Genomic DNA, 137,722 nt, shown 5'->3' with positions numbered 1-137,722 from the left:
TCAAGGAAAGCATTAGATATAGACTCCAACGCCGAGTGAGGCGAATACAGGCAGGGGCAGCATGTGCCCCAAAGGCTGACCTCCACGTTGTTACCCGCTGCAGCAGGAGGGATGCTATTTCTTCCGTGTTTTTCATCCCTTCGAGAACAGAGAATTTCAGAATTGCATCTTTACCCCAACCTCTGCCTCCTGGTGGCCCGTGACAACAATATTTTCTTGCTCAGCGGGGCAAAACTTCCCGTTTCCATCTGTCCTTTCCCTGTGTCTTAGCTCCACAGAGGTCCCTGCTGCAGAAGGAGTTCTCCAGGCGGTGATTTGCTCTCCCCTGGGCCCCGCTGCTTTGTATCTCGGAAGCACGACAGGGTGAGAGCAGAAATGAAGGGACCGAGGCCGTGTCAGCTGCTCTAGGGCTCAGGTCAGGTGATCCGATTTTTTAATGAACATGGAGGCTAGGGACTTGAAAACAAGGTCAAGGTTCACAGGAGGGCTGGCACAATGTGTGTCAGGATTATTAAATCCTCACTGCGCACACATCAGTGTTCCTTAATATCCATTCCTCTCAGGGGCTCAGTGGTGCTCTCAGCAGAAGGGAATCCAGATCTCCCGGACACCTCTGACTTTGTGCTGACAGAGGCATAGAAAGAACATCTGGCAGTTAGGGTGTGTCCTAAGGATTTGGTTCCCACTCTGACACTTGAGATGCTTAGCTTTTCCTTCTGCCCAGAAACAATCAAAGGCCAGGTTCCTGAAGTGTTTCAAGGAGGATGCAGCCTGTAGATCTGCAGGGGGAAGTCCTACTCAGTGATGCTGCTTGGCCTGCTTCTCACAAAAGTATGTTCCTTATTCCCTTTGGGGACACTTTTGAATGCTGGGGATCTTGACTTTCTGTTTCCGGTTAGAATGAGGGCTTTTTTACTTGGCATGCTAATTCTAAGCATCACTAGAAGGAATACGGTTTCTGGTAGACTCCAGTCTTTTTCTTGTATTCTGGTATTTCCTTTTAGCTGCCTCTAGGAGCAAACACTACCCACTTCTCTACAAGGAAGTGATGCCCATCTTTAATGGATGGAGGTTCAGTTGTTAAGTGTGCAAAGGTTCATGGGATGAGGTATAGAGAATATTCCAAAGGGTTCTTAGAAAGGTGGAAGTGAAGCTCAGTGGTGGAGGGCTTGTCTGGCATGTGCAAGGCCCTGGGTTTAATCCCCAGCACTGGGGGGAAAAACAAAGCAAAACACCTATTTAGTCAATAAGAGGAATCTTAGAGACATCTCAGGATGACCTGGTGTAAGTTCTCACCACTAAAAAAAGAAAACAAAAACAAAAAAACACCTTGAGAGAATTAACTTCTGTTTTCTTTCTTTCTTCCTTTCTTTTTTTTTTTTTTTTTTTTTTTTGAAACAGGGTCTCACTTTGTAGCCATGACTGGCCTGGAATTTGCTATGTAAATCAAGCCAGCCTGGAACTCACAGAAATCTGCTTGCCTCTGCCTTCTGAGTGCTGGGATTAAAAGTGTACGGTACCTAACAGGGCTTATTTTTATTATCTTATTTTATGCCGATGCCTCTCATGCTTACAGACGTGAGCTTACCACATGGAGCTCCTGCAGATACTTAACTGACAAAGAGAAAGGCTCATTTTAGCTCACTCTCTAGAAGTCTCCATCCAAGTCTGTGACAGGAGTATGCTGTGTGTACACTATGAATATGTATTACTCTCATTTTCTAATAAAAAGCTAATTGGATGATAGCTGGGCAGGAAGAGATTGAGAATGAGAGCCAGACTAGGAGGATTCTGGGAAGAGGAAGGGCAGAGTCAGAGGAGTCATCAGCCAGATGCAGAGGGAGCAGGAGATGAACATGCCATGCTAATAAAGGCACTGCCACATGGCAAGGCATAGATAGAAATATGGGTTAATTTAAGTGAACAAGTTGGCTAGTAACAAGCCTGAGCTATTGGCCCAGCATTTATAACTCATATTCAGCGTCTGAGTCGGTTATTTGGGACCAGGCAGTTGTTTACAGGAGTACATGGCAGAACAAACAGCTCATCCTATCAACCAGGAAGAGGCTGTAGTCCTACAATTCCTTTCAAAGGGCACTCTTCACCAGACCCCACTTCCTATATTCCACTGTCTCGACCTATTAACACCCTTTGGGGCCAGCCCCTGAACACATGGACCTTTGGGAGACACTTATCTAAGCCATAACTTCACCCAAAAATCCTCCTGTTATGTTTATGGCATCAAGGATGTTTTCACTCCTCAAGTCATAAAGAACTCACTCAGAAGCTCAATTCCAACTAGGACAGCTTTTAATTGTTGGAAATTAATTATTCCTATTAACTTCCTAATTTCTCTCACAGAAGCCAGGCAGGATGAATGGAAGTCCAAATTCCTTCAAGTCTTTGAAAACACATATAATGTCTACTCTAAATATGTTTACTCCAAGCAAAGCATCTCTGGTTACTTCAACATTAGCCTATACAGAGAAACAGCGAGGGACTAGATGTGAAAATCCCTGAATTAAATTCCTAGCTTCAACAGTTACTAGCTGAGTGACTTGGAAAGTCATTCACCTCCCTGAATTTATTTTCTTCCTCTATAGTATGGAGATTATACACATGCTCTTTGTTTTTCTGTTTGAGTTTTTTTATTTTGTTTTGTTTGGGTTTAGTTTGGTTTTTAGAGACAAGGTTTCTCTGTGTAGCTTTGGAGCATGTCCTGGAACTCGCTCTGTAGACCAGGCTGGCCTCAAATTCACAGAGATCCACCTGGCTCTGCCTCCCAATTGCTGGGATTAAAGGCAAGCTTCACCACTGCCAGGCTGTTTGTTTTGTTTTTGTTTCTGTTTTTTTAAAGACAGACTTTCATGTAGCTCAGGCTGCTGTGGAATTTGCTATGTAGCCAAATGTACCTTGAACAGAACTCCCCATCTCTACCTCCAGTGTCCTGGGATTACAAACAGGTAACACCACACTCAGCTAACCTTACCTGCTTCTTTTACCTTCTTTCTCTTTGGTTCAGCAATTTATGTATTCCAGACTGGCCTCCAATCTGCTACCACCTCCTGAGTATGTATGTGTGTACACAAAGCATATACATACATACATATATATATATATATATATGTATATGCTTTGTGATTATCATCACTCTCTTCCATCTTAGCTGATCTCCTATGGATCTTTGTTGTTAAGAATGTGCAGCTACATGTAACATCTGATATTTATAGGCATCAACATGCTCAATAGGCATCTATGAGACAAACACTGTGTCAAGCAGTAGGATAATAAGGACTAACAAGATGGTCTAACATAAGGTAATCAGAGCGCTGTGGAAGGCAGCTATCACCACTCTACCCCCAACACTCGGGGTACTGTGGAATAAAACCCACGGTTACATGTATGTGTACCTGAACTTTAGAAGATCAGGGCAAGCGCTCCTAACTCAGATGGAGTCCAGGAAAACAGTAACTGGACTGGGTCTCGGAGGATACACAAGGGCTATCCAAACCAAAGAAGGGGTGAAAATATGCACGTTGGAGGCTGGAGAGGTGGCTCAATGGTTAAGAGCACGAACTGCTCTTGCAGAGGACTTGGGTTCAGTTCCCAGCACCTACAGCAGTTTACAACCATCAGTAACTTCAGTTCCAGGGGATCCAATGATCTCTTCGGCATCCACAGACATCAGGCACACATATGGTACATAGACATGCATGCAAGCAAAACACTCATACATACAAAATAAAAAGTTTTAAAACCTCAGTGGAAAAGTGTTTTTAAAAATTAAGGATGAGGCTGGAGAGATGGCTGAGTGGTTGAGAGCACTGGCTGCTCTTCCAGAGGACCCAAGTTCAATTCCCAGCACCCACAGGGCAGCTCAGACCTGTCTGTAACCCCAGTTCCAGAGGATCTGACACCCTCACACAGACATACAGGCAGGCAAAACACCAATGTACATAAAATAGGAATAACTAAATAATTTTTAAAATGTAAAAAACAAAAGTTAAAAATAAAAGTGTGCAGTAAGTATTCCACAAGTAGCTGCTAAGACTAGAAGAACAAGAAAAGTATTATAGCCGGGAGGCAGTGGTACACACCTTTAATCCCAGCACTCGGGAGGCAGAGCCAGGTGGATCTCAGTGGAGTTCGAGGCCAGCCTGGTCTACAGTGTAAGATCCAGGACAGGCACCAAAACTACACAGAGAAACCCTGTCTCGAGAAACCAAAAAAATTTTTAAAAAAAGAAAAAGAAAAGAAAGGGGTTATAGTGACTCCTGAATTATATTCCAGGTGTTCCCAGAGGCTAATGCTCTGGGTCCTGGGTGAGCCTCACAGCCATAGTATGTGATGAGCAGCTGAGGGCTGAGGGTATTTCACTTGGAGTGGGAAAGTGGCGTGGGGGAAGCCATGGTGACTACCTTATGATAGCTGAACTAATAGCACTGGGCACAAAGGGCAAATGTTTCTGTAAAATAAATTTCATGTTAAGTAAGGAAGAAGAGTCAGAGTGGCTTAAAGAGAAAATTGACTGTCTCACGAAGTCCTGGTGATGGGTGGGTTACCGTCAGAGGCTGGACAACCACTGGATGGAAACATTGTCTAAGTGTAAATAGAAGAAGACTGGGCCAGATGATTGCTATGGTCCTTTAGTGTACTCTAAGATGCTGTTAAAATATGTGGATGCGATGCTATAGATTAACGTTAGTGAGACAAATGTCTCCCTTAATATACTTAGCCTGTTATTTAAATCTACAAGATCGTTGTTTTATATGAAGAAGGTGAGAAAACCAAAAACGGAATAGATTTGCTGCGTCTGTCAGCTATTAATATCCTGCTATCTTCGCCAAGTGTTGGGTCGGCCCGATCTTTACTCTCATATACATTCATTCATCTTTTCAATACTTCATAAATATTTACAGGATATATATTTTCTTAAGTACTAAAGGTACAAAAATAAATAGATGGATAAGTAAGTGATAAAAACATTGTGATACGTGCCGGCATGGGGGGCGGCCGGTGGCACAGGAGAACGTGGCTGCCTTTTCCTCCGGGGATGGTAGGGAGGCTCCTTGAGGAAGGAACATTTGAACTGCAACTCAGAAGATACATAAAGATTTTTCTAGACATAGACTGGATAGAAAATCATTCGGGCGAGAGGAATAGCTTATTAAAAGTCAAGGATAGAAAAAAAAAAAAAAGTCAGCCGGGCGGTGGTGGCGCACGCCTTTAATCCCAGCACTCGGGAGGCAGAGCCAGGCGGATCTCTGTGAGTTCGAGGCCAGCCTGGGCTACCAAGTGAGTTCCAGGAAAGGCGCAAAGCTACACAGAGAAACCCTGTCTCAAAAAACCAAAAAAAAAAAAAAAAAAAAAGAATTGTTGAAGTGAACCAGCACTCAGGAGTTCAAGTCCACCCTGGTCTACAGAGTGAGTTCCAGGACAGCAAGGAGCAAGGGCTACACAGAGAAACCCTGTCTTGAAGAAGGAGGAGGAGGAGGAGGAGGAGGAGGAGGAGGAGGAGGAGGAGGAGGAGAAGAAGAAGAAGAAGAAGAAGAAGAAGAAGAAGAAGAAGAAGAAGAAGAAGAAGAAGAAGAAGAAGAACTGTTGAAGGGAAGAGAAACTTATCCCACCATTCAGAGAGTGAAATGTCTGTGTAGCCTAGTGCAGGTGGAGTCTGAAGTCGCTAGGTGCCATCATTGTTCAGAGAGAGATGTGCACACAGGTAAAGGAGCTAGGCTGCCAAGTCGATTACTAGAAGAGGGGAGCTTCCATAATCTAAACCACGTAGAGTCCCAGGTTACTCCAGTACCCCCTGTGCTTGTCTGCCTCTCTTGGCTTCTTCCCAAATCTCCTCCCAGTTAGCTGGCCTTTGTCTCTCTAGCCCACAGTCAGGGCTGGTGATGGGAGAGTCGAGCTTCAGAGCAGAGGAGAGGAGACCTACAAAGTTTTAACTGGGCCTTATGGAAAGTCACTCTAAATCCCACCCCATCCCCTTAACATGCTCATGTTGTTTATTGATTTTTACTCATTCTCTGCACAAATTGATATTCTCTTTGGTCAGGGGGCTGAGTGACTATTGGCAAAGTAAGTGAACTATGGAGGACTTGGAGTCCCTTGGCTTGTGAAACTTATCAAGACCCATTATTCCAGCATAGCTGTCTCCAGGCAGGCTCCAGTGCATGAAAAAATAAAGGAAGAGAAGTTTGGTAAGACGCCTGGCTCTCGCCTTCCTATAAACTGTCTAATCTGTTAGACATTTCTTACCAGAGCCGGCAAAAACCCCGAGAGAGAAGTACCGAACTCAGATGAAGGCTGGAATCTTGAGCTATGTTGAAAATGTCATCTGTTCTTTCTCAAATACATCTCTCATACTCAGGTGTTTACTCCGTGATAGCCTATTGGCTCGGCAGGCACTGAGTCTCTGCACCTTCTATTTCTAAAATGATAAGGAAAGAACTTTCCATGATGCTCAATTCAGAGCACTCGGTGCAGAGAGGCCATGCTGCCATGGACTGCAGGGGCATGGAGAGTCTGTGCTCCCATGGACGGGAGGGGCATGGAGAGGCTGTGCTCCCATGGACGGGAGGGGCTCACAACCAGGGCCTCCTCCTGTTTTCCCCTCTTGAGCGTATGCTCAGCTCATCTAGAGAGCAGAAGGTAATGGCGAAGAAAAAATAAATAGGCTAACTCTGAGGGACCTGCCCAGGCACACTCCCTATGCTCATCTACTTAACTACAGACAGCAGAATTCTTTACAACATCTCATCAAGGAAGGGCTTTTTTTTTTTTTTTTTTTTTAATGTTTCTGCATGTTCTGGATTTACTGCCCAGATGCCCTTATCAAGAGCCCCTTCAGAGCTTTCCAGACGGATTGCAAAGTCGGCGTGTTTTTAAATAAACAGCAAGCTGGGCCCAGAATGTGGCTTCTTTGGGGCTAAAGCAACCTTTACATACAGTGGGAGAACAGATGCCAGAACCAAGTGATCTACTGCCCTTATCTGGCCCTGCCTCTCTCCCTCCCCTTCTCGGGTCTCCCCCAGACACCCCCACTTGTTAATTTTGCTGTCAGGACCACTGTAGTTGGCCTCAGGACCTGTGCTAAGTCACGCGATGGGAAGCTGCTGTGGTCCCCGGGGTTCTGCCTTCCATCTGCCTTGTGCCTGGCTCTGCAGATCACAGTTGGAAGTTAGAGATTTGGGCTTTTGATCTGCTTATGCTCCAAAGCCTTCAAAGCGCTGACCCGTATGTCTACCAGGACACGGATCTCCAGCAATGTGAGGAAGGAAGAAAGATAAAAAGGAAGGCAGATTCCTGTGAGAGCAGGCAACTGGTCAGTGCCCTGGGCTCCAGTCTGGGATGAAAACCTCGCCTTCTTATCCATGCCTGTATCGTGACTGCCACTGCCTGGGAAATCACATCACCTCCTTGCCCATAGGGAGAATTTGGAAAGAGAAGTTGAGGTAATACAAGCTCATTCAGGGATAGAATGGCCCAACTGCGTGAATTTTAAGTAGTCAAATCTCAAACAGGCTGAGGTTCGGTGGTCAGACCGATTCCTTGCATCACACACACAAGGCCCTAATTTTGATCCCTCACACCGCATTAAACCAGGTGTGGTGACATCTGCAATCCCAGCACTTGGAAGGTAGAGGCAGAAGGGTCAGGAATTCAAGGTCATCCTCGACTATACTGAGATCAAGGCCAGCCTGGGCCACATAAAGCAACAAAAAATAATTCTGATCTCTCTCTCTCTCTCTCTCTCTCTCTCTCTCTCTCTCTCTCTCTCTCTCTCTCGGGATCACACCAAGGGCATGCCTCACACATGTTAAGCAACTACTCTATTCCTGAGTCACATATGCACTTTAAACCCTCTTACACCATTTTCTCTGACTCAGTGTACTATACAAATATGAGACACTCAGCTTCACGATCAAGCAGGTTCAAAGTGCCTACCTCCTTCCTAACTTGGAGAAGACCACCCACCAACAAGATCTCTAAAGCAAAATCCCCCATCATACCCAAACTGTGAGTGAACAATAGTTTCACAGAATCTATTTATCAACAAATAGGTGACTTGGACTCAATTTGTAGAAATTCTCAGCCTCTACAGGTAATCTAGAAAGTCCCTTGATTAAGCTGAAGCTCTTGGCTATTTGGAATCACTGCTTGGAAAGGAAAAGGAGGAGGCAGTGACCTAAGACCCTGAGACACGTGGTGGTCTGGTAGCCATGGATGTAGTTGAGAATAGGACAAAGTGGTAAGAGAAACCTTCATCCTAAACACATTGTGTTTTCCACATGTGTGAATTTATGTAAACACTTGAGGACCAGAGGCAGACAAAGAAAATGATATGTTGCTTTTCAAATATATGGGATCTTGGGCGCGTTACTTATTTTCTCTGTGCCTCAGGCTCTTCATGTGTAGAGTGAGAATAATGATCACACTAACCTCCCAGAGATGTGGCGAGGAATAAGAGCTAACAGCAAAGTGCTCCATAAATGTCAATAGCGTCAACAATGATAACAAAAATAATAACAGCTACCACCAAAAAGGGAGGTCAGGGCAAAGTGTCAGGAGAGAAGTGAAATTACCTGGCCAGCAGTGATGAAGGAGAGTGGAACTGAAGGGTTGCTCCGGCTGGGTCACCTGTACTGCTATCCCAGGAGATAACAAGGCTGCTTCTTCCCAGCCCCCTGCACTGTTTCTCTGCACCTGCCCGCCTTTTCCTTCCCACAGTTGACACAGACAGCACAGCCAATGTTTGCTTCACCCCCACCCCCCACCCCCACCCCCACCCCCGCAAATGGCTGCTGATGCTGATGCGGCAGCTCTCATCCTGAGCTTGGGGATTTGTGTGGATTAAGGATGGTATCAGTGACTGATGCAGCCCTAGAGGTCAAGTAGATGGACATGATTTGCAGGAGAATTCCTCCCATTTCTCATCACCAGCCTGCCCCTTAGCCCTTCCCTGCCTAGGCCATCCTGCTTCTGTCAATGGAAATACAATGCCCAGATCAAAGGATATATATATATATTCCCATTCTACTTTCAACAGTGTTTATCACACTTTTTATTTTATGTTCACTTCTAGACACTTCACTGAGTGGGAAATATTAACTAAGGGAGGGAGGGTGAGTTGGGGAAGGACCTGGGAGTTGGATCTCAGGATGAACCAATGAAGATACTGGAAATGTGTATTACTCTTGAGAAAGCAAGCTTTGGAAGCTGGCATGGTGGTACATACCTTTAGTTCCAGCATTCAGGAGATGGAGTCAGGTAGATTTCTGTGAGTTCCAAGCTAGCCAAGACTATATAAAGAGACCCTGCCTCACCCCCCAAAAAAAGCTTTGGGTTAGGGGGTAGAGAGATGGCTCAGTGGTTAAGAGATAGGCTGCTCTTCTAGAGGACCTGGGTTCAATTCCCAGTTCACAACTATATGCAACTCCAGTTTTAGGGAGTCCAATGCCTTCTTCTGGCCTCTTTGAGCACCAGGCATGCATGTGGTACACAGACATACACATAAACAAAGTACTCAGACACATAAAATGACAAATTAATTTTTTTAATTTTAAAAAGAAAGCTCCAGGGAACCACAAGGAAAATGCCTTCAAATGTTGGAGGAGTGACTTGTAGGAAAGGAGGAACAAATGACTTAATCAGCTCAAGAAGGCCTCAGAAAGTTAGGTGGCACACGTCTTTATTCCCAGCACTCAGGAGGTGGAGGCACAGAGATCTCCAAGTTTGAGGCCAGCCTGGTCTACATAGAGAGTTCCAGAACAGCCAGAACTATACAGAGAAACCCTGTCTGAAACACCGAAGAAGAAGAAGAGGAGGAGGAAGTTAAGTCAATGAGTACAAGCCCCAAGAAAGCAAATGCCTACACAAGTCTCTCTCTCTCTCTCTCTCTCTCTCTCTCTCTCTCTCTCTCTCTCTCCCCCCCTTTCCTCTCTCTCTCTCCCCTAGATGATCATCAAGGTATTTTTTGCCAAAGGCAAAAACCAGATGTGATGGCACACTCACTAGCAGTCAGGAGGTAGAGGCACGTCAAGCAAGAGCTTCTCAGCTCCATAGTAAGTTCAAAACCAGCCTAGGATACACTGGACCTTTCGTGGGGTAAAAGGAGATATCCAAAGGCAATGATGGTCTGGGATCAACATCTTCTTCCAGGGCAGGAATTTTTCTCTATGCCTGCCAAAGATCATAAGAAAAAAAATATGTTTCCCTGTTGCTGGAAGCAGATTTTCAAGTAATTCACCATTCTTCTCTTTCCATTTCCTTAAACAACGGCTCCTCTATGAAGCTTGGAACTGCAGGGTGTGTGTGTTGGGGGGTGTCTAGAGATGTGCATTTGAGTGTGCCTGTGCATGTCTGAATGTGCCTGTGTGTGTGTGTATGTGTGTGTGTGTGTGTGTGTGTGTGTGTATGTTTAGGGAAATACCCTTTTTTACCAGGCACACCTAACGTAGAAAAACCTGATATTCAGACCCATAGGACCTTTGAGCTTTTCTGTCTCCTGGCTCCACTGCCATCGAGGCAGCTTCAGAGACAGCTGGAGTGGACCCCATGCTTCAACAAACCACAAACCACTCACTACTCCAGGATGGAATGGGAAGAGAGAAGGGACGCCAGAGGAACTGAGTCTAGATCCTTGGTGACTGTGGGAAGATCCCCTGAGTCTAAAATCCTGCCTTAGTTGAAAGAAAAGTTCCTCAAGACTTCCCTGTGACCTGCAACAAGAATCCGAGTTATTTCTCGGTGGCTAGGTAAATGTTGACACTTGTCATCAAAAATAATACTGAGAAGTGAATGTAAAGGTCCTGAGGAGGGAATTAAAAAGAAAGAACCAGGGACTCTCCTGTTCCCTCAGAGAGGAATTTGGTACTGAGAACAGCTCAAGACCTGCCCAGTGTAGGGGACACACTCAGCCAGAGGCCCATCCTCATTAGTAAAATCCAAACAGAGGACCCTGTTTTTCATCCAGAAATTTGCATTTATGAGGGCTCAGGGAAGAGAAGAATTAATAAAAGGTAAGGGGAGACTTGTTCTAAATTTTTTTTCCAGTCTTTCATACCCAAAAGAAATAACTTCTTAAAAACTAAATTTAAGGACTGGAGAGATGGCTCAGTGGTTAAGAGTACTGGCTGCTCTTCCAGAGGACCCAGGTTCAATTCCCAGTACCCACATGGCAGCTCACAGCTGTCTGTAACTCCAGTTCCAGGGGACCTGACACCTTCACACCAATGCACATAAAATAAAGTTAGATAAATTTAAAGAAAAATTAAATTTCTTTAGCAAAGTGGAGCTTTTACAAAGAAATTTTGTGAAGTACTCAAAGATTGAGTTCAGTAGATTTATTTAATGCATATTCAAAGTCTCCCCCTCCCCTGCCCCCCCCCCGCCTTGTTTTAGAGACAAAGTCTCACTAAGTAGCTCTGGCTATCCTAGAACTTAACTTTGTATCTAGATTGGCCTTGAACTCACATGCCTCTGCCTCTCAAGTGTCAGGACTAAAGGTATGTGCCAAAGCATCCCCCCCTCTCCCTATTTTTTGGATAGGGTTTCATGTAGCAGAGGATGGCAATGAACCTGTGATCTTTCTGCCTCCACCTCCTAAATGCTGGGATTCCAGGCAGGTGCCACTATTCCTTGTACATGTGGTGCTGGGGATTAAAACCAAAGCCTTATGCATGCCAGACAAGCTGTCTGCTAACTGAGCTACATTCCCAGTTCCACATCAGAAGTTCTGGAACATTTTTAGAGGTTTGTTTTTATTGTATGTGTATGGGCGCTTTGCCTCCATGTATATCAATGCACCTTACACCTGCCAGCTACCCAAAAAGCCAGATGAGAATGTTGGGTTCCCTGGAACTGGAGTTAAGGTGGTTGTGAGCTGCCATGTGAGTGTTGGGAACTCAGCCCAAGTCCTCTGCAAGAGCAACAGGAGCTCTTTTACCTGCTGGGCCATTTCTCCAGCCCCAGAATTTTTAAATTCATTGACATCAGTAAGGATGCCCAAAAACCCAAAGTTAGAGAAGTATTAGACACTACTTGCACACTTAACTTTTATTTGTATGCTAGTACCTTTGTTCTTTATGGTTAAATTCAGGGGATAAAGTCAAGCTTTTTTTTTCCCCCTACTCAAGAAGGAGGACTCAGTTAAATATTATTGAGTGATTGGTCCAAAACACTCATATCAAAATCAAGGCAATGGCAGCTATCTAGAGCTTTGATGTCCTGTGAAGAAAATGTAAGCAAACGGTTTATCTGTCATCTGGGTTTCTGGTTTTGCATTCCTTTCTCTGAATTTTGCTGTTCCCCTAGTGTTGAGTCACACACAGATGGCCAAGGAAAGGAATCTTAACTCCATTCCTTCTTACTTCTGCTTTGGGAATATCACAAAAATAGATTAGGTTAAGGGATTTTTTTTTCCTTAGCAAAAAGGCCCCCCTTTTGACTGCCATATGCCTAGAACAATTCTGTTCCCACTAATACATGTCTGAAGTTTCATTTTAGATCACATAGTCAAAATACACTTCAGGGAGTGGGAGAGAAGGGTCAACAGGCAAGGCACTTCTAACCCGCTTGCTTTGATTTTGTGGAAGGCCTATTGTCAAAGCTGTGTACAAGGTCAGCTTGTTTTCAGATAGGTAACCACTGCTGAGGAAGGTCGACACTGCCCCAGGGAAGGAGTCAAGGTGCGGACTTCAATGGGTTTTCAATTAGTTTTGAAGTGTTCCCTCAGTGGGTGGGAGCCTACAGACACAATTCCCTTTCAAAGTCATTTCAGCCTTTTTCCATTTCCAAAGCATCCAAATCCCTGAATTTAAATGTTCTGAATAGAGATCCTGTGTTAGATCCTGGCTTTCCCCGTCCCACCCACCCACCACCTTTCTGTCTCCCACTTGCTCCTTCTAGTCACCCTCTGCGACCTGGAGGGGGTCTCTGCTGCCATGCTCCAGTGTGGAGAACAAAATACTGGTTATGACAAAGACTGAGTGTTAATAAGAGTGCTGGGAAATGGTGGAGGGAAAATCTTGTCAGCAAGGACCATGAACTAAATCCCCACCCTCTGCCAGCCTGTGTTTCCAGAACATAGACCAGGAAAGCTTGTCCTCCCCACAGCATCTTGTCCAAACATTGCCTCTTCGGATTCCTCATCTCAGAAACCAACACGCCTGGCAGAAGCTTCGGGGTAGTTTCAAAAGGGCAACCAGCAAACACTTGACAAAATTATTCAGTCCATCCCTGATATCTCAAACCTTGTTCCATTCTCCTTGGGGAACCCATAACATGGAGCAGGTGTTAGACAAGAGGCCTTTTCTTCGTACTTCGGCTTCTAAAACCCATTTCTGTGGCATCATGGTCCTGTGTAGATCCACAGCAGGAAGAAGCCATCAGTTCCCAGAAGTTCCCAGCCATGGAAATTGGCCACAGACCTGGCAACAGCAGCCTGTCTTCTCCCTCCACTTCCCTTAGGTATTGAGCTTAATGCTTCTAGGAAATGTCTCCTTTATGATACCCAACAAATGAGTCTCTTTAATGGCACTGGCGTGGAAAAAGAAAACCCTCATATTTCTAGAAAGGAGTAAATGAAACTTCTAGGGGATGTTGGAATATGGAAAGAAGTGGAAGGCTTCCTGAGTGGCCTCTCTATCCATTTTCTATCAACACAAACACCCACTGGGCCTTCAGAACCTCTTCACTTTGCCAAAAGTTGGATCTCTTCTTGGGTTCACGCTTGCTAAAGCAAAGGAAATCCTGAACAAGCAATAAGATGGAGATAAATGAAAGACCTCACAGTGCACTTCCGTTTCTGACCCTTCTTCCATTAGCTTCTTGTTGGCACGTGGGTGGTGGCTGCGCTATCGGACCAGCCAAACATCCAAAGCAAACATGATTTTATGATCCCTTTAGGGGGATGTGTATCTGCTAGAGGGCAGGATTTTGCTTTAGTATTTGTTTATTCCACAAGCATGGAGTGAGCATCTGTCACAGGTGTTGTTCTGAGGACTAGAATTGGATCAAGGAGTAGAACAGACAAAGATCCCTACTTATCTGGCATACCATATCTGCAATCCCAGAACCGAGGTGGCTGAGGCAGAAGGCTGGGAGCTGGAGGCTAGCCTGAGCAGCAGAGCAAGAACTGAGAAAACAAAGAGCTGGAAATGTGGCTCAGTGGGTAGAGAGTTGGCCTGGCATATATGTGTGTCAGCGCCTGGGCACAGTATTACCAAATCCATAGAAAAATCTTTGTCTTTATGGATCTTCTGTTCTAGGACACTAGGAGATGTGAAATCAGTTTTTGTGTATGCCATGAGACATGGGTCATTTCTTTGTTGGTATTTGTTTTTTTTTTAGTATATTTGAAAGAGTCTGAGCTGTCAGAGTTCACTAAGTTTCTCTACTAAACGGAATGGTTTCTAATACTAATAACAAAAGACACAGTTCTTTGCAATTCTAGATCATCCCCGACACCCACCCAGGCAGCTCCATCTTAGCCCCTCCCCACACCCTCTTTCCCCCCAAAGACTGCCAATTTCTGAGTCCATCCTGTTCTCCAGGAGGCCCGTGCTGCTGGTCCAGCAAGAGAGACCAGGGCATGACCCCAGGACCAGGGCCCTTCCTCCCCACCCCCTACACCTGCCCCTCCTGCCTTTCTGGCTTCAGCAATCCCCCTTCTGGGACAGACAGTGCTCCAGGACTGGGGAGTTGGGGGCTGCAAGCCGTTTCAGAGCTGAACTCTCTATGAACCAGGAAGGGAAGGGGTGGGGGCAACCAAGGAAAGCCAGCAAGGGCAGGCTGGAGGGGCCGGTCTTCAGAGCAACTCTCCTGACTGGGTAAATATTGAGCTGCCTCCTCTCCAAGGTGGGGGTTGAAATGGAGCTGTCAAGCCAGAGTAAACTGAAGGGAGCATCTGGCCTCTGAGGAGCAGAGGGAGCAGGCTTTGCTGGGCTGCCTCCCTCCTCAGCTCCCCTCCAGGCAGAAAAGGCTGCAGGCGTGGATCACTCCACCAGACCCAGGCCAGTGATCCTGAGAGCTTGAAGGAAATACAGAAAGTGATTTTAATTAGCTCTAAGTCAGTAGAATAGATCCACCAGGACGCCTCCTACCTAAATTATCCCTCTCCTTACATCCCCACCCCCAAGTCTCCATTCCTTCTTACACCCATCTCCTCTATCTGTGGGGCAAAGGAATATTTCCACTTATATTAAGTACTAGGGAAGCAGGCCTAGGGAAACTTGGTGACTTCTCCAAGGTCACAAATGGTGTCCTCAGTAGAGCAAACTCAGGTCTTCTGAAATTCTTTCTTCAGAAGATCTGGTCCATTTCTTTTCCAACCAAGATGATGACAATGAATGAAAGCCAGGAGGCCAGCCTTGGAGCTGGAGTTCATAGCTATTTGAGCCTTTCTGGTTTTCTAAGCATTAAAGATTCTACATTGCCAGTTCCTGCTGTGTCCAGGACATACTGGTTAGATATGACATGTTGGGGAATGGAGAAACAGTTAAAGTCGAAGCAGCTGAGACATGAGTTAAGTCAAATAAGGGAAGTAGTGCAAAGAATTCCTTGGAGCCAGAACTGAGTCATGGGGCGGGGTGGGGGTGGGGTGCAGGGGGGGAGTGGGGAGGTTGGTACAAGTGCAGGGAGCCCCAGTCTCATGGACTGCAGAGAGGATGCTGTCTAGAGGGATGCAATGAAGCTATCCTACCAGGAAGATCCCTCCTTGTGACTGTTGCCTTTACTATTAAACAGTGTTCTGCGGGACTCTTCTGCATCCTTTCATTCATAATTATTTTATTCCCTGGCAGCAAATCCTGTGGCTTGAGTGCCAAATGGGTCTGCTGGTGCAGTATAAGGGATGAAGGCTAGAAGATGCCTGCGTCTATTATGCCAGGGTTATAATTAACTCGGTGTAAGAGAGTAATAGAAAATGTATTTCTGTAGCCACATAAAACAAGAAATCTCTCTGCACACTTAACTCTGTGCCAGACAGCATCCTGAGTACTTTATATATTTATATTAAAACTTTATATATTTATATTAATATAAATATAAATATATATATATATATGGCTTCCACATCCTCTATATTGTATCTGAAGGACTGGAACCTAAGGAAACAGACTGGCATGTTTGCCCTCCGCCATTCTGATCAAGAATTTAAAGCATCCATCGTCAAAAGGATACCAAGGACTGTTAAAGGCTTTCTGTCCATCTTCCCACAATGCCGAAGTGGGAGGAGGAGAAGAGGCTGAGATAGTTCACCTCCTTGATAGGTAGTCAGGATGAAATAAGGAAAAGGAGGAGAAAGTTCAAACAGATGACATAAAGTGTTGTCAGCCACTGATAAGGAAACCCCTTCTACCTGTCCTTGCCCTATACACCTGCCAGCAATCAAATAAGAGTAAGTGTGGGGGGTGACATAGCCAAGATACTCCCTGCAATAGAACGGGGCTATGGGAAGGGAAGCAGACATATCCCTTTATACAGTGATAATAGTTGTTCTAACTCACCTTTATTTATGAAACATTTTTAACATGTTAACTAACTTAATTGCAACATCAGTCCTATGACACTGGTGCTAAACTTATCCTCACTCCACAGACAATGAAACTGGATGGAAGAAGTCAGCCCCTAGCCCAAGACCCACAACTCTATCAGGAAGCAGGGCTTAGAGTTCAGCACTGCAACCTGGATAGTTTCCCAACTCCGTGGTCCTTCTCTCTAGACCATTCTGACCTTCATCACCTCTTAACTTCCCCATCTACTCCCTTTTCTCTGCCCTGACTCTGACCAACCACCCAAGGGTACTGTTGCAAGGAATGCCCATAGCAAAGAAATCCCAGGGTTTACAAATCAAAACAAGAGGTTGGAGGTTTTCAAAATCTTTCTCCCTCACCCAAGAGATCAAAGGACCTCACATTGAGAGAGCAAATGTTGAGGAAAGGGCAAATAAAAAGAGGAAAAGTTCACACTTGGGCGGAGAACAGATGGTGTAGATTGGGTGGGGTCCCATGTCACTGCCAGCGACTGCCTGGAGATCAGAAGGGCTAGGCTTCTTAGAGATGTTCCAACCAGCCCTGAGAATTCTCCTTCTCATGAAAAACCAAGATTATATGGAGAGAGATTCATCTGCAAAACTGGATTTTTTTTTTTAATCTAGTAAATGGAGATGTGGAAATAGATGGGTTTCAATTTGTGCACACAGGAAAAAAAAGTACCTCTCTGAGAGGTGTGGAGGAGTCTATGAATGAAATATTTGGGCATCTATTTTGGAGAGTTTGACAATGCAAACCACCAATTTGAGTCAATTGGAACAAAAGGCATTTTTGCTTTTCGGTTTACCAGATTCTCTTTTGACATTTGTGAGAGAAGACTATACCATGATGTTTGTTTGTTTGTTTGTTTGTTTCTCCAAATAAACACCTTCCAGCAAACCCATTCCTTCCAGGGCCTTGGGTTGGAAGTAGGATTCAAGCGTGCAATGGAGTCTGGAGTTTTGTATCTAAGGAAATGGAAGACTCTGACCGTTGTGGATTATTTTCAGCCTGCCTCTTGTTAATGAAGAATTGATCACACACACACACACACACACACACACACACACACACACACACACACACACACCTTCCCTGGAGGAATCTGTTGGTTCCTTCTGCTATAACCAAAAATCAAAGGCCTTCTGCTTTCCTCCAGGCCCTTCGATCACCCTCCCCCCTGGGGCCTGTCACCCCAAGTCTGAGACTCCTTTGGCTCTACCATCCTTATAGTCCAGCCTTGCCCTAACCACTGCTCACTTGTTCATAGGAGCTAACAGTTGGAGGGCCCATAAATACCCAACCAGGGGCTCTAACCAGTTGATATTAAACAGCTTCAAGCAAGAGGAAATTTGTTTCAAAGACACTTGCTCTGGCCTCTCCTGTCAAGGTGACCCCTTTGGGGAAGCCAAGCTTGATGGCAATTTCAATTAAATGGAGAAAAGCAGTTAATAGATTTTTTTTTTCCTTTTAAGACAGGACAAGAAAGCAACCTCTGGGAAAGCTGAGCTTCCTCTTAAATGCTTCTCTTCCTCTCCAGCTGAGCTGTGCAATTATTGATAACGTTGCCTCTCGCCTAATGGCACCAATTTCACGAGGAAACAAATGCTTAGCATTGCTTACAAGCGTTGAGTCCTTTTCGCTGCCTGTCTTCCTTTGCAAGGTCACGAATTAAATGGATTGGGGGGCAGATAAGACCTGTCTTCACCATCACTGCACCCCAGTGATATGGTCCTGGCCCTAGAGCTTAGGGGGTCTCTGGGTCACCAGAATCAATAGACTAGGCTTAGAGCCTGGAGCCCCCTGTCATTTCAATGGCGTTCTGGAGCCCAGAGTGACTGCAGTTTGCCACTTCTGCGCAGCTTCCAGAGGCACGGCCCCCTGCCTCTGCTTACTAAAGATTTGCCAGTGGTACTGGCGGGGAGACAATAGTTGCCCCCTGGGCGCACTGCAGGCTTGTTTGGAAAGCCTAGAGGTGTTTAGAGGTAAAAAGGTCAGCTCAGGATCCTGGTATACCTCCACTGCCTCTGTCCACCCCCAGGTCCCACTGTTCACCCAATCCCCAGCACCTCCCCCATCCACCTTTGACATCTCCTTACCCCCATCCCTCACGTATCTCTTCCAAAGCCACCTCCTTCCTGTGGTTCAGTGCCTTGGGCCTTAGCCAAATGACTGGTCAATTGCAGATGACTCAATCTGATACTCCTGTGTGGAAGGGCTGGGACTGGGGCTTAATGTGTGTGCCAGTGAGGACTTTGCCAATGACTCATCTTCCAACTCTGGGAGCAAGAATGAGAGTGTGACATCCCATAGCTTCAAGCCTGCTGTCTTTACAGTTAGCAGGGTCCAGTGCAAGCCCTAGGGAAGGGATGGGGGATGTAGAGAGAAAGGGAACAGGTAGAGTCCCCTCAGCCATTCCCCCCAAATCCCCTTATACCCTCTTTCAGACATCTCTAACAGATGATCTGTTTCCCTCCTTCCCCACCCATTTCTCAAGACCATCTCAGAACTATCTGGCTCTACCACCTTCCACCACGTGCTTCTGGGTTCTCCCAAAAGACTAGTGGACTACTAGGTGTCTGGGGCCCACTTCTGCCTTGGTTGGGGCCCACTCAGTTCTCATTATCTTGACTTCTCCGGCCCAACCAGTCAATGGGCTGGTAAAGTTCACGGTCTCCTCCAGCCCAAGATAGAGAAGCAGACGCAGAAGGAAAAGGAGAAACAGACTTTATTGAAATGAGGTAGCTTAGATACAAAGGGAACCTGGCTTGCTTGGGACATAGTTTTCCAGAAACTCAAATGGCCTCTCTGCTGTCTTCAAAGTTCAGAGAAATGCTGGAATCTGCTGGGAACTCAGTCGCTATTCCTGGACCTGTCCAGACTGCCCCAGGGGTAGGGCGGCTTGTGGAAAAGAGAATGGGGGGGGGGGGTTCCAGAGGCAATAAATAGGGGGAGAGGAGGTGAGGAGGGGGTAGTGCCCACCCCTTCTTGGTTGAGGATTACTTGAGGCGGTCCTTGCAATGATGCTCCAGAAACAGTACCAACTTTCAAAATGCTTTGGTGATTTAGTGATGGCGTTGCCGGTGGGAAGGGGCGGGTCTCACAAAACAGCCTCAGAAGGCTGCGTTAGTGCAATAGAGACGTGCCAGCAAAGAGTTTGTGGGATTGCTTGGGACAGGGTGGTTTTTGTTTGGTTGGTTGGTTTTGTTTGGTTTGTTTGTTTGTTTGTTTGTTTAGTATGTCACAAGGCAGTCGGTGCTATTCTAAGGTCTGCGGTGAGCTGGCTGGATTAAGGATTAAGATTAAAGATTGATGATAATGTGCCTGCACTCCAACACATCCCCCACAGGAAAATCCTGAGGATTCTTTCTATCCCAGGCCTAGCAAGGGGAGTTGGGGTGAGAGTGCTCAAAGAAAATTCTCCAAGCTCAAAGGCACTGAACTCGAGTCGGAAGGGAAAGGAGAATCCAGGGTGAGCTGGCTCCTACCCCCACTAGAGTGTTGACATTGAGCCAATCTCTAGATCAAAGGCAAAAGGCCTTTTCTCCACCCTTGATGGCTGGGTACTCCCGAAATCCCAAGACCTGTGGGATCCCCAGCTATCAGTCATCCCTCCACCCCCAGATCTGAGAAAAATTACGTTTCCCCACTCCTGCCCAGTTTCCTCTAAACTGGTTGCGCGGCCTTGAGGAGGATAACCAGGGCTGTGAAGTTTGGGAGAGTCTACGAGAGGACTGGGTCCAGCGCTCAAAGCCGGATAGCTCAAGAGGTGATGGAGCTGGGCGAGGCTTCTGGGGAGGTGCACGTGGACTGGTCGGAGACATCTCCAGGCGCTTCCTTGGGGCAACCTGAAGGGGCTGTAGGCACCCTGCCTCCCTCTCGCTCTCTTTTCTTCTGCTTCATGCGCCGGTTCTGGAACCATATCTTCACCTGTGTTTCATTGAGCTCCAGGGTGGCGGCGATCTCCACCCTCCGCGCACGGCTCAGGTATTTGTTGAAATGAAATTCCTTCTCCAGCTCGGTCAACTGGCGCGTGGTGAAGTTGGTGCGGAGGCCACCGGGAGTGCCCAGTCCCAGCTCCGACACCTTCGCTAGGGGCGGGGCAGGGAGAAAAGCCACGTCAGTTCCCTCACCTCTTTCTCCCTCCCCGCCACTCCTCCCAGTCCACTCTGTATCCTCATTCATCATTCTACCCAAACTTAAGTCTCTATGCAGAACCACACACACCCTCCATCAGCAATTTCCAAATCTAGAACCAATCTCCCATCCATACTCACCTTCAGAAAGAAACCTGAGGTACTGGTTCCAAACTGGGCCCATAGACAAGGAAGTAGATTGCGGAGACCACCTTAAGGAGGTGGCCCCAAACTTACCCGATGGGGAAATCTCAGCTGACCTGAATACTTACCTGCCAATACCAAAGCATGAAGGGATGAACCATGCCCTAGCCCAGGGGCCTCTGTGCATGCCTAGGCCAAGGTGAGGAAGTGACCACTCTGAGCCCTACCTGTCTTAGGTGGGTTTCTCTTGACCTTCATCCAGTCGAAGGTCCGGGGAGTGAGAGTGCTGGGTTCTGAAGAACAGGATGACTCCTTGTCCTCAGAGATGAGATCGTAGGCTGGTGCAAAGTTTGCGGTCTGCTCGGTTCCGTAAGGGGGCTGCGGCGGCGGCGGAGGATACGGCCCTGGGCCGACTCCACCCGCTCCGTAGCTGTCGGGCAAACCCCCTAGCTGGGCTCCGTAGCTCGATGGATGAAAATAGCCTCCATCTCCTTCCGTCTGACCCACAGAATAGTACTGAGAAGGCCCATAGCTGGGGTTGCAGGCCGCTGGGGCGTACCCCGAGGGAGCGGAGCTGGAAAAGGACACCCCCAGGGATGAAGGTGGCTGCTGGACAGGATACCCCGAGTTTTGTTGGAGCGCTGGGCTGGGCAGCCCTCCACCATAGCGGCTCTCCCCTGTGTAGCTGTCAACGGCTGGAGCTGAGCTGGGGGGAAAGGAGGTTGGGGCGCTGTAGGCGCTCGGTCCCCGATTACAAAGTGGGTACTCTAAAAAGGAATTCATCCTATTATAGTCCATGTAGAGGCTGAAGGAGGGTCCGGCAGTTTGGGGGAGACACCCTCTTGCCCTACAACCTTTCGGCAGTATGTCACAGCTCTGAGGCTTGAGTCCATGGCCTGGGCCAGCTTGCCCCGGCCAGCGCTCCCCTAGGAAGGGGATAGGGAGTGGGGGTGGGGGGGCACATGTGATCTCTCCCAGGCCAATGGGCTAAGCGGGCCAGAGTTTGGCAGCCCCGGCGCCCATCCATCACCCCCCAAGCATTAGCATGACAAAGACATTTCAATCACTCTCAGCCCATCCATCTGAGAGCGACATGGAAGCGTCAAAAACATCTTTCTTCAAAGACTTTTTGGAAAGAAGGGACCAGAGGGAGAAGGGGGGAGAAGTTGGAAGAATATTCAAGACTTTGCTCCCCTCCCAACCCCCAAGGCCTTCAATAGGTTCTTGGATTATTAGATTTGGACAAATTCAACCCAGCTGCCCCTCACTCTCTTCTCCCCTCAAAGAAACCTACCCCCACCCAAGGCAGTAGAGCAAGAGATGGGAGAGCAGACTCCATACTCTGCCCAGAACCCCCTTTCTACGTTTCTTTCTCCCAGTTTGTCTTGGGATGACTGGGCTAGGGCAGCCTGGTGAGGTATGTTATCATGGGACAAAAGGATGACTAGAAAGGCCGGGAAGCTGTAAAAACACCTCAGGGTGTGAGCCAGGCTCTAAAATCCAGGAGAATTCATTAGGAATCAAGGGGTGGGAAAATGGCATTTCAAGGGGACCAGCGAGGACTCCAGAAACGTGAAGAGGAAGATGAGAAACACCCCATTCCTCTCTCTGCATAAACGCTCTCTCCTCATTCACACATCCATTTCTCTCCCTCAGCCTCTCTTTATATTCTCTCTGTCTCAATTCATCTTTCTCTTCGTCCATCTCTCTCCATATTTATATTCGTTCCCTACCTATCCATCAACTCATCTCTCTAGATGTATTTATCCTCTCTCCAGCCATCCATAGCTGTAGAAAGCTCACTCACTCAGACTTAAATAACTCCCTATATCTCTCCAGAGAGCAGCAGTGAGTGAGCCAGGTGATGTTTACAGGGGGATGAGAAGGAAGGAAATTTTTATTCTCTTTTCAAAAGTGTTTAAAACTAGTAGAGACCCTGCATTCCTCTAGTTCCCCCACCTCATTATCCTTAGTCTCTCTGAAAGTTTTTTTTTTCAATTTCGAGCCTCACATCTATAAATCCAATGCTAGTTAAGTGTTAATGAGTGTTCTAGAATAGGTAAAGTTTAGTTTGCTTGGAGAATGGGAGAATTGGTGCAGAGCTATTGAGGCTTTGATTTCTAAACTAAGGTTTAGAAGTGGGACTTCACCTTTTCTTGCTGCCTGTTGGGTTAAGATTGGGGGAGGGAACACAGGAAGTGCCTTGCTCACTCTCGCAGACGCAGGTTGGGATTAGAAAGAAGCTCTTGGGTAGAGGCCATTGATTCTCCTCCTCCGGACTCTGAGGACAAGAATCCAACACCCACTCTCATTTGTAACGTGTCAGGGTGTCTGCCTGGCCACAGGCCTGGGGCCTGAGCTAGGGCAAGTCCAGGAGGGCAAGAGTTCAGGAAGAGATGTCAGTAAACACTGGTGCTCAGGGGAGGAAGCCAGAGCAGGTGGGACAAGTCTGGGGCACTCCTTGAAACCTCTCAGGTTTCCTTATCCTAAAAAAAGCCAGGCACACATTCCTCTCTTCGAGGGCCCCAACTTGTCTCCATCTCTGTGTTTCTCTGCCTTGCTGGCTCCCATCCCCCCAGTGGCCCTTGTCTGGCTCTCTAGTCATCGTCAGAGTCCCCCACCCCCCACCCCTTCGTTTTCCTGGCCACTCTTGAGTCTTGCTTAGCCCTCAAGGAGAAAGAGCTCAAAACACTTCTCTGATTCTTCATCCCCTTCTCTCTGCACACGTGCTCTGTTTTAGACCCAGACAGGTCGGGAAGGGTAGGGACCAGTTAGTAACTTCTTTAAGAAAGATGCGATGGGACTGGAGGGGGAGAGGAGAGAATGTCCACTTGCCAAAGGGGTGTGTGCAGACAAAGGAGAGGAGAACGAGATGGAAAGGGTGGCCTGCAGAGGACTGAAGCTTGAAAAGTGGCTATTGAGGTGGGAGGGAGCCAGTTCCTTCCTACTTCATTCACACTTGGCCGTGGGAGGGGGAACACCGTAGTTTTCCTCCAACTTTTCCTCTTGTTTTCAAATGTTCTCCCCGGAGGATGGGACCCTTGAGTCTAAGGACCAGGCATTATTCCCGAACCTCAACCTGAGTTAGACCCAAGTGTGATGTGGCTGTCCTGTTTCGTTCACTACCTTTCTCTCATCCCAGAGAGAGCCTTCTCTCCCACTAGTTGAGGAACCAATTTGGGGTCTAAAGAAAGAAGTAAACTCCAAAGGTGTCTAATAAACAGCATGTTTCTGCCTGGGAGTTGGGAAGATACATTTCCTCTTTAATCGTTGAACTCAGTGTCATCTATAGTCAGTTATTAATGACAGAGAGAAGGAAAAAAAAAAAAGACTGAGCCAAAGGTACTTCAGTCACAGTCAGTGAGTGTTTGGTGTTGGGTTCCATTCTCCAGATGTGTTGTGCTGTCTTGTTCAGCTGCCCCTGACACTCTTCTTTCTGACAGGGAGTACATTCAAACTTTCCAAAATTGCCAAGCGTGGGGCACAGGCCTTTACTCCCAGCACTTGCAGACAGAGGAAGTAGGATCTCTAAGTTCAAGGACAGCCTGGTCTATGCAGCAAGTTCCTCGCCAGCCAAGGCTGCATAATGAGAGCCTGTCTCAAACAAAGAAACAGAAAAGCAAACAAAACCCTCAATGTTCCTAAATTCCTGCTGGCTCTTGAAATTTGGGCAGAAAAGATTAGAAACCTAGCAGTCCAATCCCCCTAGCTCCCCATTCTCCTCCATAGTTTCACTGGCTAGAGTAGCCTGTGGCATAGAATTTTCACCTGAGGGTCTGAGTGGATCCAACCCCCAAAATGAAATAAAGTTGATTTCCTACTATATATGATGTGCTTAGACAATATAGAACATGGGCATGTTTAGATCTGAAATTATCCTTTGTTGTTTTGTTTTGTTTTTTAAGACAGACTCTTCTGTAACCCAAATTGGTCTTGAGCTTCCTATGTATCTGAGGATGGCTTTGAACTCCTGATCTTCCAGTCTCCGCCTCCCTAGTGTTGGCCTTGCAGGCGTCCTAATATGTCTGGCCTAGAATTCTTTGAGGACTCTGGTCCTAAGGCTGAGAACACAGACATGGGAGTCAGTCTAACAGAAGAAGAATATATTAAAAGTTCACATCTCAGATTCTGGTCCTGGCCAGGCGGTTGTGGTGCACGCCTTTAATCCCAGCACTCGGGAGGCAGAGGCAGGTAGATCTCTGTGAGTTCAAGGCCAGCCTGGTCTACAGAGCTAGATCCAGGAAAGGCGCAAAGCTACACAGAGAAACCCTGTCTGGAAAAACAAAACAAAACAACAACAGATTCTGATCCTTTTTGTTGAAGAAGCTGTTTAGGAAAGAAGCAGGTGGAGTTGGCAAAATCAACCTAATGATTCTATTATTAGGTATGGTGATATTGTGTTCCCCAAAATATTGTGCACCCTAATAAACTTATCTGGGGTCAGAGAACAGAACAGCCACTAGATATAGAGGCCAGGAAATGGTGGCACACATGCCTTTAATCCTAGCATTCCAGAGGCGGAGATCTGCCTGGATCTCTGTGAGTTCAAGGCCACACTGGAAACAGCCAGGCATGGTAACTAGAGCCTTTAATCCCAGGAAGTGATGACAGGAAGCAGAAAGGTACTTAAGGCGTGAGGAGGAGGAACTAGAGCCTGGTTAAGCTTTTAGGCTTTGAGCAGCAGTTCAGCTGAGATTCATTCTGGATGAGAACTCAGAAGCTTCCAGTCTGAGGAAACAGGATCAGCTGAGGAACTGGCAAGGTGAGGTTGTGGCTTGTTCTGCTTCTCTGATCTTCCAGCATTCACCCCAAAACCTAGCTCCAGGTTTGTTTTTATTAATAAGACCTCTTAAGTTTTGTGCTACAATTAGGCCCCAAGCACATCTGTGTGCTCATCCCAGCCCAAATTTTGGGAGGCAAAAAACTCAAGATCAAAGACTGGCCCTTCAGAATAAGAAGAACGTGTAATCAGGTTATCAGTTTCCCACTGCAGGAAATAACACCTTGCTGCTGCGGTAGAAGGGATGCAATACGGATCCGGTGTGGTTTCTTCGAATGTAAGCTAATTCAAGTGTCGTGAATCTGGCTGAGACTTTAGGTGGTAGGTGTGACAATGCTACAGTGGGGTGAGTCCTAGACTTGGGTCTGGAATACTTGGGTTCAAGTCCCCGCTTGGCCATTTTTAAATACCAGGACTCCGGACGAGTTCTTTGACTTCTCAGAGTCTCAGCCTCAAAGAAGAAGAATGGGTTTAATATGACTTCCCCTGCTGCAGTGTTAGTGGGATTGAAGCAAACAAGAAAACATCAACCATAGAGAATTCTATAGATGTGTGATAATAACATTACATGCACACTCCGAAATACTATGAGTCAGTCTTCTGCTTTTTAATATGACTAGCATATTAAAATATGGAAATAGGAGATAGGAGAACAGCACAATACTATCCTTTTATGTAACGTATCACCATATATTACACAATGTGCATTGTATCATATGCAAATTTCATTGAAAATGGAGAGGGTTGGCCCTATTTAGGCAGACAATATTCTTCTAAGCTAAAGCAATTTTTGTTGTGTATTATTTTAGGTTTCGTTTTAAAATTAAAGTCTAACGCTTAACAAAGAACTCAGGTGATAAAAATTGCAGAAGAAAGGTTTGAGTTTGCATATTAGAAAAGAAAGTCTTGATTCTCCAAATATTTAATGAAAAATTTCTAGGGAGGGTGGCGTTGTTCCTTTTCTTAGTGGTATTTGGGCTTAGAAATTGTCCCTTTGAGGTGGTGGCTTTAAAGAGATTAGAAGGATGCAGGCTGAACATGTATCTGGAGTGAATGGCTGCATGGTCACATGTTCAAACAAAATTGAGATTATTCTCAAAGAAAAACTTAGCATGTGGTGAAGAATTAAAATAATTTTCTACTTGCTTAGCTTATCCACAGCTGAGAATATCGTGTAGTGATAGAGCACTTGCCTGGTACGCAGCATGAGGCCCTGGGTTTGATTCACAATACTATGAAAAATTAATAACAATAATAATAAAAGGAGCCAGGCTGTGGTGGCACAAGTCTTTAATTCCAGCACTCAGGAGACAGAGACAGGCAGATCTCTGTGAGTTCGAGGCCAGCCTGGGCTACAGAGTGAGTTCCAGAACAGCCAAGGCTACATAGTGAAACTCTGTCTCAAAAAAACAAAACAAATAATAATAATGATAATGATAATGATAATGATAATAAAAGAAAATGGCTAGAGAGCTGGCCTTAGCACTTGTTGCCCTTCCCGGAGAACCTAGATTCAATTCTCAGCTCACAAAGGTCTGTAACTTCATTTCCAGGGGATCCAATGCCCTCTTCTGGCCTCTGGAAGGCACTAGGCACACACATGATGCACAGATACGGATGTAAGCAAAACATACATACAAATAAAATAAGAAAATGGCCAGGCATGGTGGAGCATGCTTTTTAATCCCAGCGCTTGAAAGGCAGAGGCAGGAAAATCTCTGTGCAGCCTTAAGTTTTCTCCAGTCCCACCTGGCCCTGTGGTTCCACAGTTGTTTATAAAATAATCACTCATAAAAAAAAATAAAAAAATAAAATAAAATAAAATAAAATAAAATAAAATAAAATAATCACTCAGAGGCTTAATATTATTTACAAACTGCATGGCCTATGACAGGCCTCTTGCTAGCTAGCTCTTATGTCTTAAATTAACCCATTTCTTTTTTGGTTTTTCGAGACAGGGTTTCTCTGTGTAGTTTTAGTTCCTGTCCTGGATCTCACTCTGTAGACCAGGCTGGCCTCGAACTCACAGAGATCCACCTGACTCTGCCTCCTGAGTGCTGGGATTGAAGGCATGCGCCGCCGCCGCCGCCGCCGCCACCGCCGCCGCCGCCGCCGCTGCCACCACCACCACCACCACCACCACCTGGCTTAAATTAACCCATTTCTATTAATCTATGTTTTGCCACATGTTCCGTGACTTTCCCGATTTGCTGGCGTGTTGCTCCTTGGGCAGCAGGCTGGTGTCTCTCTCTTTCCTCTCCTTTCTTCTCCCGTATATCTTCTTAAATTTCCTGCCTGCCTCTAAGCCACCTTGCCATAGACCAATGCAACTTTATTTATCAACCAATCAGAGCAACACATATTCACAATATACAGAAAGACATCCCACAGCATCTGTGAGGTCAAGGCCAGCCTGGTCTGCATAGTGAGTTCCAGGACAACCAGAGGTACATAATAAGACTCTGTCAAGAAAAAAGGAAAAGAATAATAATAATTATGTTTAGTCAAATGTGATTTTTTTTTTTTTGTTTTTGTTTTTGTTTTGAAGGCAGGGTTTCTCTGTGTAGCCCTGGCTGTCCTGGAACTCCATCTGTAGACCAGACTGGCCTCAAACTCAGAGATCCTCCTGCTTCTGCCTCCCAGGTGCTGGGATTAAAGGCATGAGCCACAATGCCTGGGCAAACGTAATACTTTTGACCAAAATAAATACTTTGGAAAACTCACCAAAACTTGATCAAGAGACTGACTAGCAAGATAGTTCAATGAGTAAAAGCACTTGCTGCTGAGTTTGACCATCTGAGTTCAGTATCTGTGACTCACAAGTTGTCTTCTCATCTCCACATTTACTCCATGCACATGTATACACACACACACACACACACACACACACACACACACACACACACACACGTAAATAAATAAATAAATGTAATTTTTTTATTTTTTAGAAAAGGATCAGGCATGGAAAGGTGGCCCAGCAGTTAAGAGTACTTTTTCTTGCAGAAGATCCAGGCTTAGTTCTCAGTGCCCACATGACAGCTCACAGCCATCTCTAACTCCAGTTTCAGGGGATCCAGCACCTCCTCTTCTGACCTCTGCAGGCTTCTGACCTGAACACACAGGTACACACACACACACACACACACACACACACACACACAAAATATTCTTGAAACATTGATTGATGGCTGGAGAAATGAATGGCTCAGCGGGTCAAATCACTTTCTGTGCAAGCCTACCGACCCAAGTTCAATCCTCAGACCCCATGTCTAGGCAACTGGGAAGAATCAGCTTCACAAAGTTGTCTCTGACCTCTACACATGAGTCAAGGTATGAGTACACACACACACACACATTTATATAATAATAATAATAATAATAATAATAATAATAATAATATATCTTTTAAAACTTGATCAAGCTAAATTCAGAACTGAATGAGTATCCAAATTGGCTTAGGTTGGAAAAGAAATAGACTCCTTCAACGACTCACTCTGTGCTCTGAGGAAGGAGTATTGAAATCCCTGCCTCACTATGGAGAATGGAGAACCGGAAGTAAACAGTGGGAGGTCACTGGAGGATCTAGGCTATAGTGGCCACAGAAGGCAGAAAGGATAAAGTAGGGCCCTAGAGGCCACCTTCTGCAAATCGCAGACATACATTTGATTGACAGCACATTTTAGGAAGCTACAAAGTAGAGCCCATGATGCTTATCAGAGGTCTGGAAGATCAGAATTTTGTAGGAATATTTAGGGAAATTCATAATTTGTGCCTATGTTCTGATGCCCAGTAACCTGATAAAAGTCTGTTATACCATGTGTCAAGGAATTCCAGTGGTTCTTTGTAAATGAAATGGACTAGTCTTTTTAAATAATGGTAAACATAGGCAAATATCTGGAAAGATGGCAAAGGATGAAAGCCACAGAGAGACTTGGGTAGGACACTTCCAAATATTTGTACCATTTAATGAATATATGGCTCCTGGCACCTAACACTGTATCCAGTGGCATGCTCATTGAAAAGATGTAAGTAAATGATTGTGAACATGGTTCTAGATGCAAAGATATACATTACATTTTGTTAAAATGGTCCGCCAGAAGTGTGGAGGTTGGCTACTGCCAAACATCAAGAGTCATTTTAGCCGGGCGGTGGTGGCGCACACCTTTAATCCCGGCACTTGGGAGGCAGAGGCAGGCAGATCTCTGTGAGTTTGAGGCCAGCCTGTGCTGCAGAGTGAGTTCCAGGAAAGGCTCCAAAGCTACACAGAGAAACCCTGTCTTGAAAAACCAAAACAAACAAACAAACAAGAGTCATTTTAGAGTGCAACTCCAGCCATAATAAATTTCACAACATCACCTGTGAGGATTCACAAATATACTTTTAGCATAAACTAATGTAGACTACATTAGAAACATTCAATTCTTCAATTTATTTCACAGACAGAGAAACTGAGGTCCAGAAAGGGGAAGGGACTTGCCCAGGCATAAGTTAACTTTTTTTTAAATGACTCTGGGTTATCATGATTGCAAGTAATTCCTCAGTTTAATGGTCTTTTGCTTTCACTGTAGCATTAATGAGCCATTTTTCTTGCAAGAAGGATTCACTAAAGAGCACAACAGACTGACCAGCCGCCTTTGGGCCTGCACTGAAGCCTTCCTGCTCCAGCCACAGCCAATTTATAACCTATCTGTGCTACAGGCTACTCATAGTTGGTCCTGACCCAAGAGGAATCATGTCCCAGCCTGCCACCACTGGAGAGGTCAACTTCCCTACCCAGAAACCAGTCTTGCTCTCTCTTTTCCTCTACATTCAACTGTAAAATCTCAGGATAGAGTAGGCGGAATGGCCCTAGAGATGAAGAGAGGAAAAGGAGCTAAGTGGGATGCATTCCGTATTGACAGGGATCCCCCGATGTTGAAATTGAAAGGGGAAATTAAAGATGGGTGTCTCTTCCTCCTGGAAATGTGTTGCCTCCTTTATTCTTCTGTGCTATCACCAAAGATGGTGACTTGATGAATTTGGGGAAGGATAGAGACAAAAAGGCTGTGTGTTTATTGGAAGCAGAATTTCAACTCTTCTCTAATAATCACCAAGAGGAAAGATGGATGCCCTGATTTCCTGGATTGGAAATGACTTTCCCTATCACAAAGAAAACACATGAATCTAAACAGGTAGATTGAACTTTGCTGGACCTTTCATTTTAACATGAGAAAGCAAGGCTGGCATAGCTGAGATTCTCTGAACAACGAGGTTGGAAGAATTGGAAAGTCATAGCCAAGTAAAATGGATCAAAAGTCCTTCTCTATCTATCTATCTATCTATCTATCTATCTATCTATCTATCTCTCCTTCTGTGTGTCTCTCTCTCTTTCTCTTTTATTTTATTTATTTATTTAATTGATTGATTAATTTTATTTATTTATTTATTTATTTTTGGTTTTTCGAGACAGGGTTTCTATGTGTAGCTTTGTGCCTTTCCTGGAACTCACTTGGTAGTCCAGGCTGGCCTCAAACTCACAGAGATCCTCCTGGCTCTGCCTCCAGAGTGCTGGGATTAAAGGCGTGCACCACCACTGCCTGGCTGATTTTATTTTTAAGTGTAAGGATATTTGCCTGCATATACCTGCATATATAAATATAGATATAGATATAGATTGATTTATTTTATTTTTAAGTGTAAGGATATTTGCCTGCATATACCTCATATATAAATATAGATATAGACATAGATTGATTTATTTTATTTTTAAGTGTAAGGATATTTGCCTGCATATACCTGCATATATATATATCTGTGCACTACATGTACGCCTGGTGACTGTGGAGGTCAGAAACAGAGGATCAAATCCTCTGGAACTGGAACTAGAGATAGTTGTGAGCCACTGTGTGGATACTGGGAACTGAACTCAGGTCCTCTGCAAGAGCAGCCAGTGCTCTTAACTACTGAGCCAACTAACTCTCCAGACTCTTCTATCTTACTTTTTGAGGGTTTTTTTTTTCTGAGTTTTGTTTTGTTTTGTTTTCTAAGATAGACTCTCATTTTGTAGGTTGGCCTAGAAATCACTATGTAAATCAGGCTAGCCTCAAACTCACAGCAGTCCTTCAGCCTCAGCCTTCTGAGGTCTGGGTTTACAGGTATGAACCACGACCAGTTTTTTCTTTTTTTGAGACAGAGCCTCACTATGAAGGCTAGCCCGACATCCATGTCCTCCTGCCTAGACCTCCTGAGTGCTAGGACAGTAGGTGTGCACTACCATGCCCAGCTCTCAAAAATTCTTAAGCGTGGAGGAAGGCAGAAAGCAAGGTGGCAATGTAATCTAGCAGTCCTTCTCAAACTTTAATGTGCCTATAAATCATTTAGAAATCTGCTAAATTGCAGGTTCAGGTTCTGGAGGTCTGGAGTAGAGCCTAAGATTCTGCATTTCTAACTAGCTCAGGTAATGTTGGTGCTGCTGGGCCATGGAACAACCAATCATCTACAGAACTGAAGCCGCAGGGATCCCTGGGTATTACAGACCAGCATCCCTGAATGGGGTTTCTCTGCAGCTCCTGCCTTTTGGCATTGATGAAGGGTATTCTCCTTCTGACCAAAGAAAGCTGGAAGGTGGGTAATTAGTGAGATCTTTCTGGTATCCTTGATCTTTGTAACAGCCTAGCATGGCTGCAAGAACATTTTTAATTAGACTAAATTATCTAGTTTTGCTATCCATAGAAATCAAAGCCCCAATTGATATGTCTCCCTCGTTTTGCTAGCATAGAGATGGCGTATGTGCTGTGATTTTTAAGACACTAAACACTGCCTGTAGGCATATTTTATAGAGAAATAAACACACAGTCCAATGAGATGTATAGTGTGGTTTTAATATATTATATATTCACTTATTTATGGGGAAAATAAACACACAAGCCAATAAGCTGTGTATTATTACTTTAATATATTGAATTTATTTCATACCTATATATTTTATGAGGGAAAATAAACTAATAAGATACACGGTATTATTATAATAACACATCTAATTGTTCTATATTAATTTATTTATGAGAGAAATAAGTGCAATTTAACATGACATAAGATTATTTAATGCATGAGGCGAATTCTATATTAAGACAGTTTAAAGGATTAAATTCCAGCTGAATAAAATATGTGTACTTCCTACACTAAGGGACCCGTTTGGGGGGGAAAAAAATACAGTGGCTTTGCCTAGTCCTCCATGTCACCACCTACGTTGGCTCCTGCTGGTCTGAGAGAAAAGTCTAGGAGGCCCAGGAAATAAACTGCTTTCAAAAAAAAAAAAAAAAAAGGCAGCATCTGCCGGGGAGGTAGGTATCTGTTTCTGAGCCGGAGAAATATTAAATAAACCTGAGGAGGATGAATGGCTTTCCAGGGTCCCTTAAATCTCCTGGTTCCGGAGAACAATCCAGGAGGCAGATGGGGAAGAGCGATCTCTGCTTTGCCTTTCCTGAGTTTACCGAGCCGGGAAGGGTGCGGTGGGGGGCAAGAGCCGGGGAGCCGTGTTGCCATGGAGAATGAAGTTGTTGGTCAAGACAGGTGGGCCTGCATTTGGAAAACGCTCTGGCACGGTTTCAAAGCCCAGAGCAAAGGATCAAAAGCCACGCTGGGTGAAGTGGTCCCAGGTCTCCAGGCCCGCCTGCCCCTCCCACGCCGCAAGGCCTCCCCTTGGGTCCCCCGTCCTCTCCTTCCCTCTTTTCTTTTTTCTAAGTAAAATAAAATAAAACCCCACAATTGCTGGGAGGCTCCTAGACTGCCTTCTCTTCGGTGTGAAAGATCTGGCCTCAGGAAAGTGGGGGTGGGGACGGGCCGGGAGCCGACTCCGAGCATCCCCCAGCCGCTGTCATGGCGGCCACCGCTGCTTCCCCCGCGCTCCTAGCTGCCCGGCCCAGCGCCATTTTGAGCATCTTCCCTGCTTCCAGCTCTCCTCGCCGCTCGCCTGGCTAAACCTTCCCTCGTTGTAGGCCGGATGCTTCCCAAGCAGCCTCCGGGCTTCCTGACAAGACTCCTAACCCCGATTCCAGTCCCAAGCGACCTGCAGCCCAGCAGCACCCGGCGCAGGCCTCGGCCCAAGCTTGCCGAATCCCCGCCTGGCTTCTGCACCTGAAGCCTGCGGACTAGCAAGCCAGAGGATCTCCCTTCAATTCCTTTAACCCTCTGTGCCACCTCCAAGGCTCGAAGCTGGCTGGCCCCTGAGACATTTTCTTGCACCCGCTCCTGCTCCATGCTCTCTTTTCCCACCCACCCCATCTTTATTTCCAAGCAGGGAGCCAGGAAACATCTGAGCAGGGCCAAAGGCCGGCTGTGGGCGGACGGAGGACGAGTAAGTGACCAAGCTTCCACGAAACTACCAGTTCTTCCTGGTGTCATGGACAGAGCAGTGGCCACCAAGCAGGGTCACTTTTGTATCACCCGGACTTTGCCAGCCGGGGAGATGGGACCATGCTACTGCTTGGTCGCCCGAGCCAGAACAACCTCAAGCCGGACCTGGAAAAGCGAAACTGGCCATAGAGTCTTGGGAAAAGAGCTGGAACCCAACACAAACACTCGTTTTCGTATTATAAAGACATTTATTTAATCTATGAAAATAATGTACAATAAATACTTTCCCCTTTTCCTATTATTAAACAATTTTAATAAATAATCTACGATCTAAAACTTAAAAAAGAGGAAAATAGGTCCCTCTAGTTCTTTTTAAGAAAAACCTCCCCCACTAGAGTTTAATTATTCCTGAGATTTCGTTGGAAGGAGTTTTACCAAATGGAATTTTTCTGTGTGGTTTTTAAAAAGTGAAAGGGAGGGAGTGGATTAAGCGCTAATTCATTAATACCTGAATTTTAGCAAAACACGTAAATGTGACTAGGGGTGGAGAAGGCTCGATATTTTTTTTTCCCCAACAGCCAAAGAGGACCAGGTGGAAAGGGTCAAGGAAAGGAAAAAAAAAAAAAAAAAAAAAGGTTAGGGAAACTGCAAGTCGATGGCACAGAGCGTGCTGGTGAAGAAGTCCAGCTCTTCCTCGGAAAAGGGGACGGGGCTGTCCAGAGAGCCTTGCAGGCTGGGAGAAAGGCCTCCGGACATCTGGAGACAAGAGTCTGTAGCGAAGAAGTTGAGGTCGGGCAGGAAAGGCGAATCCGGCTGCTCAGGGCAGGTGTCTTCGGGCAGGGGCTCTGGCTGCAGGCCTCGGGCTCTGAGCATCGTGCAGCCGGGGCTCGGCGCGCCCACACTCTCCAGGGGAGTGGCAGGAGGCGCGGGTAGCGGTGCACCCCGGGGACCCTGCGCGGCTTCGGCCGGGAGGAAGCAGGCTTCTCGCAGCCGGTGAGAGGCGGAGGTGCCGCCGGGGCTGACTGCGGGTTCCTCGGCTGGGTCTCCCGAGTCATCCGGGGCGCTCGGCCCGCCTGGCTCCCCATCCGGCGGCTCCCGATGCTGAGTCTGCCGCTTGTGTTTCATGCGTCGGTTCTGGAACCAGACTTTGACCTGCCTTTCGGTGAGGTCCAGCAAAGCGGCAATCTCCACGCGTCGCGGCCGGCACAAATACTTGTTGAAGTGGAACTCCTTCTCCAGCTCCAGCAGTTGCGTGTTGGTGTAGGCCGTGCGCAGCCTGCGCGAGCCGCCGCCGCTCTCCGGCAGTCCCGGGCCATCTGCGAGGAAAGCACCCTGCGTATCAGAGAGATCTCAACCCAGCCTCGCTTTAGCTGAGATCGTGAGCACCCCATCCGCTAAAAAGACAGTCAACAGTCCTACCCGAGCTCCCACCCCACCCCCAAAGCGGTTCCCCCTCTGTGTCTTTAGGGGTTTTTTGTTTTGGTTTGGTTGGGTTTTGGGTTTTTTGTTTTGTTTTGTTTCGTTTTTTTAGCGCTCTCCCACGCAGGAAAGACCTGGCCCGGGTCAGATCGGTGCATTCAGAGCCGCCCACGGGCCACGTAGGGGGCGGGGAGCAATTCCTTTTTCGCTCCCAGAACCTCAGAGCCTCCCTCCCCCCCCCCCCAGTCCTCCCAATGGACCCCTCAGTTCGGAACTTTCCACCTCAATCTGGAGAGAGGGATCTTCACCCCTTTCCTTCCTAGCTTTTGAATTTCCCCTTCTCTTCCTAAGCTTGGGAGAAGTAGGAGAATCGCATCGTTTCCTGGCTCCAGATTCAATCCCAGGCACAACACTCCGTTCTACATAGATAATGGGAAAAGACTTCTATCGAATCATTTTCTTTTCACACATTAAAAAAAAAAAAAAAAAAAAAAAAACCACCCTACCCCCCAAGTCAGCTTCCAAAATCTGCTGAGGGGTGGTGGTAGGGCCGCTGGCTCTGGCTAGGCCTGGACCCCAGCGGGATACTCTGCTTCCCTAACCCCAGGATCCATCAACCCCGGGGAACCCCACCAGACTCCCCGCCATCTCACTTTCTCCCCTTCTCTTGCAGCTGCCCCTCACCCCGCCCCCACTAGGCTCACCCACCTGAAGGGGATCCGACCCCGGAGGCCCGGACCGAGGAAGCGGCTGGAGAAGGAGATGCGGCGGCGGCTTGGCTGGGTTTCTTGGCGGATTTCTTCTCTTTCATCCAGGGGAACTCGGGGGCTGGGGGGGCGGCGGGGAGTGGCGGCGGCGGCGGCGGCGGCGGCGGCGGCGGCGGCAGAGCAGGCCCATCTTCGGCTTGCTTTTGGCTCCCGGGTCTCTGAAGGGTGGAGGCGCCGGGCTGGAGGCTGGGGAAGGTTTGCTCCAGAGGAGGAGGAGGAGGAATTAATGTCGACTCCTTGATTGATGAAGTTTGAAATGTCTCCAAGACAGCGGGGAAGGAAGTCAGACACTCCGCGAGCGATGGCTGGCTGTTTATAAACCCAATCTCCCTCTCAAATTCAAAATTCATGGCTTTCAATGGTGGGGGAGGGGGCCTGCTGGGGGGGGCGTCAGGAGGGAGGATCGGAAGGGACCCCCTCTCCCGCGCCCCCCCAGGTTTATGCAATGAAGCGATTTCGCGGGGGAGGGGAATTTCTCTCTCTCTCTCTTTTTTTTTTAAATTTAGGCCTTTATAATTGTATATTGCTGATAAATACAAGCGTATGGGGACTCTCTCTATTAAACCCAGGACTCCGACGAAATTGCAGGGAATTCATGGTCACGGGACCGGTCTCCGCCAATCGCTCGTCTGGGCCTGGTGGAAAACACAGGCATTATTTGCTTTAATTGATTCAAAAACTCCAGAGGACCACGACCTGGATACCATAAGCCTTCCTCCTGTACCCCTATTCCAACCCCAGCGCCCCCACACTCTCCCCAGTTGCTCTCTTCTCCGAGAAAAGCCCGAAGAACAGCTTCCTCCCCTTCAGAGACTGTGTGGTGGTGGGAGCCTGTAGAAACAACCAAATTTAAGGGAGAAATGGTCTTCTTGTCTAAAGATTTTAATTGGGTCAACGAATATGCTTTCTTTATGTGGCCATCAGTATATCCTCTCCCCTTCCCAACCACCCTCCAAAGAGCAAAAGCCCATTTGGGAGGAAGTAGGGGTACAAAGAGGCTTCCACTCTTTGGGAAAAGGTCAGTATTAAGGTGAAAAATCAGAACGGAGGTTGATGGACGGAGCTCTGACCACCAGCAGCAGGGACCCACCCACCCTCTGGAAGCAGCAGTTCAAACTTAAGAAATGCACAAGCTGGCACAAAGCAGCGAGGTGCCAGGAGCACTTGGGGACACTGGTCTCCTTCCCAGCCATGTGCCCTGAATTCTGTCCTCTGCCCAGTATTTACAGGCAATACTTTATGTCTACTGGCCTTCTTCCTGTTGGGATCATCTATACTCATACTCTGTGACACCACAGCACTGTTCAGTAGGAGGGTCCAAGAAGGTCTAAGATGGCAGATACATTCATAGCCCTCAGGTTGTGTCTGTGTCTATGTCCAGGGCACCAAGGTAGCCATCCACAAAAGTTTCAAAGCTAAAATTAATGTAATGGGGGAGGGCACTTTCCCTCAGGACAAAGGGACTTTCTCTGTCATATTTGCCTTTGTGCAATTTTTTTAAATCCCTGGTTTAAAAAAAAAATCCCTAAAGATGGAGGGAGAAGAAATAAAGACCACCACTGGGATTATATTCGGTTTATGACCCCCAGAGGGGGGAAAATAATGTATTCTATTGTGAGGGGACTATGATAAGCTCCACTTTACAATGTTGTAATTTACTAGAGGGAGGAGACACAAAACTCGGAGCCACAAGCAATTTGGTGGGAAACTAGGCCTCAGAGCTGAAAACGAAAAGTCGATCTGGGGGAAGATTTTTAAATAAGTGGGTCAGAGGGACCAAGAGGAGATGAGGCGATCAATCTTAGCCCCCTGACAGCTCCCTCCGATTGCATCAAAGAATTTGGCTCTTTGGGAAAGCAGAGGGAACAGCCTAAATTCCACATCCCTTAAAAAGGCCTGAGGGAGGGGTAGCAGAAGAGAAAGGTGATTCTGGGAGGGCCAGGAAACAGATGGGAAATGGAGACAGAGGGAAGGCGCTAACTTGGGTGGAAAGTTTGCCCCGGAGAACTCCCACGGCTATGGCCTCCCCTCCCCCTCTTCGCTCCCTGCCGCCCAGCCTGGAGGAGAAGGCTGGTTAGCAGAGAAATGGCAAGTCAGCGGAGAGCTGGAACTAGAAACTTTCTGTCAATGTAACGTCCGCGTGGGTGGTGGTGAGTATTTATAGAAAGGAAAAAAAAAAAAGGAAAGAAAATAAAAAGGCAGAGAAGTCTGACTAGAAGGTGGGGGTGGGGGACCCGGATCTGGCCGCTGCAAGGACAGAAAGAGGCAGGCTCTTGGGGAACTGCTCTTAACTGGGCCAGAGGGCCAGAGAGGGTGGTGTGTAACTCAGCTTTAAAAAAAATGTGTATGTATATAATATATATTCCATTTGGGTGGTGGTTAGCAGGGGAGAATCCAAATAGTAGCTGTGTGCAAGTTACACAGTGGGGCCTGTGAGGGGCCTTCTCCCTGGCTGTGCCCTTGGACACCTCTACAAGTTTCCTAACCAGCTGGCTGCAGTATCCAGGGTTCTTCTAAGGCAATCAGGGCCCAGACTGTCCCGTAGGAAATACAGCTCTCTAACCCTTGATGACAGATTTTATGGCCAGATTAGTGAACAGCAGAAAACTTGGGTGTTAAAGGGGGGTGGGGGAGGGAACCCTCCTTCCCAGAGACATCCCTCCTGCTCCCTGTCCGCTAGGAACCTTACAGCATAGATTTTTAGCCATGTTTTTAACAGCTTTAGCTGAGTACCTGGAGTCTTGAAAACAGAAGGGTAGGTTCTATTTTTGTTTATAGCCCTAGCTTCAAGCCAAAGCACTGCTTTTGGTCGATCTAGCTAAAGTCTCTCTTACCCTGTTCCTCTCCAGCTAGGTAAATAAGCAACCCACCCCTCCCTCCATCCGCAGAGCCAAACATGACCCTTCATGTAGGCCTATCATTCAGGAAAAGTTACTCAGGGAAGAGAAAAAGGAAAGGAAAGACAGACCCTTGAGCGTTATTTGATCCCAATCAAGCTTTGCACGCTCCTCTGCTCTTAATGCATAGCCTGACCTAATGCTAAATTGCTTGCTGCCTGGATGAACCAAGTCCAGTTTTAAAAAAAAATCCTACATGGTGGGGAAGGGATGTATTGTTCAGGTTGTTTTTTTATTGTTATTTATTGTTGCATAAAGACTGTAATTACTAACCTTGGACTGCCAGGATGCAACATAAAAATGAAAATCAGCCCTCGCTTTAAGGCTGGGGGCCTAGAACGATTCTCACCCCCACCCCACCCCCCATATCACCCCTACCACCAAATATATGCTCCTAATTAAGCAATGCGGGCGCAACGCTTACAATTAGAATTATGTAACTCTTCAGCAAGCAGCCATTGCTTCTCTTTGAACGAATTAGCTCCATATTTCAGCCTCCCTGTCTCCTCGCTCTCATCGGATACCGCGATGCGGCGGTGACATTTCATCTTTGACAGACCCTCTCTATCCTCGCTCCACTGTGATAAAACTTTTATGGAACCAGGACTAAGAAATGAAGTTTTCCCGAGGATCGTGGAAACAGAGCCTCGCATTAGCCTGGGGACCATTTTATTTACGCTTGGTTTCAGCAGCTTTCCTGGCTTCCTTCTTCTCCCTTTCCCGGGCAGGAGAAATCAAACTGGCCTCCCCTGCCTTTGCCCTGGGCTTCATCAAATGATTTAATTTCACTTCAGTTCTAAGGCTTGACCTGAGAAGTCTAGGCCTGGGTTTGTTGTTGTTTTTTTCCCCCAGATTAATCATTTTCCTTTGTTTTCATTTTAGACCCAATGGTGGTTGGGCTTCAGGTCACGTGACAGCCTCCTTGTAGCTCCGGAAGAGAATCCTGAAGTTTAGGTTGCCTGGAAGAAGCAGTAATAAGCTAGATTTTGATTTGGTTTGACGTGGGCAGAGGGATGCATAGAGGTGCTGGTCAAAGAAGGAAGGCCAAGGACTGAGGAAAAAGGCCAAACAGACAGCCCAAGATCCCCTTCCCTTCCCCAACTTGTTACTTAAACCTTAGCTGCAGCACTTGGCAGAATGGTCTAGACTGTTAGGAATGTCAAAACCCGAGTTTAAACCAGGAGGAAATGCTGGGGAAGGAGACAGGGGCCTGAGCAGTAGACAAAAAGGCCAGAAAAGTGTCTTCAATGCCCTCCTCTTAGGGGACACTTGGCAATTGGAGCCTTTTCTCTGCAATCTGAATCAGACCACCAGGACAAGATAAAATTGATAACAGAAAGTTTATTCAAGAATTGTTTTGACAGACAACCCTTTTAACTAAGGGGGGGAAAAGTAACTACAGAAGAACAAAGAAAGTTCCAAGAGAGAATTAACTCTAAGTCTACAAATTCAGGACTATACAGTGACCATTAGGAGCTGAGTTCATGCCTTTTAGAACTAATTACAATTGCTCATAAGTACGAGTTTAACATAAATCTACAGCTCTTGTCTAGAATACAGTAAAAACTAAAACAGCTGGTTTTACATGACAGGGAACACAACATCCTTTATAACAAGTAAATACTAAAAAAGTACATTTTTTCCTTTTTTGTTCCTCATATAAATACATAATGTAGGGGGGATAAATAATACAAAAAAAGAAAATATTTTAACAGGCTATAACCAATAAATATATATGAAAATGTTCACTAGAACACACGCTTTTTGAGCGAAGCTGGACTTTTGCAGGCCCAGGCATCTCTCACAGTTGGTTTTTTTTTTTTTTTAATATCCATTAAAATGTAAACTCCAAGTGCAACAAGAGCGTCCTGTCAGGGGCTGGAGCAAGGTTCACGGGCCCAGCTGCAGCCCCTGCCGAGGACAGACAGTTTGTTCAAATATACCCTGTTTTCACATTAAGTCAAGAGAGTAACAGAAGAAAAAGGGAAGTGGGGAGCTCCATGTGGGTTGCTTTCCGTGGAGGAGAGAGTGGGATGGGGTGGGAGCTGAGAGGCTGCAGAGCAGGCAAAACCTCCCAGTCCTGACACCTTTGCCTGCCTTAGCCTCTTAACTTTTCCTTAAAAGAAAAAAAATATATTTATTTATATTATAGGCAGCTCTAACCTTCAGGGTCTCCCACCATCCCTGAGCCCTCTGAAACTTGCCATCAATACGGGTGGGGTATAGATACGTCCTTAGATCAGAAAATCATGGGGCTAGAAATGGTGGGCATGGCAGGAAGCCCCGAATAGATGGGGGCAAATTGAGGCTTTAGGGGTGTGGAAGGGAAACACTTTGTGCCCTTAGATTTAAATGTGTTTTGTTATTTCTCATAAGGAGAATGAAAGGGAGGACCAGAAAAAAAAAATCAAGATTTGGGGGAATTGCCCACAGAGATAGAAGGTAAGTTGGTTGGTTGGTTGGTTGATTGCTTGGTTGGTTGGTTGGTTGGTTGGTTAATGAAAGCCAAGCCATAAGTTTTGAATGTGCTTCTCTGCCCTGCTTGCCTATCTTGGTTCCGTCTACCCAACTGACTCCCTCTCCAATCTGAAATCCCAACTTGGTAGTACTGGAGCCCTGGGATTGATGTGGTGGCCTCCAACCTGCTGTGGGTTCCTTTCCAAGGGTGTGGGCGGGCAGATGGAACCAGGCGTGGAGGACTCAGGCCAGGGAGAGGGGAAGGCGCCCCAGGCCTGTCTTGTTTCTGGAAGCCTGCAACCACCCCAACACACACCTCTTCCAGGCCTCCAGACTGCCCCCACCACCAGCTCCACCATCTCCCTGGCCCTTGATCTCGCCCCCCACCCCCCACCCGCCCCTCACATCACAGGTGTGTCAATTTGGGCGCTTCTTGGATTCTACCCTGAGGTGGTGCGTGGTGAGAGGAGAGGTCTGTGTAGGTGGGGTGAGGATCACAGGGTCCGTGATGCTGGCTGGGGGCCATAGGGGGCGCCCCGTTGTAGTCCAGGTTCCCCGAGGGGTGGTGGGAAAGGTGATTGAGGCCGTAGAGGGAGGGGCCGGCAGGGGGCGGCAGCGGATCCGCATAGCCACCCCCGCCCACGTACACCGGGCTGCCCTGCATGGTGGGCGTCCCGTAGGCGCCCCCGTTGGCTTGGAGGACGTGGGGCTCGTACTCGGGCGCCGGGGTCGGGGGGTACTTCTGCGGGGCGCCGCAACCCTTGAGAGGGGGCTGGTAGTTGGAGGGCAGCGCGTAGGCATTCTGGTGGCCTTTGCCGAAGGCTGGCGGGGACGGGCTGTCATAGCTGGGGGTCATGGAGTGTAAGGCGTTCATGAAGCCGGCGGTGGACTGCATGGGCTGTGGGGGGCTGCCGGCCGGAGAGGGACCCCCAGACGACGAGGCCAGCCCTTTGGCCTTCTGGTCTTTCTTGTATTTCATGCGGCGGTTCTGGAACCAGATCTTGATCTGGCGCTCGCTGAGGTTCAGCAGATTGGCCATCTCCACGCGGCGCGGCCGGCACAAGTAGCGGTTGAAGTGGAACTCTTTCTCCAGCTCCACCAGCTGCGCGCTTGTGTACGCCGTCCGTGCCCGCTTGGACGCCGCCGACCCCGGGGGGCTCTTGTCCCCTCCCCCGCCGCCGCTGCCGCCCCCGCCGCTGCTACCGCCGCCGCTGCCGCCGCCGCCGCCGCCGCCGCCACCACAACCTTCTGCTGGACCCGAGGGGGAGGAGGGGGAAGGGGAGAAAATGAAATAAAAGATAATTACTGAACACGCCGAAATTGAATGCATCGTTTCTTAATAAATCCAGGTCTGGACTCCGGAGCCCCCGCCACCCTCCCCTTCGCGTCCCCGCCTCCTCCCCGACACCCCCCTCCCACCTCCCGTCGCATTAGCGGACACTCTATAATAGTGGCATTTATTAAGAGACCTGTTCTCCTCTCACTGCCCCAGCTTATGAAAATTTGATCATGTCACACAGACAGAGCTGCGTGGCCATTTATTTAGGGTTAGATTTTTGCGTGTGCGCTCACCCCTCCCCATATATCCAAACCCAAGTCTGAGATGATCTTCTCATTCTGTCCGTCCTCTTTACAGGATGGGTGACTGAGAACACCTTGGGGGAACTGGACACGGGTGGGCAGGGCCTGGAAGTGTGTCACTAGAGACTGCGGTGGCTGAAGGCCAGGACCCCGGGCCTCCTGAGCGATGGTGATTAATACCCACAATAATCATACTTAATAATAATCTATCCTTGATGACTCTGTGCCCTCCAGGCGATGCGGCCTTGGGAAGGGCTCTGAGGCCAACCGTCCCACCTCCTGGAAATTCTTGGAAACCCAGGCGGAGGATGGCTGGAGGGACTGGGTGTTGGCAGGGTCAGAGGTCATCAGGTGGTAAGAGGTACTGGGCGCGGGGTGGGGTGGGGGGGGAGAAGCGGCAGCCACCTAATATTGTTCCCAGGCGCCTTGTGGGCGCCTAGGGGTCGAATGCTAGAATAACAGTGACATTCTTGGACTGGACAAAAGCTGACGGTGAAGGCAGAGAGCTGGTACCTGTGCCGGGGGAGCTGTTTTTCAGCTTGGACGTTTGCCTCGACTCTTTCATCCAGGGGAATATCTGTTTGGTGAGGGTAGAGTTGGAGCCGGGACCGCACTTGGGGGGGCCGCTTTTGCTGGGCCCGCTCCCGTTATTGCTGTTGCTAGTGGTACTGGTAGGTGCGGCGCTGGGTGGGGGTGAGCCCGGCGGGGCGGGCAGGGGCTCTGGGGCCAGGCCGGGCCTCATGCAGCTGCCGTTGAGCTCCTTGCTCTTGGCATGTGGGGCGGCATTGCCCAGGGACTGCAGGGAACACGCTGAGCGCTGGTAGTCACCCTCCAGGTGCGTAGCGGCCTGAAAGGGGGGCTGGGGAGGCCCGTCGTAGCCGAAACCATTGCTGCCAGGATACGAGGAGTAGCCTCCGAAGAGCGCAGCTGCCGTGTTGTCGTAGTAGGTGGCTTTCTGCATCGCTGGGCGAGGCCCGGGCAGTGGGTGGCAACTTGCAAGGGCCTGATACCCTCACGACCGGACATTGGCACCCCTGGGGGTCACGTGACACGCCGGACCCCCCCTCCCCTTTCTGCCCCCCTCCTCCCGGGTCTGTTCCAAGCGGCTGACCTGCGGGGCGAGAGAAGAGACACACGGGGAGAAGAGGACTGGGCCTCGAATCCATCTTAGGAACTAAAAAGGGAACTGACATCAATAGGGATTTTTTTCTTCTCTCCTCGCCAGGCTTTCTGCAGCAGACGCTGGGACCAAGCATCTGACCTGACATGGATGCTTCTTGCTTCAACTTTAATTTTAAAGAAAAAACAAAATAAAACAAAACACCGATTTTCATTTTGATTTTTTTTTTAAAGGATTGTACTCCTTTGGGGAATGCTTGGGAATAGGATACCATTGCTTCGCGGACCATGGCTTCCTTCCCTCCTGCTCGTACACCAGCCCCTGACCTTTCCTACAATTTCTACTTACCTCCCCCCACCCAACTCTGGGAAAGGGCAATTCCAGGGAGGGGGCACTATTAGACTCCAAAATAAAAGCATCTTGGAGGCCCTCGTCCCAGTGTAGAGGCCTCTGTCTCCTCTCTCTCCTCTCTCCAGATCCTTCCACCTAAGCAAAGTCTAGCCTGGAAGGAACTTGCAGATCTTGGACCCAAGCCAGACTGAAAAGCAAGTTCATCTGGGACCCTTCCCTCCAGGAAGATCATAACAGCCTAAGGTAGAAAATTCCTGAAGATTTTTAACCCCCAGAGCCAGTGGAACCAAGCCTCATCCATCTATGTCCCATCTGCAGGTACCGTCACCTCCAGTCTTGGCTCGGGCAAGCCTGGGACCTAGCAGCCAGCGCCCCTGTGGAGCCTCCAAATGGAGCGTGATTGTTTTGATTTCCCAGGCAGGACCGGTTGGTGCTACGACCATTTGGCTTGAGGCTCCCCCATCCTTTCCATAATAGACTGTGTTCTTTTCTTTCTCAGGAAAAAAAGTAAAAAGAAAAAGAAAAGATGGCACAACTGCTGGAATTTTTCTACTGAGGTGGGGGAAAATTATTCAGGACGAAAAAGACTCATAAAACAATTTGAGCACTATTCTTCTCTGGGTTTGGAAAGGGGGCTGTTTACTGAGGTTCCCAACAGCAAAAATAAATAAATAAATAAGATGATGCTCACTATTTTAATACAGCCTTTCAAAAGTGCACCAGAAAAATAAAGCTTGACCACCGTGTCAGGGGATTTTGTATTCGTTCCCAGATTTCTGACTGTATCACTCCTGTGTCTTCTCCAGCCCTCCGTGGGTGGGTACAGCCCTAAAACCTCCAGACTGATCCTTTCTGTGTCATGTGCTTTTGGAAGAACCAGCTGGTCAACTCCAAAGAAAACTTAACTTAGTAAAAATAAAATGAAAGGGATGCCGGGGGAGTGTGTCCCTCTCTCACAAACGCTGCTCCTAACGGAAAGATTTATACTTAAATGGGAGCTGATGTAGCTCTGAGTTCCGATTGGATTCCGAGAAATTTTTGTTTCTGTTAATACACATGGGTCTGCTAAGCAGCAGGTCCTTCCTTCCAGGGAGTACTGGAGTTCAATTGACCAGGCTGACCCAATCCTTTTATTATTATTACCATTAGCCTCTGATGATTTAACCAAAATTAGCTTCGGAGCAGCCCTGGCTGAAAGGGAGAATTAATTAACCGGCATCAGTTGAGTTTGCTATTAATAGATAGAAAAGAGAATGAAATAAAAACGTTGGAGGGGGTTAGCTGGCTGGGCCCTGGCTTTATTTAGTCTAAATGATTGTTACAGGAATAATGATGATGGTGGTGGTAATAATAATAGTAATAAATAAAAACCTAGTAATTTGACTAGACGCCTGGGGCTGAAATTTCTGTCGCTCCCCCAGCAATAAGCCCCAAACCATCGCAGGACAGAGGCCAGGCGAGTGTGGGAAGCGAAGGAGCCAGAGACGTGATAGGAAAGAATGGAGACTCCGCTGGCGGTGAGACAGAGACAGGGCCAGGAAGGTTTGTGGATTCGGAGAGCCTCCAGCTGCCGCTGCTGGCCGGCTGTCTGGCCGCTGCTGCCTCGGTGGCTGGAGAGAAGCTACCAGCCTCCTGCTCAGGCTCAAGGAAGCGAGGAGAAACCGATCGGGACGCCGAACTGGTTAGCTGCGGCAGGTTCCAAGCACACCGGGCCGGGCCCGGGCCGAGCCCCGCGGCGGCAAGTTTGGCGCTGGAGGTAACCGAATTAAAAGGCGCCTTAGCAACTCTGCTCCGGGACTTTGCCCAACAAGGTTCCAGGCTGGAAGGCGCAGAGGCCTGGCTAACGGGACAGTAAGGGAAGGGACGGTGCCGCGGGGATCTGAGAGCTGGGATCCAGAAGAGGGGGTGGGGAACGGCTCTACCCAGCCAAACATGTCTATTTCCCTTGCCTCCATGTTGGAAAAATTCAGGCTCCATATGGCTCTTCGGAAGGGTGGGAGGGAGACAGTGGTTCCCGGCTTCCCCTCAGGGTCTCGCCAGAGAAGGGAGGCAAGCCCCCCTCCAGAACCCCACCTTTCCAGGCACACTCCTGGGAGAGCCAGGAAGGGTAACAATAGCCGGAGAAACCCCAAGAGAGAAGATAGGCCACCTTCCAGGACTTAAAAAAAAATAATGAAAGGAAGAAAAATAAAAGAATAAGAAAGGGAAAGAAAAAGGTTCGGCTCTTCTTAGCAAACGGGGGAGAGGGGATTCAGCCCTAGACTTGGCTACTGGAAAAGAAGAGAGCGGAAAAGGAAAGAAGGGGGAAGACAGGAGAGAGAGAGAGAGAGAGAGAGAGAGAGAGAGAGAGAGAGAGAGAGAGAGAGAAAGGGAGGGAGAGAGGGAGGGAGGGAGGGGGAGAGAGGAGAGAGAGAGGAGAGAGAGAGAGAGAGAGAGAGAGAGAGAGAGAGAGAGAGAGAGAGTCAGTCGCTGCGTGGAAGGAAGCTTAAAGCTTGTGAACTCTTCTTGAACCGAGATTGGAGTCATATGGGCCATAAATCATTGAGACATACTCTCCGCCATTCACAAACTGATAGCCTATTTCAGTCCGGCTTACCTTAGCCACCGACGAGGGGAGAACAGGCAGACATAATATATATTCACATCGAGCCTCAGCGCGAGCGGCAGGCGAGAAATCTCCCCTCCTTGAAGGCAAAGGAAAAAAGACCACTGTTTAAAGCTGCGTCGCCCCCCCTCCCCAAAGCCACCCCGGCTGGGGAGCCCGAGGGGCAGACCGGCCAGAGGAGCCGCGCGGCGTCCGCTTCAATTCACTCGGCTTTGGAGCGGGGGTGCGCAGGAGGGAGGGGTAGGGGAGCGGGGGAAAAAATAGCAGACCAAAAGGTGCTGGGAGGCTCGGCTCGCCGAGAATCCAGCTCCGGGCTTCAGCTCGGCCAAGCCGCCACAGTGTAGTTGCCCTATAAGACTGGTACGCCCTACTCTCCGTAACAATGGCCTCTGCTTTTGCACAGGGAAAAAAACCACACAGACACACACACACACACAGACACACACACACACACAAGCTCACCCCCCCCACCTCTCCCCCTTTAGCAAGCATAGATGCCTGATAAGGAAAGAAGGTGATTGTGGTGATGAGCGCTGGGGGGGGGGGGGCGAGTACCCCTCCCCCAAATAAGAGTGCGAAGCAAAGAAAATAGAGGGTGGTCTTGTCTTGTTTTGTTTTAAAAACAGGTAAAAATTTTTGCACTGAGATGGGAGAGGAAGAGAACAAAACGCAGAGAAAGCTGGAGTCCACAGATTGCACACACATACACCCCCACACACACCCCCGCCCCACTCAGGCCCCACTACTGGACCATTATGCTAATCCCAGAAGTGGCCTCTGGAGACCTAGTCAGAGGCTGGCCTGGCTGGGCCAGGGGCGCTGGGTGCCCCTCCTGTGCTCATTCACGGTAGGCACACAGGGACTTTTTTTTTTTTTTTTTTTAAGGAGTCTGCTGGCTGACTCTCAGGCCCTCTTGCTCAATCTCTCAGTCCCTGATCCTTCTCTCTCCTCTACATCCTCTCCACCCCATCCTCTCCATCCCTAAATCTCCGTGCCCAGTCTCTAATGGGGGAGGGGGCAAGGCCAGACTTCTTTTCACAACCCACCCCCCCTTGGGTGTTTTTTTTTCCTTTTCTCTTTTTTTTTTTTTTTTTTTAACAGACAACTAGCGGTGAGTGACGATTAAAAAAACCCAGAACATCTTGCAGGGGGAGTAGGGTTGATGGGAAGCTTGACAAAAGGAAAGACCCTGTGGTTTAGCTTGAGCTCCAGACAGCCGGTCAGGAGAAGGGCTCTGAGAACTTCACTGAGTAATTGCTGTTAAGATTCTCAGCTCGGAACAGGCAGAAGGGGCTAGGAGGTGAGAAGGACATTTGTACTCCTGAGAAGAAGAGTTTCCTTTTAAATGCACTGGCAGACAGAATGGAAGAAGAAGATGATGATGATGATGATGACTACTCAGGGCAAACCTGCTTGTTTCTCTACTACGACTCCGCTCTGCATGGCAAGATTTATGACTCTTGGCACAAGTGAAGAAGGCTACAAAAGCTCAAAGTTTTCTTAGGGTGTGTTTGAGCAGGGCAGGCAAAGGCAAGGAGGAGGCCTGTAGGAGGAAGACGGGAGCCAGGAATGTAGGTGTCTGCAAATTTGGGGCAGGGGGTGGGGAGAGAGCCACCGACGGTGGAGGCGAAAGACAAAAAAGAGAGCACAGGCCATTTCTTCAAGCCGAGGGGTTGCAGGCTGCCTAACTGCTGACTCGGGACTTAGGGGCTGACCCAGGAGGCTGCTGGTGTCTCTTTTCTACGTGGACAGACAGCTTGGAAACTGGTTCTCTTAACTTCGGGTAGACACATCCAGCCAGGACCCTGTGCCGATTTCCTGATTGGGACACTCGGCTCTTGCCATCTGGATGCACCAGGAAAGGCGATGGGCCTTGGGGGAACAAAGGTGAGACGCTATTGTCCCCTTCCAGGGGAGCATGGTTGGTCTGGCTCTAACAATAGTTCTCTTACCCGCTTCCCCACTCAAAAGCTGTTCTTTAGGAGTGAAAAGGGGGATGGCTCCTGGCTTCCAGGCCCCCCCCCAATATTTCTAAGCCCATCAAATCACTTCAAATTGGTTGCAACGATTGGTTTTCTGGGGGGGGGGGCTGTTAACACAGAAGGAACCTGTGGCCTTCAGCAACAGGAGTCACATGTAGAACCCTAGGGGTGATACCTGGGATCCTACTGTCTGCCCAGAGCTGGTAGTTCCTTAGAGACTTGGTGGCTGGGTGTAGATGGGAGTTGAGGGGTTAAGTAGAGAAGGTGGGAGCCAATTTGCTGTTTTATTAATAGTCTCAAGAAAAAAAAAGTGTTGAAGTATTGGGGTTCAAGCCAGGAGCCTCCTGAGGAACTGTTTTGATACCCAACAACTCTGGTAAGAGATCTAAAGGGTAAGATGCCAAAGAATTTTAGGCCTGATGGGTCAGCAGCTCAGGCCAAGGGTGCTTCCAGAGATTTCAGGGAACTTAGACAACTAACTCTTTTCTCTAGTTCCCTAAAATAAAAAGTTTTTTAAAATGTACTTCAGACTCTCCAGCTCGTCTAAAAGTTCCCACCACTGGCTAGGGATGGTTATTATGAAATTGAGAAGAGTATCTGGTCATCTTCCAGACTGCACAAACTCTTTCTGAAGGAATAACCAAAGAGCCTACGTGTGACCTAGCCACTGCAGCCCCCGAGAGAGGAGCTGCTCTGGGAAAGTGCTCCAGAGTGAGCAAAAGACCCTCTCTGCCCAAGCCTTCTTCCTCCCTTGTGGGTGAAGAGAGGCATCAGGGACGGAAGCAAAAGGAGGGACTGGGGATCCAGGAACAGAGCTGGGAGAAAGTTCCAGAGGATATGCACCCCCAAGTGGGTTAGGGGCTGAATCTAAAGTTTCCTGACCAATTCTTGAAAACAGCACCCATTTGAAATACTCGGGAGACAATTAGAGCCTCCTTTGGTTTCTAGCTTGCCTTTTTTTCTGGGCCACAGGGAGCTGCCCCATGAAGCTGGGAGATGGCAGGGTACAGAGGAGAACCAGGCCAGCAGCGGCTTGTTTTGGTCAGAAAGATTAGGAGTCTTTTCAAGTTTAAGAAACAAAGGGAGGGTAAGGAGCTTGAGGACCTCAGAAGGGTCAGAGAGTAGTCTCTGAGGTAGTTAGAGACAGACCAATTTTCTTCTGGAGTCAGAGAACTTCGTAACTTTGTCGGGGGAGGGGGAGAGAAAGAGGAAAGAGGAAAAGTGAAAAAATTAAGAGACAGACAGCTAATATGAACTAATGAAGGCAAAATTAATAGTAAATGTAAAAAACAAACAAACAAAAAACCGGAGGAACGCATCCCCCTTCGCAGACATTCTTTCTCTTTCTGTAGAGACAGAGTGAGAGCTCTGGACCTCTCTTCCCCCGACTTCTCCTACATACTCAGGAATGGGTGAGCAGGAGCACTCACTGTAAGCAACCTTTGAGTGGTCAGTCACTGGCTGCCCACCCTTGTGAACCTCAGTGCAATTATCCCTACCCATCCCCCCAAAAAAATCCATCAAAGGGTAAACAAAAATTATCTCAGTAAGGGCAAATAGGGCTGGCTCCTTTAAAACCAATTTCTGCTCTCAGTCTTCTGGTGACCCAGGGTCCCGATCTCAGCTTAAACAGAAGAAAACTTCTCAGGCCCTCTGGATCTGCTGGAGATGTGGCTGGTGTTTAGCAACTTACTCTTTGCTCATCCTTATCTGGGTTCCCTGTCCCACGCTCTTTTCTAGTGTGGCCGTCCAACTTGGTGGCAGCCACCCGAGTACTGTAAAGTTCATGCACATCTCCATCTCCTCTTAACTATTAATAAAGACTTTAAAGCTTAAAGGTTTGTAAAAGAAGGGTATCGTTAATGAGGATGGCTTTGTAGACTAGTCCCTCGTCCCTGGCTCTCTAAAAATGCTTGAGTGGGAAGGAACAAAGGAAGGAGAGGATCTGAGCTCGTTCCCCAAGGCGGGTGTAGACGCAGCTGATGATAACTCCAGGAAGGAGGAGAGAAGGCCCATCCCAAGGAGAGAAGAAAAGAAAACCCAGGCTGTGCCACCCCACCCCACCCCCACCTCAGGAGAAGAGGGGTAAGGCAGAAAGAAAGAGGCAGAAAGACTACAAGGACCTATGCGGTCTCCTGGGTGCCTGTGGAAGCCCCCTGAACCTAATAATGATGGGCCCACAATCCTGGGGTGACATCAGCAGCGAGTAGGCTCTTTGGTAATGAAAGATCTGTTTCTGACTCAGGGACATCTAGAAGCTCAGCCCTGGCAAACCCCACCCCTACCCAGTGTGGAGACAAAGGTAGGCAGGGTAGAGAGGCAGAGGGGAGAGGGGGGAGAGACTTGTGAATCCTGGACAGCTGGGGGAGGGAAGGGGGGAGGGAAGGGGAAAGGAAGCGGGGAGATGGTAGCAAGACTGGCCGAAGGGCTCAGTCCACTTCATGGGGCTGGCAGGCAGGGTCTCTCCTGACAGATTGGATGTCTCTCTCCCAGTGACCTCTGTTTAGCAGACAATAACTCAGTGGATTAATGGCCAATCAGTGGAAGGCCTCCAAATATAAAATGCCAAAGTCAGAATGGGACAGGCCAGAGTCTGGATCTGGCAGTCATATATATATATATATATATATATATATATATATATATATATATATATATATATATGACTTTCTCTCTTAAAATAGGTTTGGAGGAGTGGGTTATCTGACCAGTGCCTAGGATTTCTAAAGATGAAATTTGTTGTCTAGCTCTCTCCATTTCCTGCCCCAGAGTTGATATCCCAAGCCATACTTCCCTGGGTACCCCAGAACTCTCCTCAACCCTTGCACCCTCCTCATAGCCTGGATCCCACAGGAAATTGCCCTTCACACAGCTGTGCATCCGAGAAGCCGCTGCCTTCAAGCTGTATGTCTCTGCAGTTGGAAGAAGAGGAGGAAAACAGCAAAAACCAAGTAGGGAGCTTTCCCTTGCTGGCCCCTGTCCTAGTCACCCTGGAAGGACAGTCAGCATGGTGCTGGGGCCAACTGCAGAAGCCTCTCCCAGATACAGAAGGTCTAAGTGTCCAGGGGTCAGGGGTGAATCTGTGGGGAAGCTGCACCTGTTTTCACAGACTCTAAACTGTAAACCCGCCCAGGATGATTCAGGTCCTGGGCTAGGGTGAGAGGAGGAACCTCAGAACTCCAAAACACTGAATTCTGGACAACTTCAGCCTTGGCTTAGCATCTGACATGAAAAGAGTCTTGTTTGGTGAAGCTAACCCCCGTCTGCCCATTGGCCTTAGACCCTATGCCAATCCGAGCTCAATCCAACTGCCTAGCCTTCTATTGCCACTGCTCTTGATCTGGTCTTCCCTTCTGTGGAGAACAGGGACTCCTTGAAAAGACAACCCAGAGGACTTATTTTCCAGAGATACAAGCAAAGACAAACTCAGAATTTTGCAAACACACCCTGCAGTAACTTCTACAGTCAGATGCCCGCAGAACTCCAGGACATACACGAAATTGCTCCTAAGTGGTATCCCATCAAGGATGGAGGTACAGAGGGGTACCCAAGAGCAGACTGGACTTGGGGTGTCCGGTCCAACTCTGCCATGGTAGCAGATAGGGAAAGTGAGGCCCAGAGTGGAAAATCAATTGATCTTGAGTTATGTTTGCCACACAGTCTTGAGCACGAGGAGACTCAGACTTTAGTCATCGAAGCCTGGCTGTGTGACTTGACTAAGAGCCCTCCGTGGGCCTCAGTGTGCTCCTCTTTAAATCCAAGGTATTTATACGGAGGAGGAGGATTAAGCTAAATGATCTCCAAGGTTCTCTTTCAGGCTGAACATTAGTAATTCTCTGTGTCGTGTAAATATGTAAATATGAGTAACAATAAGCAATAATAAACTGAGTTCAGACAATAAATGTACCAGTGCCATTGTTGTCAGATGCAAAATACTTCCTCTTGGGATTTACATGTTTATTCTCCTACCACTGAGCACACCCCGGTCTTGGTCCTCTCTAGCCCACAGAAATCCTGCATCTCACTGCTCCTCTTCTGGTGGAGGATGGGCTGTTTTCTACCCTCCATTACCAAATCCAAAGTGCTATTTTTGGAAGCAACAATCTGAGCAGTAAATAATTAATTTGTATAATTAGAGGAGGAAGGCTTCAACCTGGCAATTTTTAACCAGGCATCAATGAGCCCATTGTACCAGCCTGGCCTTCTCACCCCATGCCCCCACCTCTGCCCACACACCTACCAGCTTCCCCTGTTGGCGCCCCCTCCCCCACTCAGCTGACAACCAGCATTTCCAGGATGGTCAATGAGTTGGGGGCTGTCCTCAGAGCCAGGATTTGCTCCCATCCCAACAAAGTTCCTTTCTCTGCTGTGTTCCCCCAGAGATCCATCTGCAGGCAGCTGCCCCTCCAAGCCCCGTTCTCTCCACACCCGCCCCAAGCTGCACCGAGCTTCAGGTCGAGCTCCCAGCCCTTGAGAAACATGTAATCTACCTTCTCAGCTCAAGATGCCCCAACAATTCGGTGGGTTTGCATTTCAAGAAACTCCCATTAATATCAATTTACTTCACTGAAACCTCGGGTTCTTCATCAAGTTGATGATTTATGATAAAATCAATTAAATTACGGCCACTTAGGGCCCAGCCGCTTCCTCTCAGATTTCATTGGTTCGGGCCCAAGTGTCTGGTGGAAAAATGCAAGTTTAGCTGGAGGCGAGGAAAGATAATTCTGTGGCTGAGAAAATTTAATGCAAAACAATTTGCAGGCAAAGCCGGTGTCTGGACAGAGACACAAGAGCCACTAGTTGGCCTGCGGAAATAACTATCTAGGGTCAAAATGTTTTTCTCCCCACCCCCACCATCCTACATGGTTCCTGCTTTTGACCACCACCACCACCCCCAACAGAGATTGGAAAAATGTTCGCAGTAATAGTAGGATCCAACCCTTCCCAGAGCCAGACTCCAATCACCCCCACCCCATTTCCCTTACTATACCATGTCTCCCCACACCCCTTCACCCAACCAAATTTGCTCAATTCTTAGTGTCCCACTACAAAGTTAGAGATCCAAAGTGAAGATGAGCCAGCGTGGGTGTGGGCAGGCAGTACATAAGGAGAGGAAGAGGAACAGTGGCCAGAGGCCTGGACTAGCAGGCTGTGCTGCCTGTGACTTTGAGAGGAAAGAAAGGCTGGGCAGGAGAAGCAGTACCTCGTGGACAACTTAAAGCAACAGTGAATGGTATCCAAAACTACCCCATCCCAAAGTACCAGGAGCAGAGGACACCCAGTCTCATTCCTGGCTCCCTATTCCACTTTCACAAATTGATTCTATGTAACTGTAACACATCCAAGCAAATTGCAGTCAGAGCATATATATACATATGCCCCAGTGTGCAGACCCACTCCCACAGTACATGAACACATCTCCACAAGTGTGTGTCTGCACACTCCTTATTGCCTCACAGAAGCACCACACCCTTTGCCTGTAAAGAGGTGATGCCTAGGGTCTCCTCACATCTGAGAAAATAAATCCCAATGCATCAGCCTGGCATCGCCTCCCACTCCAAGGAAAAGGGCTTCTCCCGCCTCTTCTCTGTTTGGTTTTTGGTTTCCAGAGCAGGCAGATAGTAAACACAGCTTCTCCGAAAGCCATAAATCAAGCCCTCTCCTACCTTCTCAGCTTAACACCCAGCCTCAGCCAAAGCCCTTGTAATTTCAGCTTCAAATAACTCCTAGGTGCTAAAGGGCTGGACCACGGTGGCAGCTGGGCTGTGGGAGCCAGGCCCAGCCTCACATACCTCTCATAGCTCCCACCCCCAACCCCTGGAAAACCCTCCCAAGTCTCTATCCATCCTGAACCTGAGAGTTCCTCAAATCCTGGTCGGATCTTGTCTACCCACAGGTACACCTCCACATTCCTTTACATCCGCCCTACACACTAGGGCCCTGGACCACACTCTCAGTCCCAGGACACCTCCTCTAAGTTGCTCTGATCTTTGTCTCGAATTCAGATGCTAACTGGGGACAGGGGGTATCCTCGTCCCCCTCTCCACACCCACCGGTCTCAGGGCGCTGGACTGAACACCGCTCACTTACCTGTGCGGTCTCAGACTAGGGTGCGGGGCCGCGGCGGGCAGCCGGGTGCGGAGAACAGGCGGGAGCGGACGGCCAGCCCCGGGACCCTCGGTCCCGGCTGGGGATGCGCCTGAGCCGGCCACATCCTGGCCGCTCGGGCCCGGGGAGCACCCCGCCGTGCTGGGGTGGGGGTAGAGGCCAGCCCGCGCCCCGCCCCCGCCCCCGGCTTTGTTCCGCTTGCAGGGCCGGGCCGCCCCGCTCCGCTCCTGCTTAGGGATGCTCCGGGTGCGGCGGGCGTGCCGCGGTCCCAGCAAGGCCCGCGCCCGGGCTGCGGGAATCCCAGGCCAGTGCGGGACCCGACCTGAGAGTTGACCGAGTCGCCGGGCAAAAGGAGTGGCGACTGACAGGGCCACGGAGAGGCGCGGGGTCCTCGGGGGCGCCATGGCGGAAGGCGGGCGCACCGGCGGCTCTTCAATGTCACCAGCGAAATGGGTTCCATATGTCGGACCCGAAAGAGAAGGGAGGGAAAGGGAGACGGTCCTGGGCAGGGCAGGAGGGGGTGGGGTACTGTGCAGGAAGGAGAGCCTGGGCTACAGAGGGACTGGGAAGGACTGGGGGGCCAAAAAGATGGCTTTCTTTTTTTCTTTTCCGTTTCCCTTTCAGGCTTTCTAAAGCTCCTTAGGCTGGTAGGAACTGTCCCCTTTTCTTTTTCTTTCCTGAAAGATGGGGGGAGGGAGGAGATCAGAAAAGGAAACATCCGTTTGTAAAATTAGAGGGTTGAGGAAAGAGGTGTGGATTGGAGGTGAAAGTTCTTGTAAAATCAACTCCTCCTTGGCTTCGGAAGAGAGTTAAAAAAAAAAAAAAAGACACAAAATCCACATTCACAGGAGGGAAAAGAAGCTGAGGAAGGAGGATTCTTCACCCCAGGTTTCAGAGCCTTATTCCAATCTCCCCTCCTCCGGGAAGGCATTTGTTTTAGGAAAGATCCCAATGATTAAGGTACCAATGGTGGATGGAGGAGACTGGAGTGTCCAGAACATCTTGGCCGTCCCCCTGGCATGTTAGATTGTATCCCAGATACGCTCGATTTAGGGCCTACTCTCTAGGCAGTACTTTCTAAGCCGGTCTCAGCTTTGACAACTTCCTGTAAAGAAGGCTTTAATGTCCTAGGGTTGGAGAACGGCTCATGATGTCTGGAGGAGTCTGGTTTCCAAACGGTTTAGGTTGTGCTCCTCTCCTCTTCCGTGTGTGTGTGTGTGTGTGTGTGTGTGTGTGTGTGTGTGTGTGTCCTCTGCTGTTGCCTCCATCCCTTTCTCACAAGCCCTTTTGTCTTCTCACACTCTGCCTCTCTCAGAGAATCTGAATTGCGCCCTGGGAAGGACTTTGGGGAGTCTCCAGGAATCACTTCTAGGCTTTCTCCGTAGGCCCCTCTGCTCATCTTGGGGTCCTTTCCTCTGTGGGAGAGTCTACTCTGTCTCTGAGAGAAGAGGGTGACATGAACAGCTTCCTTCCCACTTCTTTCATTTAACAGTGTTGTGTGTGCCTAGAAGTTGGTCTTTCCAGGGACATCTCTCTTCCCTATGCCTAGCCTTTGTCTCCTCTCTTCCCATCACCCTGTCCTTGAGTTCAGCCTTGACTTCCCACCCCAAAGGGAGTCTGCTGTTTTCCCTCTCTCTCTCCCTCCCTTCCTTCTCATTCTCTCACTCATCTTTCTATCCAACTCCTCTGGTCATTAAAATGTTAGGAGCCCAGCATCCTGGCATCTTAAAGGCACAGTGATAGATGCTACCACTGTACAGAGAAAGAGGACATGAGCCCATGCTGGGGAACAGACCAGATCAGCAACTTTACTAGCGTCCCTGTCCACCAAATACATGTTACTCTGTCCCTAGGTGGCATAAAAGCAGATGGGGGGGGGGGATTCGGGATAGAAGAAACAGGGTGCTTCGAGGCTAAATGAAGCCAATACATACATACAACAATGCAGTCTTCTCAAACTTGCTGATTTGGGGAAAGGCCTAGATGCCTGAGTGGGGAACACCAGGCCTCACACAAGGGAGTTTAAGAGAGGCCTGAAAGATAACAGTAATAAAGGGTGGTCTCTTTGTTTTGTCTCCTGGGGAAGTCTGTATGAGAGTTGGGGGGAGGGGTATCGGTGCCATCTCCTTTCCCCAGGGCCAGAGGAGACAAAGGCAAGTCATAAGAGAGAAGAAAATGCTGGGGGGGGGGGGTGCGGATCTCATAGGGAAAGGTGGCAAGGGGGAAAGTGGGGGATCAGTAGAGGCGGAGCTGGAAACATAGGGGTAGGGGCTCATAGGACCAGCTGCCAGCAACCTCCTCTTAGCTATGATCTGTCCCCCGAATAAAAGGCTTCCCACTTCTGTTCTTTATCCTCTAAGGCAGGCTGAGTTTGGAAGCTAGCACAGCTGAAGCTCTACCCTCTTTCCTTCTTATTCTTCCCCCTTTTAAGGAGAAAGGGACAGGTCTTACTCCTTCTTAGAGACCCCAAGATTTTGGCCTAAATTCTGAGGCACCAAGTGAGGGTAAATATACCTTCTTCACCATTACACATGAACGTATAAAAACACACACTAGTTGAAAAGTAAAAATGCTTGCATCTCACACTGGGGTTCCCTAACACTTAAGTGTAGGTGGAGAATGGAACTAAAAGGCTTGGGGGGTCCCAACTCTTGAATACTTCTCCCAACCATTCTCTGTCTTCCCACAATTGCTAGCTCTGTTGAGTTGTCTCTGAATCCAGACTGTTCCCAGTTCCTTTTATCCAGATAAGCACACCCCAGCCTCACTTCTTTGCTTTCTTCTCTCCAGATCTCTTTCTATCCAGATTCCGATTGGGAGGCTTGACCCGCCAGCCACTCACCCTCAAATCTCCTGTTAGCCATGGTTAACAAGGGCTTAACTATCAGAGCAAAGTGTAAAGTAAGCTCGTGGACGCTGCAGGAGCTGGGGCCTAAGTTGCCACTCCATGAGGCTGATGCCATGAATAATTAACACCTGTACAGCATCACTCTAATTTTCCTGCTCAAAGGTTTACACTAGCAGGCAGAGTTAAATATCACAGATAATAGTGACTATAAAGTCAGCTGGCCTGACTCCAGCCAGGAAAGAGCAGCTGGCAGGCTGGACCACTTGGCAGAGGCTCTGCATCTTATCCGTCACAAGTTTGGGACATAGTACGGGGTGTCCCCAAGAAGCCACATCTGAGCTGGGCAGTAGTGGCGCCTGCCTTTAATCCCAGCACTCGGGAGGCAGAGGCAGGTGAATCTCTGTGAGTTCGAGGCCAGCCTGGTCTACAGAGGGAGTTCCAGGACAGCCAGGGCTACACTGAGGGACTCTGTCTGGGAAAGGAGGGGGAGGAGGAGGAGGAGGAGGAGGAGGAGGAGGAGGAGGAGGAGAAGAAGAAGAAGAAGAAGAAGAAGAAGAAGAAGAAGAAGAAGAAGAAAGTTGTCACATTTGACTTTGTTCTTAACTAGCAACCTCTCCTCCATATGAAGGACCAAGGGAAAGTTACCAGTTCCCCCGCCCCTTGATATACACCCTAATTGCTTAGTCTTAGGCTGAGGGCTAAGGCAAAGAAACACACCCAATATTCTGGAACACTCTTCAACTTTCCAGGACCACTTGATTCCTAAAATATTTCTTTCTGTAAAAACTTAAGAGAACTTCTCCCAGTTAAGCCCCCCAATACACACACACACACACACACACACACACACACACACACACACACACACAGGAGAGTCTCTCACTGCCCAGGAAACTTTCTTTGTTTCAGTAGGTCGAAGGAAGGCTCCTGGAGTGTGAATTCACTTCCTTGTTTTGTTAGCCTAGAGGGTGGGAAGCCAAGGCTTTCTCAGCTTGTCTCCCTGCCCTTCACCCTTTACCAGCCTCCATTGTCTCCCCCAAATTAGGTAGCTCCTTCTCCACCCTCAATAACCCCATACATACCAAGTCTTTAAATGCAGCTTTACTACCCTGACGGAATTCTCCTTGCCCACTACCAATTGCACAGCATTTCTATTGGGTCCCCATCAAATACAAAAATCTTTGCCTTAAAAGTCCTGTAATTTCTTCCAATGCCTCCAGCTTTCTTGCCCCCTCCCCACTTCCTTCTGCCTTCAGAGTAGTGTTTATTCACCCAGGGCTGGAGTTAGAGATTCCAAACTCCTGGGGGGCAGGGGGGGGATCGCTGCAGAATTCAGAATTATTTGCCGCTGGAATGTTGCCTCTATAGGGCTTGCAAATATCATTTTTCTGTTAGGTCATGATCTTTGACTGGGTTTATATGCCAATGAGGCATTTCTGGTTTACCAAATTTATACAAATCTCATCTTAATTGATAATCACAGATGCTGTAATTGAAAACCTCCAGCTACAGAGCTTTCATATTAACTGCTGATGTATTGCTGTAAATCGTCCGAAATACCCAACTCCTGGGAGCAGAGCAGAGAGGGAGGAAGTGCCTCCAAGAACGACTCTCTCCCAGCCACAGAACCAGCCCAGCTTCTACATCATTTTCTGTGAGAAATGATTTATCGAAGACATGGCCATAAACAACACAACTCACTCACAAACACATGCAGACGCGCGAGTGCACATGCACACACACACACACACACACACACACACACACACACACACACACACACAATGGTTGGCATGCTGGCTGAGAAGCTGACACCCATATTGCTATAAATCAAGAAAAAGGTTGGAGGAGAGAGAGAGAGAGAGAGAGAGAGAGAGAGAGAGAGAAATATTCCTAAAATCTCTATGCAATGCCTCAATGGGTATAAACAGAGAGCATCCTGTGAAGAGAAATGGCAGGAAATGAAGATGGCTATTTGTCACATTTTACGACAATAACATTAATAACAAACAATAAATTTACATGGACATATAAGGCGCGGTAGGTAGTGAAAAATCCCTTCTACTTACAGTACCCCAGCCCGCGGTGTGGCTCCAGCTGCGGGGCTGTTTTACTGATGCCTCCCTTTCTTTTTTTCTCTCTCTCTCTCTCTCCCTCTCTCTCTCTTTTTTTCTCAGGGTACAGGCTTGTTTTTCAAAGGACAGTTGAATTGGACGTCAGAAACAGGGAGACCGAGCCTGCGATTTTCCTGACGAATACATATCTATTCTGCAACCTCGGCATTAATTATTTAATGAATCACGTGACCGGGAGGGGGAAGGGGGTCTTTCGATTTCAGGCTCAAAGGACCACTATGACCTTCCCCTTCATGAGGAGAAATTTTCCTGTAAAATAGGTTCCCCCCAACCCACCAATGGAATAGTAGCAAGGTCTCTCTCCCACAAGCACATCTATACGTACTCTGGTTATAACTCCCTACCCCCACAGGCACACACTTACCCACAGCCCACCTCTCCTCTCTCCCTTCTCCTCCTGCTTCTGCTTAGTTCCTAGAGGTGCAGAATAGTCTGCTGGGGCGTCAGGGTGGGGGTGGGGTGGGCATAGAGCCCTTCTCCAAGCCCCTGATTTTTCTCAGCTTTCTAGTTGCAACCTTTAGAATTGAAATTCCCCTTCCAACTCCATTCTGTGCCCCTACTACTGGGGTATTTATTTTAGCAGGACCCACTCACTCTCTTCGAACTCATCCACAGTGTATCTAAGGGAACCCGACAGAAGAGGAAGACTTGCAAGTCCTTGCTACCTTGTATGTACCATAGTGGGACTTCTTGGGGCTTTCATTCACCTTTTGATCTTTTGTAGTGTACCTTTGAAAGGTCAGAAACACACAGCATGAGGAGATGACTCTGAAGCTCCCAGGATAGAGAATAACCAGGAGGGGGACTCTCCCCCTCAGCATTGTTACTACCGTAGGGAACTAAATGCTGCTGAGGATTTGATAATAGGTTCCAGAGACAAAAGACCTAGGGGCACAGCTTCCATACAAAAGAAGCAGACACCCAGACTCTACCTATGTCAACCCCATCTCAGTCTCTGAAATACACTAATGAAGGTAGCTGAAGAGCTGAAACAAGACTGGACAAAACAGGGAGGAACGCTTTGAAGCCTGCCTGCCAGCCTAGGGTCTATATTTCCCAGGTGTGTGTTAGTGTTCTGGACTTCCAATCAACAGACAATGGAGACTGATCAATGAGGAAAAGATAGGGATGATACACGTTAAAGTGTTAAACATTTGGATGGGAGATATCCATTCAGCAGTGTGTGTGTGTGTGTGTGTGTGTGTGTGTGTGTGTGTGTGTGTGTGTGTGCGTGATGTACGGACTCTTTCTCTCCAAGAATAAACAAAACCAAACAACCCCCAAACTTCACAAGTTATAAGTGAATCTGAGTCCATAGTTGGGGCAGGGGGTGGAGGGATTCAAAGGAAGTAGAAAGGCATTTCTAAGAGCACCCCCCCACCCCCCCCACCCCCCACCCCGCGCGTGCTGAACATTCCCAGCCTTATCTACTTCTGCAGCTCTGGGGTAGCTGCGACCAGGCCGACAGGGCATCCGTGTAATGGGAAAGAATAAAGGCAATAGGGTGGGAGAGCCGGGGGATGGGGATGAGGGGTCTCTGCTGGTTTGTTTAGAAGGGTCTGAACCAAAAGCGACTCAAAGAAGGTTAAGGACCTCTTCATGTAACCACCCCAAAGAAACAGTCTCCCCACGTGTGCCACGGAGGTTTTGAGGCAGCAGGACCCCTGCGGAAAGTACTGGAATTCTGCCCCAGCCCCACGGGGAGGGGGCGCCGGCGGGGCCCAGACTCTGTAGGGGGGGGTAGTCGGCTTTGATTGTCCAGATCCTGAGCACAGACTGGTATTGAATTCAGCCTGATGCTGATGTAGGCCTGCTCCCGTCTCCTGTGAGGGCAAGTCTACAAGGTCCCTGGCTACAAATCCATTAAAAGGAAAATGTTCCCCCAAAGACAAACTGGGGGGGGGGGTAGGACAGAGGGAGGGAGGGAGGAAAAGAGAGAGGTGGATAGAGAGAGAGAGAGGGAGAGAGAGGGGAGGGCTATACATGAATAAATTGGAACATGAGGAAATGACAATCTTTAAAACCGAAGACAGCAATCTTTAAAACCGAAGACAGCAATCCTTAAAACGGAGAAATTATATTTAAAGACAAGAAAAAGGAGAGCCTTGGTGACGGGTAGGAGAAGCCAGCCAGGTTGTTAAAGTGCGCACACCCTTCGGATCCTGGGAAATGTCCACGTTCAAATAAACAAGCGCCCGAGTGAGCGCGAGCTGAGCGCTTTCTCGCTGCCGATAAAGCGAACGTTTAGACTGAGAAAAGCGAGATTGATTTACGAATCCGAACGCGCCGGTTTTATGGCCGATCACAAATCCGTCAGCGCTCAACTCACGCTGGGAAACTTCCCAACTCCGTTTTCCAATCAAACCCGCTCGCAGTCACCGCTTCCCAGGGAGACCCACCAGGCAGGCGCTGAGGCCAGAAGGAAGAGAGGGAAGAGAGGGAGTGCTAAGGGGCCCAGAGAACCGAGGGGAGAGGTCAAAAGATTGGAAGACCTCTGGGGTGGTGGGAGGCCACCAGAGCTGCGGAAAGTGAGCCCCAGCAGCCCTCAGTTCTAAAAAGGTCTAGCTCTGGAAATGAGAGAAAGAGAAGTCTTATAGGGTGGGGGGTGGGAATGAAAGACTTTGGTGAACCCCAGGCTTTCGCTACCATTATGGCTCTTCTTTTTGGTGTACCCCTAATTCTCATGCCTCAGAGAGCAGTTTAAAGTTCTAGTCTTTGTCACTTGAGCCCAGAGAGGGCCCACAATCAGCTATCGGTTAGGTTATATATCTTTACTGGCAGATATTTTCAATATCAAAGTGGTCCAGTCTACCTCGTTGCCCACTCAACCCTTTCCTGCCCAAGGCCCCAGTTCCTCCATTTATGCTACCCAGGGACAAAGAAAAGGCCATCCGCTCAGGTTTTCTCTTGTCTGAGAGTCCCCAAATTACAGGAAAAGATTTATACAACGTGAGCCAGCAACACCACACACTCTTTAGCAAAGCCCTGTCTCTTCCTTTCTTACTTTAAGGAGAGTGGTCCCTCTTCCCAGCTAGAAAAACCTCTCCCTCCCCCTCTCCATCCCTCCCTCCTTCCCTCCCCTTTGATGGGTCCTGTTGATGTGGGTGTTTAATGTGGAAGATAGAACATTGATTATAGAGGGGTCTATGATCGACCTTCCCCTCTTAGCAAATCTTCCGTCTGTCTCTTAAAAAGTTTCAGCAAACTTTAGTTAGCACTGCAGAGCGGGGCCCTGGAAGTGGTCAGAGCAACCTGCCACAGACCTCCTCCCATTTCTCTTACTCTTCGGGGTGCTGAGGTACCCAAGGACTTAGAAATGGAAGTTTGGAGTGTGGAAGATAAAGGTGATTATAAAAGTATAGTTTCCTCTCGAAAAACCATATATATATATATATATATATATATATATATATATATATATATATATATATATATTCCTAAACAAAGGAACTTCAGAAGATGGGTTGAGAGACTGTAGATTTGGAGAGAGAGAGAGAGAGAGAGAGAGAGAGAGAGAGAGAGAGAGAGAATCTCCGAAGGAATGTTCCTTTCTCTCCTGCTCAGGAGCTTCTTCCTCTGGTGGTCTACATGCAGTCTCATGGACAGTGTCTGTCTAACCTCTCAGATTGTATCCTCTAGCCCCTCTTCCTTCAGCTTGCTTTAGGCAAAGCTAAAAAGAGACAGTGCAGATGGACTTGGGGTAGGGGAGGAGGCTGACGCCCAACCCAGAGAAGGGGCTTGAAACAGACAAACCAGCATTCTGCTCCCCACCCACAGGACTGCTGGGCTAACTTACAGAAACAAACAAATAAACAAACAGGAACAAAAAACCACCTTTCTTCCCAATCCACAGTAATAGAAAAGTGATGCAGAAATTCTGAGATAGCAAAGGATTTGGGCACAATTAGGGGGGTGGAGAAGCTGAAACACCCCCCCCCCAGAGGTGTGACTTTCCCTCTGGGGCAGGAAGCCGGAGATAGCACAATGTCCAGTCTCAGAGAGGTCAAGGGGCTTCCGAGGTCATTTTGTGGTTCTAATACCAAGCTAATCGCCTAGAAAACGTGGCCTCTCCATGAACTCTCTATCCTGCCAGCCTCCCGCCTCCAAACTCCAAGTGAGGCCTCAGGGAGAAAGGGGCCAGCACATTCAGGTCTGAGGCAGAGCCCACTGATTCCTCAGCCTGAGAAGCAGGGCACCAGGAGAAAGAACAGAGCCCCCAAAACCAGAAGCCAAAAGAAAGGAGACTGAACACTGAGCCTCCAGGAGGCCTGGAGTGTGGGGTGAAGTGGGGTGGGAGGTGAAGTGGGGTGATGGGTGGGGGGACAAAAGAGCATTTCTGTGTCAGTGCACCTGGCCCTGAGCGGTTCCTCCTTCTCAGAGAGTAAAGGATTTGTCTAGAATCCCAAGCTAGACACCAGAAGGAAACCCAACCAAATGAATTCACTTCTACCAGCTCCCAGGCTTCATTCAAGAACCGCATTTCATTTCTCCAGGAGGCTGTGATGTCAACATCTATCTCACTGGTAAACAGCGTAGATGAGATCAGAGTCCTAGGAACACACTGAGCGTGCACCTTGCTAGACACAGGCACGCACGGGCACATACAGGCTCTCCCCAAGCGCGCCTGCATTTTTCAAAAACCAGAAAGCACTTCTGAGGAGCGGCCAAAACAACCTTCTTCTCTGGTGTTTTTCAGGGGCCCTGACACCTCTGTCCCAACCGGTTCAAACACTCTCCAGGCGTCCAGGCCTCTCTCCTCTGTCTCTCCCACTCTCTCCCAAACATCAGTCATCATAAAACGCAGCAAACCTGCTCAAGCATCCACCATAAAAACCCCACAAAGACAGTTGAAGAAGAAAAAGAAGGAGATGAGCTTTTTTCTTTTACTTGTAAAAAGAGCCCATAAAATTTTTTCAAAACAAAACAAAACAAAACAGAAGTCACCCCAAGCCAGGGCTTTGTTACCTTCTGTGCCTCTTGCCTGCTCTCGCCTGAGTGCCTGGGCTTCGCTGGTCCCATTCATGACGAAAGGCTTCTTCCAAACTGAGAGAAAAAAGTTTTCAACTTTAGGGTTCCAAAAATGTTCCCCCTTGCAGATCCGGGAGAGGCGGCTAACACTTTTTTCCCCCAACAGCCGGTCTGCGGAGATTTGCTGTTGAATAATAACAAAGGAGAGAGGATACGTATTTAAAGAAAAGAAGTGATTAATGGTTTTCTGTATAATTCTCACATTTTTCTTAGCTCTTGTCTACACAGAATGGCGGTGAACTTTAAGCACCATAGAAATCTTCGTCGTAGTCTTCTTCTTCTTTTCTTTTCTTTTTTTTTTTCTTTTAAGATTCTATTCATACCTTCTAAGAGGCAGCTTTGATTTGATTCTTTAGAGACATTCTTGTGGGGAGACCTTACGGTTTTTGAGAGCTATTTTTTCCCCTCAACTAAGGAATGTCTTATGTCCTCAAAACTAAAACATTACACCACACCAGAGACAAAGCTAACCCACTCATCCTCCTCCAGGTCTACAGGCAACTCTTCTTCCTTCTCCCTTACTCCCTTCCTTCCTTTCTTAATTTCTTTTTTTTTTTTTTAAACTAATCTCTTGGTTGCATTTTAATGGGCCACTCTCCTGCCCTGGAGATACTGGCCCGATGGGTTCTCTGGCCTTACTCAGACTCCTGCTACCCTTACAGGCCAACTAAAGAAATGCAAAATAAACAACGATCAAACATGTGGATGGTATTGGCTCTTTATTTTCTGGAAAGAAAGGGGACAAAAAAAATAAAAAAAACAACCAAAAACAAAACGAAACAACTTTTAATTGTATATGCTCTTTGGAGCCTGGAGCTTCTTGGAGAAGAACGTAGCTGCACCCGGAGCTGTCACCGGACCATGGACCCCAAGGCTAGAGCTCCAGCCCTTAGAACCCCTTGCCTGTACCGGACAAAAGTGACCCAAACCTGTCAGAGGTTTGTGAGGATCACCTGAACCCCCTCCCCTCCCCCACTCCATTCTAGGGGTAATTGGGATCTCAGACACAGACAGCTATTTGGTCCCCAGCCTTACTTTCGATACTTTCTATGAGAAAGAAAATGAAAATTAATACAGGAGCAGAGCTTCACAAAAGAGGCCATTTGTCTTCTTGATTATCTATTTGCTTGTCAGAGTTTGAGCTATGGCACCGGCTAGTTCCTTTGTAATATAAAAATACTCTGAAAACCTGCAAACACCCAGAAACATCTGTGCAAAAAATTAGACTCATTAAAGCCTTAAACACCTCAGAGGAAAGCGATACCTTCTTATGCAGGGAGGAAAGAGGTCGGCTCCTGGAGTCCTCTCTCGAACTTTAATAACCAGAGCTGGCTGTCTAGAAGGAGACAGCTTAACTGCATTTTATTTGCTTATGACAAATAAATCACAGTATGAAAGACTTTGCTCTCCTTAAGCCTCTGGTGTCTTACAATGAAACACACACCCCCATTGGGGCCTGGAATCAGCCCTCCCAGTCCTTGTGATTCATTTTTGGACTGGAGGGGGGAAATTTTTAAGCCTCAAACGAAACACATCCACTCCAAAGGAAAAATAAACCAGCTACCACAATTTGGAAGCCTCTGAGGTAGAAATTCCCATTGGAGCCTTTAAAACAAAATAAAAACACCCCACTTCATTGTGAGGCCAAATCCACTAGGTGCTTAGCATATACACTGGGCTGGGCGGCACTTGTTCATATCTTTCACATCAGCATTCCAACAAAAACACATGTGATGGTCACAAGAAACCAAACATTTATTTCTGTTGTCACTCTGTACAGGACACAAATTTTCACACCAATGAAAGGTTCTAGGCTCAGGCAGCCCCGGAGGTAGGAAGGGGCCTGGTTTGGAATGTCAGAAAGAGAACAGGAGAGAGGACACACATGACATAAAATAATAATAATAATATTAATATTAATAATAATAATAAACAATGCAACAGTGGTAACAACAGGAGGGAGAAGGCTCTGCAACATTGTCCTTCCAGAGTAGGAGGGCCACAGCATTTTATTCCCTAATTTCACATTCATCTGCAGTCTAAGAGAAGGCCTCTGCTGTGGAACTGTGGATTGGCCAGAAGACATTCCCAGCTCCCAGAACTCAACTGCCCCTCACCCTGCCAGGCCTGGCTGGACCTTCTAGCAGAAGGCCCTCCTGGGTGTCTCAATCTCTTTTTTTTATATATATATTTCTTGGGTTCAGATTCCGGAACCCACGTTGGGAAGACCGCCCCTCGCTTCCCTTCTGTTCCCCCTTCTAAGCCTAGCGTGGAAGAGGGTGAGCAGTCACACACATCCCCAAGGTGGGCACCGACAGGAAGGGAAGTTATGTGTGTGTCTGTTACCGTGGCCAAAGCACTGTGCTATCTGGCAGTCAGAGGGTGCCTTCGCTGGGTGTCGGGAGTAAGGGACAAAGAAAGACAATCCAGGCTGCGGTCCAGCAGCGGCAGCAGCAGAGGCGGCGGCGGCGGCAGCGGCCGAGCCGGGCCTCATTTGTTAGCGAGTGTCGAGGTAATGGTGGCCACCGAGGCTCGTCCTCTCCTCGGCAGAGTAAACAAGACAGATGGGCCCGGGCCTGGCATGATTAAAGATGAAACGTGGATCCATCTTCACCAAAGCTGAAAACCAGGCTCAGCAGGCTCCTCCATTTCTCTTTCTGTCTTTTCCTTTCTTCCTTCTTCTTTTCTTTCTTTCTTTCTTTCTTTTCTTTTCTTTTCTTTCTTTTTTTTTTTTTTTAAGGAAGAAAGCAAGAGACTTGAATCTTGCTTCCGGAGGGTTTCACCCTGCTCCCTATAGTCGTTTCTATAAATAAGGCTTCCCTACCCCCCCCTTCTCTGCGTTTATTCCTTATAGATAAAGTGGGGGTAGGGTAGATAGGTTTTTCTGGGCTCAAGCCTGGGAACCCTCCCATACCCCCGCATCCCCCTTCGGTGCTCGCTGCCCACCCCCGCCCCCCAGGTTCCAGCTCCTGCTTGGGGGGGGCCACTAGAGCGCGGGGGGGCCTCCATTGGGCCGGCCAGGGGGTCCTCCGGCTGCGCCTGCCGTGCCACCCGAGCGGATCTTGGTGTTGGGCAACTTGTGGTCTTTTTTCCACTTCATGCGCCGATTCTGGAACCAGATCTTGATCTGGCGCTCGGACAAGCAGAGCGCGTGGGCGATCTCCACCCTCCGGCGCCGCGTCAGGTAGCGATTGTAGTGAAACTCCTTCTCCAGTTCGAGGACTTGCTGGCGAGTGTAGGCGGTCCGAGAGCGCTTGGGCTCCCCGCCGGAGTAATTGGGGTTTACTGGACACACACAGAGAAGGAGAAAGAGAAAGTTTTATTGCCCCCCGAAAGGCAGGAGGGAAAGCCCTTTCTTTCTTTCAGCTAACTTCCAGCCTCCAGGTCCCACCACCTCATCTTGGAGGGAGGGGTCGAAAAAGGAAGACAGACTTCGGGACACACGGAAAAGAAAAACCTCAAACTTTTGAAAGGCTGGGCTGTCGTCCTTGTTGCCTGGGGGAGGGGGCACTGTGAGGAATCTTGGAAAGATTTCATCTCACTCTTTGGCCTGAGGACCCCGGGTGGGAGAACGGAGGGGGGAAGAGGGGAGGGTGTTGCCCCAGACCCTTCCTGGATTTAGTCCCCACCCTCGCTGCTCAGATTCCAAACAGCGCCTTCTCCCCAGCAAAAACTTTTGCCCACTTCTCCAGCCAAGGAACCAGGCTGGAAGAAAGGGAAAAAAAAGAAAAACTGGTACTTGCTTCAACCCACTGCTTAAATACGGATTACTACCTCCTCCTTCTCCTCCTCCTCCTCCTTCTCTTCCCCTCCTCCCACACCCCTCCCCAACTTCCAACTTCACTGGGACTGCGTATCCCAGGCGAAAAAGTCGCTGGGAGATTGGAAAAGAGGATGACTTCAAAGGCGCAGGGCCCACCAGGCCATAAAAATTTATGGGCGATGTAATTATGTGACTCTGAAAACAGGAGACCGTAAATCTCTGGCAATGGCGAGTTTATAGCGGGGACAATTGGCTTCCCCCAGCTCCCTCCCCCACATGCCTTGGAGGTCCCTTCGCTGTAAAGCGCCGGGGGTGGGAGGGGAAGGGGTGCCCACGCACTCACCCGTGCTCACGTGAACTTTGCGCATCCAGGGGTAGACGACGGGCTCTTTGCACGCGGAGTGGGACGGGCTGGGATGCAGGGGGTTCTGGGCGCAGGGAGGCGGCGGGGGGCTGCTGCTGACCGCCTCGCAGCGCTGCCCGGGCTCCGGGAGGAGGGCCCCGGCTGGTGGCTGCACGGGAGCCCGAGGGGACAGCCCGGGCGGTGGCGGGGGCGGCGGGGGCGGCGGAGGCGGCGGGGGCCCGGGGTCTCGGCAGGCCGCGTAGCGCTGCACGGTGCACGGAGCACGGCGCCCGAAGGCCGCCTCGGGCTGGAAGCCGCTCTCTCGCCTCTGGCCGCCGGCGTAGTACCCCGGCGAGTGGTCGCTGGGTAGGTAATCGCTCTGTGAATACTCCTCGCACGGAGGGAACTTGGGGTCGACATAGTTTGAGTTGATCAAAAAGGAACTCATAGCCATTAATTTCTGGGAATTGCCCACAAAATATACTAAAATTTATTCCGACCCCTGACTCGTTTTCCTGTTTCCGAAAGCCCTCCTACTTACTGTCAAGTGAACAAAGTTGGGGCCCACGTGATCCTCCGAGCCAATGGCCACCCGGCCTGCGATTCCCGGATAAGGAAATCTGCTCACCCGGACCCTACTCCAGCCAAAGAGGTTTATTTCCCCTTCTCTCCCCCTCCCCACCCACCCAACACCAGGATTTACATAGGGCTCCTGCGGGGCGACCCCCTCCTCGCCTGGCTTTCTCCGCAGCAGCGGAGAGAGACGGAGAGCTAGGAAGGAGTGAGCGGGTTAAGACTGGAGGGCCTGTTTTAGGGGGGCTGGGCAGAGCACAATCCCTGCATCCTCTCAGAAGTTGGGGCTCCGGGTGTAGCCCCCCTGCCCTACCTCACCTCTGTCAACCGTTCTCTTCCTTCCATAGGGCCCCTTCTCCTCCCCAGGGTGAGTGGGAGCTCACGCAGCGGGTGTCTGTGTAGGAAGTTAAGTGACTGGAGGGCCAGGGGGCTCCTTCTTGAAAGGGGCACCCACTAGGTTAGAGGGGCGCTGAGCTTGGGGCTTCTCACAGCAGCCAGATGGGGGGAGTAGGAGGTGAGCGAGGAGGCGTCGGGAGCTAGAGGGCGGGTGCGCGGAGGGACTTGTCAGAGATGAATGGAACCGCGGGCCGATCGATAGGAAATTCACGCACTAATTCGGGGAGACTTCGCCTTCCAAATCGCATTTAGCTGCACTATTAGCTTCGCTGTGTCCGTCAGTCTGTCCTCTCCTCCTAACCACTCCCTCCCTTTGACCCATAAGGCCCACGCTCAGAGCAACGACTTGAGTTCCCGCACTAACGACAGAAGCTAGAATAAAGCAAAACCTGCAAGTTTTGAGGACCAATTGAGTAGTAATTTGCTAATTCCAGATTCATCGAAGCCATGCTAAGCGTGGCGCCAAGAGCTCTAATCGCCGCTAAAGCCGCCGCCTCTGCCTGTGTGGCCGAGAGAAATGTCACATCCCTGTGATCTAAGGAAAGGAGCCCCAGCTGTGACACCCCCACCAAGGACACATGCACGAGAACACCCACGGCAACCTTGCATTTTCAGGGCGTCTTGTCCTGAACCCACTGAAATAACGACCTCCGCATCCGTTTGAAAAGCAAATTTCCTCTGCCTTTGCACACTGTAGGCAGAAGCAATCATTTCTCCCCCATGATTTCCAATAAAGCCCCCTAGACTCCTAATAGAAAATAGATAGGTTTGGACTTCAGGATAAAATTTTAAAACACCAGTAATATGAACCTTTTAAGTGAACAGGGACCCAAGCTTCCAGGAGCAGGCATGGGCAACACCTCAGGTAGACGAGATTTCTCCCTAATCAGCTGAGGGAGGAAAAGAAAGAAAAAGAAGGAGTCTTCTCGAAGCCAGTCACTGGATTGTCCTCATTTAGAAAATAATCTATTTTTCTTCTGGAAAAAAAAATGAGCGGAGTGTTTATGTCAACTACATATTCCCCTAGATACGAATTTGTGACCACAAAATTCCTTACACAAATTCGGATCTACAGGGTATATACAGAAGACAGACAGGTCTTCTTGGCCCAGGAAATTTCCAGTTCTCTGACTTTCGGTGCGTTCTTCTTTTGGGGTGTAGTTTGAATGCTTTCTTTTTATTTCGTTTTGTTTTAATTTTGAGCTCTGGGAGCAGAAAAGTCACTGTGGGTCCATTCTTAGGATTACAAGGTTTTCAACTCTCCTATCCAAAAAAGAAAATCAAAAATAGAAGCAGCTGTTGGGCAAAGGGACTCGAACCTCGTGGCTGCCGCACGACTTTCGGTGGCGCATGAATTATGAGATGTAAACATTAGCTAAGTACAAAAGGAGAAAGGGTCATCTTGAGGCTGCCTGGAAGTCAGAATCAGGCCTTTCTGGGTGCCCTCAGTCCCTCCCCTCCCCCTGCAACTTTTTTTTTTTTTAAGAAAAAAACAAAACCCCAAACCAGCTCTCCTCCCTTGCCCCCCCCCAGTCTTTAGTTCGTGATCAAACGCATATCTAGATATTTTCCAAAGCAAAGGGAGGAGAGAGGGGCCGCTGGGTGTGAAGGGGTGTAATAAAAGTCCTTTTGGAAAAATTGAATGGTAAAAAGAGAGAGAAACAGCTGTGAAGAAAAATGCTGGGAGACCAAGCAGATGGGGGCTCCTGGATATTTAATGATGGGCAATTCCGTTTACAACCTGAGAAAAAGATCAAAGGCGCTTCATTTCCGAATGAAGGGCGATGAGGAACCATAAAAGTTGCAGCCAGATGATGCGCAGGCCCCTCCCAAACTCCCATATCCCTCATACCTCCTGGGGGCTGGAATGAGGGGACAATCCCACAGAGGTGTGAGGAGGACCTCCACTACCCACTTCTTAGCCCCAGAGAGAGATTCTCTGTCTAGAGGGCAGGCTAACTGGGCCCATCCACCTGCTTGGGTTGCTGGCACTGGGGCCAAAATGGGATTCTGGGGTTTCTGAATGAACTTCCTAAGGCTCCCAGTGACTGTTGGTTTACTAAGCTGGAAAAATGGGAAATTGGGCTAGAAGGAGCTGCAGCTTAAATCCTGAGAGCTGTGACCAGGTGAGGGCCAGTGTGCCCAGCAGAAGCCTCCTCGCCACCCAGGTTTAAGAAATACTTTTGTCCTTATTGAGTAAATTAGAACACTGCCAATTTCACGAACATACGCAAACAAGCCAAAACAACCCTTTAAACCACCTCACCCATGCAGAGACCAGGAACCATTACTGGGTAGGGTAGGAGAGATCCCACCTGAGACCTCTGTTTCTGTTTTTTGTTTGTTTGTTTGTTTTGTTTTTGTTTTTAAATTCCTATATCTAGGCATTGCAATATTGGCCTCTGGGGTTGGCTACTAACCCCAATGCTCTCCTAGCTAGGCCAGACTTTGCATAACTGGAGAGAAAGATTAGCTGTAGTTTCCATCTTCATCAGAGACAGGGTTCAATCTGATCACTCACAGACAAAATGTGGTGCTTTGATTCCCACCAGATCCATAATATCCAGCAAGAACCAAGTCTTCTCAAAGGGTATTTCGGGGTGCCATGACCCACCCCAACTGTCCAGACCCCTTCCCTATCCCATACCTCCCACTCTTGGACACCGGTCCAACCCACCTGCGGCTTGGGAGAGCATCTGAGTTGGCCCCTTTTCTGATCTACACTTAACAAGGGATGTAGCCCAGGTGTCCAGAGCACCAAGAGAGAGGGTATGGTTGAACTTAGGCCCATCACTGAGATTTTTCGCTTCTGAGAACTGGAGAGCCACCACTTGCCCTCACACCAACCCCCCCCCCCATCCACACTCCCTCCCAGTGTAGACGCCAGGGGTGGAAGACGGGATTTATCAGTAACCCCCAGGACAGGTTTCACCGCGGCTAGAGACAGCCTCACTCGTCTACACCCAGAATACCAACAACAATAGGCATAACAATAAAAACACGCAGAGCCAGAGGCTTATGCACCCTCTGGGCCACCTCCCAAGTGCTCTTAGGTTCTTCGAAGACCACTTCTCCAAGCAGCCACAGGTTGCTAGTGTGACCTCTCGCTGCCCAGCCCACCCCGCCTGCGCCATCACAGGCGTGCCCCGGGCCTAGAAAAAGCATCCACCTTTTTATGGGCGAGCTGGAAGAGAAGCAGAGAGGAAGAAAAACCCGAGCAGAGGGCCAGGCTGAGGCTAGTCCCCAGCGGCCCGGTGGCACTCCATGCGCGCCGCCGCCGAACGGAGCAAGGACCTGAGCAGGCAAGAGTACTCACCCAGCCGCTCCCCGCCTGCTCCCGGCCGGCCGGCCGACCCGCCGTGGGCCCGCTGAGCAACAGCTGAGCTCGCTCCTGTCCACTATTGTGTGTCCGGAAAACCGGACCGCGGCTGCGGGCAAAGGAACCACAGGCCCCCTCGGAGGCCGGAAAAGACTTTTTTTTTTTTTTTGGTGTGTTTTTGTTTTTGAAGAGCAAGTTTTCGTATTAATCTCATACTTTGGCAGTCTTTGTTGAACAGCTAGGCGCGTCACGAGGCTCTCGAACATTTTAATAATTTTTAGACGCCGTGACCTGCGGTTCACCCCTCTCCGGGCCTCCCCCACGAGCAGGCAGTTACTATAATATGCTCACGCAGTTCGCTCGGTCATATTGAATTTTGCGCAGGTCATTACTTGGGAGAAAAATGACAGGGCAGGAATTTGATTCAGCTTACCCTCTCCAGCTCGACTTTTCTCTTTTTACCCCCCACCCAACCCCCACCCCAAAAAGTCTCCATTGGAATACTATTCAGGCAGCCCCGCCCCCGCTTTGATTTTTCAATCATTCCTATATTTTTGTCAGCTCCGGTTCCCAGGACTGAGAGCAAGGGCGTGTGATCCCGTGGAGGAAATCCTTCTGAGGCCTGAGTACTAGCTAACTATGCTGGCCCTGGCACCTGAAGGGCAGAAAGTGTGTCATTGGGGGTATGAACCCTAGAAAACCCGCCTGAGCCCAAGGGTTTCCTTCCCCGGGCTCTTCCCCTAATCGCCTGCACCGGCAGGGCCTGTACCGGCTGCTACCCTGTCACCTCTTCACCCACTTTATTTGCTGCCCCAGATGCCAGATACATTGCCACTTCCGCCAAAACTTTAGAGGCTCCAGAATTCCAGAAATGACCGTTCCACCTCTCTGGAAGGGAGTCTGTCTGATCCACAGCCAGATCCCATTCGGGAAAGAGAGATCTCAGGGGAAGGGGACAGACAACGCTGGGCAAAGCAGGAAGCTTGAGGACCTGGCTTTCAGAGGCTTTAATGGTCCCTAAAAACAAAACACTCCCCCTCCATCTTTTTTAAAGGACAGAGCTGTCATTCATTCAGCCACTCTTGTGCCTTCCTTCATCACCGTCAGATTGACCCGGGTTTTAAAATCTGGTGGGATGTCTACACTGTATCTTTCCTTTCTCTGGCCCCCGAGTTGACCGGCTGAGGTAGTCTAGACAACTCTTCTTCCACCCAGTTCAGTTAGCCCACGTCTAGTAAGTGCTGGCAGGGTGGTAGCCTCTAGAACGAATGGGTAGGGCAAGGCAGGCAATTTTGGTCTGGGGTAGCAGAAATCACCTTCCTTTCCTGCAGTCTTTTTAGCCTGGGACCCTGAGCCACTCCAGTCTATTCCAGATTTCTAAATCTGTCAACATTTTCTCCCGAGATCAAGGCAAAGGAGACTAAGGAAGGAACCAAACGAAATAGATTCTCCACTTGGAGTCATGACCTCTGCTCCTCAGGACCCAAGAGTTCTTTTCTGGACACCCCCCTGAGAATTTCACTTGAGAATGAAATAGAAACAGGGTTCCACACACCCTTTAGTTGGGGGAGGGTGGAACTGGGGTTAAATTGACTTGAAATTTGCCATTAGCCTTTTTTCTCTTTGGCTTTATTTCAGAAGTCATCTTTACAAAAGCTCCCAACTTATGTCCATTGTAGAAGGACAAACACCCACGGTGCACCTCCTATAGCGAATGCTTAGAAGAGACTGTGATGACATCTCCTAATGCAACAGTCGTTTAAAGACCCAAAATAGACATATGCCTTAGCGTTATAATCACGGTCTCTAGGAAGCATTTTACTTATGAGCTAAGCTTAATGCATAGACTGAAGGTTCATTTCAGGACGCCTGTTTTCAACTCCAGTTATAAAGATCTCCAAGAGACCATTAAGTATTTTTCCATCACACTTGCCCTCCCTCTTCCAAAGAGGGCTAGAGAGGGAATCAGGATGAACATCCAAATGGAGGCTTGGGAGAGAAGGAGAGAACTAACTATGTTTCAATGTCCTAATTCGTAAGCACCACAATTTAAAGGGAAGGATTAGGAATTTTAAAAATGTCTGGTACTGGCCCAAAGTCTTGAAGTCCAGTACCTGGAACTAATCTAGGACCTAGGGGTCTGGGAAGACAGGGCTACGTTCCCTAGGCGAGGAGGAGCACGCAGTTTGGCCCCTTTAGGGCAAGCAGGGTGGGGCTGATGTTAGTGAGAATCAAGACTTCACCTTGGAAGCCTTCTTTGGCCCTGCAAGGACGTGTGGGTAATTGGATTTTTTAAATGTGTGCGGCTGGGTAGGTTTTAATTAAATTTTATATGGTGACTCAAAGGTTATCTTTGGGAGAGAAAATTGCGTGGAGGATTCGCCACGCCCCGGAGCACTCTTTTGTGTAGCTCTCCACCAGCAGCCTCTAAGCTTTTGCAGAACAGTTTCTTCCTTCCTCAGTTTCCCCTCCCCCAGATCTCTGCCTTTCCCCTATTCCACTTCTGCTGCCTCCACCCCTCACATCTCCCAGCTCCCTCGCCTTCCTTACCTCCAGCATCTCAAGCTCTCCCTTCTCTCTTCACACATACAGCCCCCTCCCCCTCTCCCACCCCGCCCCCGCCGCTAGACGCCTGGGCCGCCGGGATCACGCATGCACGTAAACTTTTGACCCTCCAACTTTGCGACCCCTCCGTCAATAACACTGGCCTCACTGCCCAGAGTCCCCTTCTGCTGTGTGGACTGCTGAGACCCAAGAGCAAAACACCTTCCCTGCCCCTCCCCTTTGGCCGCCTTGTGCCCCCATCCCACCCCAATTAAGAGCCTTAGACCTGAGGAATAAGAGTGTTACGTTATTAAACAGCTCGGGGGGGGGGGAGCGCACAGGCCCCACTTCCTGAATTTTCATAGGTCTCTTTGATCGAGATGCCAGCAAGGGCTTTTGACTGCCCACCCTCCTTCATTCTTGTCTAGAAGAGTAAGGCCGGCCGAGGTTGCTGAGTGAGGGGCCTATGGGAACCGCAGAGTGGGCTGACCTGGAGAAGAGAGGTTTTTAAGGTGAAGAATGGAAAGAGCTTGAAGCAGGACTTCCTTGGGATCGGGATCGGAGGAGCCAACTGGGCCCTTCGGGGTGGAAAGAGAGCTGGGTTCCAACAATGCAGACCCGGAGGGGCCCGGGGCCACCTTGAGCGGTCGCTCGCTGGCGTCTCAGAGACCCCAGCCTGGCTGTGAACTTGGTCTAAGGCGGACTCTACTGGCAGATCCGTGAAGTTACAGCCTCTGCCTCCCGGCCAGCGCTGCAACCCTGCAACGGACCAGCACGCTTTCGGTTTCCCATCTGCCCAAATACCACCTCTCAGGTTCCCATCTGTTGCAGGAAAAGGTTTCATTTCTCCTTCTGTGGGTTCCTTGGGAATCGTAAACCAAGTAAGAGAGAGAGAAGGGGGCAAAGAGGGAGGAGGGCGGAATAGAGAGAGAAAGAGAAATAGGTGCATGAAGTGACTCCAAATCCCCTACGAGGCGACCCCCTCGCACGCTGTCATTCTCCCTCCACCAGTCTGCTAAGTGCTTGGTGCCATGCAGACTGCCTGCCCCCTTTTCCACTTAGGGGTAGGTGGAGGTGGGTTATCTGGAGGTGAGACAAGCCAGCCTCAGGCCTAGGAATTATTCCTCGCTGGATGATTCATCCTATCCCACCGGGATCTGAAGTCATGGCTTGCTACTGCAACCAGCCCCAGCCGCTGAGCCCCCAAGGCCGCCGCAGTACAGCCTGCAGCCACGAGCACGGCCCCAGTCCTTTAAGAGGCTAGAGCATGGTCTGGATGCCTAGGAGCCTTTGCCAAGGGCAAGATGCTGCAAGGTGCTTCAGAGGATGCATCTTCCTTCTCAAAGACAATTAAGAGAGGAGAGACAGGAAGGGAGGAACTTAAGGTATAAAAGAAAAGGAAGAGGAGGGAGTTAGAGAAAGTAAAACTTGAGGAGGGGGTGCTATGTGCTAGTGGACAGGTTCCCAAATTACCCCGAATTTTATCCTATCCTGGACTTTAAACCCACCACCACCACCACCACTTCCTCCTCCTCCTCCTTTTCCTCCTTCTCTTCCTCCTCCTCCTCCTCTTCCTCCTCCTCCTCCTCTTCCTCCTCCTCCTCCTCTTCCTCCTCCTCCTCCTCCTCCTCCTCCTCCTCCTCTTCTTGGAGCTCCTAACTCAATGAATTCTCCATGAATCTGCCTAAAGAAAGGAGGAAAGATCACCTAAACCTGTAGGCATACCAGCCTGTCCTGCTAGCGGCTGAGGTGGTGGTGGTGTGGCCAGCAGCTGGTAATGTATGCGGCAGAGGCTTGGAGCCCCACGTAGGCCGGCGCTGCGCACCCCCCCACCCCTGTCTGCTGACCTCTGCGTGATCCCGGACTCTATGAATTATTGATGAGATATGAGCGTTGATTTCCCCTTTCAGGATGCAAACTCCATTATATTGTTAAAATGGCGATTTAATCGTTGAGAATAGCTTTGGTGTGGGTTTTTTCCCCCAACTCATTTGCGCCTCCTTCCTTTTCATTTAACTCTCTTAATTAAATCCTTTAACAGATTTTAATCACTTTTTGGAGGGAAGGATAGGAGGAAAGGGAAGGCCACAACACCATCACTACCACCAACAACAAATGGGACACCAAAAACGACCAAGCAAAACAACCCTGAAAAGCATCAGGAAGCTTCTACCTTTGGGAAGTTGAAAGAAAGGTGAGGAAGGCCGTTAAGTCCTCTCAAAAGATGACTTTGGGAACCTCCACCAGAGACAGCATCATAGGGCTGGGAAGACAGGCCTGAATAAGGAAGAGACATTAGGAGGTGTCTAATCTACCCCTAGGAGATTTGGGGGGAAGTTCAATTGCAGCAACCAAGTCAGCCTTACCCTTGCAGAGAAGTCCAGGGACTTGGAGCTTGGGAGGGTCACAGGATTCTTGTGGGAAGCAACTCTCCTATCCGGGCCTCGGGGACACTTAGGGAGAAATGTCCAGTCTCCTTAAAGGGCCCCCCTTGCTCCCCTCCCCCTCCCCAAACAGCTCAGTTTCCATGTGGTGTCTGGGTTAATTAATATGGATGTGTAACTGCGTTGCAGCAATCGATAAACCCTGCTGTGGGCTGATCCCAGCCTCAAAATCCAATTACTCTAAAAACCTCCAAAAATGAATAAAGTGACCAGTAGTGCCTACTCCTAAAAAATGGGGGAGGGGAGACTCTTATGAGCCCTGTCTTCTCCGGTGGGCCTGGTGGATTCCAGGCTGGGATGCTTCTATTCAAGGAGAGCTGACCTGGGAAGGGACTGAATTTGGGGATACTCTGCCTTTTTCCTTTGCTTGGGATCCTTGGCTTCTCTCCCAGCATCCAGATCTCAGGGAGAAAAGAACCAGGCGGGGGGGGGGGGGGGGGGGGACTGCCTGTTGGCTCTCTTCCCGTTCTGCCCTCTCACAGCCAGGGAAGGGTTAAGTGTCCCTGCTGCAGTTATGGAGAGGAAGCTGATGAAATATGGGCCCTTGGAACTCCAGGCTAGGCCGGCTTTCCTGTTTACACTTCTTTATACTTCCTCCCATCCCTGTGGCCACAGAGAAACAAAACAAAACAAACAATCAAATAAAACAAAACAAAATCCAATTGTCCTCCAAGTGGTGGCCAGGCTGGGCTCTGCCCCTGGGGTAGATGATTGGGTGAGAGGGTCCTGGCTTGGCTTGTGGCTCAGAGGTTGAGGCCTAGACATGTGGAGAGAGGAAGCAGTGAGAGAGGAGAGAGAGAAGAGATCCGGGATCCGTAAAGCGGCTCTGAACACGAGAGGAAATGGAGGAGGGGTGGAAGCCAGGAGGAAGGATGAGGAAGGGGGAGAGAAGAAAAGAGGAGGAGGAGGAAGAGAAGAGAAGAGGGAGGGAGGCAGAGGCAGCAGAAGTCAGAGGCAAGGGCAGTTCTTTGTACCAGAAACCCTTCCATACTCTTCATCCTCTTCCCCAGCTTGCCCTGGCCGCAGTTCAGAGAAGAGTTGCCCCAAAAAGCCTCACTGAGGGAAGAGGAAGCCCACGGGTTTTTTTCTCCGAGATCTACTTAGGGCCATAGGAGACCTTCCAAGGGGTTATGTCTGAAGGAAAAGTGCCCGGGACTGTTCTTTGCCATTCTGAAAAATGGATTCAAACATGCTCCATAGATGTATCAAGGCTGTCAGCCTCAAACATTCTATCAGAGTTTGCAATCTGACATGCAAAGTGCAGGGAGGACATTTGTCAGGGACAAACCTGACGATCTAGAGTTTCAGGACCCTAAGAAGGGCATAGAGAGCAAGACAGAGTGAGGTCAGAAGAAACTAGGATAAAGGACTCTCTTGGAAGCCCCGGCTCGACTTAGCTACTGTTGCCCGCCGCCTCTGCACTTCTTTCAACTGCTTTGAAGGCTTCAGAAGCCAAACCTCTAAAGCGTATTCATATTTTAAGTGCTGCTAGTATCCTTTGATCCTTTGGGAGTGGAAAAGAGTGTCCTTTACAAGGGGTGTAAATGTCCATCGTTCTTAGGGAGGTGGCTGGGTGAGGAGCCCAAGCCTGGGTGAGGAGCCCAAGCAAGCCCTTGGTCTCTTTCCTCTGTTCTTAAAGCTCACTGAGGGTCTCCTGTAAGCTGGGCAAGGAATGGTGAGCTCAAAAAAAAAAAAAAAAAGATAAAATAGAGAAGAGCAAGGGGCAGAACTAGAAGAGGGGGGACATCAGTATCCCCTTAGTGGAAAACAGGGGAGCCCTGGGGCCCTTCTTTGTCAGAGATCAGAAGCCCCTCAAAATGCCAAGTCCTGTCTGAGGAATTACCCACCAGAGTTGGCAAATCCAGAGACAGTGAGCTCGCCAGAAGCAGGACCACCAGAGTCATTGGCCCCAGAGATCTTAATTAAGAGGGTGGGGAGACACATCCATTTGATCGGTAAGAGGATCCTAGCTTTTAGAAGAAGGATGACTTTTCCTTAGAAAACAAGGTTCCCATGGAGGGGAGCAAGTTTGGAAGTCCCTCTGGTTTGCGGGGATACAAAACAAAGAGACCATTCAGAGTCCAAAGGGGGTCGAAGAGCAAAGAGAAAAGATAGCACCTTTGGGGACCTATGTTCCTGGGCAGGTTGTGTTTGTGACAGACCAGTTAGACATACCTATGTCCTCCAGACCTGGACAGAAGCTCTGTTCTTTCCCATCCCTGGTCAAAATTTAGGTTTGGAACTAAAGGCTATGAGCCCCTCTGTCTGCTCCTCCTTTTGACTCAACCTCCTTCTCAGAAACCAGCAAAAGAAATCAAATGGAGACCAACAAGCTGGAGGTGGCTGTGAAAACACTGAGCTCTCCCACTCTAGATAACCCTGAGGGGATCACAGGGAGTGCTAGGGGATGCTTTTATGGGGGAACAGACATCCAAAACCCAGAGAGCATTCAGGATAAGGTGGCCCACAGCAGCCGCCTTTCCCTGGTCCTTTCTCTCAAGTAAATCCAGGTAAAAGTGCCCGCCGGGTGCCCCCAACACATCTCAGATGAACAAATCTGATCATGTTTCTTTCCTGGGGGTTAAGAGGAGATCTACATGCAGATAGCCAACAGAGAAACACCCCTCTGCCACACCCAAGCTTTATTCCAGCTGTTCATATTCCCTCCTTCTTGGCCCCTAATTTCCAAAGATATTGAAGGAACATGGATCCCACATGACCCCCTTTCTCCACAGAGTCCTGTGCTCTGCAAAGAAGCAACAGACACTTCCCATCATTGCAGCTTTACAGAACTGAGCCCTCACTGTAGGCACCTCAGAACTGGGTATAAAAAAAAAAAAAGCTGTTAAATTCCCCCTGTATCATTCTACAGCCCAACTGGAAACAAGATTTTCTCCTCCCATCCCAAGCCCCAAAACTGCAAGGGGAGAAATCGAAAGCTGGAAGCGACTTACCGTGGAGCACTGGGCCTGGGCTCTGGCCACTGCCTTCCTGGGCTTTTCCGGCTGCTCCAAGCTCACAGAGCGCTCACCTACCTCTGCCCCCTTCCCCACCACAGTGAGCAGTTAAAGTGTCACTTAACATTCTGGAGAATGTGAAATATACCGCGCGGTGTCAACTCCCCAAAACCATAAAACTAACTTTATGGACCTCACGTGACTTTCTCGAGCCAGTGAGGGGTATCTGTCTGACTTCTCGGCGATTTTTACGATCTAACTTCGAGATAAAACCCCTATCCATTTGACATCTAAATGTCATAGCGACTTTTGGGATAGTTTGCTCTCGGTAAAGGGGGACAAAGTCATGGGGTGAGAGGGAAGGAGGGCCCAATACACCCTCCAAGACCCTCTCCATCTCCTCACCGGCTCCCCCTCCCCCCAGGTCCTGTAAGAAGTTGGGCCCAGCTGGAAGGGATTGACCGGGTAAGTGTCCAGACTTGACTCTTATGCTCAGGGTGGAGGCTGAACTGGATGGAGGAAGACTGGGCCCTGGTCCTGAACCAGGCTGGAGGGGGAACCAGGGGTCTTTCAGGAAGAACCCCAACCAAGAGGGGAAGGTCAGTCGGGACCCCTGGAGAGGAGGACCCCTTGAAAGTGCAGAGAAGACCAAACTTTGAAGGAAACCTTTGAAATTGAGCTTTTTTCTTTCTTTTTTTTTTTTTTTTTCTTTAGTGGGTGGCAGAGCTGAACTGGGGTTTGGAACAGGAGACAGGGCATCTGGGCAGGCCTTTACCAGCCTCAAAAGATCAGGAGCCTTACTGCTCAGGACTTAGGCACAAATAACTCTTCCTGGACTGTTCCCCCCCACCCCAGAGGCTTTGCCACCCAGCTGGAGGGAAGTCAGGATGAACTTCAGCTAAGGCCCATCTGAAGTTCCTGGGCCTCTCAGCGCCCCAGGCAGGAAGGCCTGTCTCCTGGCCCAAGCTAGGGATTTAGTTGGCTTCAAGGCGTTTCTGGTGGGCACCCTATTTTCCCTTCTCTGTGTCCTAGGTTTATGGAGGATGGTCTTAGGATAGTTTGTGCCCAGTGGTCAAAGATGCAGACCCTCGGATAAAAGACAAGTGGAAGGGCAATGGAGTGGGGGAGACATTTATTTGACTTCAAGGAAAGCTACACACATACCAAAAGCTAACCACTGAGACAGGCCTGGCCAAGACAGATTCCACACGGAGCAGTAGCACAGCAGCACCTGCTTAGCACAAATGGTCTTGGAAATGGATAAGGAAGGAAGTGATGGGCCTGACCCAGACTATAACCCATATTTACAAGCTTTGGGCCTTCTAGCCAGACCCACAGATTCACAGAGAAAAAAATCACAAGACATTTTACGCTGAGGGTTATTTCTGATGTCATACACTCCTAGAGGAGGCCTTGTGTGGCCTACCAGGCAGCAGCCGGCTGGACTCTCTTTTCCTCCCCAACATCCACACTTTGGTCCTTCCCTGGCCCCTTCCCACCCCAGGAACAAGCCCCTGGGAGACCTGGGCCTAGGGAGTGGGAGCTGAGGAGGATGAGGTGGGTGAAAAGAGACACAATCACAGAGACTCCATTTCTCAGGCCAGCTCAGCTGGGCCCAGCACTACCCAACCTCAACTGCTGCCCCTTATGGAAGTTTCCAGCTGAAACTCAAAATACAGCCCTCATCCTTTTATAAATAAGTTAGAACACAGACAGGGGCAGGGAAGTCACATTAAACATGCGAGTTTCTTTTTCTTTTTTCTTTTTCCTGGGGGGAGGGGTGCACCCACAGACACGAGGACATTCAGAAACACTGGCAATTGGGGGCGAGCCGAGGGAAGTGGGGAGCGTGGAGGGGAAATAATAATAATAATTATTATTATTAACAATAATAACAAGATAACCAGTCCAGGAGAGAGGGAGCCATGGGAAGACCTAAGACCAAACGAAAAATTGTAATACAAGGCTGGGGCGAGACAGGCTCGTGGGAACAGGTCCCCAGCGGGCTGCGGCAGTGCGGGGAGGATTGGAAGGGTCGGGCTGGGGGTGGTGCAGGCTCTTGGGCCGCCCAGGGCTCCTCCGGATGGGCTCATGGTTGGAAGGCGCTGCCGGCTGTAGCCAGGCTCATACTTTTCAGTTTGTTGTCTTTCTTCCACTTCATGCGACGGTTCTGGAACCAGATTTTGATCTGACGCTCGGACAGGCAGAGCGCGTGGGCGATCTCGATGCGTCGTCGCCTGGTCAGGTAGCGATTGAAGTGGAATTCCTTCTCCAGCTCCAGGGTCTGGTAGCGAGTGTACGCGGTCCGGGCCCTTTTCCCGTCTGGCCCAGTCATATCTAGAGCAGTCAGAGAAGAGCCCCGGAGGCAACGTTATTCCGGTTAAAGGAGGGGGCACCGAGTGGGAGGGGGCGGGGAGCAGGACCCAGGCGTCCCCAGCACCCAGCTCACCACCCAGCTCCAATCCTCCTCACTCCAGGTGCCCGCATCCAGCCTCTATTTCTTGGTCCCCTTCTCCAGCAGCCCCCACTTCTGGTGATAGTGAATGTTCCCCCGCTTTGTCTCTTGCTCCTTCCCAGTGCCTCACCCTAGGCTGGCTTCAGGCGGCCGTTAGCCCCCGGAAGGGAGGAGAGCCGCTCCACTTTTACCCTGGAAAGCTCCGTTTACAGCCCATTCCTCCTCTGCTGGCAGCAGTCTCAGAATTTCAGGAATAAACAAGACCCTTCCCCACAATACACAAATCCCATCTTTCATCCTAAAGCCGGTGACTGGCTGGGTAAATAAAACCTGAGCCGAGCCTGGCAACAAATTGTTTTTGAAAATGTCCACCCCCAGCAAAAGACCCTGTTTGGCTCTGTGTAAGGGGCTGTGGGGACCCTTTCGGACACTTCTTCCTCTTGGGGGGGGGTGGATCTATATTTGAGGTAAAGTCAAGCTTTCCTCACCCCCACCCACCCCCAACACAGGGCAGGGATGCGGAGAGGACAAAAAAGAGATGGAGAATTACCGTGGCTGATGTGAAGCTTCCTCATCCAGGGGAATATCTGTGGAGTCTGCCCCTCGGGCGCGGCTGTAGTGGTGGCCATGGGCTCTGGCTGTGCCCGGGCCAGGCTCGGGCTGCTTAGCTGGCTTGCCGCTTCCTCAGGCTCCGAGGATGCGCTGGCCTCGTCTATTTCGGTGAAATTGGCGCTGGAGCTGGCTGGGGTCGCCTGGTCGGAAGGGGACGAAGCAGCGGGCTTGGCGCTGTGGCTGTCGCCGTTGGTGCAGGGCAGGGACTCGGGCGAGGACAGGGAGCAGCTGGACGTCGCCTGCCTGAAGCGGGGCTCCTGGGCTGACGCGGGGAAGGCGCGCGAGCTCTCGCCCACCGCCCCAAAGTGGCTGGAGGAGGCCGAGGAGCGGTTGACGCTGAGATCCATCCCATTGTAATTGTAGCCGTAAGAGCCGGTGTGCATGGCAGCGGGATCCCTGTAAGAGCCGCTCAGAGAGCTGCCACTGCCATAATTTAGCAACTGATAGTCCGGGCCATTTGGATAACGCCCCGAGAAGGAGTTTACAAAGTACGAGCTCATTTGGGTGATTTTGGAGGGCTTGATTTGTGGATCGTGGTCGTTATAACCCTGTGCTTCACGATTTATGATGTATTAATGAATTATAGCGATGCACTGTACTTCGTTTTGCTATGTATGCGGCCAAATATGGGGGGGGTTGGAAGGGGGATGGGGGGGCGTTAGGGAATCACGTGCTTTTGTTGACCAGTCGTAAATTCTCGCTGATGACCTCAAGAGGTAATTCATGCTCTATGGTTACAAATAATGACGATCCGAGAATCGTTAGGGCCGATTCAATGCGAGCCTCCGAGAGGGGGGGGGAGAAGGAGAGACGGGGGAGAAACAGGGAGAAGGTTGGCGTTGGCCTCTGAGCAGAGCGCGCCACCTCCCGGCGATTGACGGGAGCGCGGGCAGCAGGCCGCCATGGCGGCGTCGCAGCTTCCCAGCTGGCTCTGTGCAACAGCTAGGCAAGACAGAAACCCGGGCCGCGGCTCACCCGCAGGGTTGAACCTTTAGGAAGATAGGTTTCAGTCTTTTGCCCACTTTGCTAGAGCGCGGTTATTTCCTCGATTTATGTCCTTCTCTCTGACATTGTTATCATCATCACTTATTATTATTACTATTATTTTAACTCTGGAGAGTGTGATCAAGGATTTAGTTGCCTGACCTTCCCTCCTTGAGCTTTGCCAGTCCCAAAGTTGGGTAAGGAAATGGGGGGAAGGGCTAGAAGTTGTGTGTGAAAAACAATTATTCCGAGTTATCTCCGTTAGCTCAACCAGGCCTCCTTCCTGGCGAGGAGGCTTTGGTGGCAGGTCCACAGCACCAGAGAGCCGCGGGGCTGGGCAGGAGGCTGGAAGAGGCGGAGAAGCTCTTCGTTCTCCCGGGCCCTTGAGAAGTTTGAAATTCTGCTCCTGCCCTCGCATCCTTAGGCCTAGGCACCGAGCTGGATAAGGGACCCTAGAAGAGGAACACAGCCGGGAACAGGCAGCCGAAAGCGGCCAAGACCAGAGCGGCCACCGCCTAGGCGGTTTAGATTTGGTGGTAACTCATATGTGAGAGTTTGGGGATAAAATAGAACCCCTTAACAATCTCACCAGATGCCAGGTATCGCATTCGGAGGCCAGATCCGAAGCCTTGTGTCGCTGGTGGCTAACAGTTGGAGAATTTGCTCATCCGCCTTTCAGCCTTCCTGGGAAGGGGTTCGGAAGACCGGCGGCCCCTTGCTGAGCCCGCTGGGCGGCCAGAGATCTCGGCAGCTGGGCCCTTCTGCCAGGCGGCTATTTACTTTAAAAATAAAAAAAACGGGGGGGGGGAGAGAGGGAGGAGGAAAAAAAGAAAACGGAGCCTGGAGCTTGCAGCTTGGGTGTGGGTGGAGGTAGAGAGAGGATAAGCCGTTTTGGGTAGAGAAGATGAGACCAAATGCCTCATCACCTGGCCTGGTGCCCTCAGGTCTCCAAAGAGCCAGATAAAGTCGGGCCCTTGCGGTCTCCTGCTCCCGGGTTCTCATTCTCTCCCTTGCCACCGAGCTCCTACTTAATATGGGAAGGGGCACCCTGGAGCCTGTATACGAACTGTGGAGAGATGCCCAGTGGCCTCATTTTTCAGTCTCGGGAGCAATAGGCCGGGGAGCCGAGGGCCAAGACCGGCAGATACAGCCATGTGGGCGGGCCAAAGGCCAGGGGCCTTGGCTAGCAGAAGACAGAGAAACGCGGCAGAGGCGCCCAGACCCGCCCAGCTAGGTCTCTCCAGGGCTCTGGGCTAGGAGGCCTCAAGTGGCATCCCTCCAGAGTCTCATAAACCTAGGCGAGCTTAGAGAACAAGAAGGAAAAGGCTTCCCTCCATCCCCCAAGTCTGAATGGGAGAAGGCGATTGTGGATTTAGCAAGAGGGAGGCACTGGGGCCTGGGGGGACCGATCGCTGGCCTCTGCTTTTGGCTCCTGCTTTTATCTCAACTGTAACTCCCGAATTGAGTCTGGTGGCTGGAAAGGCCCTGAGGCGGACCACGGTTCTTGCCTTTGCTGTTCAGGCTCAGGGGTGACAGGGTGGCTGGGACTATGGAGTGGGAAAAAAAAAATGGCAGGGAAGGATTGGATGTGATTGAGCTGCGAGTTTTCACATCTTTATTATTATCATCATCATCATAATCATTATTAATAATATTAATATTATTACCGAAGTATTTCACGTCCAGAGCTAAGACAAGACTACAAACACAACACATAGAAAATTAATAAAATAGAACTTTGTTTTCTTCTGAGGCTCCTCTTCTTACTTCTAGGTAGTATGTGCTCCTTCCAGTGGTTTTGGGGAGGGGGTAGGAGAGACAAGTCTGGGGTCAGGGAGTCTTTCAGGTCCCCGCTGAGGGGACAGCGAATCTACCATTGAACCGTGCACGGGGGGACATGGACGAAATGAGACTCGACAAGGACACGAGCATTCTGCTCTGCTTCCGGGAGACATCAAGTGAGTCCGATTCTCAGTTCTCACCAGGGAGCCTGATGAGGCCAAGGTGGGTTCTTCGGGGAGGGAGGAGGCGCTGGGGTGCTGGGTGGGCAGCCTCCAAGCGCCCAGGAAGAGCTCTGCGGGGGGGGGACGTCCAGGAGAGAGCTGGGCCCCGCCCGCCTTGCGCCGCAGAGCGAGTCCCCAGACTCCCCCGACCGCAGAGCCTTCTGGGGCTTTCGGGTGCCCTCGGTTCCCCTCCAGGCCTCTCCCTTCGCGTCCCCCCTCCCTTCTCAGCACTTCACTCGGCTGGTTTTTCTTCCTCCTCCTCCGCACTGAGCTGAGACGCACTGAGCAGTTTGCTCTCCTTTTTCCACTTCATGCGCCGGTTCTGAAACCAGATCTTGATCTGCCGCTCGGTCAGGCACAGGGCGTGCGCGATCTCGATGCGCCGCCGCCGGGTCAGGTAGCGGTTGTAGTGGAACTCCTTCTCCAGCTCCAGGGTCTGGTAGCGCGTGTAGGTCTGGCGGCCTCGCCGACCGCTGGGCCCAAATGAAGAACCTGTTACGCAGAGAGGAGAAACTGAGGCCTGGGGTGACCACACCAAGCCCACAGGCCCCTCCCCCACTCAGCCCTCAAACGTAATGCTAGCTGGTCCTCTTTCCCTTCTCCCATTCCCTGGTCCCCCTTTCCCACTCCTCCAGCGCCCCCTCCAGATTCCCTCCTGGACTCCTAGGCCTGCGCTTTCTTTCTGTCTAGACTTTCGGTGGGGGAGGGGAGGGGCCGTTGGACTCCCACCTGAGCTTAGGGGGAGGGACTGGCCAGGTGCGTCTCCTACTAGCTGTGTTTTTCTTTCCTTTTCTTTCTATCCATCCAGCTCTCCCTACCCCACTCGATGATAGATTCTGGCCCTTAATCCATAATGACGTGGATCGATCCATAGTCCGCATTAACAGCTCCTCACTTTCGTGTCCTGCTAATGGACATCAATTGGGACTTGAAGCCGACAGATAATCCAACCTGAGACCCAGGCGCCGGCCTGTCCCTCTCACTCCCTCCGCCTGTCCCCTCTTATTCTTCCTTCCTCAGACTACCAGCCCTTTCCGGGTGTCTTACCGATCCCCAGTGCCCCCCCCACACACACACACACACGTCCAGGACCCAGTAAACTTGCCCTTGCCGGCGTCATGCCACCCCACTCCCCCACTTCATGACGCACTCTTGTTTTTAATGGAGTGGTCTTTGGGTGGGTGGATGGGGACCCGGGCAGATCCGGATAAGAGAGGGGAAGGACACAGAGGAAAGCAAAACCAGAAACTGAGTCCCCTGTCCTCTTCCTGGTCAGCAGTCCTAGGCCAGGCCTGTCTCTCTCAGAAAGCCCACTTACTCCCCCTGCCTTACTGTGCAGCTGGGACTTTGCAAACTTTGCAACTTCTGCGGGCAAGGGAACCGATCTGGAGGCAGGGACCCAATCTTGCCCTGTCTCCTGAGATATCCACCTAGTTCCTCCACTAGTTCCCAGTGGGAGAACGGGCTGGGGTGGGGACACTCGCTAGGTCTGCCTTCTTGCATGCCCCCCCCCCCCCCCCGGCTCGGGACAGCAGGAAGTCTCACTCACTGTTGCACGAATTCATGCGTTGCATCCACGGGTAGACTGGCGTGGAGCACTTCTGCTCTTCGGTCTCTCCGAACACGCTCTTGTCCTGTGCGCAGTCGGACTTCCGCGGCTCGGGATGGAACGGGGGCGGCTCGTCAGCGCCGGAGAGGGCGCAGGCCGCGTCCTTCTCCCGGTAGAAGGCAGGCGCCGGCCCGTAGTCGCAGGGCGCCGCCCGGCCGTAGCCGCCGCCGGCTGGTGGGTAATAGGAGGATGCCGCAAAGCCCTTGTCCTGGCCCGGTCCCGGCCCGTATGGCGCGGGGTAGTGCCGCAGCGGGTCCGCATAACCGGATGAGTAGAGCGGCAGCTGGCCCAGGAAGGACTCCTGCCCGCTGGCCAGAGTGACGGGGAAGGTGGAGTTCACGAAATAGGAACTCATCGGGAGGGGAGGCGCGCGCGACCGCTGCTGCTCCGCCGGGTTTATGATTTGTTGTGTTTTATAGTCCGAGCGCCGCGCCTATTAGTAGTATAGCCGAGATTGGGTTTTAGCTGAGGGGGGATGGCGAGGTGCCAGTGAGGGCCAGAAGGAAATACAACCATCTGATCCAACACTGACCAATGGCAGAGGCAGGAATTGTCAAATAGCACCCAGGAGGAGCGCAGCCTGCACGAGGGACCCGCGCACAAACCTATCAACCTTTTCCCCCTCCTCTCTCTCTCTCTCTCTCTCTCTCTCTCTCTCTCTCTCTCTCTCTCTCTCTCTCTCTCTCCTCTCTCTTCCACCTACGTAGGATCTGCGAAAGAGACGTCTGTGCTTTTGAGGGAGGAGGGAACATTTGGATGGAGATCACCCCATTCCCTAGTGATGAAATAAATACACCCCCCCCCACTCCACGCAGAAATAGGGAAAAGTTAATTGTGTTTTCAGAAAAGTTAACCCCTGCGTTGCATGGGCCCCTTCCCTCAAAGGAGGGCTGGGTAAATGCCCGCAAATCTCGTTGAGAGAGAAGGAAGGGGGGAAGGTCTGTTTCTAGGGTTTTGTGCTGGTAAAGAGGGAACGAAGTTGTACGCTAATTTGCTTCATTTTAGAAACAGGGGAAGAAGAAACATCCTCCTTCGCAGGTTTGGAAAACCGTTTGTCCTGCTTATCAGGTCTGTCTCTCCGCTTTGCAAGCTTAGGTTTATCACATCCCTGCTTCTCCACAACTCTCAAGGCTAGAGGGGCGAGCCAGATCCCTTTGCCTAGAAGACCCAGAAGAAGGAAATGTCAGGGTTATGTGAGCCTCAGACTGCTCCACTAGGCTAGGAGCTTCTGGCAACCGGGTCCTTAAGCTCAAGACAGCTCAGCCTCCCGATTGCAGTCTTGACTGGGAATAGGGCCCTGGAGAAAGAAACCTACAATCCCTAAATTTGATGATACAGAGTAAAGGAGTAAGGGGCAGCCCAGCCTGTGTGGCTTTGCATCTTATTCTGCCTTATCTCCACTTATCTCCACTCAATCCGTACTTAGCCCCCACCCCAACTGATGTAAGAATAATCCCTGGCTACAGAGCTTTAGCATCAAGGATGTTCCAGTAAATCTAGATAAGGGGAAGAAATTGCCCTCTTAGAAATGTGAGTAGATGAGTGGGTGGTCGTGGAGCACGCCTTTAACCCCCCAGCACTTGGAGTTCCAGGACAGCTAAGGCTACTCAAAGAAACCCTATTTTGAAAAAAAAAAAAAAAAAAAGTGAGTCTTCAGATTGGAGAAGAGCACATTGAAAAGTACCTTCTCTTTTTCCCTTGCTCTCTCTATAAATGGTCAATTCCCTTTGAAACCCCCTCCCAAGACGTGGTTTAGATTTAGTTTTGTAAAGAAGGAAGGCTGCTAGGTCTTCCTAGGGACTCAGTAACCACCTTTAATCGTCCCCTGGCATGCTCACTCCGGCTCTCCTGTCGGTCCCTCAGCCCCTCTTCAGGCCCCCTTCCCATGCCCCATGTCTGTATCACCTGCTTTGCCGCTGTGAGAACTTGGAAATGAAAGGCTGGGTCTATGCTCGCTTCCTCTTTCATCCAAAGAAAATGAGCACAGATATTCCCCAGCTGAGGGACTGTATTTCTAACATTCTAATATGCGCACACAGGCCAGACAGTTTAAAGTAACACCTTCCCTTCCAACCTGAACATAGGGAGGACGGGGTCATAAGATGATGTCGGAGGCCAGGCCAGGCCAGGCTGACCCACCTCTGCCTTGTTCTTGGGGCTCCTTTTTGTGGTCCAGCTCTGTCCACTGATAATAGGAAAGGGCCGAGGATGGGTGATCAAGGGTGAGGCTGCAAAGTGGCCTCTGAAGCTCTTTGAACTCAAAGCTACTGCTAGGCTGTTCTTTTGTGGCATAATGGCCATCCCTGGGTGTCTCTCTTAGCCTTAATCCATGGGGGGGGGGGTGTTAAAAGAATCTCAGACCTCCTTAATGATGCAGAAAGCAGAAATACTCCTATCTAGAAACGGCTGGGCCTATGCTGAGAGAGGAATAGGGGCTGTTTCAGCAAGGGAACAGGATGCAAAAGAATATTTACACACACCCCCATCTTGCCACTGAGGATGGGCCTTGGGCCTCAGCCCTGCTCCCTGGTCACAATGTCCTCATCATAGGAAAGATGGTATAATTGCCCATGTTAAAAAAAGAAAAGAAAAAAAGAAAAAAGAAAAGTAAGAGGAGGTGAGAGAGGAGGACTGCCCCTGTGATAAAGGCAGGAAAATAATTGCTTTATCCTTTAGAGTAGCAGCCTCCAAATTAACCTCACCTCTGCAGGTTGCCTGTCTGGAGATGGAGCCACTATGGGCAGGACCAGGGCGCCTGGAGTCGAGCATGAAAGGAAATAGCGCCTCATCGCTCTTATCTAAGCCCAGAGGTATTTATGAGCGTTTATTCATCTGATCCGTTTGTTTGGGAAAAAAGGCAGGCAGGCAGAGCTGGGCCAGAGACCGCCTGGTTTCTGGAGCCAGATCTCTACTGATCTGTCTGTGGTTCCATCCACCTCAGTTTGTCTGTCTCCACTGGGAAATATGTAAATACAAAGCAGGCATCAGCCAGTTCTCTGTGAGGATTGTCGCCCCCTCAACTCACTGGGAGAGGGATGTAAATATATACCGAGTCTTGAGTACACAGCACAGGGATTGTCCTGATACCCCACAGGCAGGATTTATAATTGTGATTTTCTGTGCTTTGAGTCTGCAGTCCCGTGGGTAAGCACGCACATTCCAGCTCCCAGAGAAATGTTGCCTAAGTCATGTGCAGCTCAGGAGTGAAAATCTCCAGAAGGTGATGGTTTTAGGAATGGCATTTGCCTGTACGAGGAGGAGGTGAGACATTAGCTAGGCTTCCTATGTCCTCGAAGATACAAAGCTCTTCCCTCCCAGCTCCTTGGATAGTAGGAACCTTCTCCTATCCCACCCCCAACTGCACCTGGGGTGGGGCGGATGAAAACCTCTCAAACCCAATTCTCCTCCTGGATTCTGGTTGTCTGAAATGTTCCCCAGTGGGGCAATGTAGTGGCTCCCACAGACTGGAAAGAGGCTCTTTGCTTGGACACCCTGCCCTAAAATCGACTAGTCCAAATCGAGGTACAAAGACCTCATTTCCATTATGCAAATGAGCGGCATCCTCTCTGATCTTCTAGGAGTAGTGGGAGGGCCTTCACTCCTCCGGGTTCACCCTTACCCTAAGAGCCCCCGAAGTGTTTCAAGCCTCTGTAGTAGCTTGATTTCCCTTGCCTACATTTCCTTCTGATTGCTCAAAGGAAAAAAATTTAGGAGGGCCTCAGACCTGCCTGCCAGATCCCTCGGGGCCTCCCGCAGAGCGACTCACTAAGCCTGAAGCTGCCAGAAAGTCACTCTCTCGAAGCAGAAGGGGGAAAAGCTTAAAGATCTGCTTCAGAGAGAGGCTCAGACTCTAGAGTTGTCTAGGGCGGGGGTGGAGGGGGAGGTGCCCCCAGCACTACACGGCCTCTAGACCCACAGCTCCCAGCCAGACCTTAGTACCACTTTGGCCAGCCTGGCACGGCAGGCAATTTCCTGGAGCCCCCGCCCAGGAACGGGGGCCACCGCACCTTGAAAGGGGCAGCCTGCGCTTCCTCTTGCAGCTTGAAAGCCCGAGCTAATCAGTAACCGGTGAGACCAGGGCCAAGACTCCAATGCCGAGGCGGAGGAGGCGCGCACCCTGCCCTCGCCACCCCCTTCTGGGAAAGCGGTTCCGTTAACCGGGTGTGAGGGGTCCCCACAGGATCGGAAATTACAGAGGTTTTGGTTCTTTGATGCTTTCTCTTCACTCCCGATTTTCCACCAAAGCATTTTTTTTTTTTTTTGCGTCGATTTCGCTTGAAACGATCGAGAATGGGGGAGGGGACCAACACTCACTTGCAGACACCAACCGTTTCCAGAAAACTCAGTTCAACTCCTTCACCACGGGCTCACCAGCTTAGGAATTGGCAAGACCCACAAACCAACTGGAAGAACACAGACTGGATTTGTCTTTTCACAACCGAGTGGAACCTGCCTGCTCGGCGCCTCCCATGACTGGCCCCCCCTCCTTTGGCTGAGAAGAAAACTAAATAAACCTTGAACAGATTTTGGCCTCACATCTCTCCAGTGGCCCAATCCTGTCTCGTGTCTTAGGTGGTGGTGGGGGTCGTGGGTCTGAACCCTTAACCCTTTGGTTCAGTACCCCCTGTCCGTGGGTTATAGTATTACTCCTCTCTCGACATCTGCCTCTTCCTCTGCCAGCCTCCAGGTTTGTGGCTGGGATCTCTGCAGGAGATGGGAGAAGGTTGAGGAGAACGTGACAAGAGACTCGTTCCGTTTTCTAATCTCCACCCGGGGACTTGAGATGCCGTAGAGAGCATCAGCATGGGCCGGAATCCCACCGAACCGAACCGCGGGGCCCCGGGCTCCAAGCAAACCCGCAGGGGTTGGGGAGTGTCGAGTGGCTAGCTGTGCCGAAGCCGCCTGTCCCCGAACGGACGGTAGATGGCAGCAAACTGCATAATTTGGGTCAGAGGAAATTGTCTAAGGGACGATTTATAATCCACCAAGACTAGAGGGGGAAAAGACCTTTACTTTGACTGGGTTTGGGGGGATTTTTCCCGTCGCGAATAGGGTCCGAGCGTCCTAGGTGCTAGCGACGAATTCCTCTTGCTAAGAAGCCGATGTGTTTCAGTGAGCCCAAGTCCAGGCCTGTGTCTAGAGCTGTTTATCTGGCCCCCCAGGGAGCCCCAGTCCTGTGCCACAAGTGGCTGAGTTTCCTTTTCCTAATGGCTCTGGAGACCAAACCAGCCACACATTTGCCCCAGGATCCTAAAATCCTAGACAACCAGAAGCCTGAGCCTGAACGACCTGCAGGCTTTTAAGAAACAGAAAGGCAGTCGATCTCTGTTCATGCAAACCAAACTAAATCACAATGTCTCCTGCCCTTCGTGCCCAAAGTGACGCATCTCTCTGAGTATAGCTTCCCTCGAGATCCTTCACCCCATTTCTTAGCCCTCACCAGCTGGCCTGAACCCTAAGAGCTTCTTCAAGAATCTGTCTCATATTCAGCAGCTCTTCCCCCTCCCCCACCCCCAGGAAGCTAGGGAACAAAATTGGGCGGTGCGAGACGAGACGGGAGGACTTAGCTCTGGACTCAGCCTCCGGAGGCTTTTTTAGCACACACCATTGGATTTTCTAGTTAAGTTTCCTTTTTGTTTTGTGTTCCTTGCCCCCCAACACACACACACACACACACACACACACACACACACACACACACACCAAATTTATTTTTTTGTGTATAAGCCAGAAACAGCATGCTAAAATCATTTCACAACCACCACATTTGAATCCAGGAAAGTTTGAAATGCTTCCATATCAGATATGCGATTTTCTCCACCAAAATCCACACATCCTATACCGATTCAAAACACAAGCAACAGATCTACCAACACACAGACCGACAGACTTTAACATACCGCATGAAAAACCACACAACTCTTTCCCTGCAGACGAGGCTCCCTCGGGCAGGCGGCGGGGGTAGCAAGAGACCTGGGCGTTCCTCGGCTAGCTTCCTGGGGAGTCTCCCTCGCTTTGGGTTCCTTCACCCACAACCCTTTAATTTCAGAAACGTCTCCGAGGGAAGATAGCGAACATTTCTCTGTGAACTGTTCTTTTTTATGTCACTCTAGCCGCCTCCTTGCCCTCGGCTGGCCTCTGCGGAGATTCCAGGCCCTACTGAGACCAGGATGTCCCTCAGCGCCACCGCCCCGTGCCAATGCAGCCAGGAAATCGCCGTTACCCACCCTGGGCAAGAGAACCGCATGGGGGCAATCGGGGGAGGCCAGGAACGGGGAGAGATGGAGGGAGGTGAGCACAAACCCCACCAGGGACAGAGCGACTGGCCAGCTCGGCTGCAGCCCAGACACCCCCACCCTCTCTTTCGCAGCCCCCCTGGCTGGAGCTCTCTCCCAGCTAAAAAGGCAACAGAAAACTGGCCTCCGAGGCCCCTTTCCGTTCCTCCCCCCCCCCCCCCCCGCACCTTCCCTGCAGCGGCTCCCCCTCCAGGAAGCAGCCACCCCTCTCTTTACCACAGAATTTCCTGGGAAGCTTCTCCCAGCATCGCCCAGAGGTGGGGTTCAACCCGGTCTTGGGATAGGGGGAGGGGGGAGAAAAACCCATGCCCCACCCCCTCCAAAAACCGATGCAAAAGAATAAGAATTGTAGAATCTCCCTTACCTTTGCAGAACTTGGGGTTTTTTCCCTTCTCCGGATTCAAATGGGTGGGGAGGGAGGGAAAAAGGAGCGTTCGGTTTCTTCTTCAGCTTCCAGATAATATTGTCCCAACCTGAGAGCCGTCGTTTCCCCCTCTCAGACTTGAGAGAGAGGTTGTTTCGCTTTTCTGACATTTGCATAGAAAATGGAGTAAGTTCTGGCTTTGAAAAATGGTATCAAGCTTCAGTCCTGGGCAGATTGTCCATTTACCCTTCATGATGACTAAAAATCCCAGATCAGCGAGCAAATTAACTTAGGAATCAAAATTATTTTTGGTTCTCTCTTTTGTGTGATTCCCACCCCGCCTTCCCTCGCTCACTCTCTCTTCTCTCCTCTCCCCCCTCTCTCTTCCTCTCTCTCTTTTGCTCTATCGAACTGATATTGAGGTATAAAAATATCAAGAGGCTGGAGCCCTGAAGGACGACAGTGCTCCGACCTAGGTGTGGTGTCCAAAAGAATGCTGCATTATAACCACCAGGGAGATGATAAAAAGTTCATGTTCACGATCGCCCGGCCACATGACCGGCGCCGGCCAATCGCTGGATTCAACCACTCATAAACTTCTATCACAAAGTTGTAAATTTTCATAAAACAACAAGGAATTTATTGCATTTCTTCATGGCTGCTCCACCAGCAACCCTTTTCTCAGTCGCCATCTTCTTTTCTTCCCCTTCTCTTTTTAGGGAAACCCCAATCTGAGACGGGGTGAGATTTGGGGTGCAAGAATTCAGGGTGGAGAAGCCAGAGAGGTCCAGCTAGAACCGGGGTTTCCTCTGGAACCTCCACATTTTCCTCAAGAGCTCTGCCTGTCTTTTATAGTAAAAATCCCCCCCAAATCTTCCACGTGGAACTGTTCTGAGGCAATAGGAAGGTGAGGCAGGAGCAGCAGCCGGCGTCGGATGCTGCTATCTGCGTCGTGGTAAAAAGGAAGCTCCCATACCCCCTCTCCCGCTCGGAGCACCCGCCCCCATTCCTAACCTTAGAGACTGTGGGATTCCCCCACCTGTGAGGCTCGCAGGTGGGGGGGGGGGGCGTCGGCCCTCAGGGTCTAGTTTTTGCCTCTGGAGGGAAGGTGTCCTGGATGGGGGCCAAACCTGATTAGTCTAACAAGCAGATTCTCCACCCCAGCACCCCAGAAACAGGGGGGAGGAAGAAGCCAGATCGCGGCCTCTCCCGCCTAAACGTCTGCTCTCCCGACCAGGTTCCCTAGGAGAAATCCCTGTGCTCTCCAGGGGTTGGGCGGTCGGTGCTGGGGAAGCCGCAGGTTTTTAGAGCCTTTTCTTACAAACTGAAGCCGCAGGTTTTTAAGGACCTTTTCTTACAAATTCAAATTAAGCATACTTTCTCCCTCCGCCCCCCCCCCCCAAACCAACCACCTTTACCAAACCCTTTCGGTTTAAGATGGTGTTCTTTAAACAATCGAGGGGTTGTAAACGAATAAATATTAAAAATCAACACCGCAGGTCTAGGTGTAAAGACACTGTCGTTGAGGGTTTTGTCCAGCAATCAAGAGTTTGCAAAAATTAATAATAACCCACTCTGCTTTTCCAGGTTTCCAAAAACAAAAACAAAACCTCTACATTTTATGTTGGGCTTCTGGTGACCTAATGCAGAAAATAAAATAATCTCCTTTTTAAATTTTATTTTTTTTCTTCTCCCTCCCCTCCGTGTGTGCCCCTCAGAAGGTTCCAGGTTGGCGGCACTCAAGAGCAGGCTGAACAACGCAGAGGAAGCCCTTGCGGCGGGCGCCGCCAAGCTCACTGCGACCATCCCGGCCACCCCAACCCGGTAAACTCGCTCGGCTCTCGCTCCCGGGACGGGTTTTTGTACAGTGTTAAAGTTTCATATGGATCGCCCTAGCGACTTTAGAATGAAATAGATTTTAAGACATAAAGTAAAAATAAATTGAAACAAAATTTTTAAAAATCACGCTGACCCAAAATGTGAGCGAGCGGAAAGCTGTTAAGCACACTGGCAAGGAGGTTGCCCTGGGCGGGCCCAGAGGCCTCTCCTTGGTATCCTGGCCTCTGCCCAAACCGCTCCAGAGGTGGGGTGGATAGGGTGTTCACCCCTCGCTTTTCCATTTGTCTTTTTCAAGGCCTACCATTTTGGATTTCATCACAATATTTGTGGCTGGACACCAGCCTCGGATTTCATAGTCTCATTTAGAGGCCTGGATAAGAAAAAGCACGTGTAAAACTGGAAGCTTTTAAATTGGGGGGGTTTTGTTATGTTTTGGGAGTGTGTAACTGAGCATATGGTCTCATGGATGGATTTACTTGGGGGCAAATGTGAGTCTCTGTTTAGAATCCAATGTGTGAATGTACACTGGTGTGTGTCAATGTGTCTGTGAGTGACTGTGAATGCGTGTTTACTTGTGAGTGTGTGTGAATGTGAACGCATGTGTTCTGGGCATGGAGCCGGGATTGTGTGAGAGACTGTATGTCTGTTTGTGAATATATGGATGTCTATGTTTATTTGTGACTGTAACAGTGTATACATTTGTGTACTGTCAGCTTGTAAATACGGGAATTGTGTGTTTTAGTGAAAGTATAAAGGGGGGAGAGAGAGAGAGATTGGGGTTCATTAGTTGGCAGTGTCTACGGCAGGGGCATGTGGGAAATAAAAGCAAACCGAACACAGAAGAGGCCAGTTGAGGGCTCTGAGACACCCACCGCCAACCCTCATCCCCTCCCAGCCACAGGGGGACAGAAAGTACAGAATCTGTTGATTTTTAATCCTGTTTTATTCTCCATCCTTTAGATATACAGAAAGAGGCTCATGGGAACAGGTAGGAGACAGGATCAGCAGCCAAGTGCACCAGGCGCAGGAGCTAGTGGGTCCTCGAGGCTCCCTAAGGCCCTTTTAGTGTCGCTACTGGGAAGTATGGGGGTAGGCAAGGAACCACAGTCCACAAAGACAGCGTCTAAGAGGGCTTACAAAACAGCAAGATTTTACAAAGACCTTACTAGCAACATAGAAAAGGGAGGCACATTCCAGAAAGCCACTGAGCAGGTAGATAACGTCCTTCCCATACTGTACAAAACAGACAACACACTTTCCCATAGGTAGTATTTTTTACAGTGTTGAGAAGCCCAAATTTCACCCCTCTCCTTATTTTTTTTTAAACTGCTTCATTTAAATAGAGTTTTCCCCCTTATTTGAGTTTCATGCTTCAGTTTCCAGAATTGGGTTCTCCTTCTCTTCTCTCTCTTCCTCTTTGCTTTCTCTGTCCCTCACTCTTCCTCCTCCTCCTCTGCCTCGGCCTTATCCTGGCCAGGGACTCCCGGGCCTGAGGTTTTGTTCTCCTTTTTCCACTTCATGCGCCGGTTCTGAAACCAGATCTTGATCTGTCTTTCGGTGAGGCAGAGCGCGTGCGCGATCTCGATGCGCCGCCGCCGGGTCAGGTAGCGGTTGTAGTGGAACTCCTTCTCCAGCTCCAGGGTCTGGTAGCGAGTGTAGGTCTGGCGGCCCCGCTTTCTGTCAGTCCCTACTCACAGTATTTAGGAGAGAGAGACAGAAAAAAAAAAAAAAATCAGTGGGTGAAAAACACCAAGAGAATTCCCATCTCCTTCCTAGTGAGGTCTGAGGGCAGAAAAAGACCACATTGCAGGAACCAAATTAACATTTTTCATATTCTATCCCACACTTCATGATACTCATTTTTTTCTGCCATGTGTAGAAAATTTTCTAAGCTTCCCAAGGCAAACATTTTCTTTCTTTTCCTATGTGTGTATTTGTGTGCGTGTGTGTCCACAGGAGTTGTTTTGCTTTTGGGTGGGGGGTGTCTTGCTATGTAGCCTCTGAGTGGCTTCGATCTGGTAGCAACCCTTCTGATAGTTGGGTTTACAAGTACTGGATTTACAGGCCAGCCCCATCGCACCAGATAGTCCTATTATCCACGAAGGGTGGTTTTCTCAGCTGGGAGCTTCTGAAAGCCAGGTAGATCTCAGCTGCTATCCCCCAAGGTTCTATTCCTAAGGGGTTAGCATAGAATGGGGGCAATTTAATCCTCAGTCACTTTCTGGGGCCAGGGGCTCCAAGTCTGACCTTTCCCTTTCAGGTGAACTTTGAGGTAAGGGGCTCTGGGAGCCATCTTAGTGTCTCAGGCCTGGTCTGAGAGGAAAAAAGAAAAAAAGAAAAAAAGAAAAGAAAAAAGAAACAAAGGTGTAGTCCCCACCCAAACCTGTCATGGAATGGGGAAGAGGCAGGAATTTATTTCCCTGGACCTCAAAATTATTAGTCTAACCGTAGTTACATTCTAACATTCTCTCTCAGAAGTATCAACAAGGCCTGGCTACCTGCCTGCCTTCCTGCCCAGAGAACCTAACTGTCTGAAGCCATCTTTGGGCCTACAGGACTGCAGGGAAGAAAGGAAGATCCGTGGCCTTGATGAAAGAGGAAGGTGAAGATTCTTATGGTGGGGCCGAAGGGTACCTGAGAACTTCCAGCTTAGGCCCAGAACCTGAGGAGACTTTGGGGAGCTGCTGGTATGAGCCCTCTTAGGAAGGAGAGGGGATGGGGGCGCTAAGGGCCTTAATTTCAAGTCAAATACAAGCTAAGCTGAAATGTTTATGAGGGAAAGGGGGGGGGCCTCTGGTAAACCAACTGGAAAGTCAGTTCAATCACAGGGTAGGTAATAGAAGCCCTGAAACCAATACTCATGGTGTGAGAACTGGGTTGCTCATGACCCCCAACCCTGATGAGTTTCAGAGTCTCTGACCACAGTCTTGGGTCTTCTGAGCCTTGAAGTTGCCCCCCAAAACCACCTGCCTTGAGGAAATAAAAAAAAAAAAGGATGTGTGAGGGGGCTTTGGAGGAGACCTGGAGGAAGCCTTGGTGTCTTATGGTCCCTAAAGCAGCCGCTGGTGACTCGGACTCCGTAGTCTTGGGTTGGTTCCATATTGTCCTAGCCCTCTCCCCAAAGGAAAGTCATCCTTCTGGAGTGATCCCTCCATGCTTGGCTGTTTCCCCAGGAGCAAAGGCACCTGGAAAAGCTCTGCTCTCATGAGGCCCTTGCCTCTTGTAGCCCACCCTGCTTAGTCCACCAGGGGCAGAAGCAGTCAGTAGACTCAGGGCTCTGGGCCTCAGACGAACTCCCTTCACCTCTCTCTGGCTCCGTGTCTCTGGCTGGGTCCTCAGCTCTTCTATACCCCCTCCTCCCGACAGGCCTCTAGAGCCCACCTCTAATTGTCCTGATGGGAATAATCGGGGAGCGGGGTTGGCTGGAAAGGAAGGGGGAGGGGAGAACTGCTTAGCTCCACGGCCCCCTCCTCCATATCTTATCCGGGCTAGGGCTGGGGGGACACACCCAGAACTGAGCTCTCAGACAGGGAAGGGGGGTGGTGGAGAGGAGAGAGACCCTAATGGCTATTCTCTGCAAACCCCAGCCTTCCTAGGCAAGACAAACGGCCTCATCTCCAGCCCGTGCCGGCGCTGCTGATAAATATTTAAAGCTAAAAGGCCCGGAGGAAGGGTTGGGGGCGGGTTGGGGGCTTTGAGCGCTGTGGCGTCTGCAAAAAGAGATCCGCCAGGGCCAGAGAGCACCGAGCAAAAACTGGGGGTGGGGGCGGCGCGCGGGGTCCCAGCCCAGACTTAACCAGCGCGGCAATGGCCGATCTGCAGCCAGGAGCACCCTGGACACAGAGAGGGGTGCCCTGCGGGGAAAGGGGGCCTTCCGGGGACTATGGCCCGGACGTTGCGACTCGGGACCGCTGGGTGCGCGGCGTTACCTGAGCTTCGCATCCAGGGGTAGATCCGGAAGTTACTCTCGGCCGCCAAGTCCGAGTCCCTCTGCTCCTTGGCGCCAGCCGCCTTGGCGGGGTCGCCCGGACACACCCCGGAGAGGTTCTGCTCAAAGGGCGCGCAGTGCATGTTGAAGGAACTCGGTTCGAGCCCGTAGCCGGCCGCGTAGACACCGGCCGCGCTCTGGCCCGCCATGCCCCCCCCGCCGGGGTACAGGCCCTGCACGGAGGCGGAGAACGGGGCGCCCGGACCTGCTCCATAGCCCGGGCGCTGGGGGTTGGAAGCAAAGGCGCAAGAAGTTTGTTCGGGAAAGGCTCCTGGAGCGAAAACCGAACTTGCGGCTGGATATTTAGAAAATAAAGCATTCGCATAATACAATGAACTCATAATTTGGCCGGATGATTTGTAGTCAGGGACGTTTTAGTGTCGGTTTTACGAGATTCCTTGATATATTACAGAATTAGAGTCCAGATTTACACCAAAAAGGACCCCCTTTTTCCTCTCCGGACCACGTGACCTTGGCCCACGTGATATCTCCTCGGCCAATGATCTGACGGCCTCCCGGCGGCTCTCAGTAATGTGGAAAAAATTGTGTGGCGTTGGATTTATAAAATATGATCAATAATGAATGGGAAGGCCGAACTCTGCGGATTGGGGCTGGGGGCTCAAGGGCCGCTGTCGACCCCCGCGGGCTGGAGGCAGCTTGCAGGCGTGATTTGGGGAGGAAGGAATTGAGTGGAAGGGAAAATAAATAACCTCTGAGCGATCCGTGTTGTCACCCCCCCACCCATTTCCCCCAGCCGGTTACAGAGCAAGAGACAGACGCAGGGATTGAATGTGCGCAACTTGGTGGGTGGGTGCTGGCCGAGTATTTATTAATCCGGGCTAATTCATCCGGGCTGCTGCTGATCTCCTAAGACGAGGGACGAGGTGAGCCTGGCCTCCTGGTTCTCTCTGAGTGCCCCAGCTGTAGTGACTGGATGTGGATCAAGGCTTTCCTAAGGCAGGAATCCAACCCAACAGGCGTTGGACGCTGAGATTTCTGGTGACTAAAGGAAAAAAAAAAAAAAAAAAAGGATTGCCAATAAAAAGATATACAAAAAATATTAGTAAAAAGAACGGAATGGGGGTGGGGAGAAAAAGGAAGGGAGGAGGGCGGTTTGGGTCCGGCTCGCTGCTTTCCCGGTTCCGGAAGGCGGATGCCTCACTCAGTGGAGCGTGGCTGCCAGCGAGGCAGAGGCAGCGAAGGCAGGGAGGCTGCGGCGGCGGCGGCGGCGAGCCGCGGCCTAGAAACTGGGAGAAAGTGGCGACGTCCCAGGGAGGGGAGGTAGGGAGGAACCCCTTCCCTCTGCTCCTGGGTCCCCAACCTGAGTCGGAGAAAAATGGAAATATAAACTCAGCGACCTACTCCACCTTCCCCCCCCCACTCCCCCCGCCCCCCACCCCAGGACACACAGGGAAACAAAGAGAGAAGGGACAGGGGGTGCTAACCACCAGCTTGGGCACATCTCTCCTCCAGAGCGGCCTGGGCGCTGGAGTCTCCCGGGCCCAGCAGCCTCGGAACGCAAGGGGAGGGGGTTTCTTTTGGCTCCCCTCCCTCGATCCCCTCTCCTCCAATCACGTGCAGTCGCCTCCCTCACCCCCTGCGCCTCTGGGCCTGGGGACTCGTACCACCTGCTTCCAGCCCCCGCCCCCTCCTCTCTGCGACCTAGCCTAGGCCAGCCCAGGAGCCTGCTGACCAGCTCTCCCCCCCCCCCCCCGTACACCCCCCCCCCAGCCCTGCAAGGCGCCTGGGAGCGAATGAGGAGCGCCGGCCCCGGGCCAGTCTCGGGTTCTCGCTTGTAAACTTTATTGTAACTCTTCCGCCCTTTTCAGGCGCAGACAACAGAACAAAGTATAGAGGAACAACAAAATATATAATTAGCCCTCCCTCCCCCCAATAAAGCAATTCACGGATACAGGATACATTCTCTTCACAGCAAACCTAAGAACACTTTTAACAATTGCTCACAGCGCGCATGCTAACTAAAGTAATCTCTTTTGAGAAACACTTAAGACAAAATTGTCAAACCAAAGGGGTGGGTGGGGGGGACAGGAGGAAAAAGAGAGAAGCAAGAGAGAAAGCCAGCGAGCTAGGGAGGGCAGCGGGGAGCGGGGTTGCGAGGAAAGATGAGGACGCGGCGGAAGAGAGAGAGAGAGAGAGAAAGAGAGAGGAGAGAGAGAAAGTGAGAGGGAGACAGAAAGAATTACGGCGTGAATAGGCAGTTTCATGTTGTTGGGAGAACTTCGCAGAAATCGGTACCTTGGTCATTACAAAGAAGCACGTTCAAAGGAAAAAAGACCATTGCACAAGGAGGCTTTTTTACATGGGGTGGGGGCGAGGGGGGCTCTGGCAGGCAGCAGTCGTTCACCCTCGCAAGGCGAGGGAGTCCTTGTTTAAAATCCTTTTCTTTTTTTTTTTGTTCCCCCCCTGGCCCCCAAGAGAAGGGAAGGAGATCCACGGTAGCTCACACACAGAAGCTATTACGAGATACTACCACTAGCGGGGACTGGCGCGGCGGGGGACGCTGCGGTGGGAGGCCCAGCTCCTGGCTCCGCTCGCGGGCCGGGGCCGGAGCACTCGGAGGCGGGGGAGCGGGCGACGGCGGCGGCGGCGGCGGCGTGGTCGCGGGAGGGACCGGCGGACGTGCGGGCAAGCCCCGGCCCAAGCAGTCCCAGCTGGAGCCTACTTCTTGTCGGCCTTCTGCGCATCGCCCTGCTCGGCGGCGGTCTCTGGCGCCCGCTCCAGCTTCTCTTTCTCCAGCTCCTCCTGCTCGCACTTACTGCTGGGGAACTTGTCTTTGTTATTCTCTTTTTTCCACTTCATCCTCCGGTTCTGGAACCAGATTTTGACCTGTCTCTCTGTTAGTCCCAGCGCGTGCGATACCTCGATCCTCCGCTTGCGAGTCAGATAGGGATTAAATAGGAACTCCTTCTCCAGCTCCAGGGTCTGGTAGCGGCTGTAGGTCTGGCGGCCTCGCCTGCGTCCGGCGGCTGCTGGGAATGGGGGAAAGGGCGAGACAGAGGGGAGGGTGGGGGAGGGGGCAGAGACAGAGAAGGTTGGAAGATTCGTGAACCAGCCTAGGAGACCAGGATAATGAGGGCAGGGGACCCTTATGCGGGGGCGGGAGGGAGCGCTCGGAGGCCGCGGTCAGCAGGGAGGGGGGGGGCCGAGGGGGACTAGACAGCCCTGAATCTGCGGGGGCCAAAGAGGGGGAGCCCCTTCCCCTGGTAACCAGCACCAGAATGGAGGGGGGGGGCGTTGTTTCAAATATATTAAAAGTGCCATAAAGTTTAGGAGGAAGGATGTGGAGAAGAGAATAAGAATAAAAAGCCAGAGTGGGGACCCACGAACCCACCTTGAAAAGCCCCCAGAGCCTCTGCCCCAGAAGAAAAGTTTCTTCAGGGTAATTAAACTATAAAGCAATTGAGAAGTGCAAACGCGGAGCCCCCCACTCCCACCGCTCTTTCTCCACAGCCCCCATAAAACAGTAAAAGGGGGGAAGAGGGCGAGAAGAAGAAAAGTAAAGGAGGGTGAGGGGTTTATGGATTCAGGAAATTCGATTAGCGACCCCCCCTTTCAAAGGAAGCAAAAAGAAAAGGGGGAAAAAAAGAAAAGAAAGTGGGAAGGAAGGCAGAAGAGGTAGCTGATTGGAACGGAGCCCACAAGTCCTCTAGGAGCAGAAGATGCTCCCGGCCTGCCCAGCCCCCCTCCCCGGGCCGGCCTGGGGTCCTCCTGGCCCCTTCCCACCCCGGTAGGCCCGGCGGGAGCTCACCTTGAGGGCGCATCCAGGGAAAGAGCTGTGTGGGCGACGGGCTCTGCTCAGACCCCTCGGCCTCCTCGCCCAGGCCGCTGGCGGCCGCGAGCTTGCAGTCTGCGTACTGCACCAGGTCTGGATCCTGCGCACCGAACAGGCTCTGGCGCTGCAGCGGGTCGTAGCCGTAGAAGTTGCCGGGGTCCCCGTGGCACGCCACGGCACACGGGTTCTGCTGGTAGGGAGCCGTGGACAGCGACGATGGCCCGTGGTAGAACTCCTGGATTTGCGACGGGTGCTGGAAGCTGCCGCCGCTGCTGGGACCGTACACCACGGTGGGTCGGCCGCCCAGGTCCTGGGCGAAGCCGCAGTCATAGTAATTGGGGCGCAGGGACTCCCCGGTTTTGTATTTGGAGAACAGTGAGTTGACGAAATAAGAGCTCATTTTATTGAATTTTGAGGCGGCGGCGGCGGCGCAGGCTGTAGTTGGGGGCTGTTGGGGAGGGGGTGGGGAGGGGGAAAGGGAGGGAGAGAGAGAGAGAGAGAGAGAGAGAGAGAGAGAGAGAGAGAGAGAGAGAGAGAGGAAAAAAAACGCGGATTCGCCCGCTCCTAGTCACCCTCGCCTGGAAAGGAGAGGAAAAGGGAGGAGGAGGGGGGGGAAAGAGAGAAGGAAGGAAGGAAAAGAAAGAAAAGGCGAAGAAGATCTCGAAGCCGCTACACTTTTTGTGATTTCCAGGAATAGAAGAGCGAAGCCTGCAAAAGTCTAAGCCTGCATGGCAGCCGCGGCTCGCTCGCCCTCCCCCCACCCCCCACCCCCCAAACAAAAATATACCGCCACTTAAAGAGGTCCTCGCTTTACATTTCGAAGAAGGGATGCCAGTTCATAAACAGTTTTCGGTGATTTACTTCCCTCCAAATGAGTTGTTTCATATTTTGCCCCGTCTTTTCTCCATCATTTGCATCCATTAGAGACCCCGCATCCTATTGGCTTCTGGGTACTCCTCCCGGACAGAACGCAGAGCGAGGGTGAGAGCGAGAGCGAGCGAGCGCGAGAGAGAGAGAGCTAGAGCGAGAGAGCGCCAGGGAGTGAGGAGAGGGCAGGGGAAAAAGGAGGGGAAGGGGGAAAAAAAACACCCAGGGAGAGAGAGGGGGAGAGGGGGGAGAGGGAGGGGGGAAGAGAGAACGAATACGGATTAAATCTGTTTAACTACCTACATTAATGAGATATCTCTTGCCTCACAACAAATCAAATACCTTCGCAGACCACCCCCAAAGACTGATGTGGGGGAGTCACGGAAAAGCACCACGCGCACGCACATCCACAACGCCGCGCCTGGCGTAGGCACGCTGTTAATTTCGCGATTTTAACGAGGCAATTGGAGTCTTTCTAAATGTCAGGGTCGCTTCGGAAAAATGTAAAAGAACACGGTTTAATTGCGCCGAGTTTTAAAAGGTCCTATAAATGTAATTGGTATTTTAATACAAGTTATCAAATCATACAGCTTCCTCTCCTAAACATATTTTCAAACAAACGAGGTAGTCATATTTAAAGCTTTAATGATCAATTTCCTTATTATTGATAAAGGTTTAACTATCGTGTGGAGGGAATTGGCTGGGTAACCAGCCCCCAAAAAACGGCTGTAAACTCTTTAACAAACTATAAAACGCAATAAAGCCGGAGTCTGTTGTTGTTTATGCCACAGCGCATAAAAGCTGTTAGCATTTTACGAGTTCTTTCCTCTACAGCTATAAAACTGCAGCTTCGATCGCCCCCGCCGCCCAACTGAAGCGCGGTGGGGGTGACTAAGCTGAAATGAGGCGATTATGGGTTGCTGCTGATTTTTTTTTTTCCTTTTCGGCGCAAACGGTGAGTTTCCCGAGATTCTTTTGCCTCCTTCAGCCTTGCAGACACACCTGCCCCCACACCCTCTTTGGAGATCCCAACCACCACCACCACCACCACCATCACCACCACCACCACAAGATCTGTCCCCGCCCAAGTCACAGACATAACTTTCCCTCATTAAGCCAGGGGCGCAAGCATTTTCTGTGGAAAGGGGGTCTGAGTGGGCCTGGGAGAGGAAGAAGAAACTTTCTGGTTAATGGACGGTGCTGAGGCAGACCGAGTTTGTGCGGAGGTTGCCAATTCTGCAGTTTACACACGCTTCTTACCTGCTGGTGGTTGGGGAGGGTCCTGCAAGATCCCCAAGAGAGGGGGATCTTGAGGGACTTTGGCCTACTCAGCACTTTAGAGGGAAGACTGGGGGAGAGGAGAGGGTCTGCTAACTATCAAAAGAACCATGGCTGCTCCACACCTGTGCCCAGAGCTTGGGATCCAGTTCCCCAGCCCCGGCTGGGGCCAATCCTCTAACCCTTCCACACAGACCTTCCAGGTGTAAACACTGACAATTTCATCAACCCACCAAAGAGGTAAGGGTAATGGAGGCTGAGCCTGGGCGTCAAGGCCTTGGTGACTGCCATACCGTCCCGTGCCTAGGCAAAGGCTGCGAGGTGTGTGTTTAAAGGGTACCTGTTATTGCTATGTGTCCCCATAGCCAATGACCACCTGCACTGACCTTGGGTAAAGGGGTTCAGATAAAGCAAGGCCACTGAGGTCTCCATTTTCCTTTTTCTCCGGGTGCCTTTAGTTAAACCCTGAAAATCTGAAGATCTGAGGCCTGAAACCCAGACCGAGGAACCGAACTGACTGGCTGCCCCACTCCGAGCACAGAGCCTTATCCGTGTACCTGACACAGGCTGGTGGCAGAGAGACCTTGGGAGGCCCAGGGCGAGAGTCAGAACCAGTGGCCTCCTGAGGCAGCGGATTGTGCGAAAGGGCCGGAGAGACAGGGAGGAGACAGACTTTTTCTAGAACAAAGGCAGAATCGATTTTACCAATAAATTCAATCTATTGCTGACTCTCTAGGAGGCTTCTTTTGGGGATCCCCTGAGCCCCAACCTTTTTAAAAATGAAACCACAACGTTTCCAAGGGAGCTGGCTGTTCTGCCGTTTTCACTCAATCTTCTAAAGTCAGTCCCGCGAATAAGAGGGGGACGAAAAGAGGGGGGACAGCGGGAAAGAGGGTTTTTTAGCTCAAGGCTGAGGGGACGGTGAGGCAAACTACGGCTGAGTCAAGTTGTTGCGGAAGCGAACATTTTTATCAAGTGCGGGGGTTTTTTATGGTCATGATTTGAGGAGTCACTGGTGAGGTAGAAATTCAATGGCTTGTTCTAAATCATCCCTTCACCGTGCCAGAAATTTCTGATGGAAGGAAAATGTTTCTGTTATAAGAAAAAACAAGAAAGAGCGCGGAGATAATTTATAAACACCCAACGGAGCGCAGATTTATTGGAGAAACTCAAGTTGAGACACTCGGCGGTTTCTTTGCACCTGGTCCTGCCGAAAAAGAAGAGGCTAGAGTTGGGGTCACGGAGGGTGACTTGCTATTCCCCCCACCCCAGCTCAAGTGGGAGGCAGGTTCGGGCTGGGCCGAGAGGAGGAAACCCAAGATTGGGAATCAGCCCAAGGGGTTGTAGGCAGTCAGAGCGGCGGCCTCGGAACGAAAATCCAGGCCTCCAGCTGCTGCGTGGCAGAAGGACCGGCTTCCCCACGGCTGGCCTGAGCAGGGGGGCCAAGGGCAGAGCCTGGGCACGCGGGAGAGAGCCACGACTCTCACCTGGAAGCCCAAGAAAGGGGGAAACTCAGAGGCTGCTCCCCCAAGGCCATGCCTGCCCCTGATCCTATCCAGAAAATGCTCAGCGTGTAGGCTGAGCCTCCCAAGGGCGACAGGGCTGTCGCAGCGTTCCCTCATCCCACCTCCCTAGGGAGACCCTGCTGGAGCCTGGGTGGCCAGGCACTCGCCCAGCCCGGACCTGGGCGGGGTACAAAGGCTCTGGAGTCAGAGCCCAGGAGCAGCGAGCGGGCCCTCGGGCTTGGGGCACCACGGAATCTCCATCAAAGCCGGGTCCCCATTCCTTCCAAATCTGGGGATCTACTGGGTAGCACGTCCGACTCGCTCTCCTCCAGCAGGTGTGGCGAGCCGGCCTGGGGTCGCTTCCTCTTCAAGAGACCTGCGGCCTCATCCCTCTCACCTGACCGCTGGCCTGCACTTCAGTCCTCTAGCCTCCACTGCAGGGAAATCTCATTTCTCCAAACCAGTTCGCCTCCTTGATTTGGGCCCATTATTTCCATATTTCTATTATTAATATTATCCCCGGTTTCCACGCCTTTCTCGCCCCACCAAACACAACAACTGGGAAACAGCCTTCTTAGTGTGAGGAGTTCAGAAAATGAGCCAGTTGAGGAGAAACGCCACTAAAATTGAAATACATACAATAGGGAAAGGGCCGTAACAAACCCTGTATTTTTATTATGTGCGTATTATTCATGACTTTTGGTAGCTCTGAGTTCCCAGATACAGGGCCGAACAGAGTGCTGTGTGGAGCCGCAGGAGCCCTCCACCGCGGCCCTGGAAAAATTCACATGGAGCAAGGGTGCCATCTAGCGGCCGCTCTGCAAAAAAAGATGTCCTCCGTCTGCTCAGCCAGATTCTGGAGAACCAGCCGAGGAAGGGACAAACGATTAAACTTTCATTATTACTAGAAATAGGGGAGAGGAATGAAAGCAGATAAGAGAGAAAGCTTCGGAATCAGGAAACTGTTCATGAAACAGTTCAGATAAGTTAAAAGGAAAAGAAGCTATAAATCCACCCAGCCCCTAATTCCTGCTGGAGATGCTAAGCAGTGCACTGTTTATGGTCAGTAAGAGGAGGACCACTTTTTAAGCCCTACACTTGATTGTTTCACATCCTGAGGGGTAACAATTGGCCTTTTTGTGAGGGACGAGAAGGTCTGGGGTGATGGAATGGAACTGGAGAAGGATCAAGAGGCTACTCTCCCCCAGACGTCTGGCCCTGTAGGGTGTGTGTGTGTGTGTGTGTGTGTGTGTGTGTGTGTGTGTCCCTGCGTGTGCAAGGGTTTCTTGTTTATGACTGGCGCTTCTAGAGGGGGGTGTGTAAAGAACAAAGACAGCAGTCAGAATTTCGATGGCTGAAACTTTGGGGACAGCAAAGCGTTCATCCTCCCGGCTGCTAGCTTCTTTACTTTTTACCCTCCCGGAACCCCATCCCACCGCCCTGATGGTTCCCAAGTTCCAGACCCCAAGCCCCAGACCTAGGGGCAACAGGGGTCAGGGTGGGGGCTTCGTAACAAGGCCCACCTATTCTCCCACCAGGTCCGGAGCCCAGGCTCATCCGCTGCTCATCTCCGGAAAGTTTTCCCTCACTGTTTGCTTTGCTGCTGTTTAGTTTCTTAACCTTCAGAAATTTATACCCTATAAACTTTTATAGCGGTCATATTCTTTTATTGCTGCGCACACGGCATTGAATTCCTCTCCTGGCTTCTCTCTCTCTCTCTCTCTCTCTCTCTCTCTCTCTCTCTCTCTCCCTTTTATGACAACTGATTTCCCCATCTCCGGCTTCTGAGCCTCTGCACCTTCGCCTTTGTTTGTCTTGAAAGAAGCTACCCCGGGCTGGGGACCCAGACGCCCGCCGCTGCCCCAGGCCATTCCAGACGCCCTAGCCTCCTACCCTGCCGCGACCCAGTCTCCAGCCTCGCTTTTTATGTTTCCTTTTGGCAGAAACTGCCTTCCTTGGCTCACTCTCTGCAGCCGGCAGAGCTTGGAAAGCCAAGGATGCAGAAACAGCCCAGGCCACAACCAGCTGTAAAGCCAGATTAATTTTCCTTCTGTAACGTAACCCTCCTGGCGGGCCGCCTGTCCCAGCTGCGGTCCGGAGCTTCCCTTTCTCCCGCCTCCGGTTTCTCGGATCCCCTTGCCCTTTCGTTAGAGAGGGGTAGGGCCAGCCTTGGCAGGCTTCTTTCACTCTGGCTACCCTTTGTCGCCAGCTGCACCCCAAGCCGCAGCGTCTCGGCGGCTGCAGTGTGGCGTGTGCAGCGGGCGAGAAGCTCACGCGAGGACCGGCGACAGAGCTGCAGGCCGGCTGCAGCCGGGATCCTTACGACTGGCTAAGAAAAGCAGGGCTTCCAGGATCGGCAGACTTCACGACAGCCTCTTGCGGGGACACCGCAGTGTGAGAGGAACAAGGAGATGCCTCTTGAAGCCAAATGTAATTCTGGGGGTCCTTTTGGAAATGTATTATTCCCTCTCCTCCCGAAAGGTTTGTGTCCCACATTTTGGTGGCTCTCTTTTGAGAACTGCCACACAACCTGGCCTCAACCCTCCAGACCCAGCAAGCCTCAGACCAAGGCTGCTGTCCTATGAGCCCGACTCCAGGTGTGTGTGAGGGGGGCATCTACAGGGAATCCTGAGGTTCAACCATTTGAACCGTTTCAACCATCCAAGCTTTCTGCCACGGTCCTCCAGGCCATAGCGGAGGAAGGCTACTAACTCCATCCTTGAAGAGTGTTTTGAAGTGGTTAGCTGCCTCTCCAGGAGCTACAAGTCAGACCCTCTTTCCCTGAGTCAGTGGGGGCATCTCCAGAGCAACTTTGTCTGGGCGAAGACTCTGGCTCTGGGGAGATACATGCCCTCTCCGAATCATGGAGATTCTCTTTCTTTTTCCTCCACTCTCCCCGTTCTACTGAAAGGGGTTTGCTCAGTTTAAGCAGTGGTCTTGGGACTTGGGTACCCACCGGGTGTCAGGGCCACCAGAGCAGGTAGATGTTTCTGGAAGGTCTAAGGAGAAAGGCGGTGGCTGTGGACACTAACTTATCTTTGAAGCCATGCTTTTAGAAACCGGGCTCTTTCCTTGGTGATCAGAGGAGAGTCAGCACAGAATAAAACACAGGAGAGGTTTGTTTTCTAGAGTGATATATATTTTTTTGTTCTTTTTCTTTTTCTTCCAAAACAAACAATTAGAGCTCTAGGCTCTTGCCCTCCCGACTCCCACCCTCAAACCCTCCCTTATGAGCAACAACTGAAAAAAATCATTGCCAAAGAAATCACAAAACACAAGCACAATTTCACCACAGCCACTGACAAAGCAAAAATAAAATAAAATAAAATTCAAAGTTCTACTGGCATGACCTCTTTGCAGGGTCAGGAGAAGCGGGAGAACGAGTCCATGGGTGGAAGGGATTGAGAAGCAGGAAGAGGAGAGAAGCAGAGGGCGAGCCCTGCCCGGTGGGGAGGCATGATTTTGCCTCTTTCCTTTGCACACAGGACTGTGTATGTGTGCATGCATCAGGCGGAGGGGCACAGCAGTGTATTCTGCAGGGGGTGAATATTCTGCAGGAGGTGAGCTTTGGGGGAGTCTTCCTTTGGCCCCCTGACTGGATGCCAAGGGGCTGTCTTCTTTATGGGCCAGGAAACTAGTGAAATGGGGAGAGACCCACTAGTCCAACTCACTGAGGCCGCTGCTCCCCCTGTCCTGACTGCTCGCTCTGGAAGGGGAATTGATTCACAATAAATTCTCAATCAGCCTCTCCTAACCTGGCCTTCTCTATGCTAGGGTTGACCTAGTAGTGGGGTGAAGGGATTTATTTTTTCTACAGGGGGAGACTTGACTTGCTGTTACAAGATGGATTTAGCCAAAAGGAGAGTTGATTTCGGAGCTGGAGGGAGTGGAGGAGAATGCAAGATCTGTGGTCAGCCAGAAAAGCTACAGTCTGTCGAGGGGACCTATGCATGAGGAACAGCATGGCCAAGACCCACAATTTGACCTCCTTTAGTTGGAAGGAGAGGAAAACATGCAGAATTAAACACTTCCTGCCAAGAAAATATAGGAGAGGGCTCCACTAAAGTTACCTTCATAAAAGCAATCCCAGCTTTTTCTTGCCCTTTCCAGCTCACAACAGCTTGGGGACTGGGCTGGCCCTATCTGTCCCCAGGCCTGAGACCTGGGGTGTTGTTGGCAATTCCATAAGGATAAGTACATGGGTGTTGAGACTTTGGTTTGTCTCTAGACATCACCCTGTGTGTTTGGATCAGGGGTAGAACCTGAAGGAATCTGATCTGGGGACTGCCCAGCTGCGTTTGGTGAACAATGTCTGCACACGTAGGGTGTAACTTCCTTTCTCCATTATTAGTGTGGACTCCAAACTTTATGTCTGTGGGTATCTATTGGGGTGTAGACAGTTAAACTGTTCCTGGGTGACTTCTGGATAGGTTCAGGGAGGGAACAGGCAGGTAGTTGAAAGGGAGGGGCTAGGGTTTTCCAGAAAGGTTACCAGGGATGCTGGGGGCTTGACTAGGGTTCTCTTTCCTTGAGGCTCATCCTTTTCCTAGGAACCAACTACAGCTAGCTTCTAACTTAACAAAACTTCCTCCTGACACCCAGGGAGAAGAGAGAAGGGAGGCGGGCAGGCGGGGGGGGGGGGGGGGGGGAGGCTCCAGGTGCAGATGCGGGACTTTAAAGAGGAGACACCCTTCCCCACTCACTTGGATACATCCCAGACAGCAGTGGCCTTGCAGCCATCACATAAATAATCAGAGTGAGGTAGGGAAGGGTGGGGCGGCTTTTTTACTCTTTGCCCTGCTCCTTATTCATTTTCTTCATTTTCATCCGCCGGTTCTGAAACCAGATTTTGACTTGTCTCTCACTCAGATTGAGGAGTCTGGCCACTTCGTGCCTGCGGTCCCTGGTGAGGTACATATTGAACAGAAACTCCTTCTCTAGCTCCAGCGTCTGGTATTTGGTGTAGGGACAGCGCTTTTTCCGGGAAGAGCGGGCGTGGAGCCAGTTGGCAGAGGGGTTGGCTGAAAGAGAAGCAGGGATAGAATCAAAGGGAGGAAGGGAGGGAAGGGCCCCAGACCGAGAGGGTGCACTCCATCTCTAGTCCCCATCTGGCATTGGAGAAAGTCATCCAGGCCTTCAAGATTCCAAAAAGCATCCCTAGGTGGGCCAGGAGTTACTAAAGAGAGCTCCAAGCCCTTTAAAAAGGATAGAGCCAAACAACCCGAGCATCCCCAAAGCGTCCACTGGCCAGGCTCTCAGCCTTCCTCTGCTTGTATCCAAACAGACCTGGACTGGGGTCAGAAGAGCTCAGTATAGCTGCAGCCATACTACCGACTAAAGGTGGCTGACCTTGGCTCTAGGTCTGGGAGGAAAGAGGAAGAATTGGGTAGGGAAGGGAGTTCTGTTCAGCCACAGCCAAGAGATCTCTTGGCCCTTCAGTCCAGTCCCAGTAAACCCTGCCTAGATAGCAATCTTTCTGCTCTAGGCCAGAAGGCAGCAGACATGTGAGTCTGTGTAGAGACCCCTCCCCATCACACACCACAAATAAGAGTCTGCATTTACAGCCGCGAACACCCAGCACACTCCCAACTCACGAGAAACCCAATTACAACCATTTATCAATTGCAGCCCATGGACAGGGGAGCCCCGGGGCTCCCAGATAACTTATGGTGGCAATAGCCTCTTCTTTTCTGCTACTCAGCTCAGTTTGGTTAACACAAGTTCAGGGAAACTGGGAAGCAAAATTGCTCCAGCCCCAAGGTGGGGAGACCGAGATGAGGCGGGGGTAACAGAAAGCCCCTCACAGCTTACCAAGCCTTCTAACTGACCCTTTCGGGAGGTAGGGAACGTCTAATAGAGTGGAAAGGAGGCAAAAAGAAAAAATAACTTATACAGGCTTTTCTTTTTCTCTCCTGCATCTCTCCCTAGACCCCAGGACTCAGAAAAGTTGCCCCCCAAAAGCGGAGCCTGTGGCAAATAAGATCCTCTACCAGCTTCCTCCTCCCCAAAAGAAAAGCCCTGAATATCTATGTATATTTTTTAATTCAGTTCACCCTACACTAAGTAGCGTGTCTTACCAATTTGCAGCGCTATTTCCTTAATGTGATTGCCTGGGATGGGACCCGAAGCCACATTAAATATGAAAGAGGGGGGGAAACTGTTAATAATTGATCCTAGCCAAATGGCTGCAGAGCAGTAATGGGCTTCCCAGGCTGAGTTTGGGGCCATGGGATGAGGGCTCTGTTTGGGTGTTTGCAAGGAGGTTTGGGAAGAGCTGTGTTTTGGGGTATCAGTTCCTAATGATTCAACCTGGTAGGTTGGAGGTATGGGGATTGCAAGGGCCTGGGGGCAGGGGAGGAATAGAGTCTATTCTTACTTTTCACAGGGCACAAAAGCCCCCAGTTGACCCACTGGCTCCTCTTTTGGTGGGAAATCTGACAGGGCAAGCAAGAACTAAACTACTTGCCCAAAGGAGTAAGAGGTGAGGACTTGACCTGTCAATCTGTCCGTAATTGTCTGGGAACTAAGAGCCCCTAACCGGTTTGTTTTTCCCATCCTTAAAAAAAGACAAGTAAAAGAATCCTCTCTCATCCAGCAGCGCTTTCCACTTGGGGCTTTAGCAAGGGTGCTTTTAGGAAATGGGAGGTGGTAAAGAAACTCTCCACCAAGGGTAGAGTTCTCCGCCCCTGCTCGGTCCTCCCCCCCCCCTCCCCGGGTCCCTTCGGGACGCCTCCTCCTCCATTCTGGAGGGGTTGGCTCTGACTTTAGCAAGTGATTCCCAGACTCTCTGAGAGGGAGACTGTCCGGGCTAGCGCTCGGGAGCCCCGCGGAGAGCAGTGGGAACCACCGCAGTGGGAGAAGCGGACACCCTGGCGAGGATGCCGTAGGAGGGCGGGGAACCCTGGAGGGAAGGCTCCCGGGGAGGGGCCGGCGCACCGGGGAGGGGGCTCCGTCACCGCATCCTGGGCTTCCCCCGCCCCTCCCGGCGCCGGCTGCCGACCCGACGCGGCTACTGCGTGAGATCTGCTAGGAACAATCCTCCGCCAAGCTGTTGCATCGCAAATAAAATCCTAATGAGCCCCCTCCCCCTTCCCCTTGGCCGGCGGGGACCGTCTGCGCGTGGCGCTGGCGGCTCTGCCGGGTGCGCTCCGGCCCGTGCCCGCGCGGGCTCTCGGCCACGCTGGCCGCTGGCCCGGTCCCCTCGTTCCTCAAGCGACTGTCGTAGCTCCCTTTCACTCTTCCCAGCCGGAGCACGGGGGAGAAAGGAGGAAGAAGGACTAGAGAGACTTGATCCCTGAGGCTCGGTTCACGCGCCACTAGGAGGAGTGGGGGCGGCCTCGGTGTCCCCCCCCCCCAGGGTACACAGCTTCTCCCTATCCCGGTCCCTTCCTTCCTCTCCCCTCCACCCCCTCCAGCCCTGCGGGGGCCCCCGGCGCGCTGTCCCTTCACATTGTCCGCTTTATGGCCTCTCCCCTCCCCTCCCCCGGGCCCGGCCTGCAGCCTGGGGGGGAATTTCCTCACTTTTTTTTTTTTTTTTTTTATAACTTACTTTGATCCGGCCTCTCTTTGTCCTCGCTTCCTTCGCAAATTTTATTGTCCCCGTAGCCGGCTCTTTGATTAGACAGGACAGCCTCCCTGCCCGCCGAAGTTTCCAAACTGTACTCGGGCGTGCCCTGTTTGAGCAGCTCCCCCGGCGCGCCCAGCAGCGGCTCCGCCTTCACCGCCGCCTGGCCCTGCCCCGGGGCGGCCTCGGCGCGCGGCGCGGGCTCCAGCCAGGTACGGAGGTACCTGCTCTCGGCCGCCGCCGGCGCGCCCTGGGGCTGCAGGTAGGGGTGGTAGACGGACGGCAGGCTCCCGGACGCGTGCGGGCTCAGCGGCGCCCAGGAGGCGCCGAACACCGGCGCTTTGGGCTGGAAGCTGCACGAGGGGAAGTCCAGGTGCTCGGCGTGGCTCGGCTGCCGCGGGTTCGCGTACTGGCCCGAAGGAAACTTGGCTGGAGGCGCGTCCTCGCTCTCGTGACTTATGATCGAGTCGACATAATAGCTGCTAAGCGTCCCAGAAATGGACATTCTCAGACATTATCCGCGCGCTCGCAGGGGGAAGGGAAGCGCTCGCGCCTCGGCGCCCAAGCAGGGAGAGGTGGCACACGGACCCGGTGGTAGAGGGCTTTCGGACGCGACCCCCACCCCCCAGACCCCCACCCTCCCACCCCCACCCCCTGCTCAACTTCTCAGCCAACAAAGTACAGTGGAGCAGCCCGGCTCGGAGCTCCTTGCAAAATGATTGGTCAAAGTTTTGCGGACTGCCTGATAAAGCGTCAGCTCCGACATAAATCAATCGGGCGAGGGGGCTGCGCTCGTGCTGTCATCCGTCCTCACCGCATTCCATATCCAGGATGGATTGTTTTATGCTGATGCAATGTGCTATCACGTCAGGGCTCCGGCGGCCACGTAACCTCAGCCAGAGCTGCCGGGCCGCCCGGGGCCCCTCCTGCTTTTGCAGGAAGGGGGGTTCTCAACATGGGGCTATGGGGGCGGAGGAGAGGCGGAGGCAAGCAGCGGGCTGCCTCTGGAGGGACGCTGGCTGCGGAGCCCTCTCCCCAGGCGGCCTGGAGAGGGAGGGGGAGGAGGATCAGCGTACAGGGAGGGAGAGCGCCCCAGCCTCAGAGCAGCGGGAGAGGCCCGACAGGGTAATTAAAGAGGAGGTAGTCTTGTCAACCCCCCAACACCTCCACCTCCACCCCGCAGGCCCTCATTTCCTGTCCTCTGTCCCCTTGACAGAGATGTTTATTAAACAACAGCAGCACAGCGACCCACAGGAGATGAAGTAAAGGGATGGGGAAGAAGTTGGGGCTTTTATAGGACAGTTATCCTCTTTGGAGGGGGTTCAGGGCACAATTTGGGGAGATTTACAGGACTAGGCTCTTCCCTTGATCCTTCAGGAGCCAGGAGAGGAGAAAGGGGAATTCAATGGGACCAGTGTCCAAAGAACCATTATCTAGACTAAAATTAGAGCCTGCCTAAGGCCAAAGGGACTCACCAGACCCTGTAACTAGTCTACGAAAGAGTTTCACGCGACTAACCAGTCTTATTTAACTCCTTGAAATTTCTTGGCCCTTTTGAAGGGATGGGTCCACGGCCATTTCTTCTGTCCTTCGTCCAGAATCCTCTGAGACCGTAAAACTGTCCAGATGAGGGGGCTAACGTGAGAAATGATTAAGGGAGCTCTCCAGAGTTGGGGACAGGGTCCCCAAACAGCACAGTAAGCGACACTGGGCTACTTTCCCTTCCATCCCAAAAGGGAAGGAGGCAAGCTGAATTCTCAGTACTCCTGCCCAGCTCTTCTTACCCAGAATTGCTGCTCTGGAAAACATCCAAATGCCGGCATAGGGCAGTACCAAGTACAGCGGAGTCCCCAGGATCAGTCCGTTCCTCCACCCGCAGCCTTCCCCTTACAGTCCTCTCATGGAGCTTCCAAATAGTGCATTTTATTAGCAGCTCTTCTGCGGCTCTGCGCAGGGACTCCCTCGAGGCCACTGGCTGACTTCCTGGCGGCTCTCCCAGCTACTGCCTCTGCAGCTTCTGCTTGGGTGCAGACGCCTCCCCGGGTGTGGAGCTCTGGGAGGTCCGGCCCCTAAACAGGCTCGGTTTCCTTGGGTTAGTTAGGTCTAGGGACAGAATTCTTGGCTGTTCTCGGACTCTGGACCGTTACCAGGCAGACTGCTCCGCGAGCCATGACCTCCTCCTTACCCTCCCCTCCTTTTTAGAAAAAAAGTGGAACCATTCTAACTTGGGGTGATATCTTTTTGGCTACTACCCCCTCTGCCCAGCGGAAGGCTGCTGATCACCTCCGCGCACGCACACACACTCCCGCCCGCTTGTCTTTCCAAATGAAGCCATCTCGTGTCATTACGTGTGAAATACGAGGGCGAAGCGCCATATTTCTTCACATTATGGCGATTTCAAAATGATTTTTTAAAGATCAATGCGGGCGCCCAGCCGGCCCCTTCAATTCCACCCACGCTCTTGGAGAGAGACAGCCCAGCAGATCCGGAACCAAACAGCGTGAAGACCTGCTTTTTCCATAGTATCCAAATGGGGAAACAAAAATCCCATGCCAATTCTTCTAAGTAGCGGTTGGATGCTTGGGAAAGTCAAGGGAGCTTCCGGGACCTGCCAGCGAGAAGCTGGGCCTGGAGCGAATGATCACGTTTAGGGCAAAGCACCTGTCCCTGCTTTGCTAGACGTATGGAGTCTGCTATCAGTTTCACCTGTAATAAATATAGTATTCAGGCAAAAAAAAAAAAAAATCCCCTCCCCCGCCATAAATAACAGCGTTATGAAGCATGTCGAGGTGGGTATATGATTTTCTGTAGTATATAAATTAGGGCCCAAAAGGACACGTGAGCTGTGGGCTGGGGCATTTTTATTTATGGAAAAGCCATAGAGCAAGACTGTTTTTAAGACCCAAGCTGGCGGGCGCTGGCCTCTGCCTGCTGTTCTCCTGGTTCCCATTCCTCTCCTGGGTCTTGCTGTAGATTCTCCAGAAGAAGAGAGCAATCAAGGGCCCCCTTTAGTTTAGGGAAAGACAGAGGAAGACTATTTGGGCTTGTGCCCTGCAAGAGTGAGAGAATCCATCTGGATTCGGATTTGTGGGTTCTAACTGCCTAAGGAGTTGTCCTTAATCCCTGGTGGCTCCCAGCGCTGGGTGAAGAGGAGACCCAGGCCTCTCTTTTCTGGGTCAGAAGCAGTTTTGGTATTTGCTCAAAGATGCTGGAGGGTAAGAACAGTGTGGAGGAGACAGGTTTGGGAGATCTGTCTTCTCCAGAGAAGTGATTTCAGAGGGGAGAGAATGAACTTTTCCCCTCGTCTGGGGTCTCTAGCCCATCTCATCTCCCTGCAGGTGAGGGCGGGCGCAGCAGCGGTAAGCAGGGGGTCTCACTCACCCTGGCTGCCAAGTTTCCCAGAAGGGATTGCTGCTGCCTCAGACTGCAGTTCAGCTCCAACAGAGGCAAATGGCAAAATGGTCCTGGGGTGGGTGTCCCTTGCTGGGATGCTGCTCAGTGAACCTGTGGACCCCTTCAGTCTCTCTTCCTTCCTAGGCTGTGGTACCTACCATGCCAGGGCAGAGCACCCAGAATTGTGGCCCCTAGGACCCAGAGTTTAAAGGTACTTAGTAAAAGTGACCACACATACTTTGTCCGGAGAGCAAAGCTACTCTGCACACCACCTCCAATCCTAAAGAGGAAGAAAGAAAATGGTGTATTTCCTGCAGCCTCTTGTCATTTCTGACATTGGAGCCCTGGCTGGAAGCGTGGCAAAAGCCAGGAGGAAGAAGAAGGCAAAGCTCCGGCTACTGCTACGCTGGGGCCCAGGGCAGCCAAGGACGAGCAGGAGGTGGATGCTGACTAGAACCAGCCGGTAAGAGCCTGCTCTTGGGGAGAGTCTTTGGTGTGTGTGAGGGGGGTGGCGGGTGTCTCTGTCAGTCACCAGAGAAAATCTAGGGGTTATAAGGGGGTAGAAAGGGAGGGAAGAAAAACAGTACATGTGAAAATAGTTTGTGTTGAATTAATAAGCTGAAGCTGAAATTGATGCAGCCGGATTTGAGCAGGTATCTCTCCTGCATATCTGTTTCAAACCCACATTTCTGTAGGGGACCTAGTGTTCAGATATGCTCTATTCCACACATGTTTAGTATATATAACTATCTTCCCAATGGTAATTCTAGATGTGCCTGGGCACAGGTATTTATGATCTAACTGTGCATATATGGTTACAGGTATAACCCCTGTGAATAATGTAGACTATTTGTGATTCTGTTCCTGATTTTAAAAAAAAATTAAAAACAAAAACAAACAAATAACAAAAACCCAACACACCTCTGGAGAAGGCAAAATCCTGGATATTCACGTACCTAAATTTTGGCTATAAAATATTAACTGATATAAAAGCCTCATTTAAAATCATGTCTCTTAATTTAGTATTCAAGCAAAATTCATATTACATCTTCAAATAAATGTGTGTGACTTAAAGCTGGATTCAATTACGGTGTCCTACCAGAACATTTTCCTGGAAGGTGAAGGAAATACCTCCAACTGACCCAGAAGAGGTCATGAAATGTGGTGACTTTTGTTATCCAACCATGAAATCCTTTACTGCATATCTTCCCCCAGCCAGCAGGGACAGCATGCACTGTGTGATACTTATTTCAGGGCAGTGGTGGGCAAAGGGGTGGAAATACCATCACTTGTGTCTTACACAAGCGTGACAGTCCTCAGGTAACCGTGGAGGTCATGCCAAGCCTGCCAACACACTGCTGCACACCACCAAACTGCTGAAGTCCCCAGTGTCTGTCTGACCCCCAGCACGGGAGACATTTCTTCTGACTCCCAGGATCAGAGCCCAGACCTGCTCTGGGATACAGTGAGGTTTGAAGACACTTGTTCCTTTAGACGTTGGAGGGGAAACCAAGATCCCAGAACACATACCCTTTGTCCAAAACAACCTTCCAACAGAGATCACCAGTCTGTACACTGGAGCTCAAACCTGGGTGCTTCCACAGCGCCAAGCAGAGACCTTAATTGGAAAGTAACAGAACCCCTGACAAACTTCCCTCCTAGGATGTCAGAGGTCAGTGGCCCCACTGGACCTGAGGAATCTTCTTCCCAGCTCTCAGCCACCATGGATATCCAGGACAGTGGGAGGTGGCTGAGTCCTTTGGGAGGAGGCATCAAGGAGGCCAAACGGGGTGGGGTGGGCTGCAGGCAGGGCGGGCGGAAAGGGTTCTGAGCAGGTAGGAGGCTATTACACAATTGCTTCCATAAAACCTTTGGCTGTTGTAAAACTCTCTGCTTTCCAAAGACTTTATTTTCTCCTTTCTCTCTAACGTCCCCTTTTTTCTTTTTTTTCTTTTTTTCTTTTTTTACAGCACTTTTCCTGGGAGGAGGTGGCTAGGGTGGGGAGCCAAGGGGTGGGATATGGTCATGCTCCTAGTGCCTGGGCGGATTTCTAAGAGGTCCAGGGAGAAGCAAGGTAAGGCAGAAGGAACACTGCAGACCCTCTTGGCCCCCAGGGGAAGATGAGAAAACTGTTAAAGCACAGAGTTTAGGGCCTTTCCTTATCAAGACAGTGACTTGAAGCCAGACTATCCCCTGCTCTGGGAGTGGGTCTCCCTGAGCCCTCTGCCTCTGCCTCTTGTTCAACCCCCCCCTGCCCCCACCATCTAAATAAGCCTGGCGCCCCGGGAGTCCCATCCGGTTGTGGCCTCTTTCCTGGGCCCCCTCTGCACACTTCCTCTGCCTCAAGCGGGGAAAGTTTAGGAACAAAAGTCAGTCTATGCTTGGTAAGTGCCCCTTCCACCAGCCCTCCTAGGGACTCCTTTCCTGGGCACAGAGCCAGCAGCAGCCTGGAAGAGCTGAGGTCAGAGAGGACAAGACTGGCCTGCCTGTCCAAGCTCCGGCCCCACCACTACACCAGGCTGTACTGAATAATCCAGGAGCTTATGTGCCTGCTGGTTAGGCCCAAGTGGCCCTCAGGACTTGTGAGAACCCACGGGCCAGTTCAGCCAGTGGGTAAGGGACCAAGTGGAGTTTGGGAAAGGAAGGTTTCCCCTACACACACCACCACCTCTAGAAGTCCTGTCCCACTAGGGGGCCCTAGGAGACACTTGAGACTGCAAATGATCCTGATATGATATTTCTGGATCAGATTGGGACCTATTGGCCTCTTAGAAGAGCTGCAGACTTTTGCTGAAGTAGAGGCCCCAGCATCTAAAGATTACAAAGACTCAGAGGGTCCCATGTAGCTGCTCTATTGGAAACCAAATCCGTGCAGCTGAGAAACCTTTCAAGGAAGGTCTGACTGTAGACAGGAGCCTCCAACTTGAAACCCTAGCTTCTACCCCTGACTTTTTCAAAAGAGCTCCTTCAGCTCCTGCCTTGCCTGAAGGTAGCTACCTTTTCCTCCAATCTCTCTCTCTCTCTCTCTCTCTCTCTCTCTCTCTCTCTCTCTAGCAAAGAGACGCCCTAGAACTGCCCAGGTTTCTTCTTGGGGAACATTCCTGGCTGTTCCCAGATGAGGGACCTCAAACCCGTTTATTATTTTGCAAAGGTTAACAGGCCAGGCCTGAAGGACCCTACGGGACTCCTCCAGCTAAGCGAGAAGCAGTAACTGCCGTGAATCAGGTGGTTGGATGTCGTTGTGTTCAGAAAGCCAGGCCCAACAACATGGAACTACCTAATTCACTCAGCAGTCCCAGTTCAAGCTCCAAGTCAAAGGCTCACTGGGGCGGCTCCTGAGGCCCTCCTGTGGGCCAAAACGGCCGGCCACAGAGCTTACTCCCTCTTCTTAACCTGCTCCCTTCTGCTTTTTCCTAACAGAGCCCCAGTTGCTAGTAACCAAGGATTCTGAAGGACTGGACCCAGGATTCCAGGAACTTTGCTTTTCCTTCAAGAACCCTGACCAAGGACGGCCCTGGGCTGAGCTCTAAGCCTGGCTAGGGCCTCTGTGCGATACCTGCGTGGCCTCTCAGCAGACTGGCGGCTGGAGGGCTCCCCGGATGAAAGGATTCTTAACTTCAAACTGTTGGCAAGGCTCGCATACACTCACCATCTGGCCAGTCCCTGGGCTCCAGGGTTACCCAGACTCCCAGGCAGCTCTGAGAGGTCAAATCTTCCAACTGTACACTAACCCCAGCCTTGGGGGTGGGGGGAGCAGGCAGGAGAGCAGAGGAGGCGCCAAGTAGAGCTGAGGAAGAAAAGTGATGGAGAAAGTCAGTCAGAAAGTATCAGGAATTCTAGGGCACAAGCAGGAGGGCTGAAAGAGAGCAGCAGGCGGGCTTGAACAGTCACCCTGCTGAACCATGCTAGGACCCTGGCTCCACAGACGCTGAACAACCTCAGGTAGGACGCACTTTCCAGCACTTAGAGAAAAGGGAGGTGTAGAGGACCTGGCTTGGGCAGGCGGAGGACCAGTTTGCTTCCTCCTTGTCCTCTGGTCCGCACTTACATCCTTGTGTCCTAGTCTCCTCCATCCCACACACGCACATCCTCACAGGTGCTCAGGCTGCACAGCCCGCAGCGGCGGATGCCACCACCGTCAGAGGCCTGAGAGACTTACCTGAGCCAGGGGAGGCAGCCGGGTGGGAGGGAGCCGGGTCCGACCCCCCTGTCCCCGAAGGCGAAGGTCCGCGTGGAAGTCGGGGGTAAGGAGGGAGTCTGCCTAGCTGCCGGCTTCCCCTCCGGGGCGTAAATCTTGGGGACCGGAAATACAATAAAACTTCACCGTGCTGATGAACTTCAAACAGTTTATATCCTGTCTTGTCCTAAAAAGAAACACGGCCAGGGGCCGATAAAAGGGAAGGGAAACAATTTACGAGGAGGCGAGGGAGCTTGCAACAGGAGCTTGCAACAGACTCTGTCCGCGTGCAGAGAAAAGTCTCTCCCGGGTCTCTACTCTCCAGCCCGTGGCCAAGACTGGAAGCCAACGCCTAACCTGGGCCCCTGGGACCCAGAGCACAACCCAGGGCTCGGGATGCGGCTCCTAGCAACCTCCCAGGCAGAGCTGGGCGCCCTGAACTCCTCAGCAGCAAGCCCAGTCCTGCGACGACACTCCCTGTGCTGTCTGTGTGCTTGATGCGGGTTTTAGGGTTTTTCCTGCTCTCGGCTTCCAGACCTTTGCCCTGCCCCGCCTGTTTATTGCCAGGTACTTGCTAGAATAGAACCGGGAACAAGACTTGGAAAACTCTGCAGGCCTGAAGGGGGCTGAGCAGTGAGGGGCTCCCGGAGAAACCCGCGGGGACCTCCTTGTCCCGTGTGCAGAGGGCAGACGTGACAGCGCACAGGAGTGTCTAGTCTCCACCGAGTTTCACCATTTGCTTCTTTTCTGCTCTTTTAAAAGCTTCAGAACCAAATCACAATAACCACTAAGTGGACCTCAACTTGCCGCTACGGCTCTTTCTGCTATTTCAAGTCTGCTTTTTTCAAAATTTCGTGGAATCCGGATTTACCACCAGGACCACTGCAGCAAAACTTAACTAGAAGTGTGTGTGTGGGGGGGGATCCCTTTGGTGGTGGGGGGCAGAGAACCAGAAGTCACGGTAGTGGTAGTGGCTTCTTACCCTCTTTGTATACTCAGAGTACATGGTTAGGTAATTTGGGGGGGGGGTCAGCAAAAGGATTCCATGAATCCCAATTATTCATCAACAAACACCCACGCTTCAGGTCTAAAATACACCGAAAGTCTGGGATTACCTCAGGCTCTGCTCAGGTCCTGGGCTGAGGCTCCGTTGCAGGCCCAGGAGGGGTATCCTGCTGCCCAGACGACACACAGGTGCAGCCCTGACCTAGCCAACTCATTTCCTCCCTCCAGGAAATGCTGCCAAAGCTCCACTGGAGATTTTTTTTTTTTTAATGAAAATTTAAAAATAGGCTCAGAAAATACTCAATTGTTTCCCATCATTAAAAAAAAAAATGTGAGCAGCTGAATTGGCTGTCCCCATTCTGTCCGAGGTTGGCCAGGGGTGAACAGCAATGTAGTGTGCTCTGTGGGCACTTCCTGGCACCAAGAGGGAGGACCATCTAGGACAGGAAGTACCTTCTATCTATCGAATATTTGTTTTCCCAAAATGACATGGGGAGGCCCCTCCATCCCCACCCACTATGTACCCCACCATTTACTTCCTTGTTTCTGTCTTCATCATGGGGCACCATTTCTGCTGAAAATACCGTGGGGTCTCCATGCCCATCACATCTTCTGTTAGCATTTCTCTCTAGAAGTCACAGAGGAGGGAGGAAGAAGGACAGAGGGCCAACGGTTCTCAGACTACTCTGAACTATTAGTTTTCCGTCTCCTGCCTGTTCAGGGACGACCATGGCCGAAGGTTAGTGTGCCAGCTCCCCGTCTACTGCTGGCGTGGTCTCTGTAGCTCCGTGGCTGAGGAAAGAGGTTCTTTGGAAAACCGGAAGAGGCTACAGAGCCTTAGCACAACAAGTCTGTGTGCCTACACTCTTAATCCCAGCACCCAGGAGGCAGAGGCATTTTCAGAGACTCTGCAATGATCTCATCTTCAAAAAGAAACCTGCATGGATCCAAAAGACACCTCCAACCCGTTTCCCAGGTGCCAAGTTATTTCCTTCCCAGGCCACCCCTTACCTCCAAAGTCAGCTTTTAAATGCTCAGCACAGACTCCCCTGGGCAGGGCTCCTGGTGTCTTTCAAGTACCGTCCTGACTGTTGCTGGGACACTAGTAGAGGCCACTAACTGAGGCTATTTGGGCAGTTCTTCCTATCACCCCTCAAATGTTTTCCAAATTCTTTTCCAAAACATATCCATCTCCAAATTATTTAGAAATCCTATAGCCAAGCTCTAAGAGGCGAGGGTAACGTTTCCATAGTCCTAGCATGAACAGGAGAAGGAGCCGAGGCTGGGCAACCTGGGTAGTGAGAAGAAGCGGCGCAGAATTAGACCCGGAATCTAAGATCCTTAAAAGGAACTGACACGTTGTAACTTTTTCACTTAGTGAGAGTCACAAGGATAAATACTTCTTAGAACCCCCTGGTCCCTTTCTCTTCCTGGGGTTCATGATGGAGCAGAGAAGGGGCAGTTTCTGACAAGTCAAAGGTACCAGAAGCCAAATCCCTGATCCAAGCTGGAATTTTGTTCTGTTTTGTGTTTGCAACTCTGACGGTGTGGCTTGGACAAGCCACTCTGTGTCGGTTAGTGAGCGAGACCGAGGACGCGACCGACCTCTAGGCGGCGCCCTGGCGTTGAATCCGCGCCCAGCCAGATCCTCTCCGAAGCTCTGCGTCCGGTGCAGGGTTAGAAGGGACAGGTTCCTGCGGACGCTTAGGGCCTGCTTGGCTCGGAGCTGGCCGCCAGCGCGTCGCCTTTGGCGCCCTCTGCCAAGCAAGAGAAACAAGATTAAAGAGTGCTGGCTGGGAAAGGATTGGACAGCTAAGAAAAGCTGCACCAGTTCCCCAGCCCCCACCCCTACTCAGATCTGTGACGCTGGGTAGCCTTCCACAGCGGAATCTCCTTTGATCTCCTCTGCCGCCCGCTACAGCGCAGCGCCAGCGTCTTTAACTCTCTCCCCCAACGAGCAATCGAAGCCCCCGATGTCTGGAGAAATTAAGTGGTAAGCCCAAGATCTGAGCAAAAATTAAGAACAATCGAGCAGGGCTGGAGAACGTGCGCTCTACTCCAAAGTGAATGTTCTGTTCCAAATAACCACCATTCACACCACAAACGCAGTGGCTTTCTTTTAGCATAATTTCCGTTCGTTTCCAGAATAACAACCTTTAGAGGATGTCTTTGTTGCAAATTTGGGGTTTCCTGGGTTTCAGACTTGGCTCAGTCCATATGAAGATTGGAAGTGAAGATAGGGGAAGCTCAGCCAACAGTCAGAGCCAAGCTTGGTGGTGATGGCGGCACAAGCCGTTAATCCCAGCAATCAGGAGGCAGAGGCAGGCAGATCTCTGTGAGTTCGAGGCCAGCCTGGTCTACAGAGTGAGTTCCAGTACAGCCAAGGCTGCACAGAAAAACCCTGTCTTGAGGGGAAAAAAAAAAAAAAAAAGAGTCAGAGCCACGTCAAACCCAACCCCTCCCTCCCAGGAAATGGCCAATTTATAACCTTCCTGGCTGAGTGATAGTGGATCAAAAGCCTGAAAGAAAAAGACCCACTGGACAGGGAAGTGGAGTTTGAAAACCTTGTGGAACTAAAAGAAGGTGTCAGACGCATGAATGTTTCACACACCCTGAAGCCAGAGAGCATTTGTGGTCAGAACCAGGAACTGTATTAAGTTGTAGGTGGGGCAAGGAGAGCAAATGCGAACTCTCGCCCTGTGAGCCTGAGCTCAGGTCCTAAACAGACCGGAGAAGTGTGGGACAGGAAAAATCAATTCTCCTTCCCGGGTGAGAGAGTCGCCATTTTTCTGGGACCATCTGCCAAAGTTATTTCTAGGGCCGAGGCCAGTGAATCCCAGCAGAGCGGGCAAGGCAGAGAGGAATGAGGAAGTCCCTGGACCGGGCAGCAAAGTGCAAAAGCCAACTCTGGGACAGACTGTGGCCCAGTGCCTGCCGAGGTCTCTGGTCCCAGGGGACGCACGTTTCCCAGCCGGGCACCAGCTCTCACGGACGTCTAATTACCCAGCGCACATCTGGAACAGCTGCGCCCCACCCGTCCTCGGGCACATTATTTCTCTCCAAGCCCTATTCTCATTCCCAAGGCTGAGTCATAAAAGACTCTGGAGGCAGAATAAAGTCGGGTCTGTGTGTGTGTCAGCATTCCTGTGTGTGAGTGCGTGAGTGCGCGCGCGTCCACGTGCAGCGTCTGGCGTCTGTGCGTCTCACTGAGATTGCCCAATGGATTTGCAAAAGTTAGGGGGGAAATGGAGCGACATCAGGCGAATTCAACTGCGAACATACTGTGGGCCTCATTATCCGCCCATTTCGAGGGAAAGCATTTGGGTCTTGGAATTAGCCAGTTAATTGCCTCACTTCTTTGTTCATTTCAGGGCAGGGGAAACTATCTGCCTTCTAGTAAAACAGTCCATATTTCAAAACTTGAAGGTCCTCTCATCCTCAGTTTTATTTCCATCCTGTTATATGTTATAGCCTGGAACATTAGAATTTGCCAGAATCTCTCTGTCTCTGTCTCTCTCTATCGATCTATCTATCTCTATCTCTATCTCTGTGTGTATCTATCTCATCTGTCTCTCTCTCTCTCTCTCTCTCTCTCTCTCTCTCTCACACACACACACACACACACACACACACACACACAACACACACTTCCTGACTGAAAAATATCTTCCTTTATGCATCTGCAAAAAAGCTGGATGCCTTAGATCTTAAGGTTGTTATCATAATTAATGTACTGTGTGCCTAGGAGTTAGCATGGTGCTTGCTGCACAGGGAACATTTAGTAAATACTGATAGCAAGGAAGAGAAAGAGAGAGGAGGAGGAGGGAGGAGGAGGTGGAGGAAGTGTCCTTTGTTCTCAGAGAACCAGTCTAGGTTGGAGGGCGTGAGCCTCAGCCTGTACGTGTGTAATGTATTCTTTTGACTTAGAGCAGTGTCCATAAAAGTGAGGCCCTTTGAACCTCACAGCCCGTAAACTACCTCTTCAATAAGGAACAGCGAATTGGGGCAATTATCTGGCTCATTTCAGGTTCAAACTCCCTGTAGCCCGAAGTATCTGGATCTCATGCAATGGGGGGAGTCTGAAGAGCGGTGGTGGCATAAGGGCTTCTACATGAGCCCTTTGCCTTTGCTGAGATGAGCAGGGTCCTGCCACAGAAAGTGAATAGAAAAAAAATGGGGGGCAGAAAGCTGAAGTGAAATGGAGCGTGTGAGAAATGCTGGAGAAAGAACTGGGTCTCGCACCTGCCGGGGAAACCCTCCAAATCGGGGGGAAGACTTTTGCCTGGTGGGGCTTTTATGCCACATCAGAGGAACATTTCCGGAGCTCCTCCCACGTGCCCAGCACTAGGCTGGATTCTGGGCCTTCAGTGGAGCCACACTCCACCAATTCGGCAGTGCTGACCTGGCAGTCAGTGAGAGGTCTTTGCTCCCAGAAACAAGTCCAGGGAGTGTGAAAGAGAACAAGCCTGCTGGGCAGGAACTTCTGGCCAATCCCTGCGCGTCCTTTTCAGGGCCAAAGTTCTGGCGCAAAGGCGGAGCCAGAGGGTCTGGAGCACCCCCTCCCATTGTCTGTCAGAAAGAGGCCAACTCCACGGTGGGGACAGTCCTTTGGGGGGAAGGGTGGGGCAAGGAGGGGTGACAAAGATGACTAGAGGCTCTGACCCTCAGTCGGAAGTTCCTGAAAACACCAATTAGCTTGCTTTAATTAGTAAAGTAAGGAGCAAATGGGCATATATTTCTTCTGCTCTGATTAAAAACATTTAGGTCAGGTTGTCACAGTCATGATTATTCAGTTTAAGCTGTCCCAAGCAGAAAATTGCTTATTTTTTTTTCTTTTCATTTTCAGGCAGGGGTTTGAATACTCTTAGCTAGCTAGCCATTGGTTTCTTGCCACAGACCAGAGCTGTCCGTTTGCAGCTGGAAAGAGAGTGAGTCAGAGTCCTACCTGCCCCAAGCTGCAGTTGTTTGAAACAAACAGACAATGGGGAACAGCCAGGAAGGACATGGTTAGTCACAGAAGTGTGTGTGTGGACTGAGGGTTCAATAAAACAGGTGATTTCCACACCCCGTCATTTGTTTAAACGTAGTCCTGGGGAGTCGAGGGGGGCACAGAGAGAAGTTTGTTGACTCTCAAGGTTCTAAGGAGGCCCGACTTTTCTTCTGGGGGAATCTAGGTGGGTTGTTTGATCCAGGTGGGATAGGGGGTGAAGACAATTTTCCTAAGCTAGGAAAGGAGAAGCTTTTCCTAAGGAGAAGAACAACACTCTTTTTGATGAAATTGAAATAAACTACAACATAGGAAGACATGCGGAAAAGCTGGGAGCTCCCCAAGGAATGTCAGAGGTCGCCTGTTGTCACTCCTACAAACAAGATAATTAAAGTATTTAGGAGCAGGCTGGGCTATAGCTTTGTGGCAGAGTGCTTGCCTAACATGCACAAGACTCTAAGGTCAATTCCTAGGACCAGAGTGGGGAAAATATTATTTGCAAATCCTTCTCCTTTTAGCAAAGTTTGATATTCCCCAAACTCAGTTCATGGCCTCAATCCCAGGCAGAGTTAGGACCCTGATGGAACTGGATGGGTAGATCAGTAAAGGGATGGACACAAAGAACTATTCTCTTGCCAATAATACCTGTTTTCTAGTTCAGGACGTCAGCTAGGGAACGGGTTCTGGAATGCCTTCCCTTTCCAGGAGTTCCAGGAGGGTTGTTAGTACCAGGCAGGCTGTCTAACCCCAGCTTCCATGGGCAATTGGTCTGGCTTCTGGCCAGTCCACGATCAACATTCTCAGCAAAGCATTCCCTACTGCCTCAGTCTCCCTGGTCCTAAGGAAGAAAGTCTGGCTTCCACCGGGAGTCCAGACATACCAGTCAGTGACTGCAGTCTGAATGCTTTTCTCCCTTCCTTCCTTCCTTCCTTCCTTCCTTCCTTCCTTCCTTCCTTTCTCTTCCTTCCTTCCTTCCTTTTTCTTTCTTTCTTTCTTTCTTTCTTTCTTTCTTTCTTTCTTTCTTTCTTTCTTTCTTTCTTTCTCCTTTCTTCTTTCTTTTTCCAAGACAGGGTCTCACTATGTAGCTCTGTCTGCCTTTGAACTCACTATGTAGACCAGGCTGGTCTTGAACTCATAGAGATCCACCTGCCTTCCAAATGCTGGAATTAAAGGTATGAAGGAGCCACTATGGCCAGCCCCGAGTCTTTTCAAAGGTGCTCTGGCAAACACAGATTTGCCAGCCAAAGGAAAAGAAGTGAGACTTACATAAACTGACCATATTTGCTTCCAGCATTTTCCAGAGACTGGCTCCTTTGCCCAATCCAAATAGTTCTTCTGGGAACCCAGTAGCTGTGAAACCCTCCGAAGTTGTGGAGTTTGGTGAGTGCTACATAAACACATGGGGTGGGGGACCCAATGTCATTTATCAAACTTTAAAGTATCAGCTAGTGGCTCCTAAAACGGTGAGAGCCCTTCCCTGGCTGTCCACATACAAGCACCCAAAACCGAGTCAGAGGACGGTGAAACTGACTTGGAAAAGCCAACTGAAAGAGGAGAGCCAAAAAGTGGATACCATCACCTGGCCTTCCCTGCCCCGGCTCATGGGTGCTGAAAATCTAGGAGGCAAAGCAATCTGTGACACCCTAGCTTTTGCAAACTTGCCTCAGGATGGAGTATGCACAGCCTGAGATCTTTGTGCCTCTAACCATTTTTGTGGGGGTTTCTTCCACCAGGACGCTAACCTTCTGCCCTTTACTGCCTTGTCTTGAGTTGGTCCATGGAGTTTCTGCAACTATTTCTCCCCTGAAAACGGCCTCCTCTTGAGGGTGTAGTTCGCTCTAGGGGAATTTTTCAGCCCCCACACTTTAGGGTTAGGTCAAAGGAGCTACATGTGAAACCCTTAAGCCTAGACAGCCAGTATACTGCTTCTCCCGACCTCTGAGTTAAGTTATTTTGGTTTCTGACAGGTAGATAGAAATAGATCCGAATAAAATGTTCCTCGAGGACCGTCAGAGAAAGAGAATGAAGAGGAAGAACCGCTGGGCAAGAGGAGAGAGTTTGAAAGCTAGGGACAGGTGGAGTGACCAAAACCGAGATTCTGATAAGAACCCAGAGGTGGCCCGGCTGGTCTGCGTTTCCAGGCTTTACCCCAAGTTAAATACCTCATCAGCGCCCCCACGCTCCAAACCACACCATTACAGCTCCTCCTTAATGTTCTCTGATTAACATTAACATCTCAGGCTCCAGGGGATAGAAATGTCCTTCTGCTGGGGACCTGGTGGGGTTTTGCAAGAGTGCTTGTTAATGATGGCCAGGAAGGTGGCATCTGAGAAAAGAAACCCAGAGCTAGGAAATGGGGCGGGGCCCGGGGAGTTTGTGCTGGCGCCGGTGGCCCAGAGGGAAGCAAGTGAATTGTTCCTAAGGGCGGAGAAGTATTCAGCAGCGCTGAGATCCAGAGACTCACCCAGAGGATGCTCTCTTGGTTTAAAAAAATTTTTTAAAAAAATTAAAAAAAAAATTTTTTTAAAGAAGGAGCCCGGGAGGCAGAGGCCCTGGTTCTCAAGATTGCTGGGTAACTGAGAGCGGTGAGGTCCCACTTGACACTGAATCAGTTTCTAGTCTGTGTGGCATCTGGACAGAGCCTCCCCAAGCGCCTGCATCTCTTCTGGTCCCCCGGGCGGGGATGGAGGTCCGTCTGCAGGCCCTTGGCATTGCAGCCTTTGGGGACAGCACCTGTGTAATTGCGACCTCCCTTAACCCCTTAAATACAACTTCCAGATGCCAAATGCTAGTCCCCAGCTCCAGGCTCTTGGGGCTCTGGGCTAGACCCTCTCCGGCTTCCAGATTTTTTCATCCGCTATGGTGGGGAGAAGCACTTCTCCCCAGCCCTTCTCCCGACTCTGGGAGTATGCGGCTCTCTGTCTAGTGACCTTTCTGCCTTGTCTCCTCAACCATCACTACCACCACAGTCGCAGAATGGCCAGAGGGTTGCACCTCAACTTAACTCAACGTGAAGTTGTCTGAAGATGCTGAGCCTCAAGTGTGCCTGCGCTGTGGGGAGTGTGTGGTCCGAAGGCCCCCCCCCCCCCCCCCCCCCCCCCCCCCCGGCACTGAGTCTCTCATCTCGCACATCATCTCTCATCTCATTAGCAGAGAATCAGAGTCTGAGGAGGGACGCATCCATTCCCTTCATAACCCAACTCCAAGAATACCTGGTCCCACCAGGAGCCAAGGAAGAAAAGCCCAAGAAGAGACTTCTCTTTCGGAAATGAGAAGCCCAGGACAGAAAAAATTGCTGCTGGGACCTCTGATCTCTCTGGTTTACCTTGGAGTCCTAAAGCCCGGGTCCCTGGGCCAAGGAGGGACCAGACTGAAGAAGAGGTAAGAACAGAAATCAGAAAGCTCCCAGCTTTTATTGTCTTTAAAAAGTGAAGTGTATAACCACTGACTTCTCTCTCCATGAAGGAGTTCCCAAGTATCGGTCAGTTCTCAGCAACCACCCTGGCTACAAGTCAAGGGGTAACTTTTGAGAGACTTTTTACAAAAAGATTCTCCCCCTGAAGCCCACACTGGCTTGAATCTAGTTTTCTGTCATCATCACCTAATATCTAGGCGATCTAGACTGAGACTCCCTCCTTCCTCTCCTCCAGCAGCAACTCGGATTTACACCGGGGTCCGGAAGTGCTTCAAAAGAGGAAGGCCAGGAGACAGGAGAGACTTAGAAGGCCCCCAGCTTGGGACCAGCTGTGGGGGCACTTTGCTTAATTGTCCCCGCTAGGAAAAAGCTCTCCTCCCAATAAATGTGACTGGAGAGAGGCAGGGGAGAGGGAAGAATGTGAAGTGGGCTGAGAACGGCCACTTGACATCTTCCTAAGAAAGAAGACATTGGAATTCCAGACCCAGGTTTTTGGCCGTGGGTGCTTCTGCCCTTTAATTACAGGTGGTGGTGAGGAGGGACGCGGTACCAACCAGGTGTTTTGAAAGGTGAAGGCTGACCTCCTTAGGCACAGAACTCCCAGTGAAAGGGGAGTGGGGAGGGGTAGTGAAGATCTCCAGTCATTAACCATGCATAGCCTCATTCCCAGACACAAGCTGCCCTCGGCGATTCAGAGAGGTGGTCTTAAGCTGAAGTTCAAGGAATCAGAAAGCCCCTGACATTACGGGATTTCATGATTTTACAAAGAAAGCTTTATGTCGTTTACTGAGAAAGTCTGGGTGGGGAAGCAGGCAATAGGGGGTATGGGGAAGAGAAGCCAGAGGCTGCAGCCCCCTGGTTTAGTTCCCTAGACTTTAGTCCCGAGATCCCCGAGCTCTGAAGCTCAAGTTGGCCCCCTCTATGTTGCCAAATTGAGAGAAGTTGCGAGAAAGCCAAGGAGACCCATTGTTCCTCAGTGTTCTCCGGAGAAGTCTGTGCTCTAAGCACATCGTGAGTGTGGACATACAATCTCCAATACCTACGATTTATTGTTCAAAGTGAGCTTGGGGGCTGAGGACCATTGGAGCAGTTAGACAAGACAAGCATGTGGGCCCCCAGGCCCTGTCTCACTTCCAGATTCTTTCCTCAATCCTCACCACCACCGCCACCATCCCAGCCCGCACTCAGATGCCTCACTGCAGACTCCCTCTACATTGGGTTACCTAACACCTGCATGTTTCCCTCTTCTCCCGGTTTTGAAAACTGCAGAAGCTATGATCCTTATTCCTCACGAGGAAGAGGATGCAGCTGGACCTCGGGAGAGGGATTGTAGAATCAAATAATTTCTAAGTCCGGGAGGACAGGGTCTGCTTGGATGCCTGTGGCGTCTCTCCCTGGTTGCTGCCTGCATGGGTCACATGGCCTTTCCTTTCCCTCTCTACCCCTTTTCACCAAGCCAGGAAAGGCTATGGACTTCCAGTTTCTCTATATTTAGAGAGAAACACATAAAAATCTGGAAGGGAGGGAAGGATGGAGAAAAGAGAACATTTGAGAGAGGGAGATTCCCATGGATTACAACAGACTCCCTAATTCAACAGCATTTGAAATCCAATGTCTTACTCCAAGCAGGAAGAACAGAAGTTGGGGTGAGGCAAAATCCGAAACTAGGTTCTCAGCCCCCAAAGCCATTTCTTATTTGAGGCCAGTGCCTTATGAGGGGAGGTGGGGACAGCCGTAATTAGCCAGCCGTAATTAGCGGAAGAAGGATGGTCTTGCAGATTACAAAATCGTAGAGTGAGGCTCCTTCTAAGGGCCTAGGACTGGGAACCTTTCTACTTTTGCGCTCACTAGTCGGTAGCTAAGAGCCATATAATTGGCAGTGGAGGAAGCTTCATTTGTTCCCTGCTGGTTTGTCTCTGGACTTGGAACCAAGTACAAGAAGAGGAGCATTGGTCCTGGGGTCCCAGGAAGATTTTGGAAGAATATCAAGAAAAGTCCCAGTCTTTCTTTCCTCAAAGGAGTAAGAAAAGCGCGTGTCCCACAATAGGAACGTGGCTCTTGGGAAGACCAGATCCTCCATTGTGGGTCTTGGAATCTGTTTCTTCTGGAAAGCTCAGCCCTGGGCAGCCTGCTACCACGTGTAGCATAGAGCTATACCACAGACTGGGGAAAGGAGGAGGTATGTAGGTGAACACAGATTTCAGCACTGCTACTTTTGTTACTTAGCACAACATAATCGGGAGCATGTGATTTCACGTCTCTTTAGCATGTTCGGACAAATCCTACAAATCCTACTTTTTATTCGCTGTTTATTTTGAGATGGGCAGTTCGTTGTCTTATGGAATTTCTAACTCTCTCAAGTTTAATAACTCCTCAGAGCCTCCACACTATCCATGGGTGCACAGCCTCTCTATGCTTGCTCTCTACATGCCTTCTCAAACTTCTAATGATTTTGGTATTCACCCCACAAGCCATACCTATAGATTTCAATCCTCCCGGAACCTTGTGCCCACTCCAGCAAACGACAGGCCCTTCTATCCCCCGGAAAAAAAAAAAAAAAAAACCCTCTCACACACACACACAGCGTTTCTGTGGTGTGAGCTTTAAGTAAGATGGCGGCGTCTAGATCCCTCAGTCCGACCACGCTCTCCAAGGCAGGAGGCCACCAAAGCCCGCAATTCGGAGGGGAAAGGACCTAGATCTTCTCACAGTCCCTCAAAGATGAAACAAGAACCCCGCGGCTCCCAGCATTCTTCCTCGATTCCTTGCAGGGGACATCTAGAGAGAGCACAAGCTGGCTCTGCACCTCGGGGCTCCCCCCTCCCCGGACCCACACAGTTTCAGACACAAGTGTTTCATTTTTATCGCGTAAAAAAATGGCCATTTTTCTTTTCTAAGCAATTCCCACCAGGGAGGCCGTTTAGGGTAGATCACCCCAGTCGCCTTAGGTCCGATTGGAGTCCAGGCTTGTGAGCTGGAAGAACAGGAAGGAGTAGATGGAGATGCCGTGGGACCAGAGGAGGGGACCCTGGGCCCGCACACCCGCGTTGGCCAGAAAGAGTGGGGAAGTCCGGGAGGTTCTGTACGTCCTTGAAGTCTCACCGGGGGACCTAGGTCGGTCTGGAGCTCAAGGTTAAAGCTGGTGGCCGCGAGGCCGCTCGCGCTGGTCACCATCAGTAGGTGTTGGAGGCTCTTGCCACCAGGTCGCAGGGCCCAAGAGGGCCTTTCCACGCCTGGCTCTCCTCCGCGCGCGGTCCTGCCCCTCCCTGATGAGCGCAAGGGCGGGGACCATGTCACCTACCTCTCGGAACCGCGCGGTCCTGGTCCTCCGAACGTCTCCATAGGATGCGGGGGCCCTGCGGTGTCTGGGGGACCAAGGTGGCCTCCAGCTACCCGAGCGCCACCGCCACTGCCCCTTTGAGACCCGGAGAACAGTGCGTGTCCGCGGCTGTGGCGCCAGCGGCGCTGGGGGCTCGGGAGCATCCTAGCATCCTGCCTCTCCGCGGCGGCGGCGCCGGTGGGTGCGGGGCGCGGCCGGCCGCGTGGATCAGCCCGGAGCCCCCTTCCCGGGAGCGGTCTCAGCAGCCTACACCGCCCTGGGTGCCGTCGGATCAGCGGGTGGCCCGGAGGTGCCAAGGACAGGCCAGAGCCAGCAAGAAGACGCCAAGGTGGCTAGGAGAAAGAAAGAGGAGAATGCGTGTGTGTGCGTGTGTGTGTGTGTGTGTGTGTGTGTGTGTGTGTGTGTGTGTGTGAGAGAGAGAGAGAGAGAGAGAGAGAGAGAGAGAGAGAGAGAGAGAGAGAGAGAGAGAAACAGACAAGGAAGAGGTAGATTCAAGTTAGTTAGTTCCCGGAGAAATTGTCAAGTGCAGAAATAGACAAAAGGAGCCTACAAGAAATCAGCCTGCGAGTCGGGGGACAGAAGGAAGCCAGCGACAAGTTGTCCTTGGGAGTTGGGAATGTGAGAGGGAGGGGCGAGGCCCGAAGAGCCCGAGAACGGAAGAGAGTGCAGACCTTGGGCGGGA

The 137,722-nt window shown here is 50.5% G+C and overlaps 9 protein-coding genes and 3 long non-coding RNA genes across 13 annotated transcripts; 2 read left to right on the top strand and 10 right to left on the bottom strand.

Moving 5' to 3' along the window:
* Positions 1–20,297: 20,297 nt before the first annotated feature.
* On the bottom strand, positions 20,298–21,613 carry Hoxb1 (homeobox B1). The gene is made up of 2 exons (XM_059269644.1): positions 21,043–21,613; positions 20,298–20,626 (listed from the first exon to the last, which is right to left on the bottom strand). Exons 1-2 carry the CDS (start codon positions 21,611–21,613, stop codon positions 20,298–20,300), a joined length of 900 nt encoding a protein of 299 aa, XP_059125627.1.
* Positions 21,614–34,157: 12,544 nt separating this feature from the next.
* Positions 34,158–36,735, bottom strand: Hoxb2 (homeobox B2). The gene is made up of 2 exons (XM_059269643.1): positions 36,057–36,735; positions 34,158–35,245 (listed from the first exon to the last, which is right to left on the bottom strand). Exons 1-2 carry the CDS (start codon positions 36,463–36,465, stop codon positions 34,566–34,568), a joined length of 1,089 nt encoding a protein of 362 aa, XP_059125626.1. The 5' UTR covers positions 36,466–36,735; the 3' UTR covers positions 34,158–34,565.
* Positions 36,736–41,863: 5,128 nt separating this feature from the next.
* On the bottom strand, positions 41,864–45,392 carry Hoxb3 (homeobox B3). Its single transcript, XM_059271621.1, has 2 exons — positions 43,564–45,392; positions 41,864–42,720 (listed from the first exon to the last, which is right to left on the bottom strand). Exons 1-2 carry the CDS (start codon positions 44,009–44,011, stop codon positions 41,876–41,878), a joined length of 1,293 nt encoding a protein of 430 aa, XP_059127604.1. The 5' UTR covers positions 44,012–45,392; the 3' UTR covers positions 41,864–41,875.
* LOC131917644 (uncharacterized) lies at positions 42,916–45,286 on the top strand. Its single transcript, XR_009380721.1, has 3 exons — positions 42,916–43,404; positions 43,472–44,839; positions 45,021–45,286. It is a non-coding gene; the product is annotated as an uncharacterized LOC131917644 (long non-coding RNA).
* A 1,558-nt stretch (positions 45,393–46,950) lies between the features above and the next one.
* Positions 46,951–81,858, bottom strand: LOC131917640 (uncharacterized). The gene is made up of 3 exons (XR_009380719.1): positions 81,564–81,858; positions 65,165–65,351; positions 46,951–47,205 (listed from the first exon to the last, which is right to left on the bottom strand). It is a non-coding gene; the product is annotated as an uncharacterized LOC131917640 (long non-coding RNA).
* Positions 67,958–70,027, bottom strand: Hoxb4 (homeobox B4). The gene is made up of 2 exons (XM_059271616.1): positions 69,334–70,027; positions 67,958–68,512 (listed from the first exon to the last, which is right to left on the bottom strand). Exons 1-2 carry the CDS (start codon positions 69,785–69,787, stop codon positions 68,214–68,216), a joined length of 753 nt encoding a protein of 250 aa, XP_059127599.1. The 5' UTR covers positions 69,788–70,027; the 3' UTR covers positions 67,958–68,213.
* Positions 81,765–94,782, top strand: LOC131917641 (uncharacterized). The gene is made up of 4 exons (XR_009380720.1): positions 81,765–81,894; positions 81,991–82,031; positions 91,940–92,039; positions 92,359–94,782. It is a non-coding gene; the product is annotated as an uncharacterized LOC131917641 (long non-coding RNA).
* Positions 82,684–86,398, bottom strand: Hoxb5 (homeobox B5). The gene is made up of 2 exons (XM_059271615.1): positions 84,572–86,398; positions 82,684–83,903 (listed from the first exon to the last, which is right to left on the bottom strand). The coding sequence occupies exons 1-2, from the start codon at positions 85,131–85,133 to the stop codon at positions 83,656–83,658; spliced, it is 810 nt and encodes a 269-aa protein (XP_059127598.1). The 5' UTR covers positions 85,134–86,398; the 3' UTR covers positions 82,684–83,655.
* On the bottom strand, positions 87,205–96,412 carry Hoxb6 (homeobox B6). The gene is made up of 3 exons (XM_059271619.1): positions 95,890–96,412; positions 89,170–89,662; positions 87,205–88,112 (listed from the first exon to the last, which is right to left on the bottom strand). Exons 2-3 carry the CDS (start codon positions 89,582–89,584, stop codon positions 87,853–87,855), a joined length of 675 nt encoding a protein of 224 aa, XP_059127602.1. The 5' UTR covers positions 89,585–89,662; positions 95,890–96,412; the 3' UTR covers positions 87,205–87,852.
* Positions 96,413–98,652: 2,240 nt separating this feature from the next.
* Hoxb7 (homeobox B7) lies at positions 98,653–102,444 on the bottom strand. Its single transcript, XM_059271620.1, has 2 exons — positions 101,658–102,444; positions 98,653–99,415 (listed from the first exon to the last, which is right to left on the bottom strand). Exons 1-2 carry the CDS (start codon positions 102,055–102,057, stop codon positions 99,162–99,164), a joined length of 654 nt encoding a protein of 217 aa, XP_059127603.1. The 5' UTR covers positions 102,058–102,444; the 3' UTR covers positions 98,653–99,161.
* A 1,869-nt stretch (positions 102,445–104,313) lies between these two features.
* Hoxb8 (homeobox B8) lies at positions 104,314–106,636 on the bottom strand. 2 transcript variants are annotated; one of them, XM_059271617.1, is made up of 2 exons: positions 105,486–106,636; positions 104,314–104,706 (listed from the first exon to the last, which is right to left on the bottom strand). In XM_059271617.1, exons 1-2 carry the CDS (start codon positions 105,907–105,909, stop codon positions 104,396–104,398), a joined length of 735 nt encoding a protein of 244 aa, XP_059127600.1. In that variant the 5' UTR covers positions 105,910–106,636; the 3' UTR covers positions 104,314–104,395. The 2 variants fall into 2 exon arrangements, with proteins under 2 accessions (XP_059127600.1, XP_059127601.1); XM_059271618.1 differs by having other exon boundaries at positions 104,314–104,703; positions 105,486–106,632.
* Positions 106,637–113,809: 7,173 nt separating this feature from the next.
* Hoxb9 (homeobox B9) lies at positions 113,810–117,307 on the bottom strand. Its single transcript, XM_059271613.1, has 2 exons — positions 116,709–117,307; positions 113,810–114,180 (listed from the first exon to the last, which is right to left on the bottom strand). Exons 1-2 carry the CDS (start codon positions 117,226–117,228, stop codon positions 113,945–113,947), a joined length of 756 nt encoding a protein of 251 aa, XP_059127596.1. The 5' UTR covers positions 117,229–117,307; the 3' UTR covers positions 113,810–113,944.
* Between the last annotated feature and the right edge of the window lie 20,415 nt (positions 117,308–137,722).

The sequence above is a fragment of the Peromyscus eremicus genome, chromosome 8a, assembly GCF_949786415.1.
Source record: "Peromyscus eremicus chromosome 8a, PerEre_H2_v1, whole genome shotgun sequence".
NCBI classification, from domain to species: Eukaryota; Metazoa; Chordata; class Mammalia; order Rodentia; family Cricetidae; genus Peromyscus; species Peromyscus eremicus.
Note: the sequence above shows the minus strand (reverse complement) of the source record. Positions and strands in the feature narration are given on the sequence as shown.

Coding starts and splice junctions, on each gene's coding strand:
- Hoxb1 (XM_059269644.1), bottom strand. CDS start 21,613: ATGGACTATAATAGGATGAATTCCTTTTTAGAGTACCCACTTTGTAAT. Junction 20,627..21,042: donor GAGAAACCCACCTAAGACAG/GTAGGGCTCAGA, acceptor CCCCGCCCCTAG/CGAAGGTGTCGGAGCTGGGA.
- Hoxb2 (XM_059269643.1), bottom strand. CDS start 36,465: ATGAATTTTGAATTTGAGAGGGAGATTGGGTTTATAAACAGCCAGCCA. Junction 35,246..36,056: donor CGGGGTCGGATCCCCTTCAG/GTGGGTGAGCCT, acceptor CTTTCCTCGCAG/ATGGCCCGGGACTGCCGGAG.
- Hoxb3 (XM_059271621.1), bottom strand. CDS start 44,011: ATGCAGAAAGCCACCTACTACGACAACACGGCAGCTGCGCTCTTCGGA. Junction 42,721..43,563: donor AAACAGCTCCCCCGGCACAG/GTACCAGCTCTC, acceptor CCTCGGGTCCAG/CAGAAGGTTGTGGTGGCGGC.
- Hoxb4 (XM_059271616.1), bottom strand. CDS start 69,787: ATGGCTATGAGTTCCTTTTTGATCAACTCAAACTATGTCGACCCCAAG. Junction 68,513..69,333: donor CAAAGTTCACGTGAGCACGG/GTGAGTGCGTGG, acceptor GTGTGTGTCCAG/TAAACCCCAATTACTCCGGC.
- Hoxb5 (XM_059271615.1), bottom strand. CDS start 85,133: ATGAGCTCGTACTTTGTAAACTCCTTCTCGGGGCGTTATCCAAATGGC. Junction 83,904..84,571: donor GAAGCTTCACATCAGCCACG/GTAATTCTCCAT, acceptor TGACTGCTCTAG/ATATGACTGGGCCAGACGGG.
- Hoxb6 (XM_059271619.1), bottom strand. CDS start 89,584: ATGAGTTCCTATTTCGTGAACTCCACCTTCCCCGTCACTCTGGCCAGC. Junction 88,113..89,169: donor ACGCATGAATTCGTGCAACA/GTGAGTGAGACT, acceptor TCTGCGTAACAG/GTTCTTCATTTGGGCCCAGC.
- Hoxb7 (XM_059271620.1), bottom strand. CDS start 102,057: ATGAGTTCATTGTATTATGCGAATGCTTTATTTTCTAAATATCCAGCC. Junction 99,416..101,657: donor CCCCTGGATGCGAAGCTCAG/GTAACGCCGCGC, acceptor TACTGTGAGTAG/GGACTGACAGAAAGCGGGGC.
- Hoxb8 (XM_059271617.1), bottom strand. CDS start 105,909: ATGAGCTCTTATTTCGTCAACTCACTGTTCTCCAAATACAAAACCGGG. Junction 104,707..105,485: donor TCCCTGGATGCGCCCTCAAG/GTGAGCTCCCGC, acceptor CCCCATTCCCAG/CAGCCGCCGGACGCAGGCGA.
- Hoxb9 (XM_059271613.1), bottom strand. CDS start 117,228: ATGTCCATTTCTGGGACGCTTAGCAGCTATTATGTCGACTCGATCATA. Junction 114,181..116,708: donor CAAAGAGAGGCCGGATCAAA/GTAAGTTATAAA, acceptor CTTCTCTTTCAG/CCAACCCCTCTGCCAACTGG.